At 48.4% G+C, this 144,179-nt stretch overlaps 2 protein-coding genes and 3 long non-coding RNA genes across 5 annotated transcripts; 1 reads left to right on the top strand and 4 right to left on the bottom strand.

The window, feature by feature from the left end:
• Positions 1-1,417: 1,417 nt before the first annotated feature.
• On the bottom strand, positions 1,418-5,848 carry LOC144145890 (uncharacterized). The gene is made up of 2 exons (XM_077677727.1): positions 5,354-5,848; positions 1,418-2,583 (listed from the first exon to the last, which is right to left on the bottom strand). The coding sequence occupies exon 1, from the start codon at positions 5,766-5,768 to the stop codon at positions 5,400-5,402; it is 369 nt and encodes a 122-aa protein (XP_077533853.1). The 5' UTR covers positions 5,769-5,848; the 3' UTR covers positions 1,418-2,583; positions 5,354-5,399.
• A 1,534-nt stretch (positions 5,849-7,382) lies between these two features.
• On the bottom strand, positions 7,383-12,297 carry LOC144145898 (uncharacterized). Its single transcript, XR_013317629.1, has 3 exons — positions 12,083-12,297; positions 11,386-11,472; positions 7,383-7,837 (listed from the first exon to the last, which is right to left on the bottom strand). It is a non-coding gene; the product is annotated as an uncharacterized LOC144145898 (long non-coding RNA).
• A 6,200-nt stretch (positions 12,298-18,497) lies between these two features.
• LOC144145897 (uncharacterized) lies at positions 18,498-21,861 on the top strand. Its single transcript, XR_013317628.1, has 2 exons — positions 18,498-18,732; positions 21,712-21,861. It is a non-coding gene; the product is annotated as an uncharacterized LOC144145897 (long non-coding RNA).
• Positions 21,862-25,771: 3,910 nt separating this feature from the next.
• On the bottom strand, positions 25,772-29,377 carry LOC144145896 (uncharacterized). Its single transcript, XR_013317627.1, has 2 exons — positions 29,277-29,377; positions 25,772-26,351 (listed from the first exon to the last, which is right to left on the bottom strand). It is a non-coding gene; the product is annotated as an uncharacterized LOC144145896 (long non-coding RNA).
• A 16,994-nt stretch (positions 29,378-46,371) lies between these two features.
• On the bottom strand, positions 46,372-108,942 carry LOC144145868 (phospholipid-transporting ATPase ABCA3-like). Its single transcript, XM_077677683.1, has 12 exons — positions 108,790-108,942; positions 105,984-106,139; positions 103,755-103,965; positions 99,739-99,991; positions 97,285-97,337; positions 76,135-76,260; positions 73,627-73,875; positions 69,537-70,009; positions 65,687-65,874; positions 60,088-60,261; positions 49,114-49,327; positions 46,372-46,714 (listed from the first exon to the last, which is right to left on the bottom strand). Exons 1-12 carry the CDS (start codon positions 108,940-108,942, stop codon positions 46,532-46,534), a joined length of 2,433 nt encoding a protein of 810 aa, XP_077533809.1. The 3' UTR covers positions 46,372-46,531.
• Positions 108,943-144,179: the final 35,237 nt, after the last annotated feature.

The following is a 144,179-nucleotide window of genomic DNA, read 5'->3' on the forward strand; positions in this document are numbered from 1 at the left end:
CCAAACACCCTTGCAAGAGCTTCACTGATGCCTTGCGTGTAGGGGACGGCAGCGCGGTTTTGCCTGTATTCTTCAGGAACCCTTTCGGGGGAGGCAACTGAAGCCCGCAATTGTTGCGTCCTCACACGCTTTGACGGGTAGCCGTTGCTGCGAAGGTCCTTCCTTACCACGGCTAGCTCTTGCTTGCACAGACCAGGCTCACAGCAGATTCGTGATGCGCGTGAGAAGAGTGCAGCGGCGACGAAGCGTTTTTGGCCTGTAGGATGCGCAGAGTCGAACCCCAGGAATCTACCCGTGTGGGTCGGCTTTCGATACACACTGGTTGTAAATCCTTTGGCCGACCGTCTCACAAGTACGTCGAGGAAGGCGATCTGTCCATTATTTTCTTGTTCCATGGTGAACTGGATGCTTGGAACACAAGAGTTTAGATGCTCAAATAAAGGCATTACGTTTCGGCGGTGGATCACACAAAAATAGTCGTCTACGTAGCAGACAAAGATCTTGGGGCTGTCTTGTACGAGCATAGCGCAGAATTTTCTAGAGCCTCTAGGGCAATATTCGCACAGACTACTGAAACGGAAGCTCCCATCGCTGTTCGAAACCGCTGGTCCGTTGAAAACAAAATATGTGTTCTGCAGGCCAAATTCCAGGAGACGATATAAGTCTTGCATCTCAATTGGCGAACGTGAAGGCAGAGATGCATCGTTCTCGAGTAGATCCTTGCAACTCCGGACCGCGTAATTTTGCCTGGAATTTGGCCTGCAGAACACGTTTTGTTTTCAACGTACAATGTTAAAAGCAGCGGTTTGGAACAGCGATGGGAGCTTCCGTTTCAGCAGTCTGTGCAAATATTGCCTCAGAGGCTCTAAAAAATTCTGCGCTATGCTCGTACAAGACGGGCCCAAGATTTTTGTCACCTACGTAGACTGCTTTTGTGTGATCCACCGCCGAGACGTAATGCCTTTAATTGAGCATCTAAACTCTTGTGTTCCAAGTATCCAGTTCACCATGGAACAGGAAAATAATGGACAGATCGCCTTCCTCGACGTACTTCTGAAACGGTCGGCCAAAGGATTTATAACCAGTGTTTATCGAAAGCCGACCCACACGGGTAGATACCTGGGGTTCGACTCTGCTCATCCTATAGGCCAAAAACGCTCCGTCGCCGCTGCACTCTTCTCACGCGCATCACGAATCTGCTCTGAGCCTGGTCTGTGCAAGCAAAAGCTAGCCGTGGTAAGGAAGGACCTTCGCAGCAACGGCTACCCTTCAAAGCTTGTGAGGACGCAACAATTGCGGGATTCAGTTGCCTCCTCCGAAAGGGTTCCTGAAGACGGGCAAAAACGCGCTGCCGTCCCCTACACGCAAGGCATCAGTGAAGCTCTTGCAAGGGTGTTTGGCACATATGGCATTAAAATTGCACAAGTGCCAACGAACAGGCTTAAGCAAAAGCTGGTACGCGTGAAGGACCCTTTAGAAAAATCAAGATTCCCCGGAGTTGCCTACAAAATTCCATGCAAGGATTGCGACGCACCCTACATAGGTGAAACTGGAAATATTTAAAATAAGAATTCAATAGCACCAGAACGATGTCAAAAAAGGCAATGCAAGCTGAAATGCCTTGGCGGATCATCACCTGGCTACTGACCACGTCATCGATTGGGATTCCGCAAGCATAATCGCATCAGAGAAGTGCCTGTCGACACGACTACTTTTAGAATCAGTGCATATTCAACCAACTCCCCGAGATATACATGCGCACTCTGCACCACCAAACCTATAAATAATCGCGACCTTTCACCCCCCTTTCATTGTGATCAAAGGCCAGTAGGGGCCCAAAATGTCTTTGTTTATTTGTTTTTGACCAGGCGAGGGCCTGCTTGTATTTCATCAACACCGAACTAACCCGCCTGAATCACCACTTTATAGACATTGAGCAATTATTTGAATTGGTTTATTGTAGCAAGCTGTCTTGTTTATTTCCTTATTTTTTTGGCATTTCCTGTCTCATTTGAAATTGGGAGACCAGATAGCTTTTACTACGGGCCACGCACTGGCAACAACAAATATTTGATTTCACTTTAAACAATTTTCGGTTATGTTTTATTGCTCACCAGCCAATGACCTGAAATATAAGAGGCTCCTAAAACATGTGCTGGCATTTCTTTCCTGCACTGCAGTACAACTAATCATGACTTTTATCATATTTTGTTCACAAATTGTAATATTTAGAAAGTATTCAGCTGAATGAAAATGTTATTTCAGTAGCATGCGCAATCAGCAGGGCCTCAATGACTCTCACCACGTGGTTCACTTGTTTCTGTCACAAATAACCTGATTGCAGCCACATTCCACCCAAGACGAAGGTAACATATCCTCTGGGATGATGAATATTTAAAATGCCTTACGAGTAAGTGCTAAGCACATGAAATTGTGGCATTAAAACCGAAGATCCCTCTGCGGCATCCTTCACTTGGGGCAGCGCTTGATCACAAACTTCGAGAAGTTGAAAAATGCTCCATGCGCCGCTCCAGCCAGCAGAAACAATGCAGGACGCAAGTTGGTAGGTGGACCGTTGGCATCCTGCGATTGTGAAGATTTTTTTAGTAGATGCACTTTTTTTTGTACCACTGTTCATTTTTCCGTTAACAAGCAGCTGAACTCCTGCAGGTTCTACGAATCATACAAGCATAATAAAACGCAGCAATGCAGAACAATTGGCAGGGTTACCTCAATTTTTCTTTTCTAGGAATGAAAAAAATGTAGGTAATCTATACACAACTACAATCAAACCTTTCAATTTTTACCTACTTCACTCCTAACAAGCACACATACACGTTAGACATGTGAGAAAGCTGCTAAATTTATGCCCACAAACTTAATCAGGCATTAGAAATCGGCAGGGAACGACGTGTCACCTTTAAATGGCACTTTTTTCGTTCAAAACACTAAAATGGGCGAGAAAGACCCATAACTATGATTTGGTACCCTTATCTGGTATGGTTTTCAGGCAATGCTTACATCTCACTTCAGTACCTTCAGGTGGTGGAGATCTTTGAAAACTCATTGCGGGCAAGTGGGTTGTGTTCAAGCTCTCGTATCTTGCCAGCATATGCTGGATTCCAGCATTCCCAAATCAACGTGACGACTCGAATGTGGTGGATGCAAGAGAAAGAATAAGCACACGCCAAGGGCGTAGCCGGGGGGGGGGGGGGAGGGGGGGGGGGGTCCCGGTGCCCCCCCCTTCATAATGTTTTATGTCAAGGCTGGAGTTATCTTTGTGGGTGTTCTTTTCCCCGGGGCTTCTCCTCCAAGCCGCTGCAGCGCTGAGGATCTCACCCCGGGTATCTCCAACCGACAAACTCAGCCTCCGATCAAAACTATACATTTATTTACAGCCCAGTGGGCGGCTAAAAAACAGCGCTCAGGCGGAGCTCGAAGACGACGGGCCGAGCTCTCCTGTGCCCGGACCGCGTCTCTCTCGTCTCCTTGTCTTCATATTCCCTCCACCCTGACGCTGGGAGCGAGGGAAGAGGGAAAAGCGAGTCCTTCGTGGGAACCCCATGTGGTGGCCATTAGCGCATCCGGTGCGAGCAGGCGCGACCCTCCTCGGAATGCGGGGAGTTTCAAGGCGCCGCGTGACACGACACGTGCGTTCAATTTCTGTGCTGCTCGTCCCAGGGCCCGCGCCAGTTCATGCGTCGAAGCGCCCGACACCTCCACCGCCACTGTGAAACATAACTTCAGGAATGTTTCACACACCACACACACTTTGCGAGCGTGCTCCATCGTTCCTTCAATTGGCGACACAACAATGAGCACGGCCAGTGCCCCTTGACCCTGGCTGCAGGTCACCATGACAAATTAGGCACAATCCTCACATAGCTCATTCAGAGCGAGCGGCCTTTATAATGCGGTACGCACCGGCCGTCGTCGTCCGAAAACGCCCTTTCCATGCGCCGCACACCCTCACACAACAGTATCATGGGCCCCTCTCCTCCTCGCTTCCTCGCTCGGGAAGGGACCACTGCTGGCTCGTCACCATGCGTTGAAGCCACTCTGCACTGAGGTGAAGCTAACTGACTCTTTCGCCTCTTTCTAGGCGAACCCTCGGGTTCGGCCGCTTCTGCGCTCGGAGCGCCGTGCTCCACTACGCACCGTTGGTCAGCGTAAGCAGGAGAGGACTGCTTAGCGGCTACGTCAACGCTGACATGAAATGCTGTAGGGGCTATCTCTTCAGCCACTCCTACAGACCTACCTGTAACTGCCCTGGGCTGCATTACATGAGCGGCCGTACCCTGATTTACACTTTCCTCGCTGAATTCGCTGGAGCTCCCTATGGCAATCACATTGTCGGTACTCGACATTTGGGTATCTCGAGAAACACAAGATACAGTGTGCGTGACACCAACTGCATCCGATTCCTTGCGCGATTCCCGTGCTGCTGCATCCTGCAATGCAACTGGCCGCTCGCCCACGCTCCCGGAACGTTCTCCCTCTCTGAACGCGGTGACAACGGGCTCACGCTCGACTGAAACCAGCCCCTTCACAACGGCTGATTTAAGAACTTCATAGTTCTTCCCCTCCTTCCTGTGCGAACCCTCGTGTTCGGCCGCTACTGCACCCCTGTGCGCGCACAAAGCGCCGTTCTCTACCACACAACGTTGTGTGAAGCAAGGAGTAGCGAGGGGCCCATCGGCAACATGAACAATAACATGCGACGCTGCGGAGCCTTTCTCTCTTGCCATCAGCTTCATCACGGGCATGCGCACACTCTCATTCAACTTTGACTGCCTGTCATTTACCAACGCAGCCTCGCGCGTAACACCTTCCTTCACCTCCATCTTTATTTCGGTGAAATTCTCTAAGCGGGATGCTTCACTATCCTGCTCCCCGGTTGCAGAAAATCTCAACGCCCACGAAGGAACGTGCGCCACTAACCTATCTTCGCCTTTCCCACGTGACTCTGATCGTGGCGGATCCCGCGAAACAGGAGGACTACGCGCGCCCAGTGAATGGGTTCCACCCAGCGCATCTTTCGGCGTACCGGAGCACCCCAGTTCACTCTCTCCCCGAGTGCTGAACATTACTGTTTGAGCAATCGGTGAGGTAGGAACGTTGTTAGCTCTCTTGAAACGTCCACTCTTCGAACGTTCCGCTGCTAAATCTGCCTCAGCGATTCTCAATTTCGCCAGCAATAGCGCCTTCTGCTCAGCGAACGACATTGCAATGCTTGCTGTCCCTGCAACGTTCATGCACGCTTCCTAATCCTCATCATTATCTCGCGGCTACACCTAGATAGCCGCTAGATGTCATGGTGAACCGCAGACCCAGCATCAAACGAGGCACTGACCTGTATAGCTCGGCGCCTGTAGAGATGCCGCACCGGTGCAGATGGGTTATCCATTTATGCACCGCTCCTTCCGCCGAGGTGTCCACCAAACAATCGCCCGCCGACTTCTCGCCTGCCGCTTCTCCTTCAGTGGGCTGCTGATGCCTCCACTGACCGCTCGCCAAGCTGCTTCTCCGCTGCTCAGCAGGCCGCAGAGATTGCCTCGGTCTCTGTTGAGACGTCCGTTGAGCGCCGCTCGAGCCGCTTCTCCACCTGGGTGGCGAGCTCGCTGCTCCTGCAGATCTCGTTCAGCAGGCTGCCGCTCTCCGTTGAGAAGTCCGCTGAGCGCCGGTCGAGCCGCTTCTCCACCAGGCTGACGAGCTCGCTGCTCCCGCCGATCCCGTTCAGCAGGCCGTGACTTCTCCGCCTGCTCCATCTCGCCCGCCGGCTGGCTGAGTCGTCGCTGTTGAAGATCCTGTCGACTGCGCCAGTTATCTTCTTGGATGTTATTTTCCCCGGGGCTTCTCCTCCAAGCCGCTGCAGCGCTGAGGATCTCACCCCAGGTATCTCCAACCGACAAACTCAGCCTCCGATCAAAACTGTACATTTATTTACAGCCCAGTGGGCGGCTAAAAAACAGTGCTCAGGCGGAGCTCGAAGACGACGGGCCGAGGTCTCCTGTGCCCGGACCGCGTCTCTCTCGTCTCCTTGTCTTCATATTCCCTCCACCCTGACGCTGGGGGCCAGGGAAGAGGGAAAAGCGAGTCCTTCGTGGGGGTCCAACCCCATGTGGTGGCCACTAGCGCATCCGGTGCGAGCAGGCGCGACCTTCCTCGGGATGCGCGGAGTTTCAAGGCGCCGAGCGACACGTGCGTTCAATTTCTGTGCCGCTCGTCCCGGGGCCCGCGCAAGTTCGTGCGTCGAAGGAGTGTGGGCATGCCCGTGAAAAAGCTGATAGCCAGAGAAACAGCCTCAGCTGCGTCGCATGTTCTAATTCATGTGACCGATGAGCCCCTCTCTACTCCTTGCGTCACATAACGGTGTGTGGTAGAGAACGGCGCTTTGTGCGCGAACGGTGGTTCAGTAGCGGCCGAACGCGAGGGTTCGCACATTAAGGAGCGGAAGAACTATGAGGTTCTTAAATCAGCCGTTCTGAAGGGGCGGAGACTGGCTTCAGCTGAGCGTGAGCCTGTCGTCGCACCGTGCGGAGACAGAGAACATCCTGGGAGCGTGGCCGAGCGGCCAGTAGCTTTGCAGGATGCGGCAGCACGGGAATCGCGTGAAGAATCGGATGCAGTTGGTGTCGCGCACACTGCATCGTGTGTTTCTGGAGGTCCCCGAATGTCGAGTCCCGAAAATATGATTGCCATGGGAAGCTCCAGCGAATTGAGAGAGGGAAGTGCAAATCAGGGTACGGCCGCTCATGTAACGCAGCCCCAGGCAGTTGCAGGTAGAACTGCAGTGACTGAAGAGATAGCCTCTCCGGCATTGCATGACCGCGTTAACGTGCCCACGAAGCAGCCCTCTGCTGACCAAAGGTGTGTCGTAGAGAATGACACCTCGTGCGCGTACGGTGGGTCAGAAGCGGCCGAACCCGAGGGTTCGCCTGGAAAGAGGCGCAAGCGTCAGTCAGCTTCACCTCAGTGCAGAGTGGCTCCAACGCATGCTGACGACCCAGCAGTGGTCCCTTCCCGAGCGAGGAAGAGAGGAGCCCCTGATACTGTTGTGTGAGGGTGTGCGGCGCATGGCAAGGGCGTTTTCGGACGACGACGGCCGGTGCGTACCGCATTCTAAAGGCCGCTCGCTCTGAATGAGCTATGTGAGGATTGTGCCTAATTTGTCATGGTGACCTGCAGCCAGGGTCAAGAGGCACTGGCCGTGCTGATTGTTGTGTCGTCAACTGAAGGAACGATGGTGCACGGGCCAAATGTGTGTGTGGTGTGTGTTTCGTGTGTGAAACATTCCTGAAGGTATGTTTCACAGTGGCGGTGGAGGTGTCGCGCGCTTCGACGCACGAACTGGCGCGGGCCCCGGGACGAGCGGCACAGAAATGGAACGCACGTGTCGCTTGGCGCCTTGAAACTCCGCGCATCCCGAGGAAGGTCACGCCTGCTCGCACCGGATGCGCTAATGGCCACCACATGGGGTTGGACCCCCACGAAGGACTCGCTTTTCCCTCTTCCCTAGCCCCCAGCGTCAGGGTGGAGGGAAGATGAAGACAAGGAGACGACATCGGGAGACGTGGTCCGGGCGCAGGAGAGCTCGGCCCGTCGTCTTCGAGCTCCGCCTGAGCACTGTTTTTTAGTCGCCCGCCGGGCTGTAAATAAATGTACAGTTTTGTATCAGAGGCTGAGTTTGTCGGTTGAGGATACCCGGGGTCAGATCCTCAGCGCTACTGCGGCTTGGAGGAGAAGCCCCGGGGAAAAGAACATCCAAGAAGATAACTGCTGGGCTGCGGTTTAAGCAGCCTGAAAAACCGCCTGAAGTCACCTGCAGGCGCGGAACCTGCAGTTTTAAGGACATTCTTGCTCATATAAAGCTGAAAACAAGGGCTATGTCAACGTCTGATCCCTGCGCCCGCTCCAGATGCTGTACCTGTCAACATATACAGCCCGGCTGCATTTCGCGCCGGATACACCGACAAGCGCTGGGAACCTGCCACGAGCCAATCGAAACAGCCCCACTGTTTCAATGGCGGAACAGCACGGCCAGGGAATGGCAGAACAGCAGGAAAAGCCTCATATAGGCTTACATGTTGTCGGGAGCGTGTCATTCCTTGTCTTTACACTGGTACAAAGTATAATCACATGACAGAGCACGTCGCTGTATTTTGTTCAGTCAACTATCAATCCTTGATATGTTTACTTTTCTACCGACATCGCATTTCATTGACTATTGCAGATCCATAATTTCTGCTGCATAAAAAGCATTCCTCTGCCCATCTTGTATTTCCTCCACATCAACAAAACTACACAATTCTCCCTAATGCGGAGCTTTGTTTTTTTGGCACTATTCCAGTTTCCTTGACCTCCCTCTTGGTTAGAATCAGCATTCTGTATTTGCTTAACAGGAGTTTTACTGAAGCCATGTCTGTTTCGATTTAACAGATAGAAATATAATGAAATTTAAGAAACGTGCAACAAGCTCAACATTCAACAGCAGTGCAATAAGGTGTTCCGCTTAGCGAAAGTTTACTACTCGCGCTACTAGCACAAAAAATAACAAAAGGCGATTACTTAAGGACGAAGACGCACATTTGCTAGTTTCACCACCATAATATACGAATGCGCCGCATGTACAGTCCACTGCGATTCGGAGGTTGTCGCGGGAAAGCTACTCTTTCAAACGAAGCAGGAAGAAGGAAGAACAACAGCTTTAGCAAATATTCCATGCAAGTTTCGTTATCATTGGTGTAGATAAAGGGCAACCAAGTCCAAGTCTGTGCTTGATAACAACGAATGTACAGCGCCGTCCACGCTAGGTGCGAACACGGCGCAGCGTGGCCTCGCTCAGCGGAGCGCCAGCGCACAATCCACGGCCGCGCATCGAAGCTAAGCGGCGCAGGCGCACAGGGGCTTGGAGGCGGGGCTTCGTGTAGTCTGCTAGAGCGGGAGAGCGCCGTGCCTGCTTTGCTGTGAAGCACGCCTAACTGTAGGCTTGCCTGTAGCGTCTAAGCGCGCTGCGACGGCGTTGCGGGAAAGCGCACTTTCCTTACTACGGCGCGTTGTGTAGTTTCTGCGTACGAGAACCCACAGCTTCCGCTTTTCAGTTCCGCGGTGCAGGTTAAATGCAAGTATTGTTGCAAACATTTCAGGACTGGCGGCTTGGTTTGGTTCAATGAGAGACGCTGTATAGAACGGCATCGTATAATTTCGGCCACTAGGATTTATTTAATGCTCACTGGCATTACGCAGAACATAATTGTCTGTGCATTTCGCCTCCATGGAATTTCGGTCACAGCGGCTGGGTTTCGATCTGCCGAATTTCTTCCAGATGTGTATTGGCTTTTTTCAAACATATGAATATCGCGCATCGTTGAGATGGTTCAAGGAGTCGCGAGGAAGTACGGGTCTTACCATAAAGGAGGATGCGCACAGGTGGCAACAAAGGGAGGGGCCGCTTTCTCCAAATAACTAGCCATGTAGGGAGCGCAACCAATGACGTATGCATTATAATTTAGCACACTAGAGTGGGACCGGTCCAGGATTTGACCGTAGAGTAGACGACTGTGCTGGGGGCGTGACTTCCTGGCTGGGCGACTGCTTGAACCATCTCGACGATGCGCGATATTCATATGTTTGAAAAAAGCCAATACACATCTGGAAGAAATTCGGCAGATCGAAACCCAGCCGCTGTGACCGAAATTCCACGGAGGCGAAATGCACAGACAATTATGTTCTGCGTAATGCCAGTGAGCATTAAATAAATCCTAGTGGCCGAAATTATACGATGCCGTTCTATACAGCGTCTCTCATTGAACCAAACCAAGCCGCCAGTCCTGAAATGTTTGCAACAATACTTGCATTTAACCTGCACCGCGGAACTGAAAAGCGGAAGCTGTGGGTTCTCGTACGCAGAAACTACACAACGCGCCGTAGTAAGGAAAGTGCGCTTTCCCGCAACGCCGTCGCAGCGCGCTTAGACGCTACAGGCAAGCCTACAGTTAGGCGTGCTTCACAACAAAGCAGGCACGGCGCTCTCCCGCGGTAGCAGACGACACGAAGCCCCACCTCCAAGCCCCTGTGCGCCTGCGCCGCTTAGCTTCGATGCGCAGCCGCGGATTGTGCGCTGGCGCTCCGCGGAGCAAGGTCACGCTGCGCCGTGTTCGCACCTAGCGTGGACGGCCCTGTACAGCTTGAAACCCAAAGGGTGGCAAGTCAGTCGTGCAGGCCATTGTTGCATCATGGAACAGCCAACAAGGGAGCGAAGAGTGTGAAATCTCGATTTTCATGGTTCCGAAACGAAACCGTGGGCTGGTGGCACGCTTGGCCGCTCGATAACCTTCAAATCGTGCTCGACTGTACTTCATAGCTGACAAGAAAACTTAATAGTCCCTTTTCTAAAACACGAGAATCTTGATAGTAAACATTCAGTGTTGGCCTCCACTTCCGCCTGACGAACTTCGGGGTCCGCGCGCCACTCACGAGCGCGCTCATGATCACACTCACGAGCGCGGGTCCGCCTAACCACCTGCTCTGCGGACAAATGAATCGCCCGTAGTCTGCCCATAGACCAGCGAACAGCAATTTAGCTGATCATCACTATCATCACCATCTAAGCTCCTTAAAGGAGCCATGAAGAGAAAATACCACTTCGTTTAATTTGAAAGAACTAGGATTCAGTATGTCACTCAGCTACATTAGAGCCGCAAAATATGTTTTTTAACGCAAAAAAAGCAAGAAGTATTTAAAAACTTTCAAATTTTGCGCCACAGTGACGTGTTATGAGCAAGAATGACGTCATACGGGCCCACAATAAAACAATTTTCAGTGCCTTAACTGCACGTTAACGTTCAAGTGATGCGGTCAAATGAAACTAGAGGCCGGATTACAGACGTCCAGTCATGTGCCGTCGCGACAGGTCAGTTAGACGGCCGCCAATCGCACAAACAAGGTTCCGTGACGTCATAAATAAGTTGCGGGAAATTGGCTAGGGGGTCGCGACTGCTTCAAACGTTTTCCTTAATATCTCCGTTATTTTTTCGAAGATTGCGATGATATTGGGATCATTGTTATCAGGACTAAGCAGTCTTTCTAATAAACCCAACTTGTATTTTGTCTTCATGGCTCTCCTTTAAGGTGGGCTTTACAGGTAGTGTTGAGCATACACAAATCGCATGTTAAAGTCAGTTATTTCAAGCTTCGTTTGCAAAACAACGCGCAAGATGCCTTGCCTACATATTTCCCCGTCCCATTTTTTGGTCGACCACACCCCCCCCCCTCCCCCCCCAAAAAATTCCTGGCTTGTACGAGGGAACTTGTACATTCAAGTGATCGAACATTATTGAAGTATGGTAGCCCACTGTGCTACCAAAACTGTGTTTGAAAACTTACGTTCTGGCGGCCAAACACTGTTGACAATGCTTGTGGCTCTTGTCCGGTTGAATGGAGGGACGTGATGTGCTCAGACCGTCCAGGGGTCTAAAACAGGATGACACATGATTACCACGCAGGCAAGAATGGAAATTATTGGGTGCACGAATGTTACAACTCGGGCAACACAATATTCAGCCAAAATCAATGTCCGCGTACAGCGGCACCGTACACATGGTGAGGTGGCTCGCCGCAAACGCAACGAAGCTTGCGAGGCGCGCACATTCGCTCGCAAACGATTCTCCCTCGCCATTCCCAACACGGCACAAATGACAGCGGTGATTAACGAAGCCGTAAACGCTGCGCAGCACAGTTTAGAGGAGTAGCCGCCCGTGTTCTGATAAACTACGCGTAAGACGTGGTTTGCAGTGGTGAACTCTGAAGCTGTTCAATGTAGTGCTGCGGAATGGGAAACGTTACTGAGTTACTGAGCGCCACTGCGTTACTGAGCGCCAGTGCGTTCAGCGCTCAATGCAAGCACCACAATGTTCTTTCGCACATCGCCTTTCTAAAGACGAGCCCTCAAGGTTCAACCTAGCTAGTTCAGTTAAACAATTCACACACGCGGGCTCCTGTTAACGAATCCTTAAAGCGGCACTGACAGCTACAAACGGCATCCAGTGAAAAGAAAGGCGGCAAATGTGTCGAGACAGCTTACCTGCAGGAAACGAAGCAGAAGAGCGAGCGACGTTCAGGGGCAAGCGCCGAACGAATTTAGCCGTCTTCAGGTGGCAAAGTTGTTCTCAAATACTTCATCGCGAAGTCGAACACGACAGAAATAACCGAAGACGACGAGGTGTCCAATTAATCATAATAACTGCGCTTGTGTAACTGCACACCACAGTAAACAATCCATGAAAGACGGGTCACGGCATGGAGGGTCACGGGTACAGTGAACTAGAATGTCTTGATCCAGTGGCGCGAACGGGAGCGCTCTGCCGCGTTCGGCTGAAGCAAAGCGCGTCTACCGCCGCCAGGGGCGCCACTGCGCCTTCTCCGAAAACGGTACCGCGGTTGAACGGGCCGTTGCTTGGGGCGCTCGCCAGCTATTGCCGCTGCCGTTTTTTAGTGTGGTACAGTAATTAACCTTTACGGAAGAAAGATGCTCACTTTTGTTGTCCCTGTACCTTTCTAGGAACGTTTTGTTGCTTATCAGACCCGTTTGAGCCATCGGGCAAAGGCTACAAACGAAGTAGCGCTGTGTCGTCTGCTAGCGGCGCAGACGACACGAGGGAATGTGCGATGCGTTGGCGGCGCTCGGTCGGGCAGACTCTCCGTCTGTTTATGGTCGAGGCCGGCCTTTCATTTTCTGCGTGTTTTACGTTTCCGTGATGTTCCCCTACAGAAGCAAGGGGTATCTAATCGTCAGAAAAATAGTTATTGCGAGTGCTGTCGAATAGAGGTTTGACAGGCGCCGGGTAGCCGCGATGTCAAAACGAAGGACGGACACCTATTCCTTTGCTCCGGGTTGTCACAGTGGTTACCCAGGTGCTCCCAAGGCGTCTTTGTTCGCCGCTCCAATGGACGATGAACTGCGCAAAAAGTGGGAACAAAATTGGGGAAGACTGGACAAACTCTTGACCATAAATTTAGCCGTCAGTGAGCGCCACTTTGGGCCCGAGTGCATATATATTGCGGGATTAAATCCACGTAATAAACGGCTGTGAAGTGCGACTTGCACGCGGGAAGCTGTCACTGGCTCCAGGTGCTGTACCTACCATCCTGCCTACTGTGCGTCGAATTCTGTACGGAGCATGCAGGCGGAAGCCGCAAAGAAAAAGGCGGGCAAAAAAAAAAAAGAGTTCCAGTTTCGGCAGTCAGCAAGAAGCGACAAAGCTGAAGAGCCGAAAAAGATGAGGTGCGCCAGCCACCGAGATTTCTCTCTCTCCGCAGGGCTCATCAAATGAAGGCGCAAGTTCTGTGGAATGGGATGCTTTCACAATTAGCCATCTTCAAGAAGTCAAGCTTCCTTCAAAGCTCTGGTGCCGGCAAAATTTTGCCGGCGATCAAAACGTTCTTGGCGAAATAGATTCCCCAGCTGTTGCAAACAGTGTGCTGCAAGAAGCTGACAGCAGTTCGGCCTGCAAAGGGGCCATGACGGCTACGGCGTTTAGTGATGTATTGCACGTGCTAACGCCGCATTCAGCCCTAAGTGCCTGGGGAAAGCTTCCTCTAAAGGTAATTTGTTCATTGCAAACTTTGCTGCTGAAAAAATCAGCCGGGTGCTACTGGACGCGTGAATACTGGGTATAATTTGCTTCTGTAGAGGCAAATTCACGAGTAGGTTCATGCCGGGACTTTATTACAGTAAATACAAGAAAAGTAAATCCATTCGTAAAGAATTAAACATACCAGTTGTCCGCCGGCAGCACATCGAACGCGTACGCTCGTATCGATCATCTGCGCAGGTAGCAGACGACACCAAACAACACGATTTATAGCCGTTTCCCTACCGCTCAAACGGGCAGATTTGCAATAAAACGTTCCTAGCAAGGTACGGGGATGCCAGAAGCGAGTAGCTTTTTTTTTTTTGTAAAGGTTAATTACTACCCAACATCGGAACAACGACAGCCACAACAACTGCAGATCGCCTGAAGTACAGCGACTGCCGCGGCGGCGCCTTTCGAAGAGAGCGCAGCAGCGCCACCTGGTGTTTTCTACACAGAAGAGCACACCTCTTCCTCGCCGTTCGCGCCACTAGATCATTCTAGTTCACTATAGTCACGGTATAGTGCCTGGAATATACTGGCTAGTGTGCGGAGCGCACGCATTCTCTACGGGAGAGGGTGGCTCCGCCGGCGATGACTGCGCGCAGAGGCCGCAAGGGGCGCTGCTCGGCGAGAGGGTGCATGAAAGCCGCCAAGCTCCTCTGTCGCGGAGGCGTATTCGGCAGCCCACACTTTGGTCGGCGGCGTGTAAGCACTGCCGAAGTAAACAGGTAGTCCTTTTTCAGAAACTGTTCGCCCATCCTTACTGTAAATAAGCTACCAATCGCCTGGCTATTTTGTGATTTCATCCAGAAACCCAAATTTAAAGGGGCACTGACACAAAAATTTTGCATCTTGTTTTTTTTGTTGCGATAAGTAGCTAGTGACCTACTTATAACCTGTAGAAACCTCATTTGCTTCAGCGTGCGACGGTTGTTTAATTAGAGGCATTTTCAATGCGGCCAGTCGCAGTTTCGGTTTCAGCGAGTGCCGCGAAACGATGGATTTTGTGGATTTTGTGAACAAAGCTGACCACGTGACCGTCGGAGGGATATCACAGAGCAGAGCCGCCATAGCACTGTCGAATCCGCATCGACGGCAGTTTCTGCGAATGCCCCCACGTACTGATCTCGTGAGGCGCTTAATTAAAAAGCGACCGTGGATGTGACGCAGGCGCTGCGAGTGCAAATGTTACCGCGGCTAAAGAACGACGCGCGACGCTCGAGACGGTGGGTGGCAAGGCGCGCGCTGGGAGCAGCCGGCCGGTCTGCCTACAGGTCCGCCTACAGATGTGTTCGGCTCAGCACTGCGGCGGATATTCGAGCGCCGCTCTCGTAATCGGTGCAGATGACAATTTTTAATGCAACCAGCCATCGCATCATTAACTCCTTTCTCATGTAAGCCACCATGGTCGGGACTTGGGGACAATTTCGTGCAGCGCCGGTAACAAGCTATCACTCGAGGTCATGCTCGAGGTACTTGCGCCGGCCTGGGCCACTTCGCGGCCGTGGCCGCCGCCTGCACAGCGACCGTGCGGCCAGATCAGTGAGCTTTTTCGTGCCTCCGGCGCGTTTTCGCATCCAATGGTAATAAACAGTAATAGAAACAGAGTGCCTGGAATCGCTGTAGAACTTTGGTCGCGGCCAGCTGCCCGATTAGCTGACGAAATCACGGCGCCTCCGCCGCCAACGATCGGGTCGTTCGTTCTCGAGAGCAGAAGCTCCGCCCTCTGGCCCTCCGATTGGAGCAGCGAGCCAGGCGAGCCGGCAAAAATCGCCGGTAGTGCGGAAGCGGCAAACACAAACTCGTGACGTGTTTGGATGTTGTTTATTTACAATTGCGCGTGGTCCTCTGCTGGCTGCTCGGTTGCGTTTCGCACACTTCAAAATTGATTTTAAATATGTTCTAGGCTGTGTTCGCCGCTGATATTTTGCAGATGATGTATATGTGTTCCCACCAATCTATCTCCGAAGTTATCTCGCCTTCAAAATTTTGTGTCAGTGCCCCTTTAAGCTCTCCTAAGGCAGTATATGGTATATGCCGACTGAGCGGGAAATTTAATTTGAATGGTTTATTAATAAAATATTCTGAACCTGCGGGGAGCTAAATCTGTTAGAAAAAGTGGCGCTTTCAGGAAATGAGATGGATACCGAACATCACAAAAATATTTTAATAATAAAACATAGTTCACTGTTAAACAGGTAACCGATTTAATTTGCAGGCACTATATATATTTATAACAGAAAAAAACACATTCCTATTGCATGCGGCTCTTTTCCTCTTAAATGACTAAATAAATAAACAAAATTTTCTATACCTTACGCGCGTTTCGACGAAATCCAACCTTGAAATCGGGCATGTGTACGTATATTAGCATGCTTTCTGTTTTTATTCGTGTTTTAGGAATAGATAAAAAGTTCTGCACGTTTCTACAAGCGTTTCCGTTTCACTTGCTAGTTTGATGATGATATCCTCACCATTGACGCTTTTAAGAATCTCTGTCCCCATGCTGAGCAGCGACAAATCGCCGAGGCAGCTGTCAGTCACCACTGATCAAAGCGGTTTTTGATCAATTTCAGCTGGCTGAATGACCTTCACAAGTGAAATTCATTACCGACAAGCACAAAAAAAAATGTAACAGCAACATAAACATCTGGGAATGAACCTTCAAAGTTTTCGCGGATTTGAAGTTTCGCCATGTCTGTCACAGAAGAGCAGCCTTCGAATTCGTTGCTCGCATATGAAATAAACTGCCCAAGCTTATCGGAAAATATGTGCCAGCCAGACTCGGACGGATACTTTTTGCAATGTCCATGTCCAGTGCCTGCAGGCTCCTCGAACTGAGGAAAAGCAGTTCCAATCTTTACAGCAAACTGCGAGGATACTTCGGTGTACGACATTTGAACGAAGTTGCTACAATGGTTTAAGTAATGTATTGCTTGCGCGCGCGCACGCACGCACGCACGCACGCACGCACGCACGCACGCACACACGCACACACACACACACGCACGCACGCACGCACGCACGCAACTAGCAAGTGAAGGCGGGCCTGGATTAAACGTTACATCAACGAGAACGCGCCGCCAGAAGACTTGAGATGTCCTCGAAAAGCTTCCAGCCCGATTGGTTTTATGTTAAGGGCCTGAACAAGGAAAGAGAAGGTCAAAGGCAACGACAAAAACACCTAAAGTTGCGACGCTGCCAGTAGTGTGAAGTGTATATAGTTCTCATTTGACTCCTTCCTTGAGTACCTAATTTGTTTGTTCGAGATACCCACACTTTTTTCATATTACCGTTCTTTGCCTTGCAGTTAGTATTTGAGCGCGTCTCTTTCTGTGTAGAACTATGTATAAGTGTGTATATGTATGCGTAGACAAATATATTTATTTTTGTTTATTTTCCGACGACAGAGAGTTGTCTCAATTGTGCTGTAATTCTTTGTTGTTGTTTTTTTGCTCACAACATTTCTCATACTCCCTTCCTAATTGCTTTGTATTTTTTTTCCTATTCCCATATTTGTAAGAACTATTTGCTCTGTTCGATTGCATGCATAGACAAGAGTGGTGAAATTTACGTTGCTGAGTGTTTAGAGGGCTGAGGACCTCCGTCAGGCCATCTGTGCCTGACGGAGGTTTTTTTTAATGTTCAATTTGTGTTCAGTGTTCTGTAAATAAAGTACTTCGTTTCATGTCTGCAATTGCACATTTGCACAGATTTTTGTTTTCATATTTTTTGTCATTTTTATAGTTTCCAGATTGCCTAGATCTAATTCATACACTTGCCAGTGGCCCGACTCATTGAGACAGAGCACTTAAACAGTGGTGTGAAAAAAAGGCTTTGGCTGAAAAAGCTTGTTTTTTAGGATGCAAAAAGACAAACAGGTTAAATAGTTGACCTGTTTTGGCATACACCAGCCTCTACATGCTGCATTGAACACAGTGCTTCAGTTCTTAACATCACACTGAGCTACCTGCTAAGTAGGTTAGTTGAATCACGAGGAAACTTCTGGAATTGGTTAACGTGTAATAAATCGTGGTTTATATTGTTGGTCAGGCCCTTTGTGAAAGATAATTTAAAGTAGCAGATATAACAATGTTTTTAATTTACTGCCTGGTGAAGCACAATAGCTGCTTTGAGATTTCGAACGCCAATATTATTGTCATTACGACAGGAGTTCTGAAATATAATTCATGTTCTGTGTAGTTATTTAATGCCGTAATAGGTGAATTGTAGGTTGTTAATTATGTCTTCGGCAACGACTGCAGCCTTTGGAGACATATTTACAAATATCCATGTTAAACAAATCGAAGGTGTCGCTTTAAATGTCGCTGCCATAATGTTTTCTATTTCACCTCAGATATTGCCGCACATGTTATCTTATCTCCTTTGATTGAGAGAGTGTCGCAAACTAACGTCACCAGCCCAGAATAAGCAGCGCAGCGCAGAATCTCAAACGTTGCTTTAGTCGCGGTTATTTGCTTGACATACTTGCCATTGCTATTTTGTTTTCACTTCATCTCTGGCAGAATGCAGGCCATGTGGTAAGGGGTTTCAAACTTCATGTGATATTTCTGCTCTCAGAAGCAAAGTAAATAAAAAATCGGTTGGGTGGTTACTGACAAGTAAAGTTTTTTGAGGGCGGGAGGAGACGGCGAAGTTTACGCCACACATTTATCTACATTGGGTTTAGCAAAATGCGTGCATTCTAAAAGTACTCGCGTAGTTCTTATATAGCATGGCGTTTTGAAACGAACGCTCCAAACACACGAAAAAAGTAAACGCCCGCTTCGCGCTACTCGGCTAACTTGAAGCTTCCCAGCGCTTGGGGAGCACGCGGAACGCTGCGCGGGCTGGCGCACGAGAGCTTCGCCGCTGCGACATTCCGCAATAAAACACAATAAAAACAACGTAGTCTACTCTCGCTACCAGACCACTGCTCGGTCGTGATCTCTGCGCCCTCAAGCGTACTTTTTTTTCTTTTTCTTTTTTTTTTTTTGCCTCTCGAATCGGCGTGATGGCGGCTGTGTTGTAGCGTAAGTGCGGTCGTCGTTTTTCAGCAGCGGCCGGTTAACCAACGGATCGCCAGCGATGCGACATGGTGAGTGTGGTGAAATACATACGACCAGTTTGTTACGATTCAATGCTTTTAATACCTCTACGCTTCCTTCTTTGCTGTCCCGCCCCGAGACTGTTGTCGCGAGGTTTCACACTCAATCGAAGAGCCCCAATAATATTCCATGTCCTGCTTCTTCCGCACAATGCATCACATTCGTTGTGGTGTTGGTCAAGGGTGGCGAATACGGTCATCCGGCAATGGGGAAAGGTGGAGATCCCGTTGGGTAAATCCATTTTCTAGTGATGTGGGGTGTGAGAGCTGCGTTGGCCCTAGCTTTGTTGACGAATACTTCCGCAGAGCGAGGCATCGGGGGAGCCAGAGCCAGGTAGCCAGGAGGGGTAACGGAAGAAAGACGGCACTTCTGTGCCTGGCGTGCGTGATCAAAAAAACAATTCACAATTACTGCTTTTTTTTTTTGAAACTTACCCACATATTCAGGGCTGTTCTGCACAGCTCTGGTGTAATGTGGAAAAGCCATCAATGCCAGTGGTGTAACTCTTCCTATTGCTGGATTCCTCACCATCTTCGAAATCCAGCCGAAGCAGCAGCCATTGCGTTGGTTCTTCCTCCTGTATTAGCGTACTCACAAACTTGCAGGCAGCATGCGGGTGCTTTTCCTTGGGACTTTCACAGCGACCATTTCCTTTCAGTGGCCCTGCCCATGCATCTCTTCATTGGAATAATGTGGCACGTGCTCTGTGACCTTGCATTCAAGGCATTTACACCCTGCTCCAAGACTGTCCCATCCTGTACCTTTTCTCCAAGCTAAGAATGTTTACCTCTGCCGGGCCTCCCACCTCTCTCCCCCCCCACCCCCCCACTCTTTTTCCATGGCAGATGGGTGCATCTAAAACGATCGTTAAACCCACGCTCACTATCACCACCTTTGCGCAAACTTCACAGGATTTCATCTAACACAACAATTGCTGTTACTACCTCAATACCCCCTCACACTACACCCCACCTGGCATGGCTCTCCCACAAACTCCCTCTCTCCCCCTCCTCAAAGCAGTGGAAGGGCTTGCTGCACAGCAACTTGCTCAGACAGTGAGTTGATGATCTCCCAGTGCAGTACAGCTGTGAATGCACGCAGCCTACCACCTATGGGACTGGAATAACCACCCTCTGCTTCTTTTTCTGTTTCCCCTTCCCCTTATTTTAATAAATGTTTTCAACAATGCTGCAAATGTGCTTGGAACTTAGCAATAGAGTAAACACTAATTATGCAGTGTTAAAATTTGCAAACTACCCTTACCAAAATAATTTTTTCTTAAAGGCCAACTGCACTAAAATTTCAACCTCTTGAAAGCGATATTCCTGTATGGTCTTCTGAAAAAGAAAGTGAGATGAAAATACAACAGCTGAAATGCTTGCGTGGAAGCCGCAAGCGGTCAGCAAAAATCGTCGATTTTGAAACCAAAATCGAGAAGAGCGCAGCCATTGGAGTGATGTTGCGGCTGTCCAGCGCGCAAGTTCTGCGTGCGCATGGGGCAGCAAATAGGTGAAGTGTTCACAGCAGAGCTCGACTGGTTCTCCAGTTGCGTGGCTGGCTGGAGAAAGAAGCCCCGTCGGCTGGAGCATAACAGGCGCGTCATGGCTGTTTGTGATGCGCTGGCAGGTGTAGCGTGGTCTGACGCGGAGCTTTCTTCCGACTGATTAACAAAGCGTTTCGCGGGGCCACCACTAGTGTCCCAGCTGATTTGGTGGTACCAGCGCCGTCTGTATGATTACTGCCTAACACGTGAGCGAAAAAATGGCCAAACAGCCACTCTCCTGTTGCTCTCTCCTACCCTTCCCCGCTCCGTAGCCTTCCTTTGTGCTTTCATGTCCGCCCGCCAGCACCGCTTCTCGGAAACTATGCAAAATAGTTTAAAGTTTGTTTAGGGTTGGTTCCCCAGGTGGCGCTCCTACGCCTTGTTTTTCACCATGCCTGTCTGTCTTGGTCTGTCCCTGATAAAACCGCCTTTGCCTCGGAGCAAAATCACTTGTGCTGCTGCAGGCTGGTGCCAGCTTTGCGCTCTTATCTACTTGAATCACGGGCCCCGAAATTTTCTGAGTGGGGCATACCCCCCTCTGTCCCCTCCGCATTTCGGTCTTGTTTTCTCCCCGCTGTTCGCACTCCGCATCGGTATGCACTTTTAAAATTGAGGACTGTACTGTAGAGGCGTCCGGACAGCGTGGCGGAACCCTCAGCTGCTTATCCTTTTTTTTTTCTATAATCTTCTAAGCTTTACAAGCACGTGATATTTTTCGAAAGTAATGGTGGAAGCGAGCGCCTGAATGAAAAATGTGCAAGCAATTTTTTCCTCCCTAAATCCTCCAGAGAGAAAAAAACATCCATAAAATAATGGCTGCACCTTCCTAAAATATAGTTTTTCTGTTCACTATTTATCTACCTGACAATTAATATGTTCTTACACATATATTTCAGTTCCTCCTCTGTCAGTTATCTTTGGAAAAATGCAGCAAGTATAAAGCGAGCAACATGTTGAACGAGATCCCCAGCGCGCCCCAGAACTATCACCCCGTCGCGCCTAAGATGTGACCGAAACGGCTCTTGAAACCCAACAGGCAAGCCGACAGACATGCGTCAAAAGTGGGTGCAGCGTTTGCGACTCCAGAGCAGCGACGTAACGAGAAATGTCCGCCGGCGCGCACCACATAGCGGATGAGTGGCTGAACTAAGCGTCCCTACCCTTCCTATTGAAAAGCACGCGACGTGTCAAGCAATGTTTATACAGGCGGCGTTGGGTGGTACTTACTACAAATTGATAAATCTGGCCGAGCTGAAATGTGAGTACCGTTGGCCCCTTCCTATTGAAAAGCACGCGACGTGTCAAGCAATGTTTATACAGGCGGCGTTGGGTGGTACTTACTACAAATTGATAAATCTGGCCGAGCTGAAATGTGAGTACCGTTGGCCTTTAATGAGTAACCCTGACCATTCCTTGATTTTTCCAGGTGCCATTCTGTCACGGGGCATGGTGGACAATTCCCATGGCTGACCATTGATGACAATTACAAGGGAGAAGCTGCGTGGGGGCGAAGCCAGCACTGACTCTCTCATGGCCATTTTGTAAATGATGTAAATAGATCGCTCATAACCTTCAACCATGGTTCGTCTTATCTGCTGTGCCACAACATTACAGTTCTTTGCTAAGTTTCGCAGTTGCTACAAATCCTGTTGTAGAGAAAACCTTTTATTCACGTTAAAGGGGCCATTAGGACAAAATACCAGTTTCACTCACAACATTGGGTGTCTTATAGAGCCCCTACTGCTTGCCAAGCAGCGAATAATGCTTTATTCATTAAGAGATTACACAATTTAAGCCAAAGTTTCAATCCTCTCGCTAAATATGTCTCTTGTCATGTCAGCAATGATGTATCCAGGGCAGGCATTTGAAATGAATGTTGAGCACGTTACCTAGGGCTGCAGCAGATGGGGAAACCTTGCCTTGCATCTGACAAGGATGCAACATCTTGCGGTGACAGGCCTCCGCGTAGGCGACGCAACTGCATACACTACATGGATACATGGGCCTCATCATCATTCTCTCTTGGACTTCATCTGCGAAGTGAACATTTTCATGTTCAATTAACTTTTGTCATCATCAACTCCTACTCCCTCAACTCCTACTCCTGTGGCAAAATAAATGCCTTATAATTTCATTTCTTCGTTTACCGCTGGTCCTCTAGATGGCGCATGAATACCACTCAGACCTTAACTCAGGCCCACTGTCCATACTCACTTTGTTTTTGAGCGTATGTGCACCTGGCTTGTATTTCTGGCTTGTCTTTGTTACAGCATGTAATCGTTTCGTGAAATATAGGGTATGCTCAAGAAATAGGGTCATGCAAGACGATGTCGCTTACGCCAATCGGTCAGTGTTGAGAAAACTCCAAAGCGCCATACTGCTGAGCAGCTCTAACAAGCATAGTGTGCACAGCACAACAGTGCACACTGGTACTTTTGTTTATTTTACGTAATTTTTTCAAGTTCCATTGTTCTCCCGATTCTTACTATGATAAAATGAAAAAAAAAAAAAACTTGTTTTTCAAGCTCATAAGCCCTGCCTAACAACTTGCGCTTGCTTTTGCTGGCCTCAGCCAGTTGCACTGCGTCCCATAGTGCGTGCCAGTGTCATACTAATGAGGCAGTCATTCCAATGAACCAAACATTCATTTTTTCTTCATGGACTAACAGGGATTTACTTTTTCGTGGCATTTACAGTGAAACCTCATAAGAACTGAAAGGTAGCTTTGTTATAGGTAGTCTACTAATAGTAACGTTATGAAAACAAATAACTTGCAACTCCTGTTGTATCCCTTACTCCATTATGGCTCATTTTGTTGCCTCGCATGACCTGTTACACTTGCTGAGGAAGTGACATGGCAACACCAAAATGGTCAGAAATGGAGGAGGAATAAACGTTTATTGTGCACACCACGATGTGCTCAGCCTCCCAAGTCCAGGAGGCCGCAAGTCCGAGCTGCGTCCAGAGCTCGTTGCACCAGGGCTTGCTGTCGCTCTGGTGCTGAGCTGGTCAGCTCGGACTCCCACTGCTCAGGGTTGGTGGATGGGATGGAGTTAGGGTGGTGAGGACAAGAGAAAACAAGGTGGTAAGTCGTGAGAGGTATGTGACAGTGCGGGCAGTTGTAGGGGAAAAGGGACGGCGAGATGTGGTGTAGGATGGGGTGATTATAGAAGGTTTCAGTTTGCAGGCGGCGATAAAGCGTGGCGTGGTGTGTTGGGAGGGAGGGGTGGGGCGGGGGGTATATTCTTCGTGTGTGCCTGTAGTGGGACAGTATGGCGCTGAAGGTGGAATCAAGGGCAGGGAGCGTGTCTTCAGTGGTGGGAGGGTAGCAACCAGTGTCGGTCCTTGAAGTTGGGAGTGCCCGGTAGTGCAGATCGCGGGCTGCGGCATGAGCCGCTTCATTCCCAACCAGGCCGGCATGGCCAGGAGTCCATACAATGGTCACTTCTAGGTCCGGAGGTAGGTAGCGTAGCATGGGTAAGGCTTGCTGTGGGGCGAGACCGGCCTGGTAAAGGCGGCAGGCTTGCTGTGAATCGCTAATGATGGTGAGATAAGGCTGACTTCGATGTGTAGTAATGGCATGGGCGATGGCCAGGGCTTCGGCTTCGGGTGTAGGCATATTTCGGTAAGTTGCCGCAGTAAGGGTGTTGCCAGAATTGTCCAGGGTGACAAGCGTAGCCGGAGAATTGGGGGAGGGATGCGCAACGTCCGTGTAACGGGTCTGCGGGTCATTGCCGTAACGCTTCTCGAGGTGGCGTACTCGAGCTTCTCTTCGCGCCCGGTTGTAAATGGGGTGCATGTGCCTGGGTATGGGCGCTGTTCTGAGTTGTTGCCGAATGGAAAGGGGGATGCGCTGTAGGTTAAGACGAGCAGGGGGCGGGGTTCGGCCTATATTATGAAGGACCTGACGGCCTGTGGGGGTGAGGGCAAGTCTTTGCAGCTGAGATACGCGCTGGGCTTCGATAAGTTCATTCAGGGTGTTGTGGAGGCCAAGTTTCATGAGTCGTTCGTTCGCGGTGTAAGTAGGCAGGCTGAGGGCTGATTTGTACGTCTTTCTTATGAGGGCGTCCAACTTGCTAGTCTCTTGGGGTTTCAGATTGACGAAGGGGGTCCCATAAGTGATACGGCTGGTGAGCAAGGCTTGTACGAGGTGACATGTGTCTGACTCTCGCAGTCCATATGAGGAGCCCCGGATACGGCGAATGAGATGCGTCAGCTGGGAGACTGTCTTGTGTAGCTGTGGTAGGAGAGCTGACCCGGATCCGTCTTGATGGAATGGAACTCCCAAGATGCGAAGCGTGGGAACTTGTGGGATGGAAGCACCGGATATGCTGACCTGGGGATCGGGAGTTGTGTTAGCTTTCCTTCCCCTAGTGCGAGCACGAAGAACGAGAAGACCAGATTTAGTAGGTTCGCATGTTAGTCCTCTAGGTTGGAGATATTCCATTGTTGTGTCAATAGCTTGCTGTAGGCTGTCTTGCTGCTCACCGCTAGAGCCCCGGGTTGTCCAAATGGTGAGATCATCAGCATAGAACGCGTGGTGAATTCCAGGAATTTCTTGCAGCTTGGCCGGGAGGTGGAGCATGGCGATGTTAAAGAGTAAAGGTGAAATAACCGAACCCTGGGGTGTACCTTTGGCCGGGGTGGGGAAACAAGTTGAGGTGAGGGGGCCCAGGCGGAGAGTTGCTGTTCTGTCTCGCAAGAAGGCACTGACGAATTGAAAAGTTCGCAGTCCACATCCCGTGGTGTTTAAGTTATCTAGTATGGCCTGATGTGTAACATTGTCAAAGGCTCCCTTGACGTCTAATGTAAGAATGGTCTTCGGGGTGGTGCGGCTGAGGTGGTCAAGCACCTCTTCCTTGATCTGGATGAGCACATCTTGCGTGGAAAGGTGTTGGCGAAAACCAAACATGGTAAGAGGGTAGAGGTTCTGCTTTTCTAAGTGATCGGATAGGCGTTGATGTATCAGGTGTTCAAGAAGCTTTACGAGGCAAGAGGTCAGAGAGATTGGGCGGAGAGTGGTGGGGGTGAGGGGTTTGTTCGGCTTCGGGATGAGGGTGATGTCCGAATGTCGCCAATCTGCCGGGAGGGTTCCTGCTTGCCAGTGAGCATTGAAGAGAGTGAGGAGTTCCTGCAGGGTCTCCTCATCCAAGTTACGGAGTACGCGGTATGTGATGTTATCTTTCCCGGGCGTGGTATTGCGTGTGAGGCGGGCAAGCACTGCGGTGAGTTCCGTTAAGGTAAAAGGGGCATCGAGGTCTTCATTGGGACTACCGGTATAGTGGCTGACCGGAGGAGGGGGATAGGAACTTGGGTGGCCGAAGAGATGATGCTGGATCTACTCAAGAAGGCATTGCGAGGGGAGATCACTGTTCTTGATGAGGCGTTGTATCTTATGGTCGGTATGCCGCCGGGTATTAGTGGGATCGAGAAGAGAGCGAAGGAGGTGCCACGTCCTTTTTGAGTGTAACGTGCCCTGCAGTTGGTCAGAAATGGAAAGACATTTATTCTGCACTTCAGCCAGACAAATGATGACTAGCCGTGGATCACGGCATGTGTAACTTTGCCTATGTAATTTGCTTGTGCACAACTGCTCATCCGTTATACTGCTCCTTGCGCGTCGTTTCAAATTGTGGTAACCGGACAACGGTGGCGGTGGTCAATCCCACGGGATATGTCCCAGGGGAAGACGAAGATGTGGCATCACATGGCCTGGATTAGAACATGGCCAACAGTGCTGGACTAGGTGTGCACAGCGTGACCTGCTGATGATCGGACCTTGGGGGAACGGGACTTCAAGTAAAGGTGCAGTTTTCCAGGGACCCCGTGTCTTTCTTGGGAACCACAGTCAGGTGAAAGGACCCTGGTACTAGAAAATAATGCCCTGCCATTACCTCAATGTGATAAATTTTGATCGGCCCATAAATCTCAAAGAAAAGTTTTCTGGTAACACAGGTAACCATTCAACAGAAGTATTTTGTTAATAAAGCGTACAAATTTATTGCTCCATTTTTCTGCACATCCAAAGATGGCCCAGTGTGTCGCAGTCACCGTGGCCATGGTCAGCTGCAAAAGAAGCAAAGTTTCACTTCAGATGATGGTCAGCTGAACTCTGAATTACATGCAGTAGCTACAGGGCCGTACCCAGAGGGGGAGTTTGGGGGTTTGAACCCCTCCCGATATCGTTTCCAGGCAGCATGTAAGCAATACTTACTGTTGTTTCGGGAAAACTACCTCCTTCCCAAAATCCATACCCCCCCCCCCCCAAAAAATCTGGCTATGGTCCTGAGTAGCTATAATGGGAATCACAAGTTGGGTGCCACATGAAGACAGCACCAAAGAATGGTTGATAAACCGGAAGGATAAGCAGTCTAATTTCGGGTTTAACACACCAAATAACACTTTCACCTGCATGCCTACCCTTGAGTTTACATTACAACTGATTTGCATGACTCAACACTCGCGCACACACACACACGCGCACTACTTCTCAAGCAGCTCTTAGGTGCAGCATCCGGTGGCGAATACTCCAAGCAACAAAAAAAGCTCAGATTTGTTTCTACGAAACGGAAGCCTAATCATGCTGCACCCGGAAAAATGGCCAAGCCAACAATAACTGAGCAGAAGGCTGTAGAATATGTTCTCCAAGCTGCGGGTGGGTCTGGTGGCCAGCACACAGCATTTGATCACACGTACTAAAGGGAGCACTAGTACCAGAGGCCTTCATACTAAAAAACTGAACCCTAAAATTTCTGCTATGACCAGCAGCACGTTTAATTTATTTGCATGAAAGGAAAACAATGCAAACTTATTTACCTTTTTACGTTATTTTTTCTTCACCTGGTACAATGCTTGAATAATTGTTTGTGCCAAAGCTACACCTTCGCTAAAGGCACACTGTAGTGGAGGGCTCGGGATTAATTTTGACCACCTGGGTATCTTTAGCGTGCACCGAATCTCAACCGTACGGGCGTTTTTGCTTTCCGCCTCCATCCGAAATGCAGCCGCCATGGCCGGGAATCGAACTCGCGTCCTTGGGCTCAGCAGCACAACACCATAGCCACTGCAGTGGGTCCCATGATGCCTGAATGGTTTACCCAATCTCAGCTCCACCCGCTGCAGTCGATCGAGCGATCGGCACAGTAGGGAGGTAGTTTTTATGCCGATTAGCAAACTTCAACAATTAAAAAATAAAAAGTAGAAGCAGCAAATACTCAAGACTGCATAAGACAGGTGTATCGGTGTGTATCACTTGCACCATCAGGCAGAGAAATTGAATTGAAATTCAATTTTGTAGATAGCGCATGGGTTGACGGGTGTCTGAGCGTGCAGAATTAATCACACGTACGTGTGATTACCCCTTTATTTGTTCTTTCTCTTTCTGCACAGTTTTATTTGTCCTTAGCTTGTTTTTAAAAAGAGTGTCTGTATAATAAACTGCAGTTGTAGTAGCGCACTTGTGTTGTCCTTTCACAGCCCCTGTCCATTTTATTGCCCTCCACTATTCCAGCAATGGAATATCAACTAGGCCAACCCGTCACATTGATTGATTGATTGAAAATATCTTTATTCAAAAGAAAAGAAAAAAGAGGGAGGAAAGAAGGTGGCTATCCCAATTCCGGGATTCCACTGGCCTCCATCGCCGCTATGGCTCTCTCTACCAGCCATCGTTGGCAGGCAGGGTCATCGCTGCGCAGGGTGGCCTCCCACTGCTCCCTTGACGTGTTTGTGAGTGGGTGTACTGTTGGTATGTACTGGCATGCCCACACTGTGTGGTACGCGTCCGCCCTCTCAGTAATGAAGAAGAGCACATTCTCAGGAGATTGCAGACAGACACATTACCCACACTGGCTAGATTACACTGCTGGTACCCCACGTTATATTCACCTTTTTGCCCGCACTGCCGGGAGAGGGCGGACGCGTACCACACAGTGTGGGCATGCCAGTACATACCAACAGTACACCCACTCACAAACACGTCAAGGGAGCAGTGGGAGGCCACCCTGCGCAGCGATGACCCTGCCTGCCAACGATGGCTGGTAGAGAGAGCCATAGCGGCGATGGAGGCCAGTGGAATCCCGGAATTGGGATAGCCACCTTCTTTCCTCCCTCTTTTTTCTTTTCTTTTGAATAAAGATATTTTCAACATTAAATCAGTTTTGGTGAGACTGCCCTTGTACTTTCAAAAATGATAGCCAACTTGAACAGTTTTCCTTTCCCTCTTTGTCACTCCTTTATCCCTAGCTCCTTAACCACCGGTGATATAGTATGTACAGAGAGCAACACACTTATATATAACACAACTGTCGTACTTCTAGCCTCATCCTTCCTCGCCCGAAAAGAATATAAAGAAAACTACTATGGCATGGCGTTCTTAAATCTTACCGACTACTTTTGGCCTCACAGTTTTTGTAAAAGATTGTTTCCGCCGTTTTCAGAGGCTCGCTGTTACAGACAAGTGTGTGGCACATGCACTGTACTCCGTTTTGTTGTGTGCTGGGTATAGCAACGCCCCAACATTATTTCCGAGTAAGAGCCAAAGGGGTTGCGAAGTCTTTCATCGCGTGACAATCCCTAGGCTTGACTTTGCGAGAATGTGGTTTTAACGTGATGAATGGCGATCGCTATAGCTCATCAATTTTCTTGGTGCAAACATTTTGCTGTAATTAAATGCCAAGACAGCCAGTTGTCGCATCCGCGTCGCTGTCTCCCTCCCTACCTAATGTGTGCTGCGTTTTCATTCGTTCGCATTCAGGTTGGGCAACCAGCTTGTCCGCGAAACACCAAAGACTGGCACTATTAACAGCTAATGTCAACGGATTCTAACAGTCACTAGATGCTGCGGTAAATTTACAATGTTCGTCCGTTTAATTTGTCCTCGCGGATCGAGTGTGAAACCTCGCGACAACAGTCTCGGGGCGGGACAGCAAAGAAGGAAGCGTAGAGGTATTAAAAGCATTGAATCGTAACAAACTGGTCGTATGTACTCACCACACTCACCATGTCGCATCGCTGGCGATCCGTTGGTTAACCCGCCGCTGCTGAAAAGCGACGACCGCACATACGCGACAAGAAGCCGCCATGCCGGGAAAGACAAAAAAAAAGAAAAAAAAAGAGGAAAAAAAATACGCTTGAGGGCGCAGAGATCACCACCGAGCAGTGGTCTGGTAGCGAGAGTAGAGTACGTTGTTTTTCTTGTGTTTTATTGTGGAATGTCGCAGCGGCGAAGCTCTCGTGGCTGGCGCGGACGGCGCGCACATGCACCCTCTCGCACAGCAGCGCCCCAAGCGGGCGCCGCCGCCAGTCATCACGGTCGGGGCCACCTCCGCCCACTGTAGTCACGGGGTATCTGTTCCGGAATCCGGCCACGCCGCCGCGCGCCGTACTCAGGGTTTCGGCCGTTGACAGGGAGTTGCGTAAAGAAATTAAAACGACAACAATAAATAATTGCCTCTTTTACTGACTACAATAGTAAATTATTATTTTTTGTGTGCAATATAATAAAGAAGCTTAGATTTTTAAAGTTTACAAACACAAAACGCGGACTGAGTTTTTTGGCGCTCCATTTGAACGTTAAAAAAAGCAGCAGATAGTAAGATAACACTGCGCAATGAAATTTGGCAGTGTTCTAGTGTAAGTAATCGTATTATTATTTGGCGTCTGTTTATTTAGCGCCCGACTTCATGCCCCCTCCATTCCCAACTTTTGTTTTCTTTTGATATCTGCCTTGTTCTCCAACGTTGTTTCTGTAGGAGAAACTAGGTGGTCTGTTTATTGCATTTGTACACAATATTTACGGTCGCTAACAATAAGAATGGAATAAAATTGTGATTGCTTGTACTTTATAACTCCACTGAGTGACGAGAATGACTGTTGTCAGAGGGGGCTATGATTGTGCTGGTGGGGCAGGAGAGGAACAGGGAACGACGGAATGATGATACAGATGTCACAGTTCAAGGTTGTGCTGTGCTCGGTGCAAGGTTGTAGAAAACAAAAAGTGGGAGGGGGAGTGTTATTCTGTCGATGTCGTAATAAGCAAGGGCTGATATTTTTTCCTGTTTCAACGTCGGTGCTGCCGCTGCTTTTTATTGAATTTGGCAGCTTTTTTTGTTTTGCTTTTGAACATTTTTGACGAGGTTGGGTGGATGGCACAATGGGATGTCTTTTTGAAATTATATTGCATGCATGACCTCAATCAATGATGAGCTGAACACCTTTTCCCCACCCTTTCAACACCCTTCCAAAAAAAAGGGTGGTGAGGTTGGTCAACACCCTTTTTTTCACGCAAAAAGGGTGGAAAGCTACAAAAAAGGGTGTTGAGATTCAAGAAAAAGGGCGTAAGGGCCTCCCAACACCCTTTTTTCAATTATTTTACACCCTTTTTGGCCAAAAGGGCGTAAAAAAGTTTAGTGTGCATCGTAGATGAGGGCGTTGCGGACAGGTCTGTGCGTTGCTCTGTTCGTTTGCGGCGTAAAAGAACCCCTCGGTGCCACCGGAGTTTAGTGACCTCTTCTAAGAGTTGAGCGATTTGCTCATCAACAGCAGCCGTAGTGGCATCATCGGGTTCTGGCGTAAGTGTATGCTGCAGGGAACTCTTTTGGCGGCGGCGATACCCTCGGCGCGCAGCGTCACTGTACAGTAGTGGTTCTTCAGGTACAGAACGCAAATCAGAGAGGTCTGGCCAGTCTTATTCATCCCACTGGAGGGCCGAAAAACGGTTGGTTGTCAATACGGCGAATGTGTTTAAGTTCCCTTCTTTTGAGCCTGCGGTTTTGACGGCGACGTAGTGTCTCGGTAGCCTCTCGCTTGGTCGGGCACCTAGGCGATGTAATGTGGTGGTCGTTACTTTTGCCGAGGCCACACTCGTAAGACCCTTGGCTCTCAGCCATTTCCTCATCCAGGCATCGGGATGGGCAGGACTTGCGCACATGCTAGGTAGAAAGCACTTTTAACCGTAAACAACACTATGCTTGTAGGGTTGAGGTCGTAAAATGCAACCGAAGTAGTACAAACAGGCGGGGGGTGTCGGAGGTCCTTGGAGCGTTACGAGGCAGGAGCCCTTTTTTCCCATGTAGCGCGCTGCTATGATGCGGTGTGTAGGGCAGTAAAGCTCACGCTGGAGCACTGCCTGATCTTCTTTGCAATCGACACCGTACACGCAACGTAGCGATGTAAGCCAGACCCTTCAACTAGGTACACCTGCACGGGGACCACGTCTTGAGGTGTGATCGTTATGCACTTGAGCATTTGCAGGCGATCAACTGCAGCCAATGTCGGGAGCCACACAGCGATGGTGTTTGACATCGGGTGAGCAGCAAAGCGACGAAAGCCTTTGGTGCCGAGGCAGGAATGTAAGTTTGCTTGTATGATGCGGTTTGGAATGGTTACAAGGCTTTTTGGTGTTGAAGCCTTAATCGTGGCCTTGTACCGGACTGATACAGGTGTAAAATGGACTGGGTGGTTCATGCTCAGGCAAGGACGCTTCTCTTGGGAATCATGAGGGGGTGATTTCTTTTCCGAATTTCCTGTCGGCCGCTTATGGCCGACGCGACCCGTTGAAGACAGGTGTTGTGTCTTGTTAACTGACGTAGTCTGGTTGTTTACCTGAAGGTGCGATACGGCTTGGGTTTCATCGCGAAGGGTGGGTTGAGTGTCCATTGGCACGGCCGGCTCGGTAACCGAGTCACTCACCGACTGGTGTGCTTCGGATGTTGGTGTCGTGCCGACAGCATCGCAGCTTTGTCCGGGTGCAGCCGGAGCATCTGTAGCTGGTGGGGTCGCCGTTGTAAGAGCTCGCAGCGGAGGCGGAGACGGCCCCGCCGAATCCGTGCCGGGTGAGCTAGGCCTAACCACTGCCCGATGATCGTGGGCTTCCGCGACGCCGAGAAAATCGACAGATGACAGGGAGGCTGGTAGCGGGCATGTGTTCGTTACCTGTTCCGACGATGTACGCACGGTTGTCTTCATGTAGGGGAGATATTTCCGCGGGGTGCGAGATTTTCCTGCGGAGCGATGTGAAGCCAAATCGAATGCGTTCTTCTGCTCGATTTTTTTAACTGAGGACAGGAAAAAGGACGATTTGCTGAAATGCACTCAATTAGTAAATTTGGAACAGTTTCATTCAACGAGCCAACAAAGAAATTTCTCAGACCTGACGAATTTTTTGATACAGTACCATTACGGGACATTGTTTTACAAAATGGTGCATTATATGTCCGGGTGTATGAAAGTAAGTTAGAGCACGTGTACTTCCGGTTGTTATAAGCATGGGTAAAAATCTAATCCCTTTTCTTAAGAGAAAGATAGTTAAAACGCGCAGCTTGCTCCCGTGCAATTTGTGCCAAAGTGAAATTCCAAATTTTGGACTGTTTTGACCGTATCGGAATAGCGCAATCAGATAGAGAGATAACTTTATTACGCTATAATGTGAGAGTGGTTCGGCAGTTCAGGAGCCCATGTGCTGTCCAGGCTTCGTAGCCCGGGTCACAAGCAAGTGCTGGTCCTCAGGTCGACAGCTAGACAGCAGTATCTCCCACTGCTCAAGGGGGGGGGGGGGAGGGGACGGGTTCAGGGGCGGCAGGTTTGAGTTTTTGTGCAGTCGAATAATGTGTGTGTCAGAGTTCCTGGTTCCTGGCAGAATTTACACTTATCAGAGTGCTGTGTAGGACAGAGTGAATGCATACGGAAGGGGTGGGGAAAAGTGCCTCCTTGAATTCCTCTGAGCGTGAGTATGTGAGCAGGCGGGAGTCCACACAATGTCCATCCGTGGGGCAGGCGGATTTCTTTCAGCAGTCGCCATGTGGCGGGGGCCACCCATCTCGACAGGAGCCTGCGACAGGTGGCTTGTTCATAGGTAAGTATAATCGTATAGGTGGTTTGGGTAAGGGCGAGCGCAATGCTAATTCTTCAGCGTCCAGGGAGGAAATAGTGCCGATTGAGGCGGTGGGGATGAGGGCGTTCGTAGAGGTTACCACTGCCACCATACTTCGGTTATCTGGGTATCTGGCCGCATCTGTGTAGATTATGTCGGATCGGCTGCTGTAAAGTTCTTCTTGGGCCAATTGCTTCGGGCTTGTCGACGACCAGGGTGGAGGTCCGGGTGCATATTATTTCTGGTCTGGGAAGGGGGCGCACAACAATGGACTAGAGCCAAGCGCCGGAGATAGTGACCAGGTGGGTCTGTTCAGGGTATGACAACTGAATATTTTGAAGGACCCCACGTCCTGCTTTGGTTTGGGTAAGTCGAAGGCGTTGACTGGAAAGGTGTCCGCCAATGAGCTCCTATATGGTATTGCGGATCCCAATGATAAGTAGTTTAGTTTGACCGTAGACGTATTCATCGTGACACCCACTGCTTGTTTAGTTGCTTTCGGGATGAGGCGATTGAGTTTGTCGGTGTCGGTTCGAGTCTGGGCAATATACGGTGCGATGTGAGTGAGGCGGTAGATGACAAAGGCGTGAACGAGCCGAAGAGTATCTTTTTCTTTCATGCCTTTGTGCCGGTTAATGATGCGACGATGTATTACCTGACAGTCGCTTTACTAAGGTTGTAAAGTGTTTGGTCATTTATGGTGTTGGTTTGGATAGTAAGACCCACAATCTTCAGTGCTCGTGCTGGTTGTATAGTGTTTCCGTCGAGGGCAATCGAGATTTTGTCAGGCTCAGGGTTGAGGTTGTGCTTAGGAACTATCATTAATTCTGACTTTTGAGAAGAAGAGCGCAGGTCACTGGCTTGAGCATACGCGTTCGCGGTCTCCGCAGCGCGTTGTAGAGCAGCGGGAAGGCCAATGAATAAAGCGTTAAACAGGAGGGAAGACAATACAGATCCCTAAGGCGTGCCGCGACTGCCGAGATGGATTCATTTAAAGATGAGATCTTCTAGTTTGAGGATGGCTCGCGATCCGTGAGAAAATCGACGATGTGGATGCAGGTTCGTTCTCCGCACCCAGTCTGATTAAGACGACCAAGAATCGCCGTGTGGGTCACCTTATCAAATGCCCATTTGCGATCCCGGGCAAGGATGGCTTTAGGGGAGTCACAGGTGGCTGGTGCGATTATTTCTTCCTTGACTTGAAGGAGCACGTCTTGGGTGCTGAGGTGTTGACCAGATCCCTACATGGAGTTTGCCATTCTCCCAAGTGCTGCTGGAGCTGGATATTCCAATCGAGAGAGACGTTGGGGTTGCCTGTGTATGGTAGCGGAGGTCAACTGTATCTGTTGGTAGGTATATGTCTTGAAGGTCCTGGATGAGTTGGCCGGGTGTGCCAGAGTACGCGTGTGGGGTTCAGGCCATGTTTCAGTTCGAGTCCTTTTTGGTGGTGAGGGGATCATGAAGGTGGCGTAGTAGGTGCCATGTCTTGTGGGTAGTAAGAGTGCCTTGCAAGCTGTCGCACACCTTGAGCCTCCTTTGTAACGCGGGGGACGCATGTCGGATGCCGACCACCTAAGTTTCTTTCTTAAGGGGCTTCGCGTTTCATCGTCATCGGCGTCGTCGTGTGGCCTTTGTTGAAACCCATTGTGTAAGGTTGGCTTTTCTGCAGTGCGTTTTCGTGTTACCATCTACCGCGCAAGTGAGGCATAGAAAGCTTCGTTATAATAACGAAACCGAGAAAATCAATCGGAATAACAAATACCATTTGTAATCACTGTCAACTAGGTTAGTTTCTTTTTTTTTTAATTGCGATAGTATGCCCGTTGACATAAATACTATGCTACAAGTATAGGCTAACTCCCGTTTCGCGAAGAAACGCAAGGAGGGAGCGGTGGTGGGGTCCCCATATCAACCGATGGAGGTCAGGTGGTCTGCCAGGGTGGAGGCCTGTGCCTCGAAGGTGTCGTGTTCTGGCCGCTTGCAATGAAGGGCACGTCCACAGCAAATGTTCTGTGTCGGCATCTGCGGCAGGAGCCGTGCAAAAGGGGCAGTTCTGGTCGAACGGGGCATAGTAGCGTGGTGGCCACTCCCGGGTAACAGCGGGAGACAGGGCTACACCAACACGAAGTCTTTGCAGCAAGACCTCCTCCCGGCGAGTGAGTCGGCTAGGGAGGTCCGTTCCACACGGTGGAATTAGAGCTCGTGTGGCGTGACGAAGATCTTTTCTTTGTAAAAACTGTCCTGGGGTATCTAATGTCAGTAAAGGCAATGGTCGTGGAACAAATGCATTGTGGCAGGCACCATCCGCCGCAATGTGAGCGGGAAGCGTATTTCGCCGGACCCACGAGAGCCGCAGAGGGCAGGGGTACGTATCCAGTATGTCATGAATGTCCCTCGAGATAGCCAAGATGTTATTCACTCGACGTAAATCACGTATGGCTGCCGTGGAGTCTGTATAAATTTGTAAAGTAGTACCTCTAGGGGCTCGATGAAGAGCATGAGTTAGTACTTGCAAGCCGTCCCGGATGGCCGTAAGCTCAGCCAGCATAGACGGCAGGGTGCGGTGTGTTTCGTAGAAGCACGTTTGACAGGCCACTGGGTGGGAAAGACATTTTAGTGTTGTCGTCACCACGTAGTCCTTGGCCCCAGCGTCCACAAATGCCTGCACCACCTGGGGTTGAGACTCAGCCGCCAGTTCTTGTGCGACCGCGAAAAGCGTATCAGTATGTCCGTTGCATCGATTGTGAAGTCGCGTTAGTGGCCTGTTGTCGGACACCTGGTGGTATAGCCAGGGTGGCCTGGTAACGACGCAGGCTGGAGATGTGGGTAGTGAACGACCCATGTAATTTCCTAACGCCGCTGCCTCAGCAACAAAGGTGAGTTTATGCATGCGGGCGGACCGATGCTGATGGACAAGCTCATCCAAGGTGTTAACTTGAGCTTCAGCCTGAAGAGCAGGGATCGGTGTTATCCTAGGGAGGCAGGTAATTGCACGCATTGCGGCTCGGTTAATTGCCTCAGGTCGAGCCCACTCCGCCTGGTTCAGGTGTTGGAATAGACCCTTTGAAAAATGGCCAAATCGTTGGCGGAAAAGCAGCAAGCCACTGTGACAACACTGTGCACCCGCTGCGCCGCCATTAGAAAGGAAGCGAAAAGGCTGCGAGCACAGTTTCTATGGGGTAGCTACCATCCACCGTCCACGTAATTGCATACGCGTCGTGGGGCAACAGACTCGTAAAGCCGTGGGCGAAAACATGCAACCGCAATGGCGTTGCTACGACCTGCTTCCTTTCTAATGGCGTCGTCGCGTTCACCACCAGTGCTACCACCGCTGAGTTCTCAGCGTTGTCCGCCTTTTTGCAAAGTGTCTATTGTACCTGGTAAACAATCCGAGGCTGGAGTACAGACCGCACCAATAGATGGACCCTTTTGGAACAGGAGCCACCAGACTTCTGTGAGATGCGTCGGATGAGGTGGGGCATCTGTCCCGCTTTTTGGCGAGCGCAACGTATCCACATAGACGCTGACCCAGACGCATAAATTTCTAATCCCAGCACGCGAAGTGAGGTGGCAGTGCGTACAGGTCGCCCGCAGAGTTGTAATGCGATTGGAGACATCGCCAGTCGACGACGGCCCCAAGCACTGGCCACAGGCAGAATAGCTGTCTTTTCGACGGAAAGTGTCAGTCCAGCATATTCGCACCATTTCTGCGTGTCAGACAAGGCTTGTTGAAGGCACTCGGTTTGCCGAGTCAGGTCTGAGTGTACAGTCCACACTGTGATGTCATCCACATACATCAGAAAGTGCATGTCAGGTATAGAGCCGAGATGCCTGGCCAGCGATAACATAATAATATTAAAAAGGAAGGGCGAGATTACCGATCCCTGAGGCACTCCGCGGACAGGCGTAAAGTGACCGTAACTCGTCCCACCAATGCGAACCGAAAAGGGTCTTTTTGTGAGGAAGTTCCGGAGGAAAGAGCAAACCTTGTCCGGGAAAAGAAGGCCTTGGAGAATTTCCAAGATGGCTCCGTGGCTAACGTTGTCGTATGCCTTTTGTATGTCCTTGGCAAGCACTGTGCGCACTTTGTGTGATCGGCCGCCCAGTAACACCATTGACGAGGAGTGGTCAAGCCCATCCTCAGTACCCAGACGGGGCCTAAACCCGATCTGCGCCGGGTGATACCACCGGAAAGTGTCCATCCACCATTGAAGCCGGGTTGCCAGCATACGCTCCAACAGTTTGCACAGGGTGCACGTCAAGGCTATTGGACGCAAATTAGGGAGCTGATCGGGTGGCTTACCAGGCTTCGGTATCGGGACGATAACAGCGAGGAGCCAAGATTCTGGTATGTCACCAGAGAGCCAGACCTCGTCAACGGAGTCAAGGAGATTGCTGAGGGCTGGATCGTCGAGGTTCTGGTACGCAAGGCCATCTGGCCCTGGAGCGGTACGATGTTTGGCGTGATCAATCGCAGCAAGGAACTCGGCTATGGTGAAAGGCGATTGAATTCGACGCACGGCGTCGTCAGGAGGAGAGGAACAGACGTGACTCGGCAGGGGAAACGGGAAGAAGTGACAACTGGGCTAGTTGGTAATGCATATGGGACATCTTGAAGGTAGCACACATAAACACGGACTCTAGCGAAAGAAACGAAAGAAACCATAACTCTGTGGTTTGTCGTTTCTTTCGCTAGTGTCCGTGTTTAAGTGCGCTACCTTCAAGAAGGGGAAACGGGCACGGGTTGCTGGCTGGAAGAATATCAAAGGCAGGAAACAAGGCGCGGGCAATATCGGCGGCAAATTGAGCAGGATCTTTGTCCGATGCCAAACATGCACTGGCTGCCGCATCTGGAGTGCGGCCTCCACTTTCCATCGCACGAAAGGTGCACCAGATGGATGACGTAGTCGCCGATGGGCCGAGTGATTCACACCAGCTCAGCCATCGCTGCCTTGACAGACGCTTCTCATGACGCCTGGCAGCCGCAGTCAGACGTTTTAAGCGTATTCGGGCCTCCACAGACGAGGGATCTCGGGAGGCAGCCACTTCAGCTTGTTTGCGCTGGGCCCATAGCTGTAAGAGTCGAAGGTCAGGCTTCGGCCGGGATTCCTCTACTCATGTGTCCTCACAGGCGCTTCGCAGGGCTTCCTTAACGAGAGTGATGGGGTCCGGACGTGGCGCCGTGAGCATTGTGTTGATGTTGTCCCGGAACATATCCCAGTTTGTTACAGCGCAGCGTCGTCGTAAGCGACGCGTCATGGTTGGGACAATGCCAAGCCTGATGGGATGGTGATCACTGCCCCAGCAGTCGGCCTTTCGGTGCCAGGAGAACGTATCATTTCCAAGCCACCAGGTTAAGTCGGGCGAGTAGGGTGGCATCCGGGGATGAGTACATCGGCGCGTAGGACATGAGATATCGTTAAGGAGGGTGAAGTGCGCATCGCTGAAGCAGTCAAGTAGCACCTGTCCGCGTGCACTTGTGGTAGCATAACCCCAGTCGCAATGAGGGGCATTAAAGTCCCCGGCCACAAGTATTGGGCAGGCAGCGTGGGAATGCCGTGGGGAGATGTTAACCAGCCCATTCTTAGACGAGGCGCACGTCCGCTGTGTGGGCGTACATAACATGACACCAAGATTATTGCTAACTTGGGCAGTTGAACTTTCACTGCAACCACTTCTTGCCATTCCGTACACTACACGTCTAGGGGGATCTGAGTCTGCGGATAAGCCGTGAGCACATAGATGGCGGCTTTGCCTTGCGGAGATCCATTGGAGCCACAGCGCCGATCATGTATGGATGGCGTAGCGTAAGCCGTGCAATTTGGGAGGTGAGGTAGAGAGTTTGTCTCTTGTAGTCGGAAAGCCCAAGCTCGCAGTTTGCCTAGGCGAACGCGTTCCCGAAGGTCTCCAATCTTTGCTGTGAGGCCGCGACAGTTCCATTGGACTATATATATTGTGACACAGGCATAGTGAAATGAGACTTAACCTAGTTGGGCTGCTAACACGGACACCAAGTTCTGCAGCTGCTGCACCACAAACTGTACAAGCTCATGGTGCGTGAAAGCAGAAGGGACAGTCTCTGGTGGGGTCATGCTTGATGGGGCGAATCGGGGCTGACTCGAGCGGTCTTGTTTCGGTGGAGGCTGACGGGGCGGTCGATGAATTAAGCGGGCACGGCGCTGTGTGAACTTAGTCATCTCAGTTTGCAGCAAAGCCAACTGCTGGTCTATCTTCCCTAGCTCTTTCGTAACCGGAGACAATTGCACTGTTTGACTGTACCGTTTCTTCTGTCGGCGGGACCCACGGAGCACATCCCGGTACAATGGCTGGTAGAAATCCAAAGGCTCCAGAGCGCCTTCTTCTACTACTTCTTCGCTTTCCTCCGCCAAACAGCCGAAACGGTTGGACAGATGAATATCGTTGGGTTTGGGCTGGCGTCGGAACGCGCGTCGCTTAGCGCGAGTAGCTTTGCACTTAGTAGGGCACTTTTTGTCCGGGATGTCATGTTCATCCGTTCGACACAGACCACATCGAAACCTAACTTGCGGTGAGACGGACTATGACTTAGCCAGTGCCTCTGATGCCGTAGAAGCCGGTGGTTCCGAGGCCGTTGTCACTGGTGGTTCTGTGACAGGGAATGGGCACGACATGCTCATGTGTCCCTGACGGAAGCATTGATAACAATGCACCACTCCGGCCTTGTATGGACGTGGGCGAAGAACGCAGCCGTTGTAGAAAAAAGCCGCCCGCATCTTCCCACGGGGGGAACTCGAGTAAATGCGTCGCATCTACTCGAGTCAAGCAAAGCGTCACGTCAAGCGTAAGCCATGCAAAGACGCCCTTGACTGAATTCCGAACGCGTGCTCCGCCGCTTATATACGTTGAGGGGACTGCGTAAGCCGGTCCCAGTCGACGACGTTGGCGTACTTGTAAAGCGGCGTGGACTCTAGGTGTTTGAGCCAACCGCGGATGTTGCTTGGCCGGAGAACGGCACACCGGTTATATGCGCAGCGCGCCCGAAGGAGAGGAAACCGCGGAATAGAGAGTACTGCACATGCGCCGGCCCAAGCGCGTCTGCCGGCCGCGGCTATGACGCAACGTGCCGCGGCTATGACGCAACACAATCCAACACAATCCACTTTAATCCAATCCAATCCAATCCAAATCCAATCCAAGCCAAGCCAAGCCAAGCCAATCCAATCCAAGCCAATCCAATCGAATCCAATCCAATGCCCCTCGCGAGAGAGTGTTCGAATCCAATCCAATGCCCCTCGCGAGAGATGTGTTCGCTTTCGCCTCGACTCCACGCGCATGCGCAGTGAGCGTGCGGACTACGGACGCCAACGCGGGTGACATCGTGAGTTACTGAAATGCTCTGCATTTAAAAGACGATCCGGTTGCTCTAACGGGCCTCGAAGGGTTACGAGACACGTGCGGCCAGCTCTCATGTAGCGGACAAGAAGAACCTGGTGCGTGGAGCACCGGATACTGGCCCACAGGTCTTCGGGATTCTCTCTGGGGTCTATCCCGAAACAACATAGCGTCGGATGTCAGTACCGGACAGCAGGTACGCTTGTATAGGTAGCTGTTTTTCTGCCGACAGAAGAATATGGTCCAGAGCGCAAAGTCGCTGGACAGCCTCAAGAGACGACATCCAGACAGACACTGTGTTGGTTCGGTTGTGGTATGCGTAGCCGGCAAATCCGGCTGTTCCTAGGCATCCGTCGAGCGACTGCTTCAGTGTCTTTGTCGGAAGAGAGAGGATGTTGAATCGCCCTCGAGGTTTGATGGCAACTTTGTACACCGAGGGACTCTGCCCATTGGTTGTAGGGCCCTGGGAAGTGGCGGCGGCTGTACAGTATGAAGTAGCTGTCGGTGTTGTATTCCGTCCATCAGTCCCTTGCAGGGATGTGTTTGCGACAGATGTACACACCTGTTTGGCCGCCGGCGAGGGTGAAACCTCAGTCGTAACCTGGGCCGCACCTTTGTCTGATGGCCGCTTTGATAAAGTACAGGTGTCAGCCGGGGGTAGCGGGGACGCCGTTTCCTCCATTGGCAGCGGGTCGTCCAGTGCCGGGTTTGAAGCGATGTCAGATGCAGCGAGCGTAGTCCCAAGTTGAGTGGATAGCGCTACGCAGAGCTTTTCCGACATGTGTGACATAGGTGCGCGGCGTCGCACCCGCCAGTGACTGAGAGACAGAAGGGGTAGGCCTAGCGGCCGGCAGGCGGGATCTGATGCAGAGGAAAACCCCGAAGGGTCATCCTTTTGCTTGCCGTCGGACCGGAGAGGGGCCAGAGATGTTACAGCGTGGTTACAGGTCACTGGAGACGAAAACCGAGCCGAAAAATACGAGTTCAGGCGAAAACAACGAGTAGGGGAAGAACACAAACGGACCGCTCCTTCTTCGTCCTTAATTTCTTGCTGTTTAAGGTCTTACTTGCTGCCTTTTTTCGATGGATCGGATCACCTAAACTGGCCATATGAGCAACAGAGGGAGAGAGAGCGAGAGAGTGTGTAAAATTTTACTTGCAGCACAACGTGGCAAAAGTCAAAGCAGTGCTTATTGCTGCTCTCCATGTGATCCCGTGATAGAGATCTACTAGACAGCGTGTCTGGGGCGCTGTCGCACGGAACTACGCTACGATACCGCTATTGCGGTACGTGAAAACACCGTTGATCAGCCAAGATAGGATTTTTGTACAAATGATATGAAGAGGTGTTTTGAGGGACCATTAGTGGTTTAGGACCATCCCAACGACGAATTCCGTTGCAATGCACTAGCAGGTGCGTAAACAACTATACGGAGACCGTGCAGTTGTTCTGTGCTGTTTGGGACGGCGCATTGCAACAAAATCGTTCCAACTGCGCAATCTGTTGAGCGATTGCTTCCAGAGCACGACGTACCTGAGTAACCTGAGCCTGGGGACGTTGTGTACACTCTTTTATCTGGCTCAAAATAGGTTGCGTTAAACACACGTTCCACATATTTCATCTGAAATAGAGCGCTATTGTTTCTTGCCAGTGAGACGCGAAGGAGGCTCACAGCGCAACGGTTGCGAGCGCCGTTTCGACAGCACAGTTTAGTTCCAATGCTAGATCGTAACTATGGGAAATTGAACGCACGCTGCAGCCCCGTTTCTTTTGTTGGAAGGAAACGCACTGGAAACGCACACGTATAATATTTGATGACAGCTAAGTGTTCCAAATAAAAATACGAAAATCTGCAACCGCGCTACAACAAGTGGCTGGGCGGGGTCATGCCCGCGGTAAACAATGATATCCCTACTCAACGCAGAATACTCGCTAACTGAGGTTGCGGCTGGTTTGAAAGAATGGTCAGAATAAAATTAAGACTGATCCTTGCACGCTGCTCATCTCTGCTCAGTTGTCGATGTAACCCTGATTTGATGCGTGATCACCTATCCCCAAGTACCCTCGAAAGTACCCCTACAAATTCTGTACCTGTACCTGTACCTCTTCTGTACCTCTTCTGTACCTCTTCTTTGCCGTTACCTCGGATAACCCTGAACCCTCAAAGTCAGGGTGGGTGGCTACAACAAATTTAACCAAGTGCCCCCCCCCACCGCCTAACCTCAACATTTCCAGAGAGCCTTGGGGCAAAGACTTGGCCACCTCCAGCCTCGAAGATCAGCTGCGCTTGATCGGGAGGGCTGTCAAGGTGGCACGAGCTCCAAGCATTCTAAAATGAATAAGCTTCTGTGAAGCCTTTCCTTGTTTCCGCTAAAGAGACCTCTCTCTTACTCTCTCTCTCTCTCTCTCTCTCTCTCTCTCTCTCTCTCTCTCTCCTCATAACTATGCCTAACAGTGACACCCTTACCGTTCAGCCCACTACAAGGGGTCGCTCTTGATGCGTCCCCTGCAGTGGTTAGAATCCACATCAATAGCTGGTACGGAACTGCGTTTACCCGCCCCCTTCACAAGCAGCCGGCTTTCCACTTGCGGATTTCCGCAACAAAACCGCGCCTGCCTTGCCGTACTTCCTTGTAATCTCTAACGCGCGAGAAAGAGCCAGCCCAGCTGGCTAAGACGGCCATGCACCCCTGTGAAGGTGTCCTGCATCTGATGGGTCAGCACGCAAAACTATGGCCAACGAATTTATAAATAGACGCGAAATGCTGCAGATTGCTGCTTAGGTTTGAGAGGTGTTCAGTGCGAAGACCCATTGAACACGACAGCTCCTGATAGCGTGCTTGTAAACTTAGGGTTTCGGGATACATGGCGATGAGGAAAGGATATTGTTTAGCTGTGCAAGCATGACATGCCTATTCCGCCATGATTTCCATCAAAACGCTCGTAAACAATGCTTGCCTTAAAAATTGGCCGCGTATATCCTCACTTCTCTGCAGATGTTGTCGAAAAACAGTAGTCTACTGCCGCCCTTTCCGAGTAAATGCCTTTATACCCCGTGCCCACGTGTCACGTTCTTCCCCTCCCTTCTCCCTCCTTCCACGATAAGCACGGTAAGGTTTGCTGAAGTCAATTCACGTTGCCCGGCTCGCGTGCCATCTATTGGAACTTATTACAGTTCAAACACGCATCTATTTGAAAAAAAAAGAACTCTGCTAGTGCCATATATGTATTGATGTCCTGGCTGAAGCAGGACTAATGCTTTCTTTTTGCTCAACAATGTAAACAAGGATGAAGTATGGTACCATGTTTCTTTCATCTTTCGGGTAAATGGCTGAATAAAAGACAGACAGACAGACAGACAGACAGACAGACAGACAGACAGACAGACAGACAGACAGAAATTTTCGGGGTTTAGCCCAAAAAATACTGTCCTTCAAATGAGGGAAAGCATTCTTGATATGCTTCTTCGACCATTACTACTGGAACGAAAAGCCCCGACTAAAGCCCGTTCTACATGGTGCGTTTTGAGGGAACGAATATTTTTTGGGGAACGATTATTTGGAGGAAACGAATTTGGGGGAACGAATATTCGCACTTGGGAAGTTCGCAATGCTTGGAAATGTCGTCTACATGGCCTGAGAACGTCACGATCTTCGCATTTCAGAGGCAAATTGTTTGCAAACTGAATTAACTCTGCCCCAAACAAAGCTTGTTGGGATTTAAAAAAAAAACGTTTTATTTTATTTTCTTGAGAAGTTGTTTCAGGCTGTTTTGCAATAAATGTGTGTTTATCTTCGGTTTCAAAAAGCAATCGCCAATTATTTATCAGTATACGCACACACAACAGAGAAGTCAAACACAGCAAGCAACACTGGTTTCGCTTGTTGTGCTATAGTGCCTAGGCACTATAGTTGTGCGCGGGTACAGTGGCTGAAATAGCTGTCAAATAACAGACACGCACCGGCACACGCAAGAAGTCCGGCTTCGTTCGACAGAGGCTGGCCGTGACACCCTTCGCCGTTTGGGCTATAACACTAGTGGCCTACCATTACTCCCGCGACGCACACCTCCGTGGGAGTACATTACCATTACAGATGGCAAGCCACTACCCGTCCACATGGGACCTCATCACGGCGGTCGAAGAGCAGCCCATGCGAAACGTCACGCCCGCTCCACACAGGCGGCATTTAGGCACGAGCGTGTCATCTACACGGACGTGGTCATGCCCACTACGGTATACTCGCACATTGTGTACGCCACGGCCTGGTTCGACGAAACTACTGGACTTCAAGGTCGCCGTCACCACGTCGGTGTTACTCCGGCCCACAGCACACAAGCTGAACTGCAAGATATCTGTGACTATCTCGACGCAGCTCTCCAGGAAGACCTAACAAGCTCCCCTGTACATCACCATGTGTACACAGACTCACAGGCAACGTATCGAGCCTGTGCCAATGTGCAGTTCACCAGCCCCGTCACCGAAGTCATTCGCCGCAACGTTATGAAACTCCGGGCATCGGGTAACGGCTTCACACTTCACTGGGTTCCAGCACACTGCGGCATCCCTGGAAATGAGAAAGTGCACGACTAGCACGCGCACATTTACTCTCCGTGCTAGCTCGGAGCCCCTCCCCACTCGTGGCTACGAGGTCCTTGCCCGTCCCTCAAGAAGAAGCCGATCCCACGGCTGAACGGCAGCTTAGTCAAACGCGCCGGACAGCTTACCTAGTAGCCCTGGCCAACCCCCTCCAGATCCCTGCAGTTCCTTCCCGTGAGTTCTCCCGGCGGGAAACTGTGATCATCCGACGGATTCAGACGGGAACACTGCTCACACCGTTTTCGCTCCACCGTTTTCATCGCCGTGGGGCCACTCCCAGTGTCCCGAGCACCTGCAGCACTTGCCATACCAGGGCAGACCTACAACATCTAGTGTGGGACTGCCCCCGCTACAGTATTCCGCGGTACCGTGCCCTCACCAACGTTCGACTTGGACCCTGGCCCACGTCTCTCCAGTCCTGGTCCTGTGCGCCACCAAAAGCTCCTGCTGGGTACGCTACTAGCTTGTGGCGCGTCCTGCTGCTTTCTCTGTTGGACCCCTCAGCACCAGTCGTTGGCGACCGGCTTTGTGGCGACACGCAGGACAGTACGGTGGCTATGATTCCACGCGGCCATAGTGTTGCGTCCAGGCCGCTGACGCAGTGAATGGCGGCATTATCCTTTCCCACTTTCCCCTTCCCTGCCAATCCCCTACCGACCCATCTATCCATAGCAGCGCGCAAGCGCAAGAAAATGGAATAAACGTGTATTCAATCAATCCGCGCTTACGCCGCGCGTATACAAGCAACGTCATCTCTTTGCTAAGCGAACAGATGGTGATGCCGTTACGTTCACCTAGCTGTGTTCCTATTGGCCGCAGGTCCGGCCCCTCTACGCCGCACGAGCCGCACAGGCGGCATTCGCGGGGGATACTCGACCGTTCCAAACATTTGGCACTTAGCTGCAGCAACAAATAAAGGTCGTTTTGCCGCACGAGCAGCACCGCATTTGCGAATTCGCAGGGAAAATCGCATGTAGAACGGGCTTAACATCACCTGCGTTTTAAAGTGTCGTTCTGAAGCAGTGCCCTCGAATTACGCCGTCAACAGACGCTCAGCAATTGCTAAGTAAACAATATGTCGGTCATATTTATGCGTCTTATTGTTCGTATGGCTTACGAATAAGAACAAGCGTTCGTTCACAGGCGTTTTCCGCCTTTTATCGCTCTTTTCGAAATATTGAACGCGATCACCGACGTACACGAAATCAGCTGTGCCTGTTCTCCTTTTTCGCCGTCATCATCATCATCATATTATCTTCCATTTTAATGCATTTCAGTTATATAACGACCGAGTTCATCAGTTTTAAGAAACATCCTAGACGCAGCAAGGTGGAGAGCTTGTTGAGTGTCCGCCCCATCAGGGCAACGGTGTCACAAAACGGCACTGCTCCACCGCCGAGCTTCCTCTACGCGGGCTTCGTTCGGGTCGAGCGGGTTTCTTCGGTCTTGGCAAAGGCGATGAATATCTGCTCGAGCGTGTTATCGCCAACCATGGCGTGCTCGAGCGCGAAGTCTTTCTGGAGGGAGGCCACCCTCTCGAAGAGGCTGCTCCAGGGTATGCGCTCCTCCAGGTGGTAGCTTAGAACATTCTGGAACAGAGAAAAAAATGTATTGGCGCGCTTATTAGAATGTCAACTCGGTTGTCACTGCATCATCATGCGCAGTATTAGAGAGTAAAATTGGTGTATTGAAGACAAAACGATCATGTAGTAAAGGGTAACGAGTAAAGAAAAAAGAACGTCCATGCCATCAGTAACTGAGTTCAATTTGTGAACGTGGACTGTGATTCACCTGTAGAATGTCGCGAGAGAGGCTGTCGTGAAGGAAGCCACGCTCGGTGGTACATTACAGAAACAAGCGAATTTGCATGGGGTACAGCTTTGTCATAATGCCGAAGGGACTAAGTTTCATAGATTAAAAATTGTTGCTAACTTTAAATAGTGCGCAGTGAACCATTATAACAGATTAAGACTTAGCACGTACATTTATTAATACTGTACAATAAAAGTTTCTGCAATCTCAGTTTCTAAGTGAACCACAGCCACTTTCTATGGAGGCTGAGTTTACTGTAGCTGGCATTCAAGGAGAAGCAGTAGAAAATAGGCGCCCATGTGTAGCTTTCCCGCTCATGGCAGTCCTTTCAACAGTGATTACTCTGCAATTTTTTAGCGAAATGAAAAATTCTTTTGCACAGCTAATACTGGGGGTAAATACTTGCTTTGTGTACAGTTTCAAGTCGGGCACGTTGCGTGACTGGGTTCCTGAGTCATGGGAACTATCCCATAGAAATGCATGGGGAGTTAGATTTGATAGCGAATTACACAAAACAGTAGTCAGAAACCTGAAATGTTCTTTTATCGTTTTAATCTTCACGTTGGCGTCTCGCTTTATGCCAAATATCATTTCCCTAAAGTGGTTTTGCTAGGTTCCCGAGAGGTTGTAATTTTGAGCGAGAAAGCTGGGTATGGTGAGAAATTTATCAACTCGGCGTCACATTGTATACAACACTCCATCTTAGTATCACGAGCATTCACGTTAGGTGCCGGCTTTTCCGTGCTGTGGTGTGCTTTTCTCAACATAATGCTTGGAATTATTCGTGCGACTGTGCTGCTAAATTGTGCGCTCGTATAGAGCTAAACATCTCCTTGACATGTTAGTAGTGAACAGCATCATACAGTTCATTTTTTTTTTCATTTTGTACAAGTATATCATCGCACAATTGAGTTCCGTTTGACACTCCGACACAAGCCTATATACTTCCGCGTGTACTTTTTTCTGTTGAATGGTACCTGGTATATGCTGACGCCATACGCGTTGATATAAGGAAAGTGTATGATTGATTGTGAGGTTTAACGCGCAGAAGCCAGACCTGGGCTATGCGACGGGCCGTAGTGGAGGGTTAATTCCGGATTCATTTTGACCCCATGGGGTTATTTAGCAAGCGCCGAAATCTCGATACACAGGCTCCTTCGCTCTTCGCCTCCATGAGAGAAGCAGCCACCGCGCCGGCAACTAAGCCGCCTCCTCCGGCTCACCAGCACTACTTAGTCACTGAGCAGCCGCGGCTGGTTAAGCTGAGTATTTAATTATGTCTAGAAACGCTTTACTAATGCGGTCGTCTAATACGTTCAGTAAACAGAATATATGGTTGAAGGCATTTAGGGTGAATGGGAAGCTTGTACGCTTCATGTGTGGTATACAAACACTTTTTGGCGACAGCACCTCCCTACCGACAACGCAGCCACTGCTCCCCATGTGTCCTCCCGCTCTTCCTTTTTACGTAGCAATCAAACGCTCCAATTGGCTTTAGAAAGTGATTCACATGAGGTCCCATCAGGCGTGGCCTTAAAATTACATCTAGAAGTTTGCCGTTGGGTTCCATGTATGCTTGACAGAAAAGAGACACCCTGACACGTCGTTCTTTATAAACTTCTCTGTCGTTCTACTGCTTTAAAATAAAGCGGCACAGGAAAGGGGATGGTTCATGCCGACCATGCAATCGAGAGGATTCAGCTGAGACTGCGGCAGGCTAGACTAGCGGATAGCGCAAACATGGTTACATCTGCGAAGCACCCCGGTCTTATCTTGGCGTGTTATCTTGGGAGGAGTGCGTGTAATCTTGGGAGGAGCACGGCGGAAGAGGAAAAGCATGAGAGGTGAGCGGGAAAGCGAAGGGAGGCATTTACTTCACAAATGTCGACGAAAGACTATCGTCTTTTGTCGCCATTTGCAACAAAAGGAGCAGATACGCGGCCCATTTTTTGCTTACGAATTATAACATGTTTTACGTTTGGGAGCCTCGCCCGGACACTCAAGTCGAAAGGAATGTTCATTCGTGTGCTCCCTGCAAATCTTGTTTTAAGTCCTTTTAAGTATAAGGGCATGCAAATGACTAATTAAGCCAACTGAGGGCAAAAAGGCACAGTAGTTGCACGCGTTCTCCGCGTACGACCCACAGTCCAAGTTTTCTGAGACTGAATCAACCTACCTCGTGAAAGTCAGTCAGTACGATTCCCGGAAAGAGCTGTAGCACGGCCGCCTTAAAGCGCACGGCGTCTGCGCCGGCCTCGTGCTTGAGCATGAATTCGAGCCGATAGCCCTTGCCGAACTTGTTCCGCAGGTGCTGCAGGGTTCCCAGGCACATCATCTGGCCTTGAACCATGATGGTGAGCCGGTCGCAGGAGATCTCGCACTCGTCCATGCTGCGAAGTCGCGCGTACATCGTGTTGTTGAGTTTACTGCTTTTCAAGAAAGGAAAAACTGTGCGTCAAAGACAAGACACTAAGGGAGGGACAGAACTAGCGGAGACTTACAACTAGCTTTATTAAAAAAAAGTACATGACTATATACCATGTATTGCACATGCGCACAAAGCAGCCAGTTTTTTGCTATTTTTGAATGTTTGAACAAAAATGTGCATTGATAAGAAAAGAGCAAAAACTGGCTGCTGTAGGCGCATGTGCAATAGATGGTATATACGCCTCGAGCGCGGCCTGTAGGGTCGCCACTGAAATCCCCCTAGCGGCCCGTTTCGAAAGCAGGCGCGGGGGTCTCCGTCCTGCTCCCCACTGTCGCCGCTGCTTTTGCGGCATGTTCACGACTGAGATTTAGCGTTTGCGGGCGTTGGAAATCCATGTTTATGTGGAGCAGTCACTCCGTTCGCAAATGGGGTGTCTTTACGAGAGTGTAAATGTTTCTGAAGCGATCTTAGTGTGGTATATTCGGTCTGTATAAACGCCGCGTGTGTGTCACAGGCCAGCGTCGCGGAACCGGCGTATGCATGAACCTGATTGTAGTTACACTGCCCTGAATTTACAAGCAGTGTCTCCGTAACCACCGGTTCCTCAGATGTTCATGTCACGGGTATACACTACGATGTAAATCAGTTTCGTGCGCTTAATATTCAGCGGAACACTCATACCTAACAGCACGCCAGTTACTTTTGTCAATAATATACCTCACATATTGATCACCACCATTTACAAGCAAGTGTGTGTTAATTTCGGGAATATTCAACGTAAGTACGACGGATCAGCACAAGACAAAGAGTAGTCGTCTTGTCGTGAGGTGAGCGCCCGCAAACATTAATATGTTACATATATCCTCTGCGAGCAGCGCGCAGACGGGCTTAGAATATAATCGGCGTCCGCAACTAAACGCTTCTTCGAAATATCGTCACATGGCACAAGGAGCCTGCAGAATAAAGGAGAAACTGAGATCAGAGGGCCTTATCACGTACCACACTCTTCCAACGACACCTTTCATTGCTTGTGAACTGCCTACCCTGTATACTTCCAAAAATGCGTCCACCGAACGATCAGCTGTTCGTTGAAGTCGAAAAACAAAACGACACTGAACGCGAGATTTGCGTGTGTGATTACTAAAACGTTCATTGCTTGATTCCGCCCCGCATTTGTACACAGCGTCCCTCCCCCCCTATGTCTCGCGAAATATCAGTGCATTTCGCGTATAGTTGGTCTGGTGAGCCCTACGTGGCTTAAGAACGTCTTTAGCATGTTAGAAGCTGCACCGTATTTTTTTTTTCATTGCCGTTAGAGCTATGTTTCTTCCGCACTTGCACACCATGTATTTTTCTGTTGTTTCATATTATATTGCCTTGATTCTTGCTATAAGGCGTGTGTGGGCACATATTTAACGACGTACAGGCTTGGAATACTTAATATTTTTGCATGGTTCTTATTATTATAAATGGCATAAGTTATTGTTCGGGACTGGCTAATCACGTCCCCGAAAAACATTTTTCTGCGACGTATATTTTTGACACGAAGCGGCATTTGTTGTTCACGCTGCAAAATGGAGCCAACCTCTCACGTGCACTGTGCCAGTATAAGGTCTAAACGAGGCGACAGTAAAATCAATTTGTGCCTTGCTTATTTGGAGGTGACAGGGGTGATATGCTGATACCGTCGCCGACGCCCGGAAGAGCGGCGACGATGCGCGCTGAACCGCGTCCTTGGGTAGCTCTTGCAGGCTATCGCATGCTCTACGAAGACGCAGCTGCGTTTTAAGTGACCTAAACGTACTGTTTGCTTATAGACGACACCATAAGTTTTTTTAGGGCGCGGAAAGGCGAAGAGAAGCGAAACAGAACCAAAACACTGCACGAACCCCTATCAGCCACGCAGCGCACATCCCGTCAACACCGCGGAGAAGCGGCGGCAGGCGGCGCAGCGATCGCGAAGCTCGAGGCGTATATACTCGGATACAACTCAAGAAAAATGCGGCTTTTCCTCATCAAAGGACCCCCCTCCAGCCAATGGTGTCACCGTATCAACGTGACGTCATGGTAGACCGCCTATATGCCGCGTTCACGGAAGAAATCACAGAGCATGTTCTTCCGCGCTTACGGACTTCTACCAAAATGGCCACCTCCGCTGTTTGCATGGCTGTTCGCGTCAATCCATCGGCGTCGTCCGGCTCTGAGAATGATTTTTAGTGCCGTTCAGTCGTATTCCTTGTTTGCGTGTTGTGTGCAGTGTTCTTACCATGCTCGGTAACGACAACCGCTATGGTGTTTTTTCTTCTGCTTTGTGAGCGACCGGCGTCCGTCTCCTCGAAAGACGTCCAGGCACCCACCGACGAAGCCACCCTCGCTGTCGATGAGCGTTACAATCAGGCGCTATCCTTTCCCTGACGGCTGCTTCAAACCTGTCGTCAGACTTTGTATGAAGGCGTCGTGGTGGGAAGCAACCGTCGTGTCCGTCAAACAGTCGATATCGTGTGTCCCGCATTCACTCAGGTTTCATCAAAGTAGAATATTTTTCGATTTTCAATCCTGTACCTGGCGATGTCGTAGAGGTACTTCTGCTGCCACGCGACAATGTCGTGCCGGTCGATCAGCAGCGAGTTCCAGCTCCTCTTCTCATACCTGAACCCGATGTCATTCAGCAGCCGGCGCACAGTCCATGGCTTGAGAGGAGTAACATCGCCGCTAGCGTTGAAATCCGTAGCAATTGCCGTCACTGTCGGGATCCCATTGCGGCAAAAAAAGGCGATGCACGGACGACCGCAATGCGCACTTCGTGAAGTCGTCGTACACTTCTGTGCGTCGTCTCTTTCCACTGCTTCGCGGGGACTTTCGGGAGGGCGTCGCAAGATTGCCATCGTTATTTTTCATCTCCTTCTTCACGTTCATCACCAAACTCATGCGGATTCCAAGAAGATCGCTCATTGTCGCGACCGTTTCTTCAACGCTGCGTTCTGGGTGTAGATGCCGCTAGCGAACGTACGCGTTCCGGATCATCTCCCGCCCGCAGCTGAAGATGACACGACGCTTTTGTTTTTCTTGTACCATCGGAGTAGCCGGCGTAGCGTGGATGGGAACGTACCACAAGAACGATAACGCAGACTCGGACGCCACTTCTTCGGGCTCCAATCCGGAAAAGGAAACAGGCAATGCATAAAACCAGAAGCAAGGGGTTGAGGGAAAACCCGGAAGAGCAGAAATTTACCATCAGCAATAAAATTGAAACTCACTACTCCGGCTGATGAATAAGTTTTCACGCGTTGCATTAAATCTGCAAATAAAGAATTTTTAGCTGAGGTTCTTATCTCGGCCCAAAATGAAGGCGTCCTGAAGAACTACTTTTCGGTGCGGACTCACTCAGAAAAGCTTGGCTCCGAGCGCTCCCTGCAGGTGCAAGGCGGTCGGCCGCGACGTCACGCTGGTAGAGCGACACCATTGGCTGGAAACGGGGTAGTGGAAGTGGGGGATTGGGCTACGCCCCTTTTTTCTTGACTTGTATCCGAGTATAGTGTTCGTTTTTTTCGATAAAGCTAGTTGTGAGTGTGCGCCCGTCCTGTCCCTTCCTCATTGTCTTGTCTTTGACGCGCGGTTTTTATTTTCTTGAAGTCGCGTGTGCCGTCGCGCCATCAGCTTCCGTCGCCCTGAAGCTAACGGTAAAAAAATTGCTGAGCCATATAGCAACAGAAATATGGTGCTTATTACTGGGGTATTTTCATAGGTGGCACATTTGATGGTGGGTTATCGAATGGCGATGTAAAACTAGAAATTAATAAATATAGTACTTCACTGCACGGCCTGTGGGAAATCTTGCAAGACAGAAAATAGAACAGAGAGAACAAGATGAAGAAAGAGGATACGAGAAACAGCATCCTTTCTCGTACCTTTTCAGTTCACCCAGTCAAATATCCGATGCACTTGATTTGTACACGCAGCTGTTTTCTGCCCCATTAGGTGAGGGTGTATCGCCAACGACCATTATGGCTTGATGCAATCAGGACTTTCGTAAGGGTGGCCAAAAGAAAAAACTATGAACTGCAGATGCTACCTGGATAATGCAATCCAGTCCGCCACAACTTAGATTGCAATTTGGGGTGGGCTTGCACTAGGCGCAAACAAAAGTAGAGAAGGCTTTACTACAGCGGTCAAATGGTTAAACGCGTGAAAGACTAAAACGGTAGTGCTCCCTGGCAGATGTCCGTCCGCTCACACCAAAGCCTCCACGGGACCGTCATAACCTAAAACACCGTTCTACCCAAAAGCTGTTACCATTCTAAAGACAGCACAGTATCCTGTTTCCTTTAAGCAGATGTGAGCTCCAGCAGCGGACCACGCAGGCCCGTATTTTTATTTCAGCGAATTATATTCCTCGCAGACAAGGCGACAGACAGCCTCCAATAAGAATAGAAACTTCACGCAAGTGTCGCCGACCTTCTTTATGACTATATTTTATAGAAGTTCATAACACAAGGAATTTTGTTGAGGGATACCTCGTCAATTATTCTATTTCCAGAACTTCAGCCCAGACACTGTTCCTCTTGTGCATAGTAGTGTAGTTCCTCATAGCTTTTAGCCACGCTATCACACTCGACAAAACGCTAAGCGGAGGCACAACAAATGTGTACACCAATACACGCTTACTACCTGAGAAGAACAGTAAACGACGACACTGTATTTTTTTTCAAGACTGGCTGATACTTTTGTGGAGCACTGAAATGACTACTGAACTGTGCAGCCTTGTTTCAAAATGGCGGCCGCTACTTCACAGAACTTGACCCCGTCGAAGAAGCGGCATCTTTAATTATTAGACCACAAGTAGAGCATTACGTTCATAGCCATATTTCGGTCTTTCTCGGGCGATTTCCGCTTTTTTGCTAGACACAAATACTAGAAGAGGCCGCTTCCCTCCCAACACTTCCCTGGCGATTTGATGGCGTCTTGTATGACGGCATATTGTAGTGTCTGCCGGGCTAAATTGATCGCATTGCTAACATGTTTAACATGTTAGTCTGTGTGAACAAATGAAAAGGCGATAGCAACCAACGAGTTAATGCAGATCAAAACTCTGAAAATGAGTCAGCAAGAAAGCATACTGCAAAGCAGCGGGTGACTTCACTAATGTAACTGGTGCGGTGGCCTTAAGTGTCCCACAGTACTTCTACATCTGCTTATTACCGATAAACCTAGGCCCCAATACTTGGGCTCAATAGATCAATAATAAAATTAAATGAGCTAACCTGCATATCGCAGCCACCAGTAAAACTCCGGCAACTTACTTTGGTCCTCTCTCACCACAACAAGCTTCCGTGAACAAAGAGTGTGGTCTGGGATTGTGTAGAATTTCACACAGCACAAATTGGTCACGGGATCTATTAGGTGCGGAGCACCATAGGACCTCACAATGTCCGTCCGCGCCCGTGCGCATAGCATTTACGATCGCTAAAAAACCACACCGGAACCAGCAGGATTCGAGCCTGTGTCTGGTAGACCAGACAGAATTAGTGTCATTCGTCTTACCCAGTGGGCTACGACCGTGAGTTATACACGTGAGTCAAACGGCTTACTCCCTCGCCTGCAACGGTGTGGTGTATATTAGGACCTCTCAATGTCCGTCCGTGTCAATCCGTCCACAGACCACCATCAAGCGAAAATCTGTGCAGAAACTACCTAAAAGGGTACAAGAAAACTCCAAAACACTCGAAAACAGGCACAAACATAACACAGCAACGAGAAAACGCGCAAAAACACCGGTGTAGTCAGGTTGTGATCAAGCTGTAATACACAGTGACTGCATCGAAATAGGCTAGATGGCGCTACGCGTAAACACGAGACGGCGCCGCGGTGCATCGCGTATATAAGCGGGTTCCGGAATAACACTCCCTCTTCCCGCCGTGGACAGAAACGAACATAATAAGCGTCACACTGCCGCTCAACGTCTACGATGATTTGAGCCCTGAGTTACAGTTTCATTTAGGGAATAATCAAGGTGCAACTCACAGCTCAAATCGAATGATGGTCGGGGCGCAACTTATGTCATTTCGAGTCCCCGTACTCCACACTCTCGCCATCATCCACAAAGTGGAGATGCTGCCATTTTTTAGATGCGGAGCATCTCATGCTCGGGGCTGTGCCCCATCCCTCCCTTGTCGTCCGCCGTCCGCACTCTACTGCGCATGCGCCTCTCTTGAGCACCGTCAGCATTTGGGCTGACGTCAGCGCGGTCCACTGTAAAAAGAAATAGTTAGGCGGCGCCCGGTTTCGATCCCACGACTCTCTGGCCGCAACGGGAGGTACGTGGCGCTCTTCCCACTGCGCTACAAACCGAGACGGGAGCATGTGCTACGAACGCGCCTTATGTCCTTCACTCATTCAAACTACGTCAATAAACTACTGATACAACGAAGGCACGCGAAGCTGAACGTCAAGGGAAAAGACGAACTCAAAACTAATGAGAACTTTAGCCGGCCCCATGCATGGCTGCTTCGCATACTACTCAGGGTTCCCCTACGGGAAGATGGTGTAATTTTTTTGTCAATATTACGCTTGTTTCCGCGTTGACCACCACGGGCTCCCACGAGATAAAAAGGTCAGTCGAACTTTGTGACATTTCACAAATTTCAAGTAAATGTCAAGGGCCACAGTACGACATGCTTGCGGCTGATTAGGACCACCAGAAATTGTTTACTGTGCGCCCTCCGTTCCATAGTTTGATACAGGAGCGCGTTCCTGTATTCTTTTGTCTCTTCCTCACTGGGTGGTCAAGCTGAACAGCTCCAGCCCCTGCACCCAGCTTCGGTTGGAAAATACGTAGCAGATGGCCGGCTACAACCAGGAAGTCCTGGACTGAGGACTCGCCTACTGTCACAGAGGGACCACAATCACAATGATGGGAATAAATAAGGTTACTGTCTCTTTTATCGTAACATGATCTACCGAGGAACGGAGCCGCAGCCTTGTTCTCAAAAGACAGAGAGAATAGACATCAGTGGTTTATATAAGAGCCAAGTGGGTGACGTCCCTATTCCAAAATAATGTCGGAGCTAGATGCCTCGCCAGCGCGGTAGACCCGACGATGTTGGGTGTCCGCACTGTGGTGGTCGGTACTTGCCCCCATTGCTCGTACGAAGGATCAGGAATTGCAGCAGCATTGAGGGAAGATTGACACCCTCAAACTATGTGGCTCAGTAGTTAAGGCGTCGCGCTGCTGAGCGGAAGGACACGGGTTCGTTTCCCGGCCGAGGTGGCCGCTTTATTATGGAGGCGAAGAAACAAAACTCCCGTGTGTTCGAGATCTCGGCGCACGTGAAAAATTACCAGGTAGTCAAAATTAATCCGGAGCACTTCACAATCGCAGAGAAGGCTAAAATAAGAGGCCTCCATTGCTCCCCTGCAAAATCCGAGGTTTTTATGGTAACTAAAGATTCCAAACAAAACCCCCAAGAAAAGGTTAATCTGACCTTAGGGGAAATTTCCATCCCACAAAGAGCGGAAATTAAGGTACTGCGGCTTCTCATCCAGAAAGACGGCAAGTCTTATACAACAACTCAGCAACTTTTGAAGCAACCCCATGAGATCGTTCATATGAAGAAAAGAATCACCAACAATACTACCGGATTGAAGAAGGAAGTCCCGAGGCCGAGGGATGTCTTCATAATTTCCAGGTTTATATATCACCTTCCGTACTTAAATACATCACAAGCAGAAAAACGTAGGCTCGAGGCACTCATCAGAAAGGCTGCCAAGGCTGCCTTAGGAGTGCCTATCTCGACTAGCAACGCGGTCCTATTCAGGACAGGTACTCACAAAACGATTGATGAGATCGTTTCCGTTCATTTAGCAAACCAAGACAGAAGACGGCAAAGAGTTAATTTTTTACAGAAACTTGTGGAAAGATCTCGAACAAGCGAATCAACATACTATGTATACATTCCAGCAGAGGCAAGCACAGCATCGTAGTGCTGCCAGTAGCTAGCATGCTAACATCAACACAGCAGCCATTGAGCTCCACGCCATCGCCAACGCCATTAGATACCACGACACCATCACACCGCATAGTCCCAATGGTACAGAAGTTCTTTACGGGAGTTATGTACTCCCGCTGAACATTTTCACAGATTCTCAAGAAGCCTACAGGCGAATTATACTTGATGAACGACAGGACTAAAGATACAGCAGATTTATTTAATAGTCACTGTAATCATCACTATGATATTCTTTGGACACCTGGCCTAGCGGAGATGTTTCACAACTTTCGCGCAGACACGCTCGCCCGTGAGTTAAGAATCCGGGCAACCTGGAGAGGTCCAATTGTCGTGACATCACGAACAATACACTAAGAGACCTTAAACTGAACAGAAGGGAATTACCTCCGCCTCACTCTAACCTAGACAGGCAGCAATCAGTATTAGTGAGACATGCCCAGAACAACACTATGCATGCACTCTAGCTAACCACATTTTTTTTTAATTTACCTCGCGTGATTCCATTAATTAGGACCTTTAACTTGACACCTTACACGCCTTAGCGACATCAATTTAAATTTTCACACAATCTCATAATGCGGTCATTATTCTATCTAAATGGGCGTCGCCCAGTCAATACAGTTGACAACTCATTTGAATAAGTGGAGGGGACCACCGCCGCCCCCTTCTACCCCCGGAGCCCACCTCTTCCCTTTTGACCCTAGAAATCAAACCGTTAACAGAAGCAGGTGAACAACCAGAAGGCAACGCCCTTTCCCACCTTCTTAGAAGATCTGCTAAGAGGAAAAGGTGAGATAACCATCTTTTGTGACTCACCAGTCGATTATCCTTCACACGCCAAGCCGCTAAACCAGACCCCCACCCCTCCCCACCAACCGATCATTCGCATCGCGAATGCTGTCGTACCCGCAGGCAACCTGAATTTAGAGCAGAAAGTGACACATGAAACTTAACAGCCAACCATAGCTGCCTCCTAGGCTACTCATGTGTACTCAGAACTCGAAATGGACTCAAAACTCACATGTACTCGAAACAAAAATGTACTCAAACTCAAAATGTACTCAAAACTCAAAATGTGCTCAAACTCACAATGTACTCACAACTCAAATTGTACTCACAAAATGTACTCAGAACTCAAAATGTACTCAAACTCAAAATATGCTACGAACTAAAAATGTACTCAATTTCAAAACGTACTCAGAACTCAAAATGTACTCAAACTCAAAACAACTCAAAATGTACACAAACTCAAAACGTACTCAGAACTCAAAATGTACTCAAAATGTACTCAAAACTCGAAATGTACTCAGGACTCAAAATGTACTCAAACTCAAATTGGACTAAGAACTCACTCGGTCTCAGGCGTACTCAAACTCAGTCGGGCTCAAACTCACTCAAATTCAAACTCACCATGCATGCCCCACTAGCCTCGCGCTCACTCAAACTCCCGCGTGACTTCGAGTTCAAATGAGTCTAAGTCAGTGAACTCATGAGTGAGTCCACCGACCTCTGCCTCGTATGCAGCCTAATATGTACATTGCGATACAGGTTTGTGGTCAGGAGCCTGGATTTTGAAAAGGGAAAAGGGAAAATAATTTGAGAAATCATTGTGGTATCTAGTGTTTATATTATTCAGAACATTAAGCACTCACCTGTAAATAATTTTAAGCAGACCTTTTGGATCAGAAGTAATCAATGTTGGACTAAAACACGAAAAAACAACAATAATAATACGTGCTATAACCATGAACCCTTCACGGTATCGGCTATCGCCTTGAGGTAGGCTATCTTCACGAATATTTTGGAGCACAACTCTAGCCAATGTGACTAATAAAATTGTGGAATGGAAACTCAGATTCCATAGGTAGTCCCCAACTGCACCCTGTGCTACAAAAATCTCATCAAGCAACGTTTCGCTCAAACTATACTCAAGCGTCGTACCTGAAATTGCTACTTCCTCTGACGTCATCACAATTCATACATTCAGGTAAGCACACAGAGTCTGATGTCGGCCACTCAACACGTAGACATTGTTGAGGTCCCTACTGCTTGGAGTCAGGCAGTTATAAAATAACTAAATTCGTGACATCTTGGCTTTCCTCGTACCGTAATTTATTCACTTCTGTAGTTTCTTTACTTGGTCGGCCGCTATCTACGAACTTAGTTTCATCACAAATAAGAAGGATATCGGTGCACGAAAAGAGTATAGCTACTTTCTCACACATATATACAGATCCCCGCAGCACCAAGTCCCTGGCTTAAGAGGCGTGGCGTCGTTACTTCATTCTTATATTGTATACAATTTAACGTTTTAACGCGAAATTCTCAGTTGTCGACTGTTTTTTGTAAACTGGTTAACATGTGCACAAAATAGTCACCTCCATCTAGAACACCTTGACACAACCGGGAATCGCAGACAAACCTGGGCACTGTCTCAAGATTGGTATTTGGCGGGCCGTGAAGCCGGAAATTCGGCTAGAAACATGTGTAAAAGCACCTCAGGCTTTCGCGAACACACCCCGGAAAATTAACACGTCAAAGACTAGAGCCCATTTGACAGGAACTCTACTGGGTGTGCCCTAATTCCTGCGGCTGGGGCCAAGCTATCTTCGCTTGGTTTGTGGGCCTCAAGTGATCACGTGATCGCTCGGACAGCCTATGTCCCTGCAGTCAAGAAACAGAAACAGATCCAAGGTATCCCCGTGCGCTTACGCACTTGTGCGAGGTTAGCATGACGGCAATCCGTGACTTCTGCTTGATGAGAGAGATGGCTTTGAAGATCTTTGTGCGCGACACGACGTCCACACCAGCGTAGGGCTCGTCAAGAAATACGATCGGTGGTAGGCCAAGGAGCGCAGCCCCGATAGACAGCTTCCTCCGGTTGCCACCACTGCATTCACGGAAGAGTAGTAGCGAAACGAAGGTAGATATGTCACTATCGACGAGTGGCTCAAGCTTCAAGTAAATAATTGGTTTGGTAGCACTGCTTCACAAGTAGAGATGGTTAGTCATTCCCTGAGACGATGCTGTGCCACAATGTATGCTACAAGTTTTTCCGTATTCAGGACGCAAAGCATGGAATTTGTTACTTGGAAAGGGCTCACTTTCCCAGTTTCGGCAACATCAGGCTGCACTCGAGTTGCGCAACATGACGAGCATCAATCATTTTTTCCCTCAAGACTGGCCTAACCCTAATGTGAAAATAATGCGATTACGATTTGTAAGTAACAACATTCAATCTTTCGCTTCATAAACCTCTTCTGCGTTAATGAGTGTGAGAATATAGGCGGTAGTGCGATATATCACAGGTAGGTTTCAAATCCACGTATTCATCTAAAAGTACGGCTTCTAGATCAAAAAGTCCGAGCTCACGGTCAAAAAGATAATTTTTCCGCGGCAAAAGACATAAAAAAAGCGGGGCTGAAACGCTTCAAAGCAGTGTTTTTAGAGACCTGAATTATGTCGGGTGGTCGTAAGCGCGATCAAGAGGCTATTGGGAAAATTTATGTACACATTCCCATGGTCAGCCGCCCTCTACAATTACTTCACCCTTAAAAATCACCGCAAATTGGCTTCCCTACAACACTCCAGAACGACCATCATATTGACCAAATGTTCAAAGTTCACGAATGACGAGACGCAGAGTGCGATGAGAGCAAAATATGGTATCTTCGCTGTGACAACAGAGCAAGGCGTGCATCTGCGGTGCTGTCGCAGCGCAGATACTATTTTTTCATTATTCGCATGTTCTAATCGTCTTTCGCCAAATCTGCACATTTGGTCACGATGATTGGCTTTTCTGAGGTGTTGTGGTGAAGCCGACTTGCGGCGATTTTTAAGAGTGTTCTAGAGTCTTGGTCTTGCCACAACACTGAAAAAATTCTCAAACCTGGTAGCTTGCCCACTTGATTTTTGGATTGACGCACTCCACAACAAATGGCAACATACTGACACCGTCATCCACCATCGGAGGAAAGCGGGGCTTTTCGTTCACCCTACACAGTGTAGATAGAAATTTGGCGACGACTTCCACTCGTACCTCTCAGGTAGACAGAAAAGTGAGTTAAAACGAGTTTAACCGAGCAAGTAGGCAGATGACCAATTGAGCAGCCTTCTTCCTGTTTGCATGGGTGAGGTGTTCCTGTGTCCAGGCAGTTGATTCTAATGCGGCGTCAAAAGACTGACAACTGAAATTTGAAGAAAGTTTAAAACATCACCTGGAACCCCTTTTGCGAAGGACGTTTTCTAGCAATGTCGAAAAACATTTACAAGCTCATTTCTAAGCTCCACACACAAAACTCAATTTGGCCTGAATGGGAGAGTTTTGGCTGGAATACGTCTTTTAAACTCCTCACGGCAGACGGCCTGCTCCCACATGTACGATGGTGAAAAAACTGCCAGTTTACACCGGGGGCCACAAGCCGTTGTAAATAGGCGCATTTACCACGATTGTACCTCTTCACAAAACGCAGTATCTAGCTGCGAATACTGCGTTTGTCCTAATGGGAGTATTCAAAACCCCCACGCCTCCTCCATCTCCTTCTCCTCCTCCTTCACCCCTTCCTCCTCTACGCCTCCTTACAAAATGGGTGTCGTGTGTCGTGTGTGCTCCAGCGTCCCCGAAAATGTATTGTCCATGTGAACTTGCGGCCGCACGAACGGATGTGAAGTGCTTCCCGACAATCGAAGCTCGTTGCGAACACTCTGGAACCAGCCTACACTGACGTGCGACACACTGCAACGTCGCCTCCGTGTCACCGACCTTCGAGCCGACGGATTACGGTAGCAAGCCGACGCGAGGCCTAAATGCAGTGATCGCTGAGAGTGGCTCGTTAAAAACAACGCGGTTGTGCCTCTGCGAGGTGTTTGAAGGTAAGATTTTCACGTTGTTTATTGTACCCAACATTTTGGGAGACTTGTGCCCCTTCTAGTGTCAAATAAACTCAGCATGTTTCCCGCGTCACTGCACGGGCGATTCTCCGCCACTGGAGGTGAGCGTTGTGCGTGAAAGACGGCGCGATGCCCGGAACGTCATTGGGGAGCCGAACGGTGTGAAAACAATGCGTTTTTGCGCCGGTCTCGAGCAGAACACTCTCATTCACACTCGCGAGCAGAATTAAAACTGTCCGAACTCTGAACGGCTGTTAGGTGTTTTTGTTAGGCTGTGTCTGTTGCTTACTGGCAGGCGAAGGTGAAGTTGGCCGGTCAAACGTCGCAGGGCGGCCGCTTTTCTTGAGAAGTACGTGTGGTGCCAGCCGCGCCTGCTACGAGGAGGGTGACTGCCGCGTGCCGCCGGCGATTAATTGCTTTCACAGGAGAGGGTGAAGTTCGGGGCCCCTTGGGAGCTCTCCGTACGCTAGGCGCGTGTAACTATAACCAGCCAACGCCATTTCAGGGAGCATTCTGTAGAGTCGACGAACGACTGCTTATTTTTTTTTATTTTTTTGAAGGGGGAAGGGGGGGGGGGCAGGCGCAGGCGTCACACCGACCGAAATTTTTCCTTAACTTTGGGTGAGGGGAGAGAGGGGCAGTGCGGGTGGTAAAACCTGCAGCTCGCTCCCAGTACGCAAGGAAAAGAGGGAAAGGAAGCATTTTGAGAAGTTGGTCGCCACAAGGGTCGCGCACCCTTTTGAACAGCAGAGCACTTCTCGGACGGAAGTGCAATTTTGCGTAGCTTTAAATAAATATTCAGACATTACGGAAAGTTGGACACAAGAGTGACAAGTTCAGCGTGTTTACGGCGCCGTTTTTTTTTTTTTTCAGGTCAGATTCCCAATATGCTTCTGTATTTGTTGCCGCGGATTTAAAGCGTTTTGCTATCCCTTTAATTCATGTGCTGCTGTGGCTTCCTGGGGAACGTGCCAGGTGGTGCGGCAACGACAGCGTTTGGGAGGCAGGTGCAAGCAAACAGCGCACCGACGACATGCTGACCTCATTGTTTGCAAATGGCTTAGTTTTTTTTCATTGAGAAGTGTTGTAGTAGATAAAGTTCTTGCCAAGATACCTTGTGTTCTCGATGTAGGTGTTTTGTTGATTCAGTCTATTTATTGTCTTATTAACGTGTTCACACGTATATCGCATTTATTTTTTATGAAATAAATTGACTGTGCAGAAAACAAACATTTCACGTCTCGCCATTCTACGTTTGAAGCGGAAAAAGACTATAAATTACGTAATTCTAAATGAAAAATGAAAATGCGGCCTGTGCGCTCATTAATAACTCCCAAATACAGTAGTAAATTCCTCTACAGCGCTTATATCAAGCGCACAAAAACAAAAAAAACCTCGAATGCAGGTCAACACTGCTCCCAACGCGCCCCCTGAAAACTCCCAGTTGGAGGAAACAATACACTCTCAGTGGTACCCCTGGAAACTCCCATTGTAGTGGCAGTAAAATGAAACTCCCGTATGCTACTGAAAAAAACTTCGGAAATAATGGGAGTAAGGCGAAACACCCATTGGACGGAGTTTTGAGAACTCCGAATTGGTACTGAGGTATGCAACAAAGCCATTTACTCCCATTCCGGCTTATTTGTGTTCTGTGTGCACCGACGTTACATGGTTGCACAGCCACCAAGATTCAAGTTAGAATGCATGACACAAGAATCGCAATGCAATGTGACTATTTGAAATTTTAAAATTTGACGCACTGAAGCTAGGTCAACTTGATTACCCATGCCGTAGTGGAGGTCTCCGGATTAATTTTGGCAACCAGAAGTTCGTTAGCGTGCGTCAACGCAGGAGTGTTTTTATTTTTTCACCCTTATCACGGGGCATCTTGCTCGTCAACGGATTTGTGGGTGCACTTGCACATTTAAATCTGGGAATTTGAGCCTCAAAAATAAATATCAGTAATGATGTTACAGGGCGAATAAGCAATAGTGCATAATTTTGGTTAGCAGTAATGTCGAGAAAAAAGCATATGTATCTTAATAACACACATCATGCGAGAGATCGAAAGTTTCAGTGACACTGTAGTGTGATCAAGCTATTTAAACGTCGTGTGATAGTCAAGAGCCAATACAGTGCTCATGATTCAAAGGCATATCTTGTAATTGAATTGAATTCACAACAATAACTGCTGGAGATGGCCCATTTGTCTAAAAAATGATCAGCATTTCTACCAGTGAGTACATATGTATTCAGGCGTAGCTAATCTTGCATTCTTAAACAACCCACCAGGTGGGGCTACTTATTTAGTCGAAATGCATGCGAAAAAAATTTCTCGGAGCAGGGAACTTCTGTGAGTTAGCATCGGCGGGCGGTTTTTGAATAAAATACGATCGAACAGATTAGATTGGCTGGCGTTCTATTTTGCCATAATATTGCTATTTAAACGAAGCACACATCCAAGCCTTCATGTGTGAGCTTGGCAGGTGCTCCTATACTGCTGGGAGAATCAATATTTTACATACAATTTTTCTTTCACAATTGTTCAACGATTTGTCTTCAGTACAGGAGTGACGCATCATAAAAGACATCTAGCATGGTACGCAGCGCAAGCAGAAGTTTCTTTCCAATATTTCGATTTTGCCTCCATTTTTTTTTTCGCCCCAAACCATTTCATATACTGTATGTTGAATTGCAGTACTGATTTCTGTGGTTGGCCTTTTGCTGTTCACTTGTAGTTACTAATACTTTGTGCCATTGCGATTATGTCTCCCCAAACCGTGTAAAGGATTCTGCTGTGTCACACAGCATTCCGAGTGTATTTGCATGCCTGTTGTTCGCTTGCAGTTGCTAATGATGTTTGCCACTGCGATTATATCCCCCCAAACCGTGTAATGAATTCTGCCTGTGTTACGAAAAGTATTCACACATTTTTGTGTCTTCGTTTACACAGACGTTTGTTCGCTGTTTTCACTGTTTTTTACTCGTCTCCTTTTGTAATACTCAAACATTTGTATCCCCATCCCTCATGTAATGTCCCGTCCAGGGACCCTTGAGGAAATAAAATAAATAAATAAATAAATAAATAAATAAATCTTGAAGCAGTCGCGTTCTGGGCAAGTCTCCAACAATTTTTTTACCTAATTGCAAGCCAGCCCCGTGCACTCTTGAAAAATCACCGAGGGAAGTGCCTAGCCATGTAACCTGGGCACAGAAAACAAAAATTAACTGCCCAAAAAGTGAGACCACGTTGTCACATGAATGCGCCATTTGGGCGTGTATGAATTCGACGTGTTCCAGAAGCAAGTCAGGGAAGAAAGCACAGAAGCTCAGGAATATAGTGAAGCTAAATCGATGAAACTTCAGTAAAGCAAGCCCCCGTTTGTATCTCCGGCGATCAATCAGGGTAGATCTGCCGTCCATACCTGTAGACGCCGCACTCCTTGTCAGCGTGTGGCTTGAGATCAACGACAGAGATAACGCTGTCCACTGCGGGCTTGAGGTCTTTCTCCGTGATACCCCGCAGTCGTCCTATCAGGTATAGATACTCGTAAGCGTTCAGTCTGTCCAGCAGTCCTCCCAACTGGAAGCAGTAACTTATCTGGGACTGCCACTGCAAGACATCAAAAGAAGCGAGAAATGGTTGTAACGAAATAATTACCACAAAGGTCCATTATCGAACGTCTCAGTACAGTAGTTTTATCAGTTTTTACATTTATTTGCTGACCCGTGAGAAGATCGGACTAAGTTGTGGGGAATTTCGTTTGGTTTGAGGTTGTTGCTTTTGAATTTGGGGAACACCTACCGGCAAATCTTGGAACAATCGCCCAATTGACATATCTTACATTTGTGTTGTTTCTTCGTTTTTTTGACAGACGTGACCGGAACTGTATATAAATTGATGGGCTCCGTTTTTCCAAAGGCGCTGAATCAGAGCGCCGTAGAGTAGGCCTTTTGTGAATGATGCAGGATGCATTTAAAAGATACCAGTATACCAGGAAAGCATGAACAAGTGATTAACTATGTAAAAATGACGCAGATAATATTTCTGTTAGCCTTAATACGGTTCCTCTTTGACTGCTCTTGGAAGCATGCAGTGTCGTTTTATGAATACTCTCGCCACAAAAAAAGCATTGACACTGCAAATATGGGATTGAGAATGTATGAAGGCAGCTCATAGTTTTGTTTACGCAATCACTGATGAAGCGCACCATGTGTTTTAAAGCGTCAATGCGGACTGCCCTTCAGAAATAAACAAACCGGACCCCGAGTACTTCTAGAACCCTTTTAAAGAACTAAAAATAATGAGCTACTAAGCCATAAAACTTCAGAAAACTGCGAGTGCGAAATAACAAGTTTATGGTTGTTATTTTTTATAGTTTCGCTGTTATATTATAAAAGATATTGCTTTGACGTTCTACCTACAGGTAATTTATGAATGGAGCATGCTGTCATTATTTTCTTATTTTTCACGCTTGAAATATTCCTCGAGGTGTTATCGACGCTACTCAGCATGCACATTAGCCTTCGCCTGCATTCGTGCTCTTTAAGTACTGCCTAACCTTGTTGGAACAAAGAACAACTTGCAGAACTACAGGAGCACCTAAGGTACGTGTATCTAGTGATTTTTCCCCCCATTGTTTAAGGGGTGTTTTTAGAGGATTGGTGCACTTAAGTGGTCATTATCTACAACTGAACACTGCGGCTTGCAAACTTCAGCCTATATGTACTCCCATTTCTGAGCCGCCTTTCACTGCGCCAGGTGAGTTCACAACAGCCTCTTGAGGTACCACGAGATAAAAAAAGTGCAGCAGCCACTCTCGCCTAAATGCCCCCCAACCACCCATAGTTTCCTCACCTACACAGAAGGACAGCTCTGGAGACTACTAACAGAGTCCCTCGTTGGAAAGCAGTGAGGGACTCTGCTACTACAAACAGAATCCTTACCAAATATAGCTGACCTTCATCGTGTAGACCCGTGCTATATCCGTACCTCGTGCGCCACGAAGGCAACCGTAATGCACCAGGCCGGTCCCGACAGCCCCCTTCCCCTATCACCTTCCCCGAGCTATGGCAGGCGGTGCTGGGCTGCTCTCGTCTGACGACGCAATAAAACCTGACTGGCAGAACAGCCATGGTTGCTGAGCGGCTGCGGCTGCTGGCCTACCGCCCGCCTAACAGGGCCCGATATGAATAAAGTTCTCTCTCTCTCTCTCTCTCTCTCTCTCTCTCTCTCTCTCTCTCTCTCTCTCTCTCTCTCTCTCTCTCTCTCTCTCTCTCTCTCTCTCCCCGAGTACGACCCTGCACTGCAGCATCAGACAGGCACTGCACAGGTGTCCTGAGCATCCACACCGCCTGTACGTGCCACAAGCATCAAAACAGAATGGTAGAGTTCAAAAATTCCTCGCGACTGAATTGTACTGTCACCATCGTTACCACTAGTTCAATAAAACAAATCCTTAAAAGCACCTTTTCAGCCTTTGTGCGATTCGCAGGCTAGCAGGACACATTTTCTACGCCAGCTAAGCAAAACTAGCCATAATACAGCCACTATACTCGGCTGAAAGATCGTTCTAAACTGTGTGACTGTGCGGCCACGACGTGGGCGCTTTTCCTATCCCTGTACGCAAAATTATAAATATTTCTTCATTACCACCTACGTCATCATATACCATGTCCACTACAAGGCCATAGACCTCTAACAGCTGCTGCATTGCATTCCCTGAATCTATTCGTTTCGCCAGATTTTCTAATTTCTTCCCGCAATAGAGTTAATGGTGTTCCTTTGGTTGTAGTCCGATCTCTCTGTATAGCCACTCTGCTACCCTGGTCGTCCGACAGCTGCCTTTTAGTCGCGTGACATGCACACTTCTTTCTCTGCATTTTATCCATGATGTCTTCAACCGGAGTGTGTTCCCTTGTGCGGGACGTATTCTTATCTTTCGTTTTATCGCTCATTGAGCTTACCTACATCTTTTTTATGTGTTTACTAAGGCGCCATGCTTCTTCCCTGTTGTCTTATAGACCACTTCTTAAAACAAATCGCGGCTAGTTCACCGCGTAAAACATACTTTTTTGCACATATTCGTTTCATTCCGCATGGCAAGCATGCGGTGGACGCAGTGAAAGCGAGCGCAGGGACGAAACGAATACCAGTACGTGCCTGCTCAAGAAGATTGCAAGACCAGCAGTAGCGACCGGTAAGCTACTGCTGATAGTATAGTTTGCACTGCATGCAGATTGCACAAAGCTAAAGTTAAATTAAGTTAAGTTAAATTTGCCAAGTTCACTATACTAACAGGGCAATAAATTCGCAGTTTAATTACCCGGCGTAGTGCTATCCGGCTACGGCCAGTGTAAGGTATGTGCAGTGAAATTCAAAGCTACGTTCCAAAGCATCTAGGATAAAAATGAGGGGTATCTGTATAGAATGCAATTTTGTATGTGTATCTGAGTTATATTTGAGTTTAGTGTAGGATACCTGTACTTGCAATATAATTTTAACAGCGGAGCTGTTGTACAAGCCGTAAGATCCCCGCGGCAGAAAAAGGTACCAAAAAATGCGGAGCGCGCGCGAGCGCGTGCCTCGCGCCGCCGCCAAGCGTCCACAGCTCACGCAGTCGCTTTAGCAAAAAAAATATCTCCAGCGTTGTCGTCTAGCGCGCTACCATGCATGTAATGCTTGGTATGATGAAAACGACGATATCGACGCATATGATGACGACTACTACTAGCACAGTGCGAAGAAACGACGGAATATATAAATAAAGAATTTCAAACTTGTACAAATGTGTGGTTATGTGTCCTTCAGTTATATTTAAAAACTCTGCTGCTTCGCTATGGTTAGAGCCTTGCGCGACTTAGTGCAAGCTCCACGAGTAGAGCTGGTAGAACAATGCTGAGGATGACTTTGCATCCACAACTCGCCGCGAAAAAGACGACGACCTCTTCGACGCATATGACGACGATTACTAGCACCGCGACTATGCAAATTAACAATGATACTGAAACTTATCTATGTGTCCGGCAATGTTCACCTACAACGGCTTCGCCATTCAGGTCTCGCGCATCGGTGCAAGCTTCCCTGAATTTCTTTAAAGCCCTTCACCCGTTCATGAGGGGGAGCTTTGCAGCCTCAAAGGAGTTCAATTATTTCGTTACTCCCCTTCATGAGAGAGAGTATCAGCAAGAGTACAAACAAACACAAAGGCGTGCTGAGACTTCCGTTAAACATCTTGCGAGAATTCTATCAAGACAACGTATAGTCGTTCCCACCTTGCGCAAGTTTTGGCTTAACGTGGCGTGCTCTGTGTAAGCGTCTCCATGTGAGGCAGTCGTCAGTCCGGCAAGCATCTGGAACGTGGTGGTCTTTCCAGCCCCGTTGACCCCCAGCAGGCCGAAGCACTCGGCGGGCCTCAGAGACAGGTGCACTCCCCTGACGGCGTGCAGTGGCCCGAAGAGCTTGTGCAGGTTCCAGGCGACGAGGGCATGTCCACCGAAGTCCTTGTTGTCGCGCAGCCTGTTGACCAGCCTCCTTTCCTCCTCAACGTCCTCATCAACCTTTCCTTGCTTGTCAAGTGGGACAGTCTCGCGACTACCCGTGGAGTAGCCGGACAGGATGGCGCTCAGGATGGCAAAAAATACCAGGCCCTCTCCCATCAAGAACAGGAGGTTGAGGAGGATGCCATCGCCCGAGAAACTGAATGGTGTGGTGACGTCGCACGAGTCACTGACGAGTTGAAGAGGAACTGCAGAAGTCACGTTGCCAAAATGAGGCAATGGTAAAAGTTTCCTCTCCGGGGCATTGCCAGGCTTCCTGTTTATAAGTACGCTGGCTAGGCGACCAATAGGGACATGAACGTCCGCCATGTTTACATTGATTGCATCAAAGTCATTTCCTTTTCGGCGGTGATAAAGCTACGTCATATTCGTCCCAATAAATTGTCCCTTCAAATTCTATCGTATATCAAAGACGGATTTTCTTTCGTATTTGGTAGAAGGAATTCACCCTGAAGAACTCTAGGAGTTATGTCATTACTAAACGTCGGTTGGTAGGCTTTTACTATAAAATGCGTTTACTTCAATTTGTGTAAAGAAAGCCTCTAATGAGGTGGATACATGTGAAATTACGACGTACTAGGACCCACCATGACATAAGCAGTGCCCAAAACTCTCAAGTTTGGCCTGTAAAGGTAGACTCAATGTGGCCAGTTATACCCTGAAGACGCTGCATTGTATTAAGAAGACGGCAGCATCAAATACACGAGCCATGGTTTTCTTCAACACTAAAGTGTCTGTTTACGAAAAGAAAAATACACAGACTTTTTCCCCACTTGTAGTGCAGGCGAGTAGCGGCAGATCATCTCTCTCATCATCTAAGAGTGAACTGAAAGACATACTGAGAAAATCAGCCGCGAAAACTGCAAAAGGTATGACAGCAGACTCCCAAAAAGTCCGCATTTCCCAATCAGCGAAAATCTGAACAAGCAAAAAGGAAATAAATGATCAATTGCTTCGTGTAGCACAAAAAACCGACAGGCACAAAAAAGGAGACGGTAACAAGCGCTTGTACGTTTTTTTTTTTTTGGTACGCGCAGTAATGAATCACCGATACCAACTAGGCCAGGCCCAAACTCTCCTAGAAAAAAATGAACATGAAACCAATGTCACAAAGCGAAAAGTGTTAAAAATAAATTAGAAGGACGCTAGGAACTTATATGCAAGTTAGGAAAATGCTTTGAAGGAGAACATTTAATTTGATAACGCCCACTGCTTAATTCAACGGCATGGTAGCAGCCAATCTATAACTGCGCTTTATAGAATTGAGAGACAGCACTATACGACGTTCAGTTAAAGGTAGCAAAAGCCAAACGGCCAAAAAAACTCGTAACATGGTCTACGCATACTCAAATTTAATCAGCTAACGTAATTAGACAATGGCTACAAACAACTAAGTGTCCTCAATGACTTCGTAACAGCGTAATGCAGCATCTCCCATGTGCTATAGAAGCTTTTAACTTCGTGTATTCAAGCTGTATCGCACCTCCTTTTACTTAACATGCGTGTTCCAGAGTTATTCTTCGTAGTAAAAAACATTCTACTCACGGCTACGCGACCGAACCACACACGGCTTACGTCATGAAGGTACGTACACTTCGAGTGCTTCCTCAACACGCGTTTTTTGCGTCGGCCCACGCTTATGCCCCTCCATGCTTTTTGAAGATGCGCTGTAATTAAGGTTCTTCAGAGTGCAGGATTTGGCGTGTTGTTGATCCAGCCTAATACTACAGCATAGCAGAAACAAGGAGTATAGACGAGGCACACAGTACAGCGCTAGTCCTGGGCGTCTTACTTTGTCCTTGTTTTTTTTTTCTGTGCTGTAGTATGAAGATTAATAGGGCGCTTCAGCTGATTTTTCCATAGGGCGCATAAAACCATCGCCAGGTTCAGCGCCAAGCGGCACCCGCCACACGGCAGGAGTGGGCGCCCTCAACACGCGCTTGACATGTAAATGTAAGCACTGTTTAGTGAGGAAATTGAAGCACCGCTTAGTGAGTGAATGCTGCATGCAACCTGCTCAGCTGTTATACCCTTGTGAAAGCACGTTACTGGGCGTTTAGGATTACACACCGGTGCGCCACAAACTCAACTGACGTGCGCAATGAATCGCTCCCTAGATAGACGAGACTTATTACTGAGTGTTTTAAGTGCGAATGCACTTTATAAGCGACCCCAAACCATCCACCGCCGGCGGCGGCGTCGGCGGCGTCCGCAGTGCTCCTCTATATTTAAAAAAGAAACAGCATCCGGCGCCAGGTTTCGATCCGAGGACTTTGCGGCCGCAGCGCGACGCTCTACCGACCAAGCCACGGACACGACGCTGACACCAGTGTTAGTGACGCGCCTTATATCTTTAACGCATTCAAACTACGTCGTCAGCGGCGTGCGTTGGCGACTCAGCGGCGTTATAGCGGCTTGATAACTGCGTGGTGTACACGTGATACTACAAACCCGATGGAAGAGATGGAAGAGAAGGCGGCGAGGCGGTGGGCTGCGGGGGCCGAGCGCAAGCGCCGCAAGCGGGCCGACAACCGTGCATTCGCACTTTCACATTCTCCCCCTCGGGGAAAAGCGGGAGAATTTTTTGACTGGGTGAACGCAAGTTTTATTGCGCCATATTTCATTTGTTTAGTTTGTTTGAACACAAACTTTGTGATTGTAAGGTTTTTACACCGTAAGCGACTGAAAATTCAGCATACACCTTATGCCATCTATTTTTGCGCAGCAAGTGGAAACCATCCGTGGGTTCAGTGAAACAAGAGTGTTGTGGACATGTCTTCTTCCGTCGTCCACCTGATGAGTTATACATTATAAATGATATACAAAAAGCATCGAAACGAGAAACTCGTTATTGCGGCCCGGGTGTAAAAAAAAAGCGGCCGTTAATCGATGAAAACGTGTAAGCATTGTGCTCTGCTGTACCTGATGCACTTCGAGGCAGGCGGTGTCTCGCTAAGACACGGATGCGTGAACGCTCCTGTCGATGTTTACCGTACCGGGAGATTATTTCAGAGATTCTTTCAGATCGCCTAGCTGTACTTCGCTCTCTAAAGTGATCGGGTGGGTGCCCCCGTACACTTTCAGAAGAGTTGCCCGAAAAGTTTCGTTATTTTTGCCCTTGTTTTGGGCGCGGGGGCAATGGGGCTTCGCTAATCAGCTCAGTTTTGCGATGAATGCAGTGGGCAACCGGCGTGCTTTCAAAGCTTTATGTGCAAACCAACGCCTCCTGCACACGTTTCCATCAGTCTAAAATGGGCCAGCAGCCCCTTTTGTGTAGCTGTCGCCCTTTTCTGCGCGCTAGCTTTCGCGTGTGTTCTCCCCTGGGGCCATGTCCTGCTTACTAGCGCCGCTTTGCAAAAACCATTAGAAACGATTTACAAAGTTTTTCCGGCCTTTGAGATGTGGTGCTCCATGCACGCGTCCATGTTTTCTCGGTGTCTACCTGTTATCTGCGTGTCATGCTCGAGTGGCGATGTGGTGCGGGACGCCCATATCCGCGCATCACACCCCGGATGAGCGGTCGATCTAGGCGGCCCTACTGTTCCCATTGGACAGCGGGTGACGCGACAGGCAATATTCTAAAACCGGCACTGCGCAAACATTTTGGATCGGCGCCCCTCAACCTCACCCAAAGAGCTTACAGGACGAGTGGCATCAAATGGTTTTTTATTGCGTAAAAAGTCCCTAGTGGCAGTGCTGAAATGTTACGGATCAAACATAGTGTATGCTACAAATATACGTCAACGTCTTAGTCTGTGAGTACAACAGCCAACGTAAAGAAACACTCGGCGTGTGAATAGCTTACCTTGTTCCGTTGCCATGTAACCCGGTGCATACGCAGCGCCTACGCCAGATGTAGGCGGCTCCATCATCCTCACCGAACGGGCACCGGCTGCAGCCGACACCAACGCGCACTTGGTCGCCTTGTTCTCCATCTGCGAGATCTTGACCAGGCAGGCGATGATGGCGAACGGGGGGAAAAGCATGAACGCTGGCACCACGTTCCATCCGATAAGCCCCTCGACGACGGTGTAACCGATCACCGAAGCGAACCCTGCAACAGAGAAAACGTTCCCCGTGATGTCGGAAAGAAACGCACTGAACGATAGATTCAGATTGTTGGGCGTAACGCGCAGACGCTGCACCTGTGCTATGAAGCGCGCCATTGTGCAGGGCTCCGGATTAATATTTACCACCTGGGGATCTTCAACGCGCGCCGAAATCTAGCTCGACACATGAGCGCGACGAAAATTACGCCCACCTCCCCTCGCGGGAACCCTGGTGTGATGCGACGCTGAAGGGGGTTCCATTGGCGTCGCATCAAGCAATCGTCGGGTACGGCAAGAGAGCAAGCGCAAGCGCAAGCGCGGACGACCGTCGACTGAGAGACCGGCCGGAGCGCGGCACTCCGCTTCTATGCGCAGCGCGCCCGAAGGAGAGGAGACCGCAGAGAGAGAGAGAGAGAGTACTGCACATGCGCACCGTGCGTAGCCGCGCGCAGCGCGACCGCAGATGTTGGGAGAGAGGGTTCGCTATCGGAGAGGAGAGGAGGCGAGCGGAGGAGAGACGCAACTGTGAGGACGCGGACGACGGACGCACGCAGGACAGGGTCACCGGCAAGAGATGCTCCTCTCAGCGTCGCATCTAAAAAATGACAGGCTGCCCGGTGAGCGTTATGCGGCAACGCATTGCAAGAGGCATTCAGCGTGGATTCAGTACCAAAATGATGAAGTGTTTCAGCGAGAAGGATGTAAAACGAGTGTCCCTCTCGTTATGCGGGGTGCCTGTCCTCTTGCGAGGCACAGGATAGGTATTCCACTCCCTACTAGGAAATAAATGAACGAATGAGGAATCGCCCTCCCCTATCCCTCACGAGGTCGAGGCGGAAACTCCCGCAGGAGAAGATCTACAGAACCAATCTTTGGATAATTCATTATCATCATCACAAGCCTTGTTTTGTCCACTGCAGGACGAAAGCCTCTTCCAAAGATCTCCAGCCACGCCTATCGAGCAGGCCGAGAGTGGGATTGAACGATCACTAGGATGTTTTTTTAGTCAATGAACCCAACCACGGTTGCCAAATCCTTGTCTCGTGAGGAGTCTGAGGACATGCTGTTTGTGTGCCAGGGAGTTTCCCCTAGTATGGGTGTACCTGTCTAGTGCAACCTCTCGTGTTATCCGGCGATGTTATGACCAGACCAGGCAGCATTGCGGATCTGGTACGTATATCGCAGTATCTTGCCCAGCACGCAAATTTTCATGTGTGCGTCCATCCGTCTTCTCTGACATTTCGAAACAGAATCAATGATTCGAACAACGACCTTGATAAAAGCGGACATGAAAGCGGACACGAACACGAATCGAGCTAGAACACGATTCTTCACCGTGTTCTCTCCTTTCCGGCGATCGCCAGAAAACGTTTTAAGAACTCCCGAGAATTCATAACGAAAAATTAGGTGGAACTGTGCTACCCCAGTCAGTGAACGGTGTCGCCAACCTTCAAATATTTTGCACAGCTGTTCATGGTTTGATTTATTGCCGTGTTTAACGCGCCTAAACTACACACGTCATGAGGCGCACCGCAGTGGAGGGCTCCAGATTATTTTGGCTACCTGGGATATCTTCATGCGATTAAATTACAGACCACAGATGAAAATTTTTTTAAACCTTGCTTTTTGCTCCATTCACGGCAAATACCTCGTGCAACACCAGAAATAATCGCTGGAACATAAAACTACTGCCCGAAAATCATCTTGGGACAAGCTATCAATTTCTACCCACGCATCGTGAAGGCGGACATTGGTGGCGCGACCGTTTTTGCACAGAGCAGGGCTTACGGGGCAGCGTGAGTCTACCGGCAGAATGTAAACTTTGGCAGCAAAAAGGATTAAAAAATCACAGGACATAGCAAGTGCCGCATTCAGTTAGCTATGCCTACATTGTAAGATATCGCTGCAGGTGGGCTTCACCACAAAGGCCCAGAAGGACCAACCCGCCTGATCAATAGCGAGAATGTGGGGACGACGCCAAGTACGCGATTAACGTAAAAGGCATAACCTGGGCTGAGAAACCAGCGCAAGGCGTAGATCTGCGCTGTTGTCCACGCGAAGATTCCACTTTTTATCCAAACGCATGCTGGGCCTCGTCATTCGCCAAATTCGCACATTTGTTCGCGCGGGTTGGTGCGTCTGGTGCGTTGTGGGGAAGTCCACCTGCACCGATTTCTTACAGTGTACGCTTAGAACTTCAGCCACGTCCAGAGTAAATGAAAAGTGTCTACTAATCTCTAAGATGTACAGCAGCGCCGACTCACCGCCGACAAATACCAAAAGCACCATAGCGGACATGGCCCCTCCAACAGATTCTGCTCTTTCTGCCATAAGGTAGGCGAAGCAGATGATATTCGGCCCAAGGCACGCGAACGTCATCACAAAGGCACCTGAAATGCAAGAGCGGGAAGAGCGCAGAAGCATGTTGGGATTTTCTTCCACTTATACTTTTATGTTATATCAAAGGGTAACTCGCTTGTGTTTAGATGCCTGTGATAACAAAGCTGTGCTTCTAGCGAATGCAACAAAAGACACTCCTAACTTCTTCGTAACCTCCTTGTTGGCTTATTTCCGAGGGCAGACTGCTATAAAGCACTGATGATTTCCGAATTTTTACTACCCGAATTTATTCTCTAGTTTTCCTCCTCCACTGCCAGTATCAGTAACACTCTGAGCATGCAACGCGGCCAAATTGTCTTCTAGAGGCTGAACGTGCGCTTACCAAGCAAAGAAAAAGGTACAATGAGCAAGATCCTTCGCCCATGAAAATTCACAAAACTACTTTCCAACAGGCACCAGAAGCCGCAGCAAATATGCAGAACCATTTCGAAAATTTCGCCCAGGCTGCCATAAATTATCCATTTAAGCTCAAGTAACCGTTGAAAATACATTTTAATCAGAAACTTAAAATAAAGAGGACGTTGGCCTCAGAGATGTGGAACCGTGCCCCACAAGTGCTCAATAAACTACAGTGTACACGCTTTAAGCAGCTGCAACTCCGCCGCATGTCACCTGTCGCCTGTCATGTGTGTCTTCCCAAGAGCTTCAACTGCGTTCTCAAGTATCCACGAACTTGCCCAGCAACAAGTTTTTCGTAAGAAAGAGAGGCGGTCACTTGCTATCCCGCTAGGTATCCAAGTGGAACACACGCTGCCATATTTGCTTTGTTGTTAGGAAGCCGTTTCAGACAAACCGTTGAGTGGTAGGGGCACAAAACCCACCTGCCGTGGTGACCGAGTAGTCGGAGAAGTAGTAGTGAATCAGCCACCACGGTATAATGATGACCATGTAGCACAGCCAGTCGAAGACCAAGTTCACGAATATGAAGAACGAGCTCCGCATTCCGGTCATGAGCTGCACGTCGCGGGCTCCTCCGAGTCGCTCGGCGACCGGGAAGGCGGCAAAGGCGGCGAAGGCCAGCGAGTAGCTGAAGCTAGGCAGGACGGTCCAGTAAAACCAGATCACGATGCCGAGCAGAACTGACAGAAAAACGGTAGCGGAGGAGTCTTCGATGCCCAGGTAGGAAATCGTCGCCCACATGCGTGCCGCCGGTTGACCCGTGATCACGCGAAGCTGGGCCGTGTTCAGCATGTTGAGCACGATGGGTAAAGTGACGCTGCTTGTTGGGTTCGGCATGCCGCGAGTCCTGCGAATGCGTGACTGAGTGGGTCCTGGTGTGGGTACAAGACGGAGGGCTATGCTATAGTTGGTATACCGAACGGGATCGTTGCCAACCAGCCCCGCAACAAGGTTGCGAAATATGACAAAACGTTATCGAAAGAGAGAAATAATATGCCTAATTCGGCGGGTATACTGTTACCGCCACCTAGACTTATTACAGCAAAGCTGTATACCTCGACGCCCCCCCTCCCCCAACGATTTCATCGCCGTGAGCAAAAACGATCTCCGTGCGGAAAAACGCCAGGGTGCCAAGGACTGAGGCGTCGAGCGCATGCGTCAGTCTAACCAGGCATACAGAATAGAGATCAGGATTTGTTCGAGGAAACCACAAAACCAGCATCGAAACTACATTATGGATTGTAAAGCGCCTGTGAACAATAGGACCCCCTCCCATGTGTTCGTGGTAAACATTTGCAGGTTATTTTTGAAAGTCAGGCAGGACAACGCAAATAGATTGGTGTGAACACACATGCATGATATGCAAAATATCAGCGGCAAATACAGCCTAAAATATATCTAAAATCAATTTTAAAGTGCGGGAAACGCAACCGAGCAGCCAGCGGAGGACCTCGTGCAATCGACATTCCCTGGATGTGCAGTAAAACAACATCCAAACACGTCGCGAGTTTGTGGTGGCCGCTTCCGCAGTGCCAGCGTTTCTGCTCGCCGCTGCGATCGTAGGTCGTAGCTGTTACTGTCGAGCAAGGAACGATCCGATCACTGGCGGGGGAGGCGCCGGGACTTCTTTGGCTCATCGGGCAGCTGTCCGCGACCTAAGTTCTACAGAGATTCCAGGCACTATTTTTATTGCTTTTTATTACACTGGACGCGAAAACACGAAGGGGACACGAAAAGCGCAGTGAGCGAGCCGCACGGTCGCTGCGAAGCGGCGGCCACGACCGCGAAGTGGCGCAGGCCGGCGCTACTAGCTCGAGCGATAGCTTGTAAACGCTGCACGAAATGGGACCCTACTCCCAAACAAGGCAGCACATACGAGACAGGAGTTAATGATGCGATGGCAAATTGAATCCAAAATCGTCTGCTCTCTACCCACTGTCCCAAGCGTCGCGCGTCGTTCTTCAGCCGCGGCAGCAAGTTGCACTCGCCGCGCCAGCGTCACGTCCACCGTCACTTTTTAAGTAAGCGGCTGGCGAGATCAGTACCTCGGGGCTTTAGCGGAAACGGCCGCCGACGCGTAATCGATAATGCTGCGACAGCTCTGCTCTGTGATATTCGTCCGACAGTCACGTGGACAGCTTTGTTTATTCCAAAACCAACCTTTCGCGGCACCCGCTGAAACCGAAACTGCGACTGACCGAAATACAAACGTCTTCAATTATTCGTCTTGCCTTATTCCCCGCAGCATGCAACTCAACTCAAAACAGCGAAAAGAACTCTTCTGCGACTGTTATGTGGAAACTCTTTAGACCGGCATCCCTTTCATGGTCCGTGGCAAAATCAGGCTGGCGCGGAGTGAACGACAAAGGCTTTTTTTTTTAACTTTTTTGTCTGGCTCGGGATTAACCGATTTTCTTCAACCTTGAGATCCTGAGATTTTTTCTCCAAGTTCTGTGACTTTTTTTTATCTACGTACCAAACTGATTTCATTTTTTTCTGCCTCTTATTCATTGTTGCTGCGTACTTCTTCCCCCATTTTTTGTTTGGCCTCACAACGTTCCTTCCGTGTGAATTAGCAAGCCCCGCCGTTTGTGGGGAAGTCTTTAGTATTCATAAAGCTTTCTCTCTTTCTCTCTAGCCGAGCGCAAGTGACAGGCCCGTCGAGACGACACGAAACATTTCACACTCTCCTCCACCACCATTTTCAGTGGTTTACAATAGCTTTGCTGGGCATACACTTTCGCAGGGCGGTATGGCGACCTTTTTTTTTTCTCTAACAAAAGTAGTGCTACGATGGGCTATTTGCAGGCATGTACAATTCTTGCTCGCAATACTAACACACCTAAAGCAGTTGTGGTTGAAAGCTTGCTAACCACCGAGGCATCCCCGAGGCATATCACACCATTATGGTTTTGTGGTGTAGTTTTTGGTGTAATGTGGTGTAACCCGCACATTTTTTTCTTCCCTATTTCTTGCACAACCCACTCGGAAAACTAGATAAGTTGATTAGCGAGACGTTGTACTTTTTCTTAGTTTCCCTATCGCCAGGCGTTAGATAAAGGTTTGCAGGACACAAATGGTCTGAATTTTTTACTCCACAATTTTGGAGTACAAGGAATCTAATCAAGCAACGGAAAACTTTTGTGATGATCAGGCATTCCAGACAAAGATGCAAGTCAGTGCCCTCATTACGCTTTAAGGTAGCGCCCACTGGACGATGCACGTGGTGAAATTACACGTGGTAACTTGGATGATGCACGTGGTAAAATTGCAAGGGTCGAAGGTTGAGCATTGCTTTGGTTAATCAAGCCACCGTAACGTTACCGGAGCAGAGCGGGAAGCGAGTACAGCAGCGTTTATAAGGAAAGTCAGTAAGGGATCAAGTAAGGCATCAAGGTTTTGTCAGTAAGGCAGTAAGTATGGTACATCAAAAAATTTCGCGGAACAGGCTCACGGAGAAGAACAATTAGCCGCAATATAACGAAGCAAAAACATTCCCTTATTCGGATTCGGAAACCAATCCGAATAAGTTGTATGCGTCCTGTGCTGCTCCGAATTCGTTTCCGAATTGGGAGCAGTACAGAAAGCATACAAGCCACTTAAAAACATGGTTTTACAATTGAATCATCGGTCTGCTTTCGTGATAGTTTTCTTGCAAAACATACGAATGCAAGTTTGTATCGCTAACTGGCTGACTGACAGATTCCACATCGCTTAGCCCAAGCTGTTGGTACGTACAGAGTTATTACAATTGAAAGGTACGTTCCTTAATTCTCCAACGGAAAGGCTCTACAAGAAAATATTTTTCAAATTTTAACTCGAAGGGCGGAACAAAGTTTTACGAAGTTCTTCACAAATTCGTCAGTATACCCTTTCACCCCACAATGAAATCGAACAGGTCAAAATGTTAACGTTTACAGGGACACTGAAGTGAATTTGTCAAGCTCCCGTTTTTTCTTGCACTGCGTAGACTGGCTCAAATTAGCCCACTTTTCATCGTTTATCCGGTTGACAAATCGGTAGTTATTTTACACAGCGCGAAAGAAGAAAAACTACTATGCGCGGTTTGCGGCGGCCGCACCAACTAAAGCTGTGACGTTGGGAGGAGGGAGCACCGTGATTGGACGATGCCCAAGGTTAGCAATCAGACAAGTTTCGGTTTCGGTTCTGTAAAACACAACCGATGGCGTTGTTGGATGGGCATTCACAATATCTCAGTAATCATCGTACCGCACTTCTTCCATGTTGTCGGCTGTAAAATGCGTAAGATAAGCCTCCCAGGACGGCTTGGAATCGTAGCATTCACTAGCCGAGGCCTACGCAGTGCATGAACGCCCTCCGCGTCCCCGCAGACGCTCAAATGCCATGCGCTTTTCCCCCATATTTTGAGCTTGCCTCACTCATGCCTGTATCGTAAAAAGCGTGTTCGCACCAGGCCAAGGGTCTGTTGATTCTGGCCTGTGCCCACTGCCCGCAAGCAGTCGGTGCTAATGGCAACAGCACGCCAACGAGAACTCGCTAGCGCGCCAGTGCCAGCCTACGCGCGTTCTGTGAACTAGGTCGTGGAGCAATGAAAGTTGCGGCCCAAAAAAAGGTGAACTCAGTATAGAAAACATCGGCGGAAAACGAAAAAGTTCCCTTATACAAAAAAAAAGCATGCACCCGCGGGGATTCGAACTCGCGACTTGCAAAACACTTGTAATGACATACCCAGCGCTCTAGACCACTCGGCCACAGTGCGGGCTCAGCTGACATTGGTAATAAAAGGTATATATTGTATAACCAGTTTATACTTTTATTTAGTTGTGGCATTTCAAGCAGCTTAGGTGACTATTTGCTGTTTTACGCTCGTGCAGTAAGCATCCCCCAAGTTTCCACAATATATCACGTCTAGCAATTGCATTTCTTAGACGGAAAAGCGTTCGCAGATGCGTAGTCGTGCTGCTGACCGCTGTGCTTGTTCGCCCAGCGCAAAAAAGTGCTTCCCGCACCCTAGTTTTACGCTGTACGGTAAAAAAATCAGTTGATTTTATTTCCTTAGTACCTATATTGACTTCGCTGACTTTTCACCCGCCTTCAAGAGGCCTTATATTTTCCTACTGGCGTACCAGTCAGCGAAGCGTCGCATGTGCGCTTGTGCAGCGCTTGTGGGAAGCGACCTTGACTTGGAGCTGGATACAGTGTACAAACTAACCAAGTAAAGAAAGGCACATTCTTCCATTCACAAACGTGTCCTGGCTTCGTTTCAACTGAGCGAACGAATTGCGACGACCCGTCGGCGGGCGGCGGACGAAACGCTGGGCCGACTGACTCCGCCTGAAGGCCGGGGAGCCGTGCAGTAGCGCAGCCAATTGCGAGGTCGGCTCCTCCCGACGTCACACGAAAACACCACAGAAAATGGGCGAGCGTAAAGAGAGGAGGACAGCATTTTCGAATTAATTTTTTTACTAAATAAAATCGCGTATACGCGCCCAGAGTGGTCGAAACATAGCCTGGGGACTCCGGACTACAATTTGCGCTAGTAATCCCGCAATGTTTACATATCACTTCAGTGTCCCTTTAAATGTTAGTTATTCCAATTCCTAAAAGAATCTTCATGAATTTTACTACTTCAACACTTATGCGAGTTAAGTTAAACCTTTAGAATAAATGTGTTTTCGCATCTCTATCTCTTGTCTGTCTGCCTTTCTGTCTGTCTTCCTGTAGGTGTGTGTGCCCGTGTGGACGTGTGTGCGTGTATATGTGAGGTGGCGTGTGCGTGCGTGTGTTCGTGCGTGCGGGGATTTTACAGATGTTACATGTATAATAGCTAGCCAATTTTTCTAACACGCCTCACAGTACTTGTTGACCACAGTGTTGTAATTCCGTTTTGCGGCGAGAGATGACTTATGCAGACTTCTGAAAAAAAAATTTCAGTATTTCAAGAATTATGAGCACCGCTGAGTAAGTGCTTCAACGTTTTTTTGTATCAATCTCGCAATGCCTCTTTTCCCGTGGGAAAATATGTAACCGTCTTTTTTTTTTTTTTGCGACGAGGAATGTTTCAGGCAGAGGTATAACCTTTAAAAAAACCTGGTTTTGCGGAGTTCTCAGGGCTCACACATATCATAATTGGATGGGCTTGTTTTCATTATCCTACCGCATTGCAGAGGCCAATGGCATCAAACTGAGGTGTGCGTCTACGAATTAACTCATACAAATCTCTAAAAAGTTTGTGATTTAGATAGGGTTCACAAGATATTGCAGTAAATGCTCGTTAATTTGAACCGTAAGAGGACACCACGTCAATTGGAATGAATGAAGTTCGAACTAATGAAACCTTGGGTAGCAGTAGGACACGTCAACGATGCCTGGAGTCCGTGATTGATGTGAGGCTTTCGACCATGAAGCTGATATGCAGCACTTTTTGAACTAACTAGAGAATGTAGCGGAAGGACTCCTTTTTGCTTTTCTGTTACTGAAGAAGAGACGGGCGGCATTCAATCAGATCATCAGTCGTCTGTAAGACGGCCGCACTTGTGTTGCGCACTTCTCCTCGTTGTCACTAGCAGCGTCGTCACTAGCAAACGATGTTCTCACTCGTCATCTCCACCAACACTCGCGTACACTTTGACATAGTCCGCAAACATTACGTCTTCCATACCATAATCCAAGGGAATTCAACATTGTTTTCAGCCGAATTTACCTGATCTTTTCGTTGTTTCATCCCTTCCGCAGGTGATGCAGCCTCGTAAAAAAATTTAGGCCTTTCCACTCAATGTGAAAGCTGTCGGAAGTGCAGAGCAGTGATTCGCGATAATGGGCTGTAGCGCCGTTATTATCCACTCACTGCTTCCACCCAATGCAATTAAATTTTCCCGCCTTCGCGGCGCTCGCACGCCCCTGCACGAAACTGCCCCAGCGGAAGTTCGGTTCTTTTTAGATGCGACGCTGAGAGGAGCATCTCTTGCCGGCGACCCTGTCCTGCGTGCGTCCGTCGTCCGCGTCCTCACAGCTGCGTCTCTCCTCCGCTCGCCTCCTCTCCTCTCTCCGATAGCGAACACTCTCTCCCAACATCTGCGGTCGCGCTGCGCGCGGCTGCGTACTGTGCGCATGTGCAGTACTCTCTCTCTCCGCGGTCTCCTCTCCTTCGGGCGCTCTGCGCATAGAAGCGGAGTGCCGCGCTCCGGCCGGTCTCTCAGTCGACGGTCGTCCGCGCTTGCGCTTGCTCTCTTGCCGTACCCGACGATTGCTTGATGCGACGCCAATGAAACCCCCTTCAGCGTCGCATCACACCAGGGTCCCCGCGAGGGGAGGTGAGCGTAATTTTTTCTGCTTGCGTTTCCTCCCGCGCATGCCGGCGTTGCACTGCCACTTTTTTTCGCTTACTATCGTAAAAACCAACCCAACGAGTGCTCCTACCTAGATGAACACCGGCGCTGCCGGTTAATGAAGTATATTAAAGACGATAGTCTTTCTTGGGCTACTCAAACCCAGAAATTTGGTCTGTCTGTATGTCTGTCTGTCTGTCCGTCTGTCTGTGTGTGACTCGATTCAGCCACCCGGCCAAGTAAAATGTATACTGCGCAATAGCCTTATATAATCACAGCCAAATGTGAGCGTCTAAGCCCGGTTTATATGTTCATACTTGTCAACTTTGTTGAACAAGGACAAGACATTACGCAAATATAAGACCGTAAAATTAATACACAAGGAATATTTACTGTGTTCCTTTATTATAAAAATACGTGGGTGCATGTTTTTTCTATAGCAAATGATATTCTACATCTACTGCAGAAAACCGCCGCCTGCTGTAGCCCGCGCTACCTCCTGGCGGCATATGAGAAATCACGCGGCAACAGCAACGAAAGGTTCCACTAGATAGGTTCCATGTTCTGCTTGGAACGCACGTGAAGCACGGCAACGCAGTTCTTTAAACCCTGAAGTCGGCCGCCTCGATTCACGCGCGTCGCCGCCGTACTGTAGCGCTGGAATCGAGGAACCCGGCCTGTAGCAGTGGAATGCGCTAAATTCAAATCGCCTTGAGCAAACCTTCAGTGTGTTCACGTTGGGATGAGCGCGATGGAACAGGAACAGTATGAGAGGTGAGCGGGACAGCAAAGAAGGGCATTTCCTTGGCAAATGTCTACAAACACTATCGTCTTTTGACATTTGCAACGAAAGAAGCAGATACGCGGCCAGTTTTTTTTTTTTTGTTTGCCTCAAATGTACCTACAGATTTCTTTGCTCTAAACAACGGGACACGTATAACAAGCGTCAGTGGTTGACGAGTTTCGAAAGCTTATCACTGTATAAACCGCTTGGCTTTTGAAGCCTCTGCGTTACGCCAGTACGACAGCCGGTACGACGGAACTCCGTGAGGCACTACTTGCGTCCAGCGAGCGAGCTACAACGACAAGGCGAGACCCTAGACTGCTCTGCACTTAATAGGCAGCGGGTGTGTTTCCCGGGCAGCGTACTAGACACCATGCGCCCGGTGTGGGGCGCGTAGTTCAAATTACCTGCTTGCGTTCGAATTAAAGAGCTTTGAAGTGCAGAGCACTTTAGGCGCTCGCCTTGTCGTCGTAACTCGCTCGCTTGGCCCAAGTAAAGCCACAAGGCGTTCCATCATAGCGGCTGTCGTCGCAGCGTAACCCAGAGGCTTCGAAAGCCGAGCGGTTTATATAGTCATAAGAAGTCGAAACTCGTGAACATGCTGGCGCTTGTCACACATCTCCCCGTTTTATAGCGCAAAGAAAACTGTAGGAACATTTAAGACAAAATATACGTAATTAACAGGGAACGCCCTCGTTCATTTAGTTAGGAACGTTCGTTGGATTGGTTTTTACGATAGGAAGCGAAAAAAAAGTGGCAGTGCAACACCACCACGTGCGGGAGGAAAATCAAGGAGAAGAAAAAATGTCGTTGATTCCTCTGTCCTAGGGATAGTCAAAGTCAAAGTGAGTTTTTCGGTAAAACACGAAAGTGAAATGTGCAGCGAAATCTGCAGCTGAGCAAGATTTGCGGGTCGGCGGCTGTCTTATGGGTGCGCTTGGCGAGCGACGTCCTGCTGGCGGCTCGCTTCCGCAAAAGTGTACTGGCGTCATTTCCGTGACGGGTATAACGTCAGTAAATCTTGGTGTATCCTGGGATAAAACTCTTTCGTGCTAAAATATAAAAACCGACAACGAACACTAAGTATAACGTACTCTTTGTTTCTAAAGGTTGCTTCCCCACAAGAAGACCCTATGTGCAGGGGTGTACCCTTTACAGACCGCTTGCTTCGTTGCACTGGCGTCACTTCCGTGACGGATATGACGTTGCATAAATGTTGGTGTAACCCGGAATAAAACACTTTCGTGTTAAAAAATTAGCTGGCGATTACAATACTCCCTTGTGCGATATTTAGGCGCAGCAGCAGCGCGCTGAGGCAGCACTCAGTCGTGGGTTTTCTCGACTGCAGCGATGATAAGCCTCTGCGTCGGCGGCCCGAAGTGCGTCTCAGGAAGGGACAGCAAACTGAGACTTCAGCTAACGCACACCGTATTCACGCGCACGCCCCGCTCTCGTTTTCGCCAAGGGTCGCCCCGTGTAGCGCCTCGTCCGGGTACAGCATACTGCCCCCATCCCTCCCCCACCGCACACTTTCGGAGAGCGCTGTCCCGAGCCGCCACGACGAACCGCCCTCCCCTCCCGATTTCGCAACACTCTCCTCCTCTGCTTTCTTTCATCGCTTTTTCTATCATTCTTCGGTCTTGCCGTCGTTCACTCTGTGCGCCGACAACGCGGCTCAGCCCAGAGACTGCCTCCAAAGGACTGCACCCTAAAAGAACTGAACTCCCGCTGGCGCAGTTTCAGGCAGGCTGCTTGCGACCACAGCGAAGGCGGGAAATTTGAATCGCATTGCGTGGTAGCAGTGAGCGGATAAAGGCGCTGCAGCCCATTATGGCGAATCACTGCTCTGCACTTTCGACAGCTTTCACATTGAGTGGTATGGGTTTAAATTTTTAATACTTAGCTTCTATGGATACCTGGGTGGACAAAATCGTGGCGTTCAAATTACCCACAAATTCGAATTAACGAGCTTTCACTGTATTAGCGCACGGGAAGTATTTAGCGACTATATGCGATTAGCGCGCGCAGGCAGTGGTGCTGCCGTTTCTGGGCATGCCCGAACATTGGGAGGGGGGGGGGGGGGGGTAAGAGCCGTAAGAGTAAACACACGACTTTGACGATAATTGTGATGATTACAAACGTCTTCCTATTTGTATCGAGTGATGGCAAATGTCATCTAACGGGCATAAGTGAGTAAACCTCTGTTTATATTTTACAGTAAACCGGTATAAGGCCAGAATTTTTACATCTTGGATTCGACTGGGTTTGAGCGTGAAGGTGGGGTTGGTGTACTTTTTGATGTTTTTACAAAACACTTGCTTCATGCCAAACGCGACCATGAAGACAAAGACATGTTGAATGTAGTTGTAAGGGCTATAGCCTTGAATAACTCACTTAACCTGCAGCGTTGAATAGACAGCCACTGAAAAGCCACATTTGCAGCAGGGAAGACATTCAAATACTGAAAAGCTTCGAGTTTGCTACCTAAAAACGTGATTGGGAAAGTGCCAAGAACAGAGCGCCCAGTGTGTTCACTTCAAACTGGCATTTGAGCAGCGTAATAAAGCAAAGTAGTACATTTCGCCGGTAGCCGCAAGTCGAACAAACCAATTCGTGTGACGTCACAGGTGAAGAGAGAGCAAGCGACCTGTGAATAATCCCTCTTCGTGTGTTTTTCTTAAGTGGGTGAAGGTCTCTGAAGTTCCTGGTAAAGCTTCACTGAGTGTTATTTTTTATCAGACAATGTTTCAAATGAACCCAACTGTTGTTTTCTCCCCCTAATTCCAATAGGGGTTATGGTACCATAGTTTTCTTCAGATTTTAGCACACACAGTTGGCAAATGCCCTTGGGCGCAGGGAAACTGTGGGTGGTTTGTGCGTCTGCTGCTTTAGGGGAGCTTCGTATTACCCGGGCAATTGCCCGGCAATTAAACATCCGCATACGTATAGCACAGAAACAAGGTCAAGTGTACATTTCCTCCCGGCTCATGGTTTAGGAAGAGTTGGAAATTTCATGGCATGTACAAGACATTGGATGGGTCACGCATGTTATGGCTCCGACTGTGCGTGCTCACGCGTGTGTGCGTGTGTGTGTGAATAAGTAGCATAATAAGACGTGAAGTGACCTCTTTTGACCAAACTTTATGTAAATAAACAAAAAGGGTACCTCAAGATTTCCATAAAAAAAATCGCATTTGGTTTTCAAATACAAAAAAAATGAAGGAAGCTCACACTAACACGTTAGTCTTAAAGCCAGCGAAGTTGCACGCAACACCCGCCGCGGTGGCTCAGTGGCTAAGGCGTTGCGCTGCTGAGCCCGAGGTCGCGGGTTCGATTCCCGGCCGCGGCGGCCGCTTTTCTGATGGAGGCGAAAAGCAAAAACGCCCGTGTGTACGAGATTTCGGCGCACGATAAAGATCCCCAGGTGGTCAAAATTAATCCGGAGCCCTCCACTACGGCGCGCCTCATCGCCTGCGTTGCGTCGGCGCGTTAAACCCCAGAATCAATCAATCAATCAAGTTGCACGCAACCCTCACGACCATTACGACGGTATACGATTTGCTGCTTTGCTGCCGCAACAACCTCTACTCCATCATTGTGTGAGCTTTGTTCATCTTTTAGGATGTTATACCTATCGGACATCACCTTGGAGAAGCGTACTCTATGACGTGTCTTTCACGTTCCGAGAATGGGTTGCCACGATTGCGGCGAACGCTGGCGTCTTTCTCGTTCTGACCAAGTGTTGCCACGAATGCGGCAAAAGATGGATTTTATTGGCCAATCTCCGTTAGTGGGTATGCTTGGCTTGACACGTGTGCCGGGGACACTTGGCGGTTCCCGGAGGTACGCACCCACGAGCGCTCGGCATTTTTTTGGTTTTTTTACTGCCGGGCGGTCGCCGCGAAACACGCGCTCACGTGCGCTCAGCATTTTCTTGGTATTTCTAACTGCGGACGCGCACAATAACCAGTTGCAAAACAGCTTCTCTGTTAAGAGATAATCATTTCGAAGACTTTTAATGATGATTTCGGGTGAGCACCCCTGTTTCGCAGATTCACGGCAAATTTTTATAGCAATGATGTCATGAAGCGTGGTGTTAACGAAAAAAAAAACGCATGAACAAATCTTTTTTCTTTTGTAGCTTAAACATCAAACGACATTATTCCGTTCACAATTCATATGATTGTATTTATCACGCTACCCGATATATGCTCAACAATATGTACCCTACTGAATGTTTTGCATTTGTATATCTCAACTTTTATAACAGAGTCTAGCACACGGCAAAGATGAAATCAAACCGCGTGAACCAATACTAGTGAAAGCCGAGCCTTCAGCCTGCGGTCCTGTCTACCTCGACACAAGTGACACGACGAGGTGCGACTACGCGAGCACTTACGCATTATCCTGAAACACCGCGGCCATCGGGTACGTCCTTATGTAATGGCCAAAGTCCTCCAGAGCTATATCTCTCAGCTCCGTGCGAACGTCCTTCAGGGAATGCACGGTGCAGCCTTCGGACTCGATTAGCGCCCTAAAGTTGCCGCTCGCTCTGGAAGCCGGCGACTCCTCGAGGAAGACCTCCGAGCCGGCGAAGTGCGCCCCCAGCCGGAGCTCGACAGAGACTGTACCGTTTTCTTCGGTCGCACCCCCGCTGACTTTGCTCAGCGACGGCATGGAAAGGACGTTGACGGTGAGCAGCTGCAACACAAGGGGTATGACCAGCCCCACTATGACGATGCCCCAGCTACGACTTAGGTAGATGGCCCGCTTGACGAACAGGGCCCAGAAACGGCGCAGGGAAGAGGCTGTGTTGGAGGCTCGCACGCACACTCCGGCAATGTCCTCCTCTGCAAGAATTGTTGGGCGATGAATGGGGTTTAATGTTGCTGCCTTTTCATCGTTGTAATCCTCAGCGCGTGGAGGTCCAATGCACGATTCGGATCACTATATCACTGTAAAATGATTTACACCCTTCATGTTTATAGCTAACACCCTTACAGCAGATCAAAAAGCAAAGCAAAGCAACCTTTACAAGGATGTAATTAAGAATAAAACGCCATTAAATTTTTTTTTCGTTCCATTTTTGATACAGAGTAAGGGGGTTAAAAGCAAAAAAGGCTCCCTCAAAGGATGTTTTCCTTTGTACTTTTGCTGGGATGTAAGAGTGTTAATTATAGGCAGTAATTTACACACTTAAGGGGGTAAGTCATTTTGCAGTATTCAATACTCTTGCAGCCCCTATATTTTGTTCTCAAGATCCTTTCAACGCCCGCAGTTCTATCATTAAAAGACAATAAAGACAAATACTACTTTGGTTCATTTCGAAAAAACTGCTTTAGTTAAAGAAAAAAAGCACAACTTAAACTTCAGGGAACCTTGGTATAAAAAGAAAACTCCCGCCTCCCCTCGCGGGAACCCCTGTGTAGATGCGACGCATACGCGGAGCGGCGAAGGGACCGCGTTTTATAGCGCGCATAACGTTGAGGGGACTGCGTAAGCCGGTCCCAGTCGATGACGACGTTGGCGTACTTGTAAAGCGGCGTGGACTCGAGGTGTTTGAGCCAAGCGTGGACGTTGCTTCGCCGGAGAACGGCACACCGGTTATATGCGCAGCGCGCCCGAAGGAGAGGAAACCGGGGAAGAGAGAGTACTGCACATGCGCCGGCCCCAGCGCGTCTGCCGCGGCTATGACGCAACGTGCCGCGGCTATGACGCAGCACAATCCAACACAATCCACTTTAATTCAATCCAATCCTAATCCAATCCAAGCCACGCCAATCCAATGCCCCTCGCGAGAGAGTGTTCGCTATCGGAGAGGAGAGGGGGGTGAGCGGCGGAGAGCGCAGCTGGCGCGGCGAGGAGAATGGGACAGGAGTGGACAACGTCGACGACGACGACAGCGACGACGACGCCGGAGGGACAAGGCGAGTGAATCAGATGCTCTGCATCTAAAACGAGTGAGGGAGCGCCGACTCACTAGCAAATTTTCTAGCGAGATCTCAATGACGTCACGGGATCTAGTAGGTGCATTACTGGCCGCCTACAAAATACAGCGGCAAGCAACATGGCCGGGCGATTTCACGGGCCTAGTAGGTCTATTTGGTCGTATCAATGAATTGCGTACCTGTAGTTAACACTCTAAAAACCTTTTTCAGCCTCCCTGCTGACTTTTCGTAGTTTTCTTTTGGTTTTCCAGTTAAAACTTCTTTTGCGGCTGGCGTGCTGCCGAGTTAGTTGCCAAAGAATAGTTGTTCACAAGTAAACGACGTTGTATTTCGTCTGCATGGTTCTTTAAACTGAACTCCGAGTTTCCTGTCTCCCGGAATCCCTCATCATAATGCTCGCTAGCATTTCAGCTGGTCAAATGGTACAGCAGTTTGCGATTCCGCACATCACATGTCAAACTATATTTTCGCTTCACTTCGCGCTAGGAGGTATCTAAAACAAGTTTCGTCCTTAATTGATGGCGTTCGCTTTCTATCCATAGGTGTCAAATCCCTAAGTCTTCTCCCCGTGGCTTTTTTCGCTGGCCTATTTATTCTTCGTGTGTGACCCGAACCCCAATAGCTCGCCGCGTAAGCTAGCATGAGAAGTAGAACTGCACTTTTCCCTGGCGTATTTAGTGTCATGGACAACGTAAATTCATTATTTTAGAACAATGTCCTTGGGCACCACATTCATGTTAGTTCTGCACCTGGTTTATTGAAAGTTACTTAGATTGCCATCTTTAATCTGTCGGAGATAATTATATCCACTCACGACTGCCTATAGTTTCCTGCACCAGCGTGAACGTCGCCTTACATTTGTTTATTGGGATTTTTCGGTCTGTAATCCTGCTACTCATATTTTGATTAAAATGAGATTCATTCGTTCATTTCAGCATACTGTAGCAGTGGGACAATCAATACGCCCAGTGGAACTAAAGGCAGGGCGACACTGCATTCGCAACTATGTTTCCTTTTGAAAACAAGCAACATGTGTGCTACTTTTCCTACCAGATAATTCCGCAACAGAAAACTTGAGACGTGGAAAATTGGTTCCCCACATGTGGGCCCCACAGAAACAGCCATATGATGGTATGCCTTGCGCATGTTGAGCACCTTCCCTTTACACCGCTTTAGGAGTAGCTATCTAACGCATGTCTCGCTGAGTTTATTTGTATGCAAGGCCAAGGCCTAGATAACTTTCTTCGTGGTCTGGCCAGTGCCCTTATATTCAAGACTTGTGCAATAAATCCGGGGATTACGCTCAACTCCCCATAAAGCCCCGCAAGCTGGGTATGTGGCTCATTACTCAAAGATCAATACGCTCCTGCATCTTCCACAGATCTTCTTCGAAATACGGGTAGAAATGTGGTGCAAACGTTACTCTCATTAAGGCACCTCCCTTTGCCGATACGTAAGCAAACTTCTTTTTTATTGCTCTTGCCGTGTCTCTGACTGGTGTTTGACATAGTGGCTGTCAATAGACCGAAAACGCAATAGGGGTCGGCCGAGAGCTCGTTGGCGATATGAGCTGCGAAAATTTGGGCGAAGAACATTTACTCAGCTAGCACTCGATAAGCGTGGCTGGAAATCTTTTGTACTTCAGTGGACACAAACAGGTATATAATATATATAAGAGAAGAAAAACTTCGAACAAGGTAAAAGCACGATTGTGGCCTACGTTTCAGCAAAGAGAACTTCCTTTCCTCAGGGCAATCTCTCGCCTGGCAGGCACGGTTTATATAGGGGTAGGACCCCAGGTGAAGGAGAGGGAAAGATGGAAGGGAAATTGAGCAAGGTGATTTGTTTGGGAGTGTGTCGGGGGAGAGATTGAGGGGCCAAGAAGGTTGTCTAGTTTAAGCCGTGAAGTAGGTCACACGGAAGTCAGCTGGTGGTTCATATTCGTGGAATTTTTGGAGAGAAAGGATGAGAGGGTGTTTATTGACCCTCCGCGGGGTTTAGGGAAATGATCTCAGAACCGCCCGGAGCAGACCAGGCGGTGAGGGTGGGGTCCTTATCAGAAACTATCTGCAAGCCTCAGATCAAAAGAAAAGATAGAGACGGGGGGAAAACTAACTAGGTCAAGGAAAAAAGAAAACAAAGGGAGAACAAAATCAGGTAGGGAAACCACATAAACCCACACACAAAAGAAAAAAGCAATGACCCGGCAACTGAAATGGCACGTGTCACCCACGGCAACATTCCTGGAACAGGCCTGTCCTGAAACTCAAAAACGAAAAGATAAAGTTAGAGTGACGTACGGGGCACAAGACCACGCGAAGTAAATAAAAAAAAAGAGAGAAATAAAATAAATAAAATTGAATTCCAAAAGCAAAGGTTGGAGGGATGAGGGCGAGTATTAAGCAAGACGCTAAGGAATAAAAAAAAATTAGGTGACCAGGTACAGAGCAGAGTGAACGGTCCTTCAGAGCCTCACAGATCTACGATCTAGAGAATTAATAACGATTACTGACTTGAATTTCATGAAACCGAATAACAAGCATGCAGGACGTTTTTACCTCCTCCCAAAAGTCCATAAAGTCCCCGTAGAATTATTGTTCACTGCCGACATTCCTGGCAGATCCATAGTTTCGAATAACAATACCCCAACCGAAGCACTATCTCTGTTTCTGAATCATCACCTATCCGACATTCCGGCTCTTCTTCCTTCATTCGTTCAGGACATCCCCCACTTCCTCCGCATAATAGAAGAGATAAATATGGGCGGTCGCCTACCCAGTGGAACCCTCCTTGTTACTCTTGACGTTGCTGCATTGTATACAAACATTCCGTTCGCCGAAGGAATTGAAGCGATTTCAAAATCTCTATCAGTGAACCCGCACCAACATGCACCAGAAGTGTACATAACTTTGTTAAAACTAGTTCTAACTCTCAATTATTTTGAATTTGACTCTTCTTACTTTTTGCAAGTTTTTGGAACTAACATGGGTACTCCATTCGCACCGACCTATGCCAACATTTTCATGGGGCAACTTGAAGCTACCCTATTAAGCTCTTTTCCGCATAAACCCCAGGTTTACCTCCGCTACATAGACGACATCTTCATGATTTGGGAACACGGTCGCGCGACTCTAGAAACGTTTATATCCCATCTCAATTCTTCGCATCCGACTATTAAATTCTCCTGCCAGTATTCTGAAAAAGAAGTGAACTTCCTAGATACTACCGTCATTCTAGACAACGGTAAACTTAAAACCACGCTTTTTAGAAAGCCAACAGACAGGCAGCAGTACCTAGATTATAAAAGCCATCACCCCAGACACTGCAAACAAGGGATCTTTGTAGGACAAGCCACCAGGCTTAGAAGAGTATGCAGTGATGACAGTGACTACGTAGAGCACCTAGACGAACTCAAGGCCACCCTTATGAACAGGAACCACCCCAAAAGCTCGCTCGATCAGGCGTACCAACGTGTGTCTAATCTCAAAAGGGATGACGTTCTCAACAAACAGCGGCAAAGCGAAAGCGCCAGGCCACCTGCCCTAATAACTAAATTTTCAAACGCCCTCCCAAACGTAAACAATATACTGCGGAAGTACTACCCCATTTTAGCCAGTAACGACCGACTCAAAAAGACTTTCCCGGAAGCACCAAGGGTTACCTACAGGATAAACAGGAATCTAAAAGATATTTTAGTGCATGCTAAAACAGGGCTTTCAAAGCAACCAGTCATAGCCAGCTGCTCCCGCCCCAGATGCAAGACTTGTAGGCACCTGCAAACAGACTGCGTTGTAAAAAGCACAGCTCCAGTAATTATGTCCACAAGATTAATTCAAGTTTTACGTGCACTTCATCCAACATTGTGTATATGTTGGAATGCTCAATGTGCCACAAACAGTATATAGGTGAAACGAGTCAACCTATGAGCCTACGGCTTAATGGTCACCGGGCAGATACTCTTGGCAAATCCTCCATAGCTGTAGCGCAGCATTTCAACCAACCAGGCCACAATTTTGATGACCTTAAGTTATATATACTTCAGTCAAATTTTAAGTCTCCTAGGGACAGGAAATACCGAGAATCCTACTTAATTCACAAATTCAACTCCATGGAACCTGCTGGAATTAATGCGTCTAAGGGCAACTTGGAATCCTTGCGATATTCACCGGAAATACAGCATTAGGCATTTTCGTGCATATACCTCATCCAAAGACTATGACCGTTCACTCTGCTCTGTACCTGGTCACCTAATTTTTTTTTATTCCTTAGCGTCTAGCTTAATACTCGCCCTCATCCCTCCAACCTTTGCTTTTGGAATTCAATTTTATTTATTTTATTTCTCTCTTTTTTATTTACTTCGCGTGGTCTTGTGCCCCGTACGTCACTCTAACTTTATCTTTTCGTTTTTGAGTTTCAGGACAGGCCTGTTCCAGGAATGTTGCCGTGGGTGACACGTGCCATTTCAGTTGCCGGGTCATTGCTTTTTCTTTTGTGTGTGGGTTTATGTGGTTTCCCTACCTGATTTTGTTCTCCCTTTGTTTTCTTTTTTCCTTGACCTAGTTAGTTTTCCCCCCGTCTCTATCTTTTCTTTTGACCTGAGGCTTGCAGATAGTTTCTGATAAGGACCCCACCCTCACCGCCTGGTCTGCTTCGGGCGGTTCTGAGATCCTTTCCCTAAACCCCGCGGAGGGTCAATAAACACCCTCTCATCCTCTCTCCAAAAATTCCACGAATATCAACCACCAGCTGACTTCCGTGTGACCTACTTCACGGCTTAAACTAGACAACCTTCTTGGCCCCTCAATCTCTCCCCCGACACACTCCCAAACAAATCAGCTTGCTCAATTTCCCTTCCATCTTTCCCTCTCCTTTCACCTGGGGTCCTACCCCTATATAAGCCGTGCCTGCCAGGCGAGAGATTGCACTGAGGAAAGCAAGTTCTCTTTGCTGAAACGTAGGCCACAATCGTGCTTTTACCTTGTTCGAAGTTTTTCTTCTCTTGTGTTCTCTACCATCTTCAAAGTTCTACTACTCCCTATATATATATATATATATATATATATATATTGCGAGCGCCAGCAGAATCTACTGTGCTCTGACAATCGCCCTACTTTGATAGGACGTCCTATCATCACTGCCTCGTTATCCTCTTCTCGGCTTCAAATCATCCTGATCATCCCTTCATGACGGGGTCTTCATAGGGTCCTCGGCTCTCAGAGAAAACAGCCGATACACACAAAGTTATTAAGTACGGCGAACTAACACCGCAAGAAGACCGACCTTGCGCATCTGACCGCTGCTGAATTTAAAAGACCCTGGCGTTTTCGGGCGCTGTATCTACTGTTTCGCGCTGTGTGCGCGTTTTGGAGCTACTGCTCCTACGATATCTCTAGGCACAGCTGCGGATTATATTCCAGAAACTCTAACGCCCAAATAATTTTACACCATCGCCAATTCCCCTGAAACGATACATGTTTTCGGGTTTCGACTTTGTCGAACAACATGACTGTGGTTTATATTGAATTTTAAGGTAAATCACCTGAGAAATAATTGGAGTGTGTTTTTAGCGAACAACCGTCCCGTCTTGTTGAGTTCAAAGGATACAACTCGCTTGCTATTCTGCTTCAGCCCCAAAACGTATCCACACGCTGAGTTGGCGGCCTTTTATTGTTCCTTTTAAGATGCGGAGCATCTCATTCTCGGGGCTGTGTCCCTCCTTCCCTTGTCATCCGCCGTCTGCACTCTACTGCGCATGCGAGTCTTTTCAGCCCCGTCAGCATTTGGGCTGACGTCAGCACAGTCCACTATAAAAAGAAATAGTTAGGCGGCGACCGGTTTCGATCCCACGATTCTCTGGCCGCATCGTGAGGTACGTGGCGCTCTCCCCACTGCGCTACAAACTGAAACGGGAGCATGTGCTACAAACGCGTCTTATGTCCTTCACTCATTCAAACTACGTCAAGAAGCTACTGATGCAACGAGGGCACGTTGAACGTCACCGTAAACGACGAACTGAAAACTAATGGGAACTTCAGTCGACCCGATGGCTGCTTCGCATACTACTCAGCATTCGCCTAAGAAAAGATGGTGTAATTTTTTGCAACAAATCACTATTTGCAAGCAACAGGATTGTTTTCCGTAGGTACAGCGGATGTCATCAAATCTTGGGAGCCTAACACTCAGAGCTCTCATTATAAAGTGTGAACAGGGGTGGTGGCAGGAGGAAAACCTGGGTACAGAAGCCGGGTAACGTCGCCGAAATTTGAGAGATATTACGGAGTTACTGGCAACAAAACAAAGGATATGTTCAAGGTGAAATTCATAGGTGCCACGGGTCCAATAAAAGCCTAACAGGGGCTGGCATTTTATTTACCTCATTATTTATCTCAGTTATTTACTGTTTTCCTAATTACCTTGAAATTTTACACTTATGTTTGAAATGCTCCAGTTATGTTTGATACTGGCATTTTATTTACCTCATTATTTATCTCAGTTATTTACTGTTTTCTTATTTACCTTGAAATTTTTTGCTACACTTATGTTTGAAATGCTCCAGTTATGTTTGATACTGACCTACGACTTCCGCTTCCCGCTCTTTCCCGCCTGGGGCCCAGTCCAAGTTTATCCTAGAAGGAAAAAGATACCGGTAAGCGCTAGACGAAATGACAGGGCAGAAAAATGGTTGAAATTGGTCCCTAACTGATTCCACAGCAATGATCTTACAGTACCAGTGAAAATAGCATGGATAATGAATGACAGGTGCAATACGAATAGCCTTTTCGCAATACTTTATATACGAAGGTATTGACGGGGGCACTGTCCAAACAAATATAAAACTAAACAACCAAAAACACGGTTCTTTATACTTTGCGGTTTAGAATACTTCTGAAGTAATTACCACAACTAAATTTGGAAGCAATATATTTTTATCCGTAAAGGCAAACCCGAGGCTGTCTGTTTAGCAGTGGCATTGTGAGTTCGTAGGAATGTCGAAAGAGCGTTGACTTTCTGTTATTTTTACGAAAACTGCGAGTGATATTGTCCACAATATACGTCGAGATAAAACTCCAAACTATTATCTATTCGTATCTGCAGCCAAATGTAATGAATTTAGAACATTTCAGGGGTATTTCAAGTTCCACAGGCAGGAAAATTTAAGATATAAGGTCCACGGTTCCGTAAATCCTTTAAGCTCAACCAACAGCTCCTCACTTTAATGGATGTCGGGAGCTCTACAACTGACATATGTAATGAATTTAAAACATTTCAGGGGTATTTCAAGTTCCACAGGCAAGAAAATTTAAGATATAATGTCCACGGTTCCGTAAATCCTTTAGGCTCAACCAACAGCTCCTCACTTTAATGGATGTCGGGAGCTCTACAACTGACATGAATTTGTATGAACTCGACGATATTCACGAGTACGTTAAAACACGTGGGAGCAAATTTCCAACGTTGGCCTGTGGACATATTGCCTGCGTGACAATATATATGCGCATACGAATCTAAGGTTTAACCTATGAATATACTTTGTTCCAGAGAACTTGTGCACCAAAGTAGCTGTCAAAGGAACTGGCCTCTAAAAACAATCAAATAGAAGCACGTGCCCCGCCGAGAGTGGACCAATTAAATGCCGCAGCGTTTGTCCCACCCACATTTGTATCCGAGCACAGCCCTTTCTGTGGTCCGTTTCCCGAACTGGGCACAGCGTTTGGGAAACTACAACGGGGAACCAACCAGTAGTGAGGGTTCATGGCCAGCCCATGACGGCCGCAGATCGACGTCGACAGTCTTATTCAGAAAACAAAACAAAAAAACTCCCCCCCCCCCCCCGGCTCCTTTCAAAAGCAAGAGGAGAGGAATCACGAATCTGTTGCTCAAAAGCGAGTTTTACGTGTCACTGCGTTTTCCTACACCTCCGCCAATGTCTTCCCAAAACAAGATACATTGCCCTTCTGCTTCACATGCCTTCACTACTTTATAAGGGAGGAGTTAGTCTACATGCCATCTTTATTTTCTTCTCGCTGAGATCTTAATCAATTTAATATTTCTGTCCCTTCCTTTAGCGATATGCGTGTCCTGCCAAGGCTAACCGATGACGTTCAATGTCATGATGATTCGTACTGGCATACCAACGCACATATCGAAGTAATTGGAACCGCATGTTCATAAGATTCTGTTATAAAAATCTGTACTTCAATAATTCTCCTACCATTACTAACTGAGCCAGCTGCCTCTTGTAGTGGTGCGCACACCTCAACAGCTTTCATGGTGTTTTGACTTTAAACTGTACTTTCCGATATTGCCTGCGAGGAACTCCACATTGGAGTTGTGGTGGATGAACTTTGCACCCCACGTACCTAAGTACGGTCAATGTACTTTTATGTAAAAAAATCGTGTCGGGCAGCTCTATTATAAAACAATTGCTACACACATGTCACAAGTGATGACACCAAGCTCCATCCACCGTACTACTTACAAGTTTTAGACTTGTAACCGGAAACAAATTTCGCTTTATAATATTTACGTAAAATGGAATGTGCAAAGACGGACCTCTTTGCATGCGATTTCAATTGCTCTTGTTTTATGGATGGAGCGCAAGACTATGCTCGACAAAGTGGCCTTTTCTATGCGGGCCGTCTTACTGCGATACCAATATGCATCTTGGTATTGCCATTGCTCCCCATGCAATCTCTGCCGGTTCGGTGCTTAGTGTGCGTAGTACCGGTCTGGTGTACCTACGGTCAATGCATGTGCAATTTAATTTGAGCATGTTGCACCTCCGCAAAGTCACGTTATCCCTACCGTCACTATAGCTACATACTTAGTATGGAGCAGGATGGAAATGTTGATGCCGTTATGGTCACGGTCTCAATGGCACAGCCCGAGTAATCAAGACGCTTGTTTTCTCCAGCTGTCATTGCGAACACCAGTCACACACTCGCGGCGTATTGACCTCGCCACCCCATCTTCTGTCGTAGTCAAGGGACTCCCCCCTTGCGGCATTAATTCGGGAGCAAACCTTACTTGAGGTATACGTCCTTCATAGACGCCACGGTGACTCCCATGCTCTCGATTCCCAGCTTCTGGGACGATTTCTCCAACTCCTTGAACATGGCCGGGAAGCTGGTGTTGTCTAGCGTTCGCAGTGCGATCACCACTTCGCCTTGCTTCTCGTCTTCAACTTCGGCGTTGGGGGCAGCCTTGTGAATCTCGGCCAGCGCACCAGCAAGATTGAAACCGGAAGGTGCCTTTGCCAAGGCTATCTTGTAGCCGACACCTGCGGGGGCAGCCCGTGCATGTGATTAGTATGTGTTATCATATATGCGCAGAACACTTTCTTGGCACACTGATACCAAAAGAGCACTGAAGACGGGCAGAAATTATACTTGGAGTGTGTTCATGATTTTACGCACGGGCTTGCATACACTCATAATGCTGACAATTGTTGTTTAATGTTAGGTAATATTTCTTGAAAATTTTCAAGTCGACTGACTTTTACGTCTACGTCGAAAAAATTCAAAAGCACTTCAGTTCCCTTGCTGTGGTGCGCAATGTTACAGTCGCCTTGTCATATAATTTGTTTCCCTACATTTCCGGTAAAACAACAGTTGCAGGCGTTTTCTCCAACGGCAGACGAAAATTCTTTTCTGGAGCCATTTTCTGCAAGAGCAGACGCAAAGACACCACAGCAGACGCAAATTTTGTAACGTCATTGTGAACTAATCGTAACGAGTAAATAAAACTCGCCGTAATGATAGAGTCGTGTTAGCGCCTAATTGTCATATAATTTGTTCCGGGATACTTTTGATAACACAATAGTTATAGCCGTCTTCTCTAGTCATGCTCCGCGCGTTAGTGACCATGCTTTACTGGGCAACATGCAATGTGGGAAAGCCAGTTTACAAAAACAAAGCTCACATCAATTCCATTCAAGTCGGCTCGAACTTTACTCAGAAATGCTTTGCGGGGACAACATTCTAAGGGCAATATAAGCCACCAATATCAATATGTGAGGCGTTAAAGTGTTTTATTCCCGGTGCTAGAAGATTTCGCAGACGTGATATCCATCACGGAAGTGACGCCTGTACATAGAAGAAAGCGGTATGTAAGAGGGGCACCCCTGCAAACAGGGTCTTCTTGCAGGGAAGCAACCTTTAGTACTAAAGATTACGTTATATTTAGGGTTGTTCGTTTTCGGGTTTTAAATTTTAACACGAAAGTGTTTTATGTCGCAATTTTAACACGAACGTCTTTTATGCCGCGATTCCCCAAGATTTCACTGACGTCATATTCGTCAGGGATATGACGACAGTACACCTTTGCCGAAGCGACCCGCCAGCAGGACGTCACTCGCCATTCATGCCCATAAGACAGCCGCCGACCCGCAAATCATACTCAGCTGCAGATTTCGCTGCACATTGTACTTTCGTGTTCTACTGATTTTTTATGACAGAGGAATCAATCAGTTTTTTTTTTTCAATGTGACAGGCGAGACACCGAAACTAAGTCTGATAAAACTGCAGTGACGAGAAAAACTCGGCGAATTTCCCCTAAAAAAAGATGGCAAGAAAATAGGTGATACAACGCACTGCGAACTTGTACTCAGATCGCAGTTCGTATCGAAAATGAGCCCGATCCTGCAAAGCCAAATCCATTTGCCCACTGGGAGTTTGCTTTTGGCTTGACTGTTCATACTGTTTCGTGGGTGTCCTCAGAAGTTTTCTTTTTTTTTTCCTTTTTCGGAGCTGCCTGATCATGAATTCCGACAGCAATTACGAGATCGGCGAAATATCTGTCCCCAGATGTCCATGACTAAGTGAATAGAGGACGAAGTGAGCGAAATGCAACTAACAGTTGGGAAACAATGATTTCATTAAGTCTACCCTTCCTTTCGGAGTACCTCTGGTTACATCTATTTCTTTGCTCCAATATTTACTTTTCAGTACTCAACTAAAGACCCACCGCTTACAAGCCCTGGAAAATCCCCCACCCCCCTCCCCCGAGGGCCCAACCAACTTCATTAAGACGAAGAACAAGATATGAACAGCCTTCTTGCGAAGCGTTTTGGAAATTCATGGCAAAACAATAAAGAGGCTTGCATACTTCGTGAGTGCCTTCCGGCCTGTTCATGAAAAGTATCCTAACGAAGAATTGAAAGAGAGATGCTAATGGTGCCAAGAGGACTCACCTGCTCGCCGTGTATATTTCTACTGATCTTGAAGCCCCGTTCCATGTGTTTAATGCCTTTTCTGCTAAAACTAAATCGCACCATTCTTGAAAGTCAATTTGAATGATGTTTTGATAAGGATGTCGCCTCAACTTTTGTGTTTCAATTCAATGAGACAAATACAAACTTATCATTCAATATTGCACAAATTCTTTGCATAATATTTAATTACTTGTGATCATAAGCTCCCCCTAGCTGACACGCAAAATATATTATATAATAGCTCTCACAGCGTTGCATTTACGTCGGGTAAAAAACTTCCGCTTTTTTTTCTTTAATTTGCTTCCGGTGGACTTGGCTCATTTACAAAAAAAAAACTAAAGGCCTTTTTCGCATTTCTTCTTGTTGTTCCATACGCTGAGGCTGTGGCCAGCCGATTTAAGATCCAGGGGATTTGAGCTGACGCTGCAAGGAGGCGCTACGCTCACGTGTGATGCATGTCTACATCGGTGTGTTACCAGAGATAACCCGCTGGGTCCCAGCCATGAGCAGCTTCGCTGTAACAGCGTGTGTGTAGTGGCCTCCACTATAGGCTACGCTGTCGTAACGAAATCAAATCTACGATCCCTTTCGGTGAGTGAGTGAGTGAGTGAGTGAGTGAGTGAGTGAGTGAGTGAGTGAGTGAGTGAGTGAGTGAGTGAGTGAGTGAGTGAGTGAGTGAGTGAGTGAGTGAGTGAGTGAGTGAGTGAAAAGACTATTCGATCATCCGGCGGACGACTATCCTAGCCCCACGAGGGGAGGGTCATTGCGATGCGGCCACACATCATCTCGGCGTGGCGTCCTTTACTCGGCGATCAGCCCTCGCTACTCCCGCCTTCTTCTGGCTTTTGGTAAACCTTCTTGCTCAACGCCACATTTTATATATATAAACTAAGAGTCTTTACCAAATCCAAATCGTTCCGCTACACGAACTAATCATCATCGCCTTCCAGCCCCAGCCGATCAACCACCGATCATCACCGTCGTATTTGGCTCGTTCGACTCGAACCACGCTCGCTAAGGAAACGCCGCCGCCAAACCTCCTTGTGTCAACTGTTAGTGTATGTATGTATATATGTGCACATATGTGTGTGTATGTAAGAAAAGTTCATACAGATTACACGAACCTATTCCAGCGCGTGTGCGTGCATGTGCACCTTTGGGTAACCGCCAAGAAAGCACCAAGATGGCGTTGCCACCTATTTAAATTAGAGATCCGGTTTTCGGTATCTTATTTTTAGCCTTCATGTCAGTGCATTAACGTTTCCACTCTATGCAGCATGTTAAGCACCACTTCATCAACATACCGATAGTCTCAAATCATGGTCCTGAACAGGGGCGAGCAGAGGTGTAATAGTCCGTACAAGGGTTCAGTAATGCTCAGAGTTTCTGACATTAGCTTCTATTCTGAGCAGCTTAGCAGAACATTTGGTACACTAAAATTATCTTGAATAGTAACTTGGTGAATTACATATTTTAGAAATATCCGAGGTTTTTCAGAGATTAGTCGACAAAAGTGTCTGCTCATAGTGGTGCACTTGATTGAGTCCACCTCGGCGGAATCTTGGGAAAAGCACCTCTCAAAACGTCATACCAAACACAAAGCATGTTTCATGTTCTCTTACAAATGCGGGAGAAAACTAACTTTGCAGGAAGATCTACAACTTTCAAAAAGTAATTGTAAAAATAGTGAGATGCGGCGTGAGCCTTAACAAGATGTCCTTACATTCACCACCTGCCATTATTTTGGGTTGTCTGCATTCAAGCAGTATTCAATGAGATGTTGTCCATGAATTACAGCAAACGTATGTCAAGAGCACTGAACGAAACGTACCACAGGCCTTCTTGAGGAAAGCAGTTGAGCCAGCGCAGACGGCCTTTCCCAGCGCCATGACGATGATGTAGTCGCCGATGGCGTCGGCCTCCTCCATATCGTGCGACGAGAGCAGAACGGTGTGCTGCTTTCCCAAGATCTGGATGACGTCCCACACATTGCGACGCGTCTCGGGGTCCATGCCCGTGGTGGGCTCGTCCAGGATCACGATCTTTTCAGTGGGTGGGAAGAACGACAGCCGGTTACGCGGTGATAAATATAATCATCATCACTAATGTAGAGCTCCTGAATTCTGCAAAGCAGGTACGTGTTTTAGAGCGAAAGCTATGCTCTTTCAAGGTCATTCATCGAGGACCAAGTGACCTTCAGCTGCCAGAGTGCAAGCTGCGCCTTATCGCTTTGCTCGCTCGAAGCCTCGCCGCTGCGGTACCACGTGACCAGGCGAGGGTGAAACGACTGCTTCACCTACGCTTGACCGCTGAACGCCAGCTGGACCCTCCAAGCATGCGTTTTAGCGCAAGCGAACCTTGTGACTTTACCATCGATGGCGCGAAGGTCCCGCTGTATGTGGGTGCCCTTCAGCGCAAGCAAAAGGCTGAATTAAATCATCCAGTTGACACAGCTAGACCACAAACTGCGAAAACTCAAGCAAAGGCAAACTTTCGCGAAACGCCAAACACTGTGCGCATAGCTTTTGCCCTAGCTCATGGTAACCAAGTTTAAAAGCCTTAAACATTTGCCGGGCTTTTTTTTGGTCAGACCAAGCATAACCACGAAAAATCACCCTGCTCATTTCCCCTCCTCGACGGAAACAAAGTTTCGGGTGACGCACCATTATTTTAGACTACATCATTGTTTTTCACTGAATTACGCAATATGTATTGTGTTATTTTCTACTACCAATTTCTTTACTTTTCGCTTAATTTAGCGCTTCAAAATAGTGTACGTCTTTCTTTGGTTTGTCCGTTACATTGCGCTAGTGTAATCCTGCCCATTTCATGTGTTATTTTCAAGTGCTGCCTTTTGTATTATCTTGTGTTGTTATTTCATAAGGTCGTCTTTTGTTTCTTAAAATGTTTTGCTTCTTAATATGCTGGGCTGCCAGTGTTATCTTGTACAGATGAACAATTAAAGGAAGGCGACATGTACGCTGTCGTTTTAGAAGTACTTGTACACCTTCACACTTCATACCAGTACACCTTTGGATGGAATACCATTCAGGAAACCTTACTCCCGGTAGCCATTTTCCAAGAATCCCTAGAAGCGAGCAGGTAAATCATACTTAACAGAATCAATAATGATAGCAGATTTATGAACACTCATCCTTCATAATTACTTGAAGTCATTTGGACTCCTATAGCCACACGTGGATGTTTGGCGACGTTCGGGAAGGCAGGCACGCTCATACATTAGTTAATATTCCGTGAATTAAATTGCCCCCTGGACAGGTTCAATGCTCGTTGCACCTCGAACAATGTACTACAAGATTTGAAACAGCCCAGAAAGCAATTAGCCCCGTTTCACTCTAACTTAGACAGGCAGCAAGCAGTGTTACTAAAGGTAACTGCAGACTAATACTACTTACATTGTAGTTAAACATCTTTTTTTCCTAGGACAGCACAGCGGAACCACCAGCGTGCAAACACTATGGTAGATGTTCCAATAAGCAACAACATCTCTCATGAAAATGTCCCTGCAATACTTCGAATATACCTGATTTACGGACACCAGCGCAGTTAATATTGGAAGCTAGCGCGATCCAACCATTTTCACAATGTGTATTGGACGAATGCTCTATTATAATAAGCAACACAGTTATTGTATTCGTCACTACAATGTTGTTCACCGAACTGTGTTCGCTGCGTTCATCAACTGCGTGTTGCTCCTGACATCATCCAAGATAGCACTGACGATTTTTAGTGCATCGATAAGCCAGTTTCTCACAGCGAAATCACAGCAGACAGCCGTTTCTTAGGGTAATTAAGAGAAGGTTTCAATCATGTTGGGCGTTCTTTTTGTGTACCGAATTATATTTTTGTTTAAGTTTGGCGCGAACCCATTCGATGCCGCACCATGGTCCGTGCATCCGAGATGGACAGAAGCTAGGAGTATTTATACGTGAACTGAATGGCAAAAGACCCACTGCTCTTGAAATGTGTGAAGCTCTAGAACAGACTGACGAACCTTTCAACTTAGCGTTATTTGGCGAATAGAGTACGGTCGCCTCACCTTGGGATTCGACACGATAGCGATGGCCATGCTCAGCCTGCGCTTCATCCCGCCGGAGAGCTCACTGGGCATGCTGTGTGTCTTCTCTTCCAAGTTCACCACTTTCAACGTGTTCACAATCGCCTGACGGAGCTTCTCCATGTTGGATCCCTTCAGCTGCTCCACAGAACCCGCACACCAAAGACAGAGAACAGATTTCTTGGAAAGATTGCTTTTACATATTCATGACTAAATTAACGTCATTTGTTCTTTGTCTCTTTTATGCGGCCATCTATGCACGCGTAACCCTTCACAACAAGTGCTAGCATGTGTTAAAAGTTTTTATTTCCTTCGCACCCGACCTCGCCGTACTTTTCAGAACTCAGTCATCTCTCCACTTTTCTTTAACCGTTCAATGTTCTAACTACCGTCCCGCTACAGCAAATTTCAAACATACAACACGCACTTTATGCAGACTATCTAACCATTTCGACCCCCTGGGGTTCAACTGGTCAGCAGCAAAACATCCTGCAAGGAGAAATTAACACAGCTGACCACTATCTCGGAGACTGTGACCTCGGTTGCGCCCCTGAAAAATCCTCCCTTCTAGTACTACAAGAAGGCACGCAATGTCATAAGCAATAACCTCACCCAGACCACAAATTATCCCCACACGACATTCTCATCCTCAACACCTCTACAATCAGCGTTTTTGGGCTCACGATGTAATCAGTCGGCGCAGGCGTTCCCGCTATCCATCCCTTACAAGACACACCATTACAAATCAGACACCTCATTAAACGTATCGTTTATGGTCCTCAATGGCTTAAAAAAGCGAACTCGCGCGTCTTATTAAAGCCTTACAACTTAGCCGCATCACGTACGGAACCTCACATTTAGTGCCCAAAAAAAGCGAAATTCAAAAGCCTTGCAGCATTATTCGCCAGGTCCATCAATGAGCACTAGGGCTATCCCCGACAATTTCCACTACCACATTTTGTCAGATGGAGATCTTTAACATATGAGAGGAAGTCCGCGAGTCTCATCATGTTAATCAAATCGAACGACTCAAGCTTACACCCCCTGGCTGCCATCTGCTCCGTAGCCTTTGCTACGAGCTTCCTGAAAGGCCTAACCCTCGCTGATGCGTACCACTGGAACTTCACACATTTATCTCCGTTGCCCAGAACCCCGCAATATGCACCCCGTACACTTCGACAAGCCCGCACCCGATCTCCTCGCAAAACGCCTCCCGTGAACCCCAAAGATAAACGCGACGTTGACGCAGCCACATGCCGCTCCAGACCAACCTTTGCAGTTACAAGCTTAGCTACCAAGGAATCGAACTGAACTCTGCTACTTTCGTCTGCAAAGACCCCCAAACCACAGAAGGCATCACCATAGCACTAGCTGCCGCTACTGCTCACAATTGTATCCCAATTGTCACCTACTCTCACGCTGTATCTTGGCATCACACCACCGGCCTCATCGTCGCTGCAGCCCTCCGCATTCGGCAATCTATCCCTAACCACCAAACGTATACATTCTCCAGACCCTGGGGAATGAGTATGGAGGGTAGTAAGGCTTCTCATGCCGCTGCCCACGCGTATATCTACCGGGCGTTCCCCTGCAACACTCCGCAGTCACCTTCCGAAGAGTAACCATCATGTGCCTCGAACATACAAAGACAACCTCCAACACTACTGCCTCGACCTCCGCACTCTACCGACGCCCCACGACAAGTTAGGTTGGCAAAAGCCACCACGTACAGTTTTAAAAAAGGTAGTGGCACTTACTAACAGAACAGTAAACAGTTACTTTTCGCAGTGTACACTAGGTACTTAGTGCTTTTACTAACTGGCCATGCGTAACCTAGTAAAAAACTAGGCGTGACAACGTGGATCGGCTGTGCGCGCAGTTGGACATTGACATATTCGACCTTGCACACTGCACCGCATGACTTACAGTGTCACCACACTTCTCTGACACCCCTTCCCTCCCACAGTCACGAGCAGTGGGAAGGCATGCTAGCCAGCGCGGAACCCGGTGATCACCTCAAGCTTGTCAAAAGGGCCCACGTGGCCACGACCCAGGCACTTTCAGACTAAGCAGACCTCTCACCACCATAGGGTCAAATTACTAACTGTTGGTTTTAATAATGTCCATTCTTCCTACTCCTCACTACAACTGTATGCTGTTAGCAGTACTGAACTGCGTTAGAACGGTGCTAGTTGGTGCATACTGAAATTCGAAACAGCGCAAAAAGACGGGACAAGGAAAACGACGGCAGTTGTTAGTCAGCGCCTTGTGTCGTCGTTTCCTTGTCCCGTCTTTTTGCGCTGTTTCGAATTTCAGTTAGCAGTACCTTTTATTTCCTATCACTTTTGCCCCTGAGACGTTTATTTCGGCTTTGTACTAAGGCTTGTGGTAGTAACATGATGCGATCACTGGAAAACACTTTCGCCTTGCATAACTTATATAACACAGCTGATTTACATATTAAAACTATCCACATGGTAAGTTTTACGAGTATATGCCGAACCCCAGTGCACCCAATTAATTTGCTGGCAGAATAAACAGAAAACGTCCGAGAATTTATTTCAGCACAGTTTCGCATTTAACGCCCGCTCTATCGGTGGAACATATATCCGTAGTGCAGGAAGGCGGAACCTTGATGCAGATGCACTTTTATGCAACAAATTAAGCTCCCATTCCCGTTCATCCCACATACCAGACACACAATTATGTTAAAATCATTTGTTTCTTAAGACTGCCCAAACAATGTTATCTGCACCGCTTTTGTCATTCGCTGGGTCGGGCAACGTACCGATCCGAAATACAGGAGGTTCTCGATGCAGGTCAAGTCCTCGAAGAAGATGTCGAACTGCTGGCAAAGACTCACAATCCTGCGAATCTCATCCCGTTTCGTCGCCGCGTTGTAGCCGCAAACTCGAGCCGTGCCACTCGTCGGGCCCTTCATGCCTGCGCACGTCACTAAACACTCGCAAGGCGCTCTCGCAATCCATAAGTAGTGCCGTTCATGCAAGACACCTGTTACTCGAGCGAATTTGGGCGCATTTTTCTGTACTTAAATAAAATATCGTGTTGTCTGCTTGATAAATGGTACCTTAACAGTAGAAGCGCTAACACCCGCCACACCAATGAAGGACGACACACGTCCCGATGCGTGAAGAACGAACAAAATGTTACATGCCAGCTATTGGGATCTTGGGTTTCTGTTCCGTTGAACATTTTACATTTTGAAACGTCGTGAAGGGCTGTCTGGAACTTTTGTGTAAGTCGAAATCACAGCCTTTCGGCGCGATGCAACCGCAGGTAGCAGTAGTGGGCACAGACATTCCCTAAACATTATCACACAGATCACTTCTGCAAGCCGGGAAGGCGCACTACTTGTTGTCCGATGCTGACCAATTATCGTTGCATCGAGACAACTTGTTCATACCTTTACGTGAAAAATCTTCGTTCGGAGTAGCTAGTGCTAGCAATCGTCGTGCAAAATTCGCATGAAGGCTGCTGATCATGGCTGGTGTGGTGGCCAGATGGGTCAGGGTTACAGGAAATGCGAGTACGCGCTTCACAGCTTCTACATAACAAAAACGGACCTGAGGCAAGCCTTCGAAAGGATCTGCTCTAGGTTTTAGTTACTTCACTTTTCTTGGGAGATAACATACGTTTCTTATTCGTTTCATGTGTTTTTGTTTATCGATAAAGTTATCCATAGCTCGCCTGTTAGGATGCTCATGAGAGTCGTTTTTCCGGCTCCATTGTGCCCCAGAAGTACGGTAACCTTCGACTCGAACACTTTCAGGTCAAGACCATTCAGGGCAGGCTTGTCCCCGTACACCTGCAGCAGGGGCAACGGCAATAATTATTTTTTCTTTATTTATTTATTTTCTTTATTTACATGGTGGAGCAAGTGCCAGCGAAATTAGCACTTTGAGAAAAAAAATACTGCCATTTATGGCTTGGCAAAACGTAACAATGTACTCTTTCGGCTTATGCTCAGCAAACCTTATGCTCAGCAAACCATGTTTGGCGCTCTGAACACCTCATACAGCGCCAAACATGGGCGGCTCAAGAGCATTTTTGAAGTACAACGTTATAGTAAGCGATTCATTTCTATGAACTTGAAATAACATCGATCGCCGCGAATATCTGTCTCGAGAACTCATAGAATCCCACCAGCGCTAAGCTTCCGGTTTATTTTCATTAATTTTAGTAGTTTGTTTTCATCATCATACGTAAACGTAAAGGCTCCCATCTTAGAGCTCAAGTGTCCAAAATAACGTGACGCGTGTCATAGAGCTTCGGTAAGCAATCACCGAGGCGGGGGAGCACGACCGTTTGTAAAGAGCAAGAAAAGACGTGTCTTGACAACACGCTCAGCGCCTGCTGTCTCTCTCTCTCTCTCTCTCTCTCTCTCTCTCTCTCTCTCTCTCTCTCTCTCTCTCTCTCTCTCTCTCTGTGTTCGTCCATTCATCCGTCCGTCCGTCCATCCGTCCCTCTGCGTGCGCGCGGGCGTGCGCCCGTGTGTGTGTGTGCATGCGCTTGTGTGTGTGCGCGCGCTCACGCGTGTCTGTGTGTGTACGTGTGTGTGTGCGTGTGTGTGTGTGCCTGTGTGGATGTGTGCGTGTGCACGTGCGTGCTTGTGTGTTTGTCTCTGTATGTGTTTGCGTGTACGTGCGTGTGTGCGCGTGTGTATACGTGTGTGCATGTGTATGTGCGTGCTTGTGTGTGGGTGTTTGCGTGTGTATACGTGTGTGCATGTGTATGTGCGTGCTTGTGTGTGGGTGTTTGCGTGTGTGTGTGTGTGTGTGCGTGCGTGTGTGCGTGCGTGCATGCGTGTTACGGTGCGTGCTCGTGTGTGTGTGCGTGTCCACGGGCGTGCTCGTGTCCTTGCACGTGCGTATGTGTACGTGTGCGTGTACATGTATTTGAGCGTGAAAGAGAGGAAGCTTGCCAATGCGAGAGTATGAAGCAGCAGCCCACGACACTGGGATACTTTGCTGCTGCAGCAACAGGCTGACAACTCAGCAACGAGCTCAGCAACAGTTACAGCGTGGAGTTTAGACCAATGCGCTAGGTAGCCCCGATGCCAGCGCCGTCGTACAGGGTTGAGATACTCTTTTAACGGTCCTGTGGCCCGGCTACTTCAGAAGGGCACCATCATGGGTCAGAGCGCTCAACGTATAGATTTCATACTGCGCTCAACGTGGTCGGCCGCGTCTCCTACTGTGCGAGGTCGCTGTTGGTGCGGTGTTCTCGTGTAAGCTGTCCTTCCAAGGTCTACTCCGCGGCAAAGTGTACCCCGGGCAACAGCAGCTAGTCAGGACGACCGACCGTTGCGTTCTGCACCGCAGCGACTCGGCAACAAAACACCTGAGTTGTTTGCGTTCCCCAGAAAACCTATAGTGACGCCAATTATACAGCAAGATTGAAACTTCTGATGTCACCGCAAGGCAAATAACTGCAATGAAAAAATGCCCCACTACTCGTGTTGCTAAAAGGGAATATGAATATATATTCAACGGCCAATCGCTGATTTCGCTAACTTGGAATTTGTGTTTATTCCCACATTATCTCGTCGGCCACAGCCCAACGCTCAAGCGGTCCATGATGCGTCCTCATCCTTCTGCAGGAAAGTAGCTATATAGTGAGACACGTGCCTATTCTCTGTTTTAGATGCGACTGCATCTCATTCACTCGCCTTGTCCTTGCATCCGGAGTCGTCGTCGTCGGCGTCCGCCCCTCCCCCATTCTCCTCGCCGCACGAGCTGCGCTCTCCGCCGATCACCCCCTCTCCTCTCCGGTAGCGAACACTCTCTCGCGAGGGGCATTGAATTGGATACGATTGAATTGGCTTGGCTTGGCTTGGCTTGGATTGGATTGGATTGGATTAAAGTGGATTGTGTTGCGTCATAGCCGCGCCAGACGCACTGGCGCCGGCGCGTCCCCTCACCGTTATGCGTGCTATAAAACGCGGTGCCTGCGCCGCTCCGCTCCATCGTTCCAGCGCCGTTCCTTCGCTGTCCAACGCTGCAACGTGAACCCCCTATGCGTCGCGTCTACACAGGGGTTCCCGCGAGGGGAGGTGGGAGTTTTTTTTATGGAGCTTATCTGTATAAGTGAGTGTTGAAGTCGGTGTCAGTGTTATCTGACGATGCCGTCTTTCGAGTGATCCAAACAAACTTCATGTTGTATCAATGGTCCAGCTAACTATGCAATTCATGAATGTATACTCTCTAGCCCTTCCCTCTGCTATCCATCATTTGTAAATTGGTAATTATTTCCTGAAGACACGGTAATTTGGTTAGCGCAAACGTGCGAGTAATACCAATGCATTCCTGGCGCTCTCCCGGGCGCGCGTGCTGCGGCAGCAGACGAAAGCAGTCCACATTCTCGCGTATGTCGGACGCAGTTCGCACCTTCGTGAGGTTCTTGACCTCGATGATGGGCCGCGAATCAGGCGGAGCATCCTCGAAGCGTGCTGGGTCTCGGTACGTCACTCCTGCTTCTGGGGCTGCGGATTCTTGAGACGTCCAGTAGGCACTCTGGGACAAAAGCAGAAGAGCACCGCTTTCAACCGATCGGCGTTTATAGGGCCGATCAGGTGGTCTTTGTGAACGTCCGTCTTAAAATGAGTGGCGGGGCCACATAGGCGTCGCAAAATGCTGTTGTAGACCCGTCCAAGACCACGTGCAGTACCACAAGGTCATCGCACCTAGACGTATCCGTTATCACAAGGGTGGCTGATGCCGGGTTGGGCCGTAGCGCGGTTAGTCTAGTGACAGACGACGTATGCTCTCCAACGCGTTCGCTTGTTCTTGCTTGAGCCTTCTGAACGACCAGGGATGTGGAAATTCATCTTTAAGACGCGTGAGACTATATAGAAACCTTTCCCATAGCATATTTCTCCACCAAAGGCAAAGCGAGCCCAGACATTCATAGCTTTCACACAGCGAGGACGACAGTAACTCTCGCCATTTCATTTGCAGCTTCTCATCAACCCGGCCTTAGTTGAACCCCACCGTCTAAATCGGTCTGAAGAAAGCGCATATCCTTCCGGGGTGAAATAACACTCATTCCAACGCATTCTCCTTTTTTTCAGCATCCTGGGACCAGTTCTGTCGTGGTAACTATAGGTACCGAAATGTTGAATTTGAACCCTTCTCCCCAGTTTGTTCACTGAGAGCTCTACTGCAACTGATGTAAGAGCACCCCCCCCCCCCCTTCTCCCACTCTGCCGGGCTGTTTGTGGCGCATGTGCGTGCGTGTGTGTCGGGCCGGGGCGGTACACATTACACCGCGCCATGAGTCCCTCCGACGTGCCGCTCATTCTGAATCGCTATCGGGCGGCCGCCCCGGAGACAAACGCCCCTTACTTTCTGCCACACTCCGGAGAACAGCGTTCCTTTCACTTTTGCGAAACAAGTGACCGAAAGGGTATACCTGGCATTTCAAGTCTTTGCTGTAACGATAGGATCCCATTTTACGCATTAACAACATTTTTGTGCGATACATTTGCTGTGTTTTTGCTGATTGCACAACGTTTTCACCATAGCGCTGCCGCAGGATCCTACTGCATCATATTTCGCGCTCCATCTGCAAACTACATTATTGGTAACAGCAAATTGTCCCCCTAAGAGATTGCACAGATCGATTACCCTGCGGTTGCGTTCCTCACCGAAAGAAAGAAGAGCGGACTCTGGGGGTTGTCCGTGCTCCATGGCAGAACCTTGGACAGGTACCACGCCATAAGGATCATGGCCACGGCTACGACCAGCATAAGCAGCCAAATTTCCAAAATGGTTACGTTGTCTCGCTCCAGCACCCGTCTGTTAACCAGCGACCAGTCAGCGCCACCTGCAAACCGGGAGTGGCTTCGATGCATCTTTATCAACCAATCAATATAGCTAGCAGCCAACCAATTACGTTAATTAGTATTGCTAAAATGGTTCACGAGTCAGTTATATTTACGCAGCCCATATTAATGCACGAGCGATTGTCGATTGAAAAACTAACCGAGGAATCTGACTCAAGGCAGAAGCTCTCTCCACTTAGTTTCTGACAAAATAGATGAAAGAATGGTATATAATTTATAAAAATTGATGGTACTGTTAACATTTCGCAATTCTCCTTATTTACAATCAACCAAACGCACTCTTCAAATTTAAGGGTTCACTGGTAAAATGCGCTCGGAGGCATTTAAGGTGGTCATCGTAATGTCAGTATTTTACACGATATAACACTGGCATCCTATTTACTGAATAGTCCTAAATGAATAGGTTTTCTCAAAGGCCTTTACATTCATTTAATTGCTCACAAGTGCCACATTTTCTAAACAGCGACCAGGGCGAGTATTTTAAAAGCCGGTGTTTAATGCCTGAAGAAACTATACCACATCATTCTTACTGATTGTTTTTTGTTGGCTTTTGCTGCATCAAGTGAATTCATCGGAATTCCGACTAAGACGAATGGTGCTATAAGGTGCACGTTAGTACCTAGCGAACTTTTGGCCCTGGCGCTTGCACTGGCTGCAATCTTGCACTACCACTTCATTCCCTTGCCTGAGTTACGCCTGCACACCAGTGTACTTGGTCATCGAGTTGCACATCGCTAAGAACACACTTATTTTGCTAAACGTCTTGTCCTTGCATCGCAATACAGATTTTCTCCCGACTCTAATTCGACAGGCAATTCTCAATACGTGGCGGACCGCTCTTCTTAATTTCGTCATGCGCGACACCTTTCGCAACGGATTGGCCTGCCCTAGAGACTGCTACGGATACCACGGCTGTTAGAGGGTGTCAAGTTTGCATGAAAACCTTCGTAGTCCCGGGCCACGAAGGCGATCCTCAGGAAGCCGGCGAAACCCGTGTTCGGCAGGAGGGCGGACAGGAGCTTGAACTTCCTTGCCTGAGTGATGTAGTCCGGTACAGAAATGAACATCTTCCCGGTGCCCGCGAAGCTTGGCACGGCGATCGTGCACAAGATGCCCAAGATTAGGCCCACCCAACCTGCGTGATAGCAGCAAGGTAAAGATAGTGCGGGCGTTTGCGCAATAATGTACTGATTTCGATCGTTTATAAAGCATTTATTTTAATGCGTAGCACTCTTTGCCGAGTACCCACCAAGCCAGGACCTTGTAACGCCCTGCATTTCCACAATAATGCACATTTCGCGAAAGTTCCACTTGCAATCGTTATAATAGCGTAAATGGAGATAATTGGTGAAACAAAATGACTAAAAAATAAGAAAAATATAAAATAATTACGCAAAATGGCGAACCGTGTAAGACCCCGCATTTTCACAATAATGCCAATAATGCATTTTCACAATAAAGCCCCCCCCCCCCTCCCCCCCCCCCCCGAAAAAAAAAAGAAAAAAAATATGCGCGGAGCGTAAGTCTGACTTGCCGCACGGAACCACTACTTCTGCGCTTGTGTTATGGCACTTTTGTGTCGTCGAGGGGAAAATAGGGAATCTTTGGTATAATCAAACGCTAAGTGCATTTTCTCGTGCACCCAAACCAAAGTTTCCAATCAATCGCAGAATATTTTGAACCGCAAACCTAGGCTGGCTTTCGCCACCCTGCCAACGTGTAATGAGGCCGAACGCAATGTGCCAGGTGGCAAGTATGTTGGATGGTGACCACTAGTATTGTGCTAAAAGCTGATGCTATTTAAGAACGAGAGGGACATCCTCCCTCTATGCAACCCAGATAGGCGATTTTTTGGGGGGTAAAAGCTGTGCAAAACTCCTTGGCCAAGCAATCACGCACGAAAGCGAACGCTTTCTCTTAATGACACCGCGGTTTTGGTTCAAAGGAGTTCCAGATTTCCTATTAACGTGCCTCCATGACTTCATGGAAGCTTACCGCCATCTGTTAGGATGGTCATTCATGTGCAGTCGCACAAGTGTGTCAAACGTGCTGTCTAATGCCACCAATTTTAACGGAATGGCTTTATCGATCTTGTCGCGCGTGCATTCGAACTGCATGTTTTGGAGGCTTCGTGAAAAGTATACGTGTCGCAATTTCAGGCCCACCCTTTTGGAGTCAATCGCTCCTGGTGTCTTTAAAAGGACAATGAAGTGTTTGCGCAATTGCGCGATTACTAGCGCAAATTATAGTCTGGAGTCTTTGTTTCGAGCACTCTCGCTATGCTTACGCGACCTTTTTCAGTAACAAAAATCAGTTCGGAAATGCTCTCCGCTCTGCGTCCTCCATGCCGATTTCCTACGATGTTTTGTATGATGTTCAATCGAGCTGTCTTGGCTTGACTACTCTACTGCACGGCTCGCCGTCCCTCTGACAGAACCCGTCAGCCCAGCGTTTAGTCGGCCAGCCGGCGGCGGGTCGTCACAATTCGTTCTTCCGTTCAAACTAAGCCGCGACACGCTTGTGCCTCAAATAATGTGCCTATGTTTTGTTAGTTTCTAGACTGTATCAAGCTCCAAGTCCCAGTAGCTCCACACAAGCGCAAACGCGACGCTTCGCTGACTGGTAGGCTAGTAGAAAATTCTAAGGCCAATTAAAGCTGGCAGAAGAGTCGTCAAGTTAATAAAGGTTCTAAGGGACTAAAATTAACGGAAAATTGTATTGTAAAGCGTAAAACCAAGGTGCGGGAACCCCTTTTTGCGCTGGGTGAACTAGCACGACTAGCAGCACGTCCACACATTTGCTATCGCTTTTATAAAAGCCTAACGGATAGAGTCGCCAGAGACAAAATATTCGTCGGAATTCGGGGGCGCTTACTGCACAAGCGTTCTTCAAGAAATAGTCACCTAAGCTGCCGGCAATACTAACATAAAATAAGAATGTAAACAGGCTGTACAATATCTACTTTATATTGCCATTCCTGACTCCGCTGGCTTATGGCCGAGTGGTATGGAGCCTTATGTCCATCGTTTCGGAATTCGCTAATCTCCGACAGGGCATGTTTTTTTAAGTTGATTAATTTGTTTTTGGGCAGTGTTTTCTGTACTGAATTCACCACTTTTGTGCTGTAACGTTCTTTGCTCCACGAGCGAGTTTGCAGAACGCGAGCAGACGGGCAATGACACACTGGCGAGTTCTCAGTGGCATGATGTTGCCATAACCACCGATTGCTTTTGAGCACAGTACCGAACCGGCCGATTCTTGCCTAGTGCGAACAAGCCTCTTACGACACAGGCACGAGCCAGGCAATCTCCAAAGGTAGAGGAAAAGAGCATCGCATTTGAGTGTCTCCGGTTTCGCGGAGGGTGTTCATTCACTGCGTACGCACCGCGGCTAGTGATTGTTACGATTCCGAGCAATGCTGCTAGCCTTATGTGAGGCATCTTACAGCCAGCAACATGGCATAAGCGCGTATGCCGATCACTCAGACATCGTGAATGCCCAGCCAACGACAACGTCGGATGCCAAGCATGTTGTTTCAGAGAACCGCAGTCAAAACTGGTTTGAATTCTAATCTTGGACATCGCTAATCCTATAGCATCTCTATGGACGTCAGTGCTTTAGTTGGTGCTGCCGACGCAGACCGGGCATAGCATTTTTTTCCTTATTTCAGGCCTTATAAAATAAATATCGCCCCATCGAAGGATAAACGACGTAAATTATGCTTATTCGGGCTAGTCTATACAATGCAAGCAAAAACAGAAGCTTGACAAATTTACTTCAGTGTCTCTTTAAATGGGCCATGCAGACAAAACACAGGTTTGGTTCGTTCGAAAGATTGCATCGTTAGAATCATACTGACACCATTCTTAACGTAAAATTTGCTCAAATAAGCTATATAATTAGGAAGAAAGGGAACGGCCATGCAACCCACTACCTCATTTCCCGCAACGGAACCTATGATGTCATACGCACCAGCTCTGTGGTTGGCTGAGACCGGCAAAAGCAAACGCAAATTAGGCAGAGCTCAGAAGCTTGCCGAACGAGCTATTTGCGCTTAAATTTAGGGCGATTCTTTTTATAGCAGTAAGAATGGTGGGACCAACAGTGGAAGTTACGAAAGCGCACCTAAATATACAAGTACCGATGCGTACTGCTGTTGCTACTGCATGCTTGTTTAGCTGCAGAGCACCGCGACTCTTTGGGGTTGTCTGAGACGACACTGGGCGCCTGGCGTAAGCAACGGCGTCTTTCGGGAACATATATGTCGAGGGAGCACCATGTTTCACGAAACGATTATTTTCTCCCTGAACAAAAACAAGCCAGGTACAAATACGGTCAAAAACAAACCAAAGGCAGAAAATGGTTCTCTGCGGTCGGGTGGCGCCATCTAGGTTAACTAACGGTAAACAAGTCTCCGCTTCCGTGGCCTCCGCGATCGGCTTCCGGCGGCACGCCGCCGGCAGCCGATCTCGGAGGCCATGCCGCTTCACACAAAGTTTAGCTTCAAGACCCGTTCTTATGTAATTGCGTTCGTTACAAAAACACACGACTTGGTGGGATAATCAAAATTGTAACACAAATTGATTAATTACGCAGTGATTAAAGCATTGTTTGCTTACGGACAAGTGCTGGGGGGCACTTTAGAACACAAATTCTTTCGAAAAATTGCCTCCATCTCCCCGCGAGGGAACCCTGGTGTGATGCAGCGCCTCTGGGGGTTCAATTGGCGTTTCCATTGGGTTGAAGGAGAGGAGAGCGCGGAGGAGGGTCGCGCATGCGCGCACATGCGCACCGGAGCAGCTGTTAACGCAGCGTCAACGGAGCGAAGCGCGCGCCAACCAAGCGCGCCAGCTGTCGTTATGCTAATGCGCCGGAGTGAGAGTGTTGCGCACAGCTTTGGGAGAGGCGAACGGAGGAGGGCTGCGGACGGACGCCGCCGCCGCCGACGACGACGACGCAGGAGGGACATGCCTCAGAGCAAGAGATGCGCCGCATCTAATAAAACTTGTATTTTGTCTGTATAGCCCCTCTAGGTGGGGTTGTTGATCGAAATAAATGCTGTTATTGAATGCTTCGCAAGGCAACTCAGAAGTTATTCTTTTGTTTCAAAGCGAAGCTTAATGCGGAAAGGCGGAAGGAAAATCCGGTGGTACCATGGGTACGCAGATAAGACTTCCGGTGCAACCCTATGCGCATGCGTGAAAAAAACCTGGTTGGGTAGAAGTGAAAGCACGGGGACCCGCCGCGGTGGCTCAGTGGCTAAGGCATTGCGCTGCTGAGCACGAGGTCGCGGGTTCGATTCCCGGCCGCGGCGGCCGCTTTTCTGATGGAGGCGAAAAGCAAAAACGCCCGTGTGTGCGAGATTTCGGCGCACGTTAAAGATCCCCAAATGGTCAAAATTAATCCGGAGTCCTCCACTACGGCGCGCCTCATCGCCTGCGTTGCGTCGGCGCGTTAAACCCCAGAATCAATCAATCAAAAGCACGGGGGACAGGGATAGCCTGTGTTTATTTCTCTCGCAGCCGAGCGGGCGCAAAGCGAGCTACTGCGAGAAGCACAGGTCAGCGAAGACGGCGGTCAAGGTCAAGGGACAACTCTCTCTCGCCTATAAGGGAAACGGCCCTTCCTCGCATCTCAGCTGCGATTGACCCGACATAAAAAGGAATTGTAACATGCGATTACAGTGTGTTATTCACAATAAAGCGTTTTGTCGTTTGTTAATCTCAGTTGCTAGGTTTCAGCAGGCTTGCATACCAGCCCTGTTTATCGGATGGGTGACGTTCCGAGTTGGAGCCAGCAAGTTGCTGAGAAAAGGCTAAATTGGTCGTATTTACACTCTATACAAGTCTAGAGGCAAATGGACGTAATACAGAGGTTGCCGACAAGGCTGGTTAGTTAGAGCATTCTTCGAGTCAGGCACGATCCAATCCCCGTTGTCTGCACCCCGCTTGACCGCCAAGCTTGTCATTTATAGCTGCGCTGCTACAGTGCAAAGCCGGATCCCCAGGAGATGTCCTTAACAGACTTCACGCAGCGGTGATAAAAATGACTCCCATAAAAAAACGATTGCATTTGCCTAGATACAAATGCAACAGCAAGATGACCCCTTACAACATTAACCTGGGGTACTTTGGACTTACTGTAATTAATTAGTCTTAAAACAATAACCTCAACGTTTAGTCAATGCACGTGCGACACATGTAACTGACGTCAGTACTGTACGACATTCTGTACCGAAGGTATGTAAGGCCCGACACTGATGATGATGATGATTACCATGATTATGATGACTGTGATGATTAGAGTCTCTCCCTTTGTATCCAGAGGTCAGTTGTCATCAACTGACTCGCCTGTTTTATTCAACTGGTCTGTCCTACTTTTAACTACCTTATTAAATATTTGCCTCCCCATTATCTCTCCCTCACCCCTCCCCTGTGGTTTTAAACTCCCATGGTTCTCCCCCCGCCCTTTTCCTTCCCTTCCGCAAGTTTTCTGTACGCACCCAGCGCCGTCTACCGGTCTTCGTGGAACACTTCTATACTTCTAATCGGCTGCTAAAAGAACTCCCCTGTAGTCGTCAACCGCCTAGGGGAAGATTCGCAGGTTATGGAACGGACGTCCAGCGTTCGAGCCAGAGAAATGCTGATCTTTTTTCACTGGAGTTTTCTCAGCTCAAATAGGCATTGTTTTAGAAAATAAGGGTGCTTTGGTATGTTTCATGTCGGCTTAGGGGCGGGGCATGGCATATCAACACGTTTAATTAACGCGGAGAATTGCACCAGAAGTTCCGGGCTTGTACCTATCTCGGTACGGAATATCGCGGCGCCTGTACATTATCTCTCTGAATCCAATTTTAATCAGAGGTGGCTTCTGGTGGCACTCGGGCTTTTGGTAGCACGGTGCCACCAGTGTATTTATAGTAGCCGAGAATAACTGAGCTCCCTCACCTTTTGGAAATATCCAAGCGAGCATGATAATGAAGAGCGCATGGTTGAGGTGAAACAATCCCAGAGCAGTCAGCATGAGGCTGATGTCCACGCCTTCGGCGTAGCTCTTGCCCTTGTCCGTGATATGGAGGTACATCACCGACAGGAGAATGGCGCCTTCGATAACCTCGTACACCATTATGGTGAGGAAGTGGCCGAGAAAAAAGTGGGCGCCAGACATTCCCAAGACGCCTTGGTGTTCCTGGGGAAAGGCGAGGGGAGAACGTGACGTGATGCGTGGTTGCCACGTAATATTGTTGCACTTCTGTTCAGAGCTGCCACGATGATCAAACAGAACTGGGTCCAATTTGAACGAACTACTATTTGGTAACTCAACCAGCGCTATTCCAGCCACAAAATTGGTTTTTAAACGAGAAACACAATAAATATTGATAAACTGTCACGTTTCGCGCCACAGCGACGCATTATTAGCAGGAATGACGTAATATAGGCTAGCAATAAAAACGCAGTTATCAGTGTGTGAAGTGCACGCCAGCGTTAAGAGCTATGCTAGAACGGAACTAGAGGCCTCACTAGAATCCCCGAGTCACGTTTCTTGGCGGTGACTTGGGTTCGCGGCCGCTAATGCACAAACAGAATCTGTGACGTCTTAGATACTTCGGCGAAAAAAATGGTTGAAGTGTCGCCACTGCTTCACCTCTTCCGTTTCATACCTTGATTACTTGTTTGAAGTTCGCAATAAAAGCGTTATCAGCTAAAGACGTTATCAAACAAAGCAGTCTTTTTAAGGAACCAGAATGGTAATTCGTCCCCTGCCATGGCGGCCTTGGATAAACGAGTTCGCTTATGCCCGTCCTAAACTTCGGATTGTGATCCCAGCGCTGTTATGTGTAGTTAAGGTTTAGAAGTTCAGCAGCTCGCTATGGTTTCGCAATGTTTTCAAAGAGGCTTGCGCTGCCAGCCAAATTACCGTTTTGTTACGCAGTACTATTTGAAATGCCGTGACAATATCAATTACGCGTGCGAAGTAAAAATGTTACTACCCAAATCCTCACTCCAAATATCGACATAACATTTATGAACTCGAGCTAGAAACACTTTCTAAGGCGCTTAAAGTGGCTAAACATGCGAATTCAGACAAAGCATTCGCGTTTGCAAAAGGTCATAAAGCTTGACTTTGAGTTAGTTGGGTATGCATGACACCTTGAAAAACAGCGCAAAAAACACGGACGTAGAGAGGTTACACAGACACAGCGCTCGTGTCTGTGTAACCTCTCTACGTCCGTGTTTTTTGCGCTGTTTTTCAAGGTGTCATGCAAAAGGTCGATGTCTGGTCCTTCCATTGCTACACAACTACTGAAACATTAAAGTGATTTATGGGGGAAAGGTCATTGTATCCCGGAGTAGGACCACGACACCCCTTCCAAATATCTTAAGCAGTAGCATAATGACGAGGATGGTGGAGTCATCGTGAGTGAGGATAGCTCTACATCCGATGCTTTTCGAGGAGCCGCATGGTGTTCTTCCCTTGCATACTTTTTTGCTCTGTCTGTCTGTCTGTCTGTCTGTGTCTCTCTCTCTCTCTCTCTCTCTCTCTCTCTCTCTCTCTCTCTCTCTCTCTCTCTCTCTCTCTCTCTCTCTCTCTCTCTCTCTCTCTCTCTCTTTGCATATATGTATAGTTGCGCGACTGTCTTCTGCGTATACGGTCCCGAACAAAGCCAGCTAGGGTTTTAACAGCGAATATGTTGAGCACATCGTCTGTGTACGGATTACGCAGTTAAAAATACCAAGCAAATGCCGAGCGCTCGTGCACGCGTGCCTTGAGCGCACATTCGTCGAGCTAAGTTTGCCCACTTAGGGAGAGGGGCCACTAACGGCCGAAAAAAACTCTTGTTTTCGCCGCGTGCATCGAGCGCACGTTCGTCAAGCCAAGCATACCCACATAGTGAGATTGGCCTACGTTGGCCCCCAAAAAAGTCTCCAGCGTTCAGCGTATCGTGGCAACACATGCTCCGAATGAGAGAGACACGTTCTGGTGTACGCTCCTCGTTCGTTCGTCCTCGGGTCATAAAGCTGCGACTTTAATGACGTAACTGCTTTAGGTGATCATGGAATCCACATGGCCCGGTCGCGGATAGTTCGCAGGGCAGAGGAAGAGGCCGTGCTTCGACAGGCTCGGTGTGAAAAGTGTCGGCTAGAAACGATAAGTCGCACCTGCAGAGTGGCTAACGAAAACGTCGACCAAGACGTCACGCGCACTCTGGCCTTGCTCAACTTTCATAGAAATGTGATGCCGCCGACGCCGACCACGACACCGCAATGGCACTAAAACTCAATTTTGCATTCGTCAATGAACACCTACATCGGCTTCGTCATTCAAGTCCTGCGCGTGAGTGCAAGGTTCCCTGAAATTTTTTTCGACGAATGATCTGCGTGCCGTCGCATTCAGTACTGTCAACGGAGCACCCATGACGCAGATGATAACAGGGTGACGCGGGGGGCTTGCGAATACTTTGTCCCTCTTGCGAAGGGACAAAGTGTTCAACCGACTCCTCACCAGGAGGCGGATGAAGGGGCACCGGTCCTCAACGCGGCAATGACGTGCCGTACTACTCTGCTCCCTCTCGAGATGCACTGTCACATGAGAGGTACGGTGTCGCTATTCTACTGCCTTCCCGTTGTGACCTGAGGGAGAGACCATCCGAAGCTGCTCCTTATGTCGCCAAGGCTGGTAATCGCGCTCGTAATTCCGCTCCTCCAGGACACTCCACCTTCCACGGCGTAGCTCCCCCGGGCATTTTACAGGTGCTTTAGAACTGAACGCTTCGTAGGCTTCTGGACCGCTCGAGTCGCAATTTCAAGATGCTGCTGAGTAGGGAGACAGAGGTACTTTTACTTACCAACATAGCGAGGGGCCAAGGTTTATTTTTAATTGGAAACGGCTATGCGTCTGCCTGTGTGATGAAATGTCTGAGTTATTGGGAAACTTTATAAAATAAATACAACAATGCAAGCCAGTATCAGGACTAACAAATAAACCAATGAAATTCCACTCCAAAGGCGTGTTGAAACTTATTGGACACGCTGAACTATCTTATTCGAGATTAATATGGCTTCCTGGAGCCGTCAAGCTGCATTTTTTGCTAGGGAGACCACCAACATTGTAACATGTTGAGAAAAAAATTTGAATCTGGATTCCAAAATCGTGAACCCAGAGCGTGGGTGAAAGCATGTAGAGAATAAAATATTTCTTCATCGTTATACCGTACCTAGAGGGGACCAATCCTGTGAACCGGCATTCTCGACTGTGGCTTTGCCGATGGCTAATTGTTTATTGGTTCATTCATCGCCTTTTTTATCCGCTCCAGCAGAAATGTTTCCTACATTTATCGGTTCGAGCAGCACTCTTGTATAACCCCTATTTAACCGCCCAATGATTATTATGCCAGCGAAGGGTCTGAAAGCTTTAAATAACTAAGTAAAAATAAAGGTGAATAAACTAGATGTTTCGGCTTTTCGGGATGGCGGTGGGTCTTCGTTTATTCAGATCCACCGCATAACTTAGACGTGAATGCCTGCTTCAGGGCATTAACCCCTCGTGTGGACCTTTCTCTCCTCTTACAACGCTTCTGTATACCGACAACTTCCGGTGCGCAGCTAAGACGGCGTCTACTTACCGCGAGGCCAGAAGAAAACTCCAGTTCGATTGCATTAATTCGTCGTATGAGTGTGATGAGGAACCCTACGTAGATCGCCAGCACAAGAGTGACTCGGTATTTTTTGCCGCCGGTTTCCCCGAAAATCCAGCCCGGGAGTTCCTCGACAGTGATCTGAAAGGCACGACGAGCAATAAGCCCTCCGCAGTCGGGAACGACGTTCGCGGGGTTTGTTTAGGCAAGCTTCTAGCGCTCGCAGGTTCAGTTTAATTCAGCGACATAAGGCGTCTTTTGGTGGAGATAGCGAAGTGTAATGCTACATAGCGACACTGAGCGACCAAGCGTCAGCGAAGCGGCCATTAAATCATCGCTTAGTCACGTGGTGCCTCCTAGGCGAGGCTACGAGTGAGCTCGCAGCTACGCCCCTCCCGCGCAGCGGATCAAGCGGCGTGACGTCTTACCTGCCAGGCTTACGCTCCCGCGGCTCAAGGTCCCCGCGATGTGATGAATGATCTTGGGAGACTGGGCGTAGTAGAGTTTTTGCTCTAAAATAAACATACCTCCACCGAACATATTGGGATCTTTCGAGAAGCAAGGAAAGATATCCAAGAAAAATGGGGCAGTGCCTCCGTTGCTCCGATCAATTACGACGCTGGCATTTTTTGGAATTTATTTAATATTTTTGGTGTTCATGGTGGCCGTCACTCATTCATACCGTCACTCATTTAAGAACATGTCAGGAGCGGTGGCTGCACTCACGTTTACATCTTCGGGCTTGACATTTCTTGCGTCGCGCTGAACCTCTAGGTGCGTTTTGTCTATGATGTACTGATACACCATTGCTTGTACTGCGAGAAGGAAATGGTTTTTAGCAGTTGAAGTCTTTCCTATTTTTTTCGACTGCAACTTCTAAGTTTACATCATTCTGGGTGCATAGAATGCGAATGCGCCAAGTGGACGTATATCGCAGTTGTGAATTTAAACACATTCAAAGAGTGGCACATATTGAATGACCGTTTGAAGGTTGTATAAAATAAAATTTACAGTCGTTATGAAAAGTCAATAAATCGATTAGTCGACAAATTCAATGACCTAATGATTTCATTCAGTAATTAGTAATTATCCCCCGTGTGCTGATCCAAACATTTTATCGACTTCTCCGTGGTCGCATAGTGTGATGAAGCTGTGTTAGCTGCTAAAAAATGATGTGCAAGACGAAATAAATGCAATAGTACATACTTCCGCATGTTATTGCGGTGCAACGCTTGTATCCGATGCTGATTAACTTCACATACACGTATGATCTACAAAAAAAAATGCCACGGAGTTGGCTCAGTTGTCTACGCTTCAGTGCAAATTTTCCACTGTTTTGCTGCAACCGACACCTACACCGGAGGGTGGCTTTCCTGCTCATCGTTTAATGTTCTTACATTATTACAAGATGAAAGGCGAAATTATTAATTTACGCCCTTTTTTAGATTGCTTTTGAGATTCTTAACTTTGGTGAGATATTTTCGAACATGTATAAGCCGAGACTTGTCGAGTTGATTTTACTACAGAAGGGCTAAGGTCCAGTACTTTGGAAGATGTGATGGCCCTAACTAGCATCTTTACAAATGACTACCGAAGACGACCATTCTTTTTATACCCGAAGTTAACCTGCAGCTGAAGGGGTGGCTTCATTGAATATCATCGACATAAGCATCACCCCCACCCCGTGATTTGTTGATTTGGCCCGTCTTAAGTGTGATCGCCAGGCTCTAGCTTACAGCTTCTATAGGACGATCCCTTGCAACGACATCCAGCGAGCTCCGCAGTCGTAATTTCCCCGTACTCTTACCTCGCCTTCCGATCCTGTTTTTTTTTTCGTCGTCTTTCCCCTCTGGGTTGTCGTAAATAAAAGCGACGATGGTACACACCAAAGACAGTGTGAAAATATCAGTGAAGCGGAAAACAGTCCAACAGCAAGCACATAAGCAAGGCATTCCCTATGACATGCAAACCCAAAACCGGGCCCGCCGTACTTGAAGCAAAACTATAACCACATCAAATGACACGGCAGGGGAGGGGAGAACGTTAGTCTACCACAGAGGACAGTTTCCTTAAACGGCGATTCGAAGGCTCCCATAACAAGCGAAGACTCCTCCTTCCCGTTGAGGCGAAAGCCCTAAATGCGCCATCAAACGGAAAAGGTGATCGCCACCGTCGTTGTCAACACCAATGCCGCCAAAATGGCCATTGCTTTAAAGAACATAAAAACATTTGGGTTCGTGTGGAACTTGCACTTGGGTGTGCAGAGCAGGACCCCCGTACGGTACCACTGCGGTACCGGCAATGGTACCGCAGTGTTCCCTCTCGGCACCCTGCCAGAGAGGGAACAGTTCGCTTAGTGCTTAAATAAGGCACGTGATCCTAGTTATGAGTCGTTACTTTATAAGTGATTATTCAGGGGTACTAGTGATTAGAAACGTTTGATCAAGATTAATTAAGGGTGATTAAGATTAATTACACCAATTGACACTTAAAGGGACCTTGCAACACTTTCGATAAACGCTTTCACTCTTTCCTTCGCGTCTGGAAGCACTGCGAGAGCTACAGTTATCGCCAGCACGACTGCGTGATTTGCTCGTCGCAGCAGATAAGTGTTCCATTTCTGCTTTGCTTTTGTGGCTTTCTTTTTAAAGTGGCTGCCAAATGCGTTAATTGCTGCAACTCAAAGAAAATCGGCCAACAGCCGCTACATGACCTTAATGACGTTATTCGAGCCGTCGAAGAACGCCAAGACCGGGAAAGAAAGAAAAATCCTTTGAGCGAATTTACAAGTTATCTGATGGGAATAGAGCAGTAATTTTTGGCTGATGTACCTTACGGCCCCCTAGTCTAAGTACTGGGCGTGTTGGGTGACTACGTTCTGCGAGCATTTAGTATTTCAAAAAAAAATTCGAAAAAGTGTTGCAGGGTCCCTTTAATGCGGATTCGGAAGGTATGATTCAGGTCGATTAGGATTAATTGCGGTTTTTGTAAATCATGGTTATGCATGAATGATTCTTCTTCTGATTAGCTAAGGGAGAATAAAGTATATTAAGATGGTCAGACGTGCTTTAACGGACGGTAAAATCACGTGACTTCTGTGTCGCCGGTACATGTGTGTATAAGAGATAAGGGTCACAATAGTACGGTGGGCGGGTTTCCGCCGTCAGTTCACGTAGGCAGACTTAAGTTTGCCGAGAAATTCTCGTGTTCCCAGCCAGTTCCTCACTCACTGATTGTGCGGCTGTAGGTAATGCCGGTAACGCCGAGCGGGAACTCCCTCGGTTCGACGCCGAGGAGAGCAGTGGGCGCGTACACCGTGTACTTGATGCTCGCGTCGTCCGCTCCTTGGTGTTCGCCGGGGCTGTGCAGTGAAACGCACAACAACTGAAGGCCTTGTTGGAACGGCTTGTTCGAAAACGAACGGCTTGTGTTCGTTTCCGCCAGCATCTGCCGGCAGGCAGTGGGAACCATGGAGGCGTCCGCAAACGACTGCACCAGCACCCCTTGCGGCTTCTCTTGCTCCTCCTCCTTCTGCCGAGCGGTCACTGGGCCTCCGTCCACGCCGAACTCCAGAAACTCGCCGCTGTGTGCAGAACGGCTCCGCGGCCGAGCTCGTCCTGCGGAATAACACCGTCCGAGAGGCCCCTCCGTGAAGGTGCCTCCAAAACATAATAACTTTGCAAGTCGTTAGGCATTGCAGTAATCCCCCCGAATCTCCTCGTCTCCTCCTCCAGCCGGCCCAACGTAAACTTCACCTGTGCCTATGGTTGGTCTGTGGTGGTGATTTATTAAGGAGGGAACAGAAAAGAACTGGGGATAGGGTATCTACCACGGGACATGCTGTACTCCCGGCTTTGTTATCCACGACGGACGCCCCGACGCGTTCTCAACGCTGACGTCGTGATATGCTCCTCTTTAACCCGGGGATGACATGTTGATTGATTGACTGATGGATGAATTGTGGGTTTTAACGTTTGTTTGATTGATTAATTTTTGTTTGATTGACTGATTCATAGATTAATTGACTGACTTATTGATTAGTTCATCGATCTATCAATCATCGATTGATTTATTGATTGATGAATCATTGATTGATTGATTGATTGATTGATTGATTGATTGATTGATTGATTGATTGATTGATTGATTGATTGATTGATTGATTGATTGATTGATTGATTGATTGATTGATTGATTGATTGTGCGTTTTAACGTGTCTGGGCTATGCCTATGATGTGCGCAGTAGTGGAGGGCTCTGGATTAACTTCGACCATTTAGGGAGCTGAAATCTCGATATACGGGCGTTTTTGCTTTTCGAATCCATCTGAACAGCAGCTACAGCGGCCGGGAATCGAACCTTCGTCCTTGTTCACTAGCACAACGCCTTAGCCACTGAGCCACCGCGACGGTTAGGACGGATGACTCGATCCTCACTGGAGAACTTAATGGGGAATAAGCATTGTGGCTGACGTTCACACCACAAACTGTGGAGGTCCGTCCTTCCCCGTCCGTCAAGGCGCTTGCGTGATCCTTTCTTACAAGAGGAATTGGCAGGATGGAACAACGCACTACACCTCGCCCCGTAACGGCCAAGCGGTGTTACCGGCTCGCGTACCAACGTGGCTTGTCGAGCGGAACTTCCCAGTTCCCATTGCGAGAGGCCTATCATCATTAGAACCGCAGGGAAAACTGATAATCGGAAACTGTGACCAGCGTACAACCTTCAAGTATAACCACTTTTTATGCCGAAAGCCCTAAATTTCGCTCTACAAGCAGGCGCGTTTCGAGGTTAAAAAAAATTAAACGGTCCAAAAAGAAGTTACGCAAGACGAGGGACATGAGCCCGCACTCTTAAAGGGACACTGAAGTGATATGTAAACATTGCGGGATTACTAGCGCAAATTGTAGTCTGGAGTCCCCAGGCCATGTTTCGACCACTCTGGGCGCGTTTAGTAGAAAAATTTTATTTAGTAGAAAAATTAATTCGAAAATGCTGTCCTCCTCTCTTTACGCTCGCCCATTTTCTGTGGCGTTTTCGTGTGACGTCGGGAGGAGCCGAGCTCGCAATTGGCTGCGCTACTGCACGGCTCCCCGGCCTTCAAGCAGAGTCAGTCGGCCCAGCGTTTCGTCAGCCGGCCGCCGACGGGTCGTCGCAATTCGTTCGTTCAGTTGAAACGAAGCCAGGACACGTTTGTGAATTGAAGAATGTGCCTTTCTTTACTTGGTTAGTTTGTACACTGTATCTAGCTCCAAGTCAAGGTCGCTTCACACAAGCGCTGCACAAGCGCTCATGCGACGCTTCGCTGACTGGTACGCCAGTAGGAATTCATAAGGCCTCTTGAAGGTGGGAGAAGAGTCAGCGAAGTCAATATAGGTACTAAGGAAATAAAATCAACTGATATTTTTACCTTACAGCGTAAAACTAGGGTGCGGGAAGCACTTTTTTGCGCTGGGCGAACAAGCACAGCGGTCAGCAGCACGACTACGCATCTGCGAACGCTTTTCCGTCTAAGAAATGCAATTGCTAGACGTTATATATCGTGGAAACTTGGGGGATGCTTACTGCACGAGCGCTAAGAAACAAATAGTCACCTAAGCTGCTTGAAATGCCAAAACTAAATAAAAGTGTAAACTGGTTATATAATATATACCTTATAATACCAGTGTCACCAGAGCCCGCCCGTGGTCGAGTGGTTTAGAACGCTGGGTATGTCACTGCAAGTGTTTTGCAAGTCGCGAGTTCGAATCCCCGCTGGTGCGTGCCTTTTTTTATAAGTTAACTTTTTCGTTTTCCGCCGATGTTTTCTATACTGAGTTCACCTTTTTTTGGGCCGCAAGGATCATTGCTCCACGAACTAGTTCACAGAACGCGCGCAGGCTGGCACTGGCGCGCTAGCGAGTTCTCGTTGGCGTGCTGTTGCCATAAGCACCGCCTGCTTGCGGGCAGTGGGCACAGGCCAGAATCAACAGACCCTTGGCCTGGTGCGAACACACACGCTTTTTACGATACAGGCTTGAGTGAGGCAAGCTCCAAATATGGGGGAAAAGCGCATGGCATTAGAGCGTCTGCGGTGACGCGGAGGGCGTTCATGCACTGCGTAGGCCTCGGCTAGTGAATGCTACTATTCCAAGCCGTCCTGGGAGGCTTATCTTACGCATTTTACAGCCGACAACATGGCAGAAGCGCGGTACGATGGTTACTGAGCTATTGAGAATGCCCATCCAACAACGCCATCGGTTGTGTTTTACAGAACCGAAACCGAAACCGAAACTGGTTGATTGCTAACCTTGGGCATTGTCCAATCACGGTGCTCCCTCCTCCCAACGTCACAGCTTTAGTTGGTGCGGCCGCCGCAAACCGCGCATAGTAGTTTTTCTTCTTTCGCGCTGTGTAAACTAATTACCGATTTGTCAACCGGATAAACGATGAAAAGTGGGCTAGTTTGAGCCAGTCTACGCAGTGCAAGCAAAAACGGGAGCTTGACAAATTCACTTCAGTGTCCCTTTAAGAAGCCCTGGTAGGGCGTCTTCACCCCAATGCCCCAGAATGACAACTCAAAGTGACCTAGTCTGCGACTTCGGCGAAGGATGATGTCTAACAAATGATTTCTCTAAAATAAAAGCATGTGAGCAGGGACAATAGGCAAGGCGTTCAAAGGTGCTTTCCATTGCGCGATGTCACAGCAAATCGCTCGCAGTGCCTCTCCTGGAATCATCCTAACTGACTCCCAGACCGCCCTGCGAAAGATTACCAACGGCAAGTGCAGCCGTCAAGCTGCTCGCATTTCACGCACCATCCCCGAGACTCGGCACTGACCTCCCATACGTCTCCTTTGGACCCCCGCCCACTCGGGCCTGGAGGGGAACGAGGTGGCTCATGAGCTGGCCTGCGAGCTCACCAACCAGGCGTCAGATCATCTGGCCACTACTCTGCTCTCAGCACCCCTCCTTAGTTTTCAAGATGTCCTAACTTACTACGAGGACGCTAGACGTATTTACCCACACCCGCACGCCTTACTCACTCGATACGAAGCGACCGCACTACGTCAAATCCAGACGAACACCCTTCCTTGCCCAGCACTGTACAGCAGAATACGCCCTAGCTTATACAGCCCGTTCTGTCCATCCTGTGGAGTCTGGGCCAACATGCAACACATGTTATGGCAGTGCCCCACTATGCAGGCCGACAATTTTATTCACAACAAATCAGAGTGGGAGGCCGCACTGCTCAGCCCCAATAAGGACATCCAGAAGGCACTTAATTGTGGCTCTAGCGATCCGTGCGGGACCTCAAGTGCTTCAACGAGATCCGCCACAGCAACCACCTCAATGAACGGCCCGGCCACAGGGGGCCACCGTCGGGTCCAAGCTGGGCTCGATCGCTGACCCTCTGAACAATGTCGGGCCACTAAATAAAGCTCTCTCTCTCTCTCTCTCTCTCTCTCTCTCTCTCTCTCTCTCTCTCTCTCTCTCTCTCTCTCTCTCTCTCTCTCTCTCTCTCAGCGCACATGATCCTTTTTCACTCAAATTGAATGCGCGGCCACATCATTTCCCGAATTTGCACACAAGGCCACTTCGATTTTTCCTTCTGAAGCATTCTTCCGAAGACGCTCCACGGGGACTCGGTAGAGTGTGGTGTTGGGTCCAAGGAAAGGGAGAGTGCCCGGAACGGGAGCTGGGGATAGCGCGCCAGGAAGGGGAAACAGCAATGGGGGAGGAGGGTCGGAGAAGGGCTCTGAGAAATTGCAGCGTGCACCGGGAAACAGCGATTACAAGCAAGCGGAGAGAGAGAGAGAGAGAGAGAGAGAGAGAGAGAGAGAGAGAGAGAGAGAGAGAGAGAGAGAGAATAAACTTTATTACCAGCATCGTAATGTGCGGTGTGGTCATCAGTGCGGGACTTGAATAGAGATCGGATCGGCACTCTTTCTCTCTTGCTTTCGGGACAGGCACCCCAACAAGCCAGCAGTAACAACAGCAACCCTTTTCCACCCCATCATGCCCCTAGGCCTTGGAGGCTTATCCTGGACAGCCCCTCCCTCGAGGACCAGCTCCTACTGGTCGGCAGAGCAGAGGCCGCGTCCATGGCACTCGGATTCCCCTGAGCCGGAGTCCGGGCCTACTTTCCCCAACCCCCTGTCCTTCTAAAGGCCAATAAATTGCGTTCCACCACCGAGTAGAGACCGCTGCTGCAACGGCCCTTTCCACCAGCCAAAGCCGACAGTAGGGACGGAAGCTGGAGAGCTCCTCCTGCCAATGCTCACGGAAAGGGTGCGCGATTCTTTGAACCTCAGGGTATGCCGAACAGTTCCAAACCGTGTGGTACAGAGTGTCCGGGCAGCACAGAATTTGCACAGCGGGGAGTAGTCCGTAGGATGAAGCAAGTGTAGTTTTCTCGGGTGAGGAAAGGTTTGTGTTAGGAGGAGCCGAAGGCAGTGCTTCTGCCCGTTGGTTGGGGTTTCGTGGACGGAAGGATAGGCCATTCTTTGGTATTTATAGCACGCAGTCATCTCTTGATACGTAAGCAAGGTATGCGCTGCCTCTACCCGAGACAGAGATCTGTCACCTGGCGGGACAGATCTCCGGCGACGTCGTGCGCGGTCGCGTTTCCCTGGAGCATAGAGTGGGCTGGTGTCCAAACAATCTTCAGCTTTCCTTCTGGCGGCTTCTGCAGCAAGATGCCCACAGCCGTCTTGGGAATTCTACCGCAAAGGACCTTATAAGCCTGTTACGAATCCGTACTAACAGTATCCACATTGGTCTGTGGAATGGTCAGAGCAATGGCCGCTTTTTTGGCCTGTGTAGTGGTTCTGAAGAGAAGGGGGATGCTATTGATGTGTTTTACGGTTGAAGCGATTACGGAGGGAGGGCTGGGTAGCTCTGAGCCGGGTGTCCAAGCCTCCTCGTAAATAGAGCTGCTACTGACATAGTCAGGCTTGCACCGGTCACGCGTGTTAAAGGCTCTCTCTCTTTCTCTCACTCTCTCTTTTACCAAATACAATTATTCCTTTACTCATTTTAATCCCAGCGGTCTTAAAAAGGCCAGTGTTGGAATGGTAGGGTTTAGCACGACCAATGAACCAAGCCACCAATCATCTGTTTGATAGCCAGGACTTTTACATTATACTCACGAACTTGTTAATTTACGGTTAATTTCAGGAACGAATGGTCACCTCCATTTCACTTCCCTATTTTTTAGGTCTACCTGCCATTTCTCGCTTTACGTGGCCGTCAGATCTTTGCTACAGACCACTAAACTATATCCCCGCAATACTGCTACAAGGCATATTTAGGGCTCTATAGTTATAAAACCACAAAAAAACTGCAACATATATTTTAAGGAGGTGGTAGGGAACGCTTCGGCTTCAAGTTGTGAAAGTTTGAAGAAAATCTTTGATATCCGTTTTCTAAGTTGACCAAAATGTGCAACTTACCAGCAATGAAGCGCCTTTTTTTGTAATTAACTTTTTCTACAAAAACTCAAATTGGCACGAAGAATGGCAAAAGACGGGAGAAATAATGCTTAAAAATTGAACTTCCCAGCATGTCCAGATGCAGAGAAACCCGGCCCGACATTTTGGCAATTTTCGAAAGTGTCAAGTTTGCAAATTTTCTGTTACCTGAAATTTAATTGAAATTATAAAAGAAGTATGCCAACTCATTTGAAACTACGTAAAGTCTCCACAGAAAAAAACCCTGCGGCAATAGCTGCAATAGTTTGAGTTTTACAGCCGCAAAAGTAACAAATTTCGCGCGACTTGTCCAACACACCTGCCGACCGAGCCGGCTTTGGAAATTTTTTTTTTTTTTTTGGGGGGGGGGGGGGGGGGGAACTAACTTCAGATATGTTTTCAGGGGCGAAGGCCCTCAGGCCCTGGGGCTTCTAGCGTCTCCTGCCGTCGCCATCGTCGTCGTCGTAATCATCGTTCGTCTCATGTAGTCACGGTACTAAAACACCGGGAAACTCGTTTACGCCTCGCGCTGGAGCGGTTCGTAACACGTATTAGAAAACCCCGGGACACCCGTTTACTCCTCGCGCTAGACAGCTTCGTGCTACAAAGACAAGATACTTTTACGGCAAAGCTGTATATGTATACCTCTACCCCCAAAAGTTTTGTCTCCGTTGGCAAAAACGTCAAGGCGCCGAGAATACGCTTTTACACTGCATGCTTCGCCCCTCACCAGGATTAACGTATAGTGGAGATGGCCCGGGATGTTTCACTGAGCACAGAGGACTATATATAAAATTTTAGTCAAAATTGATTTCGACCGGACACGCCTATTTCATCTCTCGTGAAAACATCCCAAAGCGAATAGACAGGAGGCTCCTGGCGATATCGAGTGTGCGGAACTAGCTTCGAAGGGTTCTGCCCAAGGTTGCTGTTCAAGTGGGGGCGAGCGCGACCCCAAAGTTCAACAGAAAGTTCAACAGCATAAGAGTCCTCCGCAATTTTTTCGCTCACGGTTACGGAAAAATTGTCGGGAATCACGGAGAGAGCAGACATTGAAGCCGCGGAAGCTTCGCGCCGCGCTTGCGAAAGTGGCAAATCATTGTTTCATAATATAAAGATTGATTAAATTGATTGATTGATTTATTGATCGATTCATCCATTCATTGATCGATTCATAGATTTATTGTTTGATTCATTGATTCATCTATTGATTGATTGATTCATTCATTGTTTAACTAAAGTTTGGGTTTGGGCTAGTTGGTTCATGATTAAACTGTGAAACAGCGCTAAAACGAGGACAGCGAGAGAAGACACAACTCGAGCGCTCACTATCAACTAAGCAATATTTTATTGCTTGCGGAAATATAAAGGAAAATACAATGACGTCACACCCGTGCGTGAAAAAGAAAAAGAAACACAAACAAATGCACAAACTACAGGCGCATTTGCATTCATTCACTCATTAATTGATTGATTGATTGATTGATTGATTGATTGATTGATTGATTGATTGATTGACTGATTGACTGATTGACTGACTGATTGATTGATTGATTGATTGATTGATTGATTGATTGATTGATTGATTGATTGATTGATTGATTGATTGATTGATTGATTGATTGATTGATTACGGGACTAAGGTGGACAATGCCTGACAGCTCCTTGAACCAACGACGATGACGACGACGACGACGAAGTGCCTGGTGCGAACCTTGCGCGAGCTCTGTCATGGCCGCACTGTACATAATGTGAATAGATCGCTTTACTCCATCGCATCGTTCGTCTCATCTGTGTCCTGCCGCCACGTAACATGATTGATTGATTGATTGATTGATTGATTGATTGATTGATTGATTGATTGATTGATTGATTGATTGATTGATTGATTGTGAGGTTTAATCCGTTCACGCTACACAGACGATGAGACTTGCCGCAGTGGAGCGCTCCGGGTGAATTTTGACCACTTGTGGATCTTCAACGCGCGTCGAGATCTCGAACACACGGGCGTTTTTAGATGCGACTGCATGTCATTCACTCGCCTTGTCCCTGCATCTGGCGGCGTCGGCGTTGTCGTCGTCGGCGCCCGCCCCTCCCCCATTCTCCTCGCCGCGCAAGCTGCGCTCTCCGCCGCTCACCCCCTCTGCTCTCCGATGCCCCTCTCTCGCGAGGGGCATTGGATTGGATTCGAATGGCTTGGCTTGGCTTGGATTGGATTTGATTTGGATTTGATTGGATTAAAGTGGATTGTGTTGGATTGTGTTGCGTCATAGCCGCGGCAGACGCCCTGGCGCCGGCGCGTCCCCTCACCGTCTGCGCGCTATAAAACGCGGTGCCTGCGCCGCTCCGCTCCATCGTTCCAGCGCCGTTCCTCCGCTGTCCAACGCTGCAACGTGAACCCCCTATGCGTCGCATCTACACAGGGGTTCCCGCAAGGGGAGGTGGGAGTTTTTTGCTTCTCGCCTCCATCAGCAAAGCGGACGACTGGGCCAGACTACGAACTCGTGTCCTTGGGCTCATACCATAGGACTCATAGCTTGGGTTCACAGCAGGATATGGCTTCGTACATTGGACCCCCCCCCCCCCCCACTAATAGATTGAAAAATTCGGGCGAGAACCCGCCGCGGTGGCTCAGTGGCTAAGGCGTTGCGCTGCTGAGCACGAGGTCGCGGGTTCGATTCCCGGCCGCGGCGGCCGCTTTTCTGACGGAGGCGAAAAGCAAAAACGCCCGTGTGTACGAGATTTCCGCGCACGTTAAAGATCCCCAGGTGGTCAAAATTAATCCGGAGCCCTCCACTACGGCGCGCCTCATCGCCTGCGTTGTGTCGGCGCGTTAAACCCTACAATCAATCAATCAATCAATTTCGGGCGAGAGGGCACGGGCGGCGGGGGGGCATGCGACACCAGTGCCACGAACGCGGAAAACTCCGCACGACGTAGCTCGACGTATAATAGTCACTTCTCTAGACGTACAATTTAATTCACCCTCTCTTGGGGCCGACTTCATTTTTAGCATGAAGTTACGTGCCAAAGGTTCTTTTATGATAATGGTCATATTTCGTTTGGGCAAAAAGTCGTCCCTTGTGCATAACCTGAGACGAGCTGTGTTTGGATGTAGTTTGGGCTCCGTAATAGCCGTAATTGCGTTATTTCGAACACTGAAACACGGGATGTGGGCAGACGGACCCGAAGATGTGAAAATACTGTGGATATATTCATAGAAACAGAACAAGCGGTTAAGACAGAAATAAAGATATTGCTAGCAGTATTTCCCTGTCTAGTGGTCACCAATCCCCTTATAATAAATAAATAAATAAATAAATAAATAAATAAATAAATAAATAAATAAATAAATAAATAAATAAATAAATAAATAAATAACCTTTAGTGCAGCAAAAGTGCATATGACATTCCAGCCCACTTAGGCAGTGATGCAAGCAGTGATGCTTGGGTGAAGCCCACTTGAGCAGTGATAACCGAGAGGAAACGATTACAGAGCCAGTAACTGCGGTTCATGTCCTATCTGGGCGCCTAGCTAAAAGCTCACACGCTTTGCACCGTCAATCAAAAGTGACCAACCTGGTGGTGGTTTTGGAATGTCGTAGAGTCTCTGGGTTACAGCAGCCATGAGCTTGACGTTGTACGTTGTGTTGGGTCCGTAGATGAGGACGTCGGGCCGAGGAGCCCCCAAAAGACGTTCCACGGGCAGCTCTTTCCCCTCTGGCTCTAGAGACGGTGCATCCTCGTAGTCCTTAAGGGAGAGGTAGAATATGGCCGCGATTGCCAGCAGCTCGGCCGCTGTGGCCACGTAGTGGCGACGCACGGCCTGGATGTAGAGGCTCCTCCAGAGGAATGTCCCCACGTTGCGCATGGAGGCGCAAGAGGAAGGTGACGTCTCGGCGGATCTGGTTGTTGGTGGTGGTTGGGCGCGCTGCTCCCGCGGGAGGCCTTTGGGGGAGGCCGAACTGGCAGTAGCTGTGCCTCTGCTGCCTGTGGCCTCAGCTATACGCGCCGCACCCGGAGTGCCCCCAGTGTCCGAACGCATGGATCTCAACGCAACTCAACGAAAGAGGCTGCAAAGGAAGAAAAAGCCAACACGTTCCTGCTTGCAGGAGGTAATCTAGCTGATGTGTGCGTTTAAGTGAGATAGAAACCTCGGACTCGTATTTTCATTGGAAAGGCGCCATACGCTGTAGTTACGATTCAGAACTCTAAAAGAGTGGAGGATGTCATCACTGCAATGATTTTGCAACGTAATTTCATTTCAACTTCCTTCTGCGGAAAAGCCGTGTCCACCGCCTCCAATAAGCTCTTCCCAGGCTTCTTTTTTTAATCCGATACCTCTGGATTTGCGACGCACGCCACCTCGTGCGGAAATTTTACAGTAAAGAAGATGTGAGGCCGAAATTTTTCGTGTCGAGCGGTTGAAAAAAAAAACTCTACAGCGTTTGCTGAAGGGCCAATTGGTACATTTTTGCATGAAGAAAAACAGCTCAAAAAACAGGACAAAGTAAGGAACCACAAAACACGGGCGCCTGTGGTTTGTGGTTCCTTCCTTTGTCCTGTCTTTTGAGCTGTTTTTCTTCATACTACAAAGCTACATACCACCAAAAAATACACCTACCCGCAGAAGTGTAAGGGAATTTAGGGAGGTTAAGACTAACCTTTTATTATGCTTTACATTGAACGACATCAACAGGTACTCACAGCTTGGCGTACTGTAAGCTTGACGTGGCTTGGCACGTCGTTGACTCTACGTTAGGGCGACATACGTTCCTACCTACTGGACCAATTATTTTATCTAGCCAGGCACATTCGCCCCTCTACATGCAGTTGGTCTTATTACCCTTTCGTTTCCAAGCTCTTACCCCAACTGGAACCACAGGGGGAACAATATTTTATCATATTAGGTGGCCTCACGGAGGCCTTTTTAAAGCAGAAAGTATGATCATTATCATATTAAAGGCTGCATTTGTTGTGTTCCCCTTACCGACGAAGTTGGGTGCAACATCAGTAATATTGATTTAAGTAAAGGCTGCGTTTATATGTGTAGAATGTGTCCACCAAGAAATCAATGAGCGTCCTGTGAGTTTTATGGTAACTTACAAATCATTCCTCTTGCAAAAACAGTGAATATTCTTTCCTTGTATTTAAACTCGCTTGGTTCGCGACAGTTTATGTCGTTGCCACCGCTATTTGCTTATTCAATACTGTCAATTAAAGCACGTTTGTGCATTTTTCCGGCGAATGCATCCAGTAGCCTTATCTGTTCATAGTCGTCTTGTGGCATAGAAGCACGCGAAACAAAATTCCCGTCATTTTGCGTGCAGTGCCCTAATGAAGACTAGTTTTTAAACATGGCTGCTCTCTCTCTCTCTCTGTGTGTGCGTGTGCGTGGGCTTATGTGCGATTGAAGCGCGGAAATACTCGTGGTAGCGCTTTTTTTGCTAGAGATATTTGGTCGAACACCTTTAAAGACATTTTCTTTCCCTGCACAGCTGTGCACACCACAGCCGTGACAACGCGCAGTCCGCGGCGGCGGAGAGACTCGTGTTTCGAGTTACAGATCTCATGCGACCCTACGAGGTGGCAAAGGACATCGGTATTTTGCTTGTAAATTCCGAGAGAACGTGAAAGAGGACACAGTAGAGGACCAAGACGTAACCACAGTGCTTGCTTACGCTTCTAAGCGTCCAATGTGATGGTCTGCTTCCCAAGAGAGAAGGTGGCGACTGCGATGGGATTAGATCGAGTCTTTTCCATAAGTACGACCTGTCAGCAGACCCATTTCATTAAAAATTTCGTGAAATCGAGAAAGCAAAATGCGAGTCTTGCTCCGGGTATGCTTGTAAGCTAATGGTTAACATGGAGAAACGCTTAAAGGACGCAAACGGTTTGTGAGCGTGAGAAGGTGATTGTGTGCTTGGCTCTGGAGGAAACTTGAGGCACCAGGTGCAGGGCGAAGCGGGGGTACTCGCCGATAAGTTGCCCGCACGTCGTGCGTGGGGATAAATTTCAGGCAAAGCCTGAAAGGCCAGGCCCGAAAGAAGAGCTATGCAGGAGAATGGTAACAGTCGTTAGAGTGGAAACTCGGCAAAAAAGTACCGAATAAAGGAGAAAAACTCGGAAACAGGGGCCCAGCGCCGAAAGAAGGCGTTTGAGGATCGGAAACCGAATGCGCACTTTAGAGCTTCAGCGAGAAAGGAATTTTGCCCCGACAGGCGCAAAGGAACAGCTTGCTTCTCACTTAATAGGAAATAAAAATGACGAAATCGTGAATCTGTTGGACGTCTGACACAGCGTTTGACTGAGCCCACTATTAAGCCATTGCAGCACAACTGTATACAGTGTATCCCTGGCCGCCGAGCAAGAGAGAAGCAGTGGTCGCCGCGCTCCTTTCCGTCCATTTCTTTCCCTCCGGGTCCCCCCCTACACCTCCTTTCCGCCTCCCTCTCAATATATGCACCCGCTTTCTCCCCTGTATCCCGTACTGTGTGCGCCCAACCTTCTCTCCTCTTTCGCCCGCTCCACACCCCACTTTCTCTCTACAATCACTTACCCAGCAATTCCTAGCGTGTCAGTGACCTACCAGTGAACAGTCTTACCACTAACAGTTCCGACCTTATGTCGGGACAGACAGACAGACAGACAGACCTAGCAATTCCCCGAGTGTCAGCGACCTACCAGTGAGCAGTCTACATGTCGGGACAAACAGACAGACCCAGCAATTCCCCGCGTGTCAGTGACTTACCCGTGAGCAGTCTTACCACTAACATTTCCGACCTTATGTCGGGACAGACAGACAGACAGACAGATGCATACAAAATGTGGGAGTGGCACCATTATAGCATAAAACTACGTGTTCAAGTGCATTGCGGCACATACTTGATTACGTTCGCTTAGCAGACGTTCAAAAATATTTTTGAAAGTGCGTTCCGAATCTCTCGTCAAAAAAGTACGCCCAAGAGGCACAGAACTACTCTTCTCAAATCACCAGGGTTAGCGCATAAATGTTAATTACACATGATAAGCACATTTGGCCATCTTCCTTCACCGGCAAAGCGCAAGCTCGCCCGTTGCGAACTGGGCTATCGAATAATATTGCAAGTAAGGCGACCATGCTCACCATGAGATGTTGACAGAAGCTCAGCTGAGGATGAAGACGTCACTGGGGTCGGCAGTTACGACTGTCCGGACGGTTGAAAGCACCAGAAGTAAAATAAACCTCTCGGCTCGCTGAGAAGTCTGGTCGCTTGGCAGCTCCGAGCGAAGGCCAACCTCGTCTTCTTCACGGCACGAGACACTGCACGAGCACGGCGGGTCGTGGTGGTAATGGTGTCAGTGAGATGATCACTCATACCTACTGAAGGGTATTGGCCAGCAAGAGCTTTCACAAGCGCAGGATTCCGTTTCCGTGTGGGTACAAGCCGGGCGTCTCCAGTGCGCACTCAGCGCCATCCACCGATTAGCTTGGAAAACTCCTTCGATTCTTTTATGCAACTGCACAAAGAGCTGCTTTGTCCTTCCTCAGTAGCCTAGGGGTTTTGGAATTCACGCCACAGGTTCTAGACCCATGATTTTTTTTTTTGCGAACTATTTCTTTATTTCTCCTCGTTGTTTTTGTAAATAAAAGTGGCTGGGTATCTTCTAAGGATGGCGCGCAGCATATCAACCCCTTAAAGAACGTTCTGCATCGCACTAGCTCACAAAGAAGGTCACAAAACTTCGTCGATCGTCAGTGAACTTACTGCCCTGCGTCCTGCATTGCAACACATTTTAACTCTTCCAGTTCAGGTTCACCGACTCTCGAGCAGCCCTTGAGCACCCTGATGGTGCTGCCAAAAGAGCAGCTTGCTCAAGAAATTAGTGACCTGCACACGCAGGCAATAAACAGCCACCACGCGGTTGTTCTGCAGTGGCTTCGATCTCACTGCGGTGTGGCTGGCAACGACGAAGCCGACAAACCTGCTCCATCCGCGCATTTCATCCCAATTATTACTCCAGTGCCTTTCACAAGGCGAGACGGAGCGACTCTGGTGCCATCTGGTGCGCTGGAGCTCCCAGCGATTGCTTTGGGCTGACCCAATGAACTCATATATGCCGTTGCACACAATTGACCCAGAGTGCCGATTTCGGATGCCAAGCGGTCTCTGCAAGCGAGATGAAGCTGTCCTGCATGTGGCTTACACTAAGCATTTCCTTTTTAAACTTCTCCAGGCTTCCTCACCTCTGAGCCCAACCTGTGCAGTTCGAGAGGACCCGAAACACAATCTTTGCGCATGTCCTGGGCACGAACTTGAGCGTACCACGGCTAAGCTTTTTCTGGGCCAGCTTGTGTCCATCCAGATCTCTTCGAGGCATCTCCGTGGGCCCTGCCTTACAAACAGCATGGGAAGTCACGCAACAAAGGCGCTCTTAACGTTCCTCCGGAGCACTGGACTTGTTAGTGATCGAGGAACTCTCGGACAGATGACTATATCGCCTGATTGTGTGTGTGTTTTTCGTGTGCGTCTGTTGTGTGTTCGAGAATTCATATGTGAGTGAGAGACCTTTTCATTTATTTTCATCACAGCTTCGCCCCCCTTTGGTGTAGCAAGTCGGGCGCCTAGCGTGGCTGACATCACTTGCCCATTAAAGATATTTTTCTCTATCTCTCTCTGCATCGCACTGGAAGTGCCAGGCTTGCACCTATCTGCGAACAAAATATCGTTTCGTAAGCCCGGGTGCTCCGACGATGCACATAATTTCTTTCGGCTGGACCACTAGTCGGTGCGGTTAGGTTTAGTTCGCTTTTGTTGATGACGCATGACAAGTGAGATACTTGCGGAGGATGCGGGCAGGAAACCGACTCTAAAAGCTGAACTAACTTCGCCGTAGTTAGTGGCACTCCTTCTAAAATATTTCTTCTTCCGCTGTGCTGGTCCCTGGCAAAAATTCCAGCACCACCTATGGGTTATTTCCCCATTACAACGGTAGCCGTCATACTCGCCGACGTAATGAAATCAGTCACAGTCAGATAATAAGTGAAACTGGAAACGGTGAAGGCGCTACTGTAACAACCAGTTGTATTGGAGACTACAAATGATAACTAGGTTGTGGAGTTTTTGTATGTAGTACCTGCCGTGCACATACCGTCCAAGGCAATCTCCCAAACAAATGATCGTATTTCAAAAATATATTACCATGTAAGCACAATTTGAAAATTTCGGGGCTGAATACGTAACGTGACGTTCTCCGTGATCTGTAATTGCCCCAACGGAAAGTGCCTAAACTGGCCTCGACAGCTTTGTGACGAAAGCGTGCCCGAGGCCACGCAGAAGGAGACGAAAGTATGTGTCTATGCATAACTTTATCGGTTTCACTTATATTATCTATTGGGGCAACAAATTTGGGGTATGGAAAAAGGGATATACATAACTGCATTCAAGCTTTTCTTTCTGCTTCAGGTCGTTTGAATTGCTGAAGTGTACTAATGAATCCTAATAGGAGTTTTAATCATAAAGATCTTTCATTTTACGGCCTTGGTCTTTCCGGAGATAAATTAGTATTTTGAGGTCCTCACAAATTACAGCAAGTGATTTAGCCCTGGCCAATCTCCCCTTGTGGGTACCCGCCAGAAAACCTTGAGGGAATCATCATCATCATCATATTCTTCTTCTTCTTCTTTATTGGTCAGTGGGGTGGCCAGTGGTCAATAAAGGATGGAGTGCTTTGGAATGAAGTGCAGGGTTCCTCTTGGCCCTAAATTGTTCGGGCGACGTTTGATTCTTTTGCGAACTCTCACAGGGAAAGTAACGTCTCCTTGGCATGACAGGGATTCGTGAAGGCCGTCCACTCTTCATATTACGGCACTTGTCGGTGCGTGTCGGGCGACGTAGTAGTACTAAAGTCCTTCATTGGGAAGCGAGGATTTGGCGGAGGCCCCCACTGCCGCACAGGAGGCGTCGAATCTTTTGTTTGTTTGTGGAATATTTGCAGTACGGGTAATGCTACGGTGGGTAAATGGAAGCGGAGGAGCCTTCGTTTCTATTGCTACGTGATTGAAAATTCTGCGTCGCCAAGATCTGCTAGCACAAGCCTGTGAGATACAAATATATTTGAGAGATTTTACTCGCCGAAGACACACATCAGCTATGAGGCACGCCGTAGTTACCGTAGTTCAGGCAAGCAGATTTTATTAAACCACCTGAGGAGCTTTAACGTGCACCTGAATATAAACAACATGGTGT

This window comes from Haemaphysalis longicornis, unplaced genomic scaffold, assembly GCF_048455015.1.
Source record: "Haemaphysalis longicornis isolate Haplotype H1 unplaced genomic scaffold, Haemaphysalis longicornis Haplotype H1 scaffold_7, whole genome shotgun sequence".
Taxonomy (NCBI): Eukaryota; Metazoa; Arthropoda; class Arachnida; order Ixodida; family Ixodidae; genus Haemaphysalis; species Haemaphysalis longicornis.

Coding starts and splice junctions, on each gene's coding strand:
- LOC144145890 (XM_077677727.1), bottom strand. CDS start 5,768: ATGGAGCAGGCGGAGAAGTCACGGCCTGCTGAACGGGATCGGCGGGAG.
- LOC144145868 (XM_077677683.1), bottom strand. CDS start 108,942: ATGAAGGGCCCGACGAGTGGCACGGCTCGAGTTTGCGGCTACAACGCG. Junction 60,262..65,686: donor AAGGAGTGCGGCGTCTACAG/GTATGGACGGCA, acceptor CCGTGAATGCAG/TGGTGGCAACCGGAGGAAGC. Junction 49,328..60,087: donor GTCATGCTAACCTCGCACAA/GTGCGTAAGCGC, acceptor GCGACTTCGCAG/CATGGACGAGTGCGAGATCT.